General features: G+C 39.0%; 3 protein-coding genes and 3 pseudogenes across 14 annotated transcripts; 2 read left to right on the forward strand and 4 right to left on the reverse strand.

Moving 5' to 3' along the window:
- Positions 1-3180: 3180 nt before the first annotated feature.
- Positions 3181-16749, reverse strand: QNG1 (Q-nucleotide N-glycosylase 1). Of its 3 annotated transcripts, none has more exons than XM_030832808.3 (4): positions 16511-16749; positions 15167-15426; positions 9236-9431; positions 3181-4372 (listed from the first exon to the last, which is right to left on the reverse strand). In XM_030832808.3, the coding sequence occupies exons 2-4, from the start codon at positions 15338-15340 to the stop codon at positions 4140-4142; spliced, it is 603 nt and encodes a 200-aa protein (XP_030688668.1). In that variant the 5' UTR covers positions 15341-15426; positions 16511-16749; the 3' UTR covers positions 3181-4139. The 3 variants fall into 3 exon arrangements, with proteins under 3 accessions (XP_030688668.1, XP_030688669.1, XP_030688666.1); XM_030832809.3 differs by having other exon boundaries at positions 16489-16749; XM_030832806.3 differs by having other exon boundaries at positions 15948-16749.
- Positions 16750-23445: 6696 nt separating this feature from the next.
- Positions 23446-25107, reverse strand: LOC115840159 (phosphoserine aminotransferase-like; annotated as a pseudogene).
- Positions 25108-31101: 5994 nt separating this feature from the next.
- HNRNPK (heterogeneous nuclear ribonucleoprotein K) lies at positions 31102-43467 on the reverse strand. 8 transcript variants are annotated; one of them, XM_060301088.2, is made up of 17 exons: positions 43328-43467; positions 41276-41354; positions 41084-41168; positions 40531-40628; positions 39805-39861; positions 38318-38361; positions 37368-37440; positions 36769-36840; positions 36152-36265; positions 35679-35807; positions 34759-35066; positions 34586-34640; positions 34187-34270; positions 33891-33906; positions 33732-33799; positions 33166-33335; positions 31102-32454 (listed from the first exon to the last, which is right to left on the reverse strand). In XM_060301088.2, the coding sequence occupies exons 3-17, from the start codon at positions 41139-41141 to the stop codon at positions 32421-32423; spliced, it is 1380 nt and encodes a 459-aa protein (XP_060157071.1). In that variant the 5' UTR covers positions 41142-41168; positions 41276-41354; positions 43328-43467; the 3' UTR covers positions 31102-32420. The 8 variants fall into 8 exon arrangements, with proteins under 8 accessions (XP_060157071.1, XP_030688682.1, XP_030688677.1 ...); XM_030832822.3 differs by having other exon boundaries at positions 31102-32394; positions 33732-33814; XM_030832817.3 differs by having other exon boundaries at positions 33732-33814.
- Positions 43468-43629: 162 nt separating this feature from the next.
- RMI1 (RecQ mediated genome instability 1) lies at positions 43630-60703 on the forward strand. Of its 3 annotated transcripts, none has more exons than XM_030832810.3 (4): positions 43630-43709; positions 48744-48804; positions 57322-57419; positions 58177-60703. In XM_030832810.3, exon 4 carries the CDS (start codon positions 58213-58215, stop codon positions 60091-60093), a length of 1881 nt encoding a protein of 626 aa, XP_030688670.1. In that variant the 5' UTR covers positions 43630-43709; positions 48744-48804; positions 57322-57419; positions 58177-58212; the 3' UTR covers positions 60094-60703. The 3 variants fall into 3 exon arrangements, with proteins under 3 accessions (XP_030688670.1, XP_030688671.1, XP_030688675.1); XM_030832811.3 differs by lacking the exon at positions 43630-43709 and adding an exon at positions 43762-44242; XM_030832815.3 differs by lacking the exon at positions 43630-43709 and adding an exon at positions 44931-45175.
- Positions 43677-83676, forward strand: LOC115840221 (far upstream element-binding protein 3 pseudogene; annotated as a pseudogene).
- A 24820-nt stretch (positions 83677-108496) lies between these two features.
- On the reverse strand, positions 108497-108807 carry LOC115840223 (ATP synthase subunit g, mitochondrial pseudogene; annotated as a pseudogene).
- Between the last annotated feature and the right edge of the window lie 35372 nt (positions 108808-144179).

Raw genomic sequence — 144179 nt, forward strand, 5'->3', positions numbered from 1 at the left:
TACCCAAAAGAACGACCCTTCTCCATGTGACTTAGATAAGACTGTCTGTCGACTCTTTCTCATGTCTCCCTGCTTGACTTGTGACTGTGACAAGACCAAACACGAATCTTTCCCCTTTCACCCAAACCTGCTGAGGAGGCCAGCCACAGACTCCCCAATTCCTCATTCTTTGTCTCGTGAATGATTAGCTGAGATCAGAACTATCTGTCTGCCTCAAACTAGCTAGACACAAAGATAAAAATTTCTTCTTCAGGGAACTGAGATGCCTTCTGATTGCAAAACAAACCCACCTGTGAATTCCCCCACCTGTAACCTGTCTACTCCTCCCTATAAAAGACTAGGGCAACACCACCCTGCCAAGAAACCCTGATCTTCGCATCTGGGGTGCTCTTCATATTGCAATTAACTGAATAAGGTCAATTTCCTTACTTGTTCAGGTATTCTCTTTGGCAATAACATCCACCAAAGGGCTGAGAATAAAAAAACAAAGTAAAAAAAGAAGAAAAAAGGAAAAAACTGATCTAAGCACACTGAGGGAGAGATGAGTCATAGAGCTACAAGGAAAAGGAAGGTGTAGTTGCCTCAAGTCACGTACTGTGGCTCATTAAACCTGCACCTCCGCAACTGGATTATTAAACCATTATCCATTCAGCTTCAGGGAAGAGGAACAGTGAAGGAATTCATTAATTGATTTCTGGACTGAATTGAATGAAATCTATTAATTTCTTTAGTGCTAATCAGGGAGAAGTTAAAGGTTGAGAAAGGAACAAAAGCAGCCCCTGACAAAAGCTGCCCTGGCACTCACAGCTATGCCATGGTATTCTCCTGTTGAACATAATCTCAGACGAGGTTACTCAGAGACCTTGATAAAGTGAGACAAAATAAGTCCACTTGATAATTTTGCCTAGGCTACTGTGCCACACACACAGAACCAAACATCCTACTATCTTGGCTGAAATGAGTGACTGATGCTTCTTTACCAATTTCTGTTTTTCCTTGCTTCAGCCTGCCCTCCTTATGGATAAGATTTGAGATAGCCAAAGGTAGAATTGCCTTTGGCTGATGGCATCCAATTTAGAGAGAACCTTGCTTCCTTAGACCCTGTCCCAAGGCATCCTCTTACTGAGACATCCCATGCTGCAACAAGTAATTAACCCAACCTGTTTACTTTGGCTGGAGGACATCAACATGGTACCACGGCTAAACCATCAGAAAATCCTAAAGAAATCAATGAAATATGTTTTTAAAAAATGTTTTTTGAGCTTGTTACAAAGCAAAAGCTATTAAAGGAAACAGTCACCAAGGAATCAGAACTAATGTTTGATCTCTGCTAGGGAACTGGTTTAATGACAGTAAACAAAGGACTCCCCTGAATGGAGGGCTGTGATGGGGAGGGCGGGGGAGGGCTCCAGGAACTGTGCACATTTACATTAATTGTCTTTGAGATTAGCATGCAGAATAAATCAACATAACCAGAAACCTTTCTAGATCCTATTTCTACATTCTCATCTTCTGGAACTTCAGGAGCTGTGGCTCCAAGTTCATTATGCTCCTCAGTCTATCCTGAAATCCATCAAGAGAGAAGTTCTCTCTGTGCAAGGCTCACACAACCAAGAATATTAGAATTAGAATATTACTATTTTGCAATCCCTAATGAAACAATAGATCTGGAAAGTGAGCATCATTGGCTGTTAAAACCACTAGGTGAATTGTTATTTAAATTCTTAGTCTGTATCAGGTATGAAAACTATAAAATCCATGCATGGTGACGAAAACTTGCTGTTTCTTAATATTCATCCACACTCCTTAGTTTAGCTGGTACCCAATGCCTGGAATAGAGAATAGTTCCCTGGCCTCCCTGGCAGTAAGTTGTGGTCATGTGACTAAGTTCTAGTCAGTGAAATGAAAGCAAAACTGCACGTGGTAACTGCTAGAGGCTTCCTGTCAACCCTTGCACTCTTCAACTTCATAGCTTCTTCAACCCTGCTGCCTAGATTAGAACGAAGACACCTTGGATGGCGAGTCCAGGCTATGCTCAGTGTAAACAAGAGAAAAGACAGCTGTGTCTTGGACATCAAGGAGCACCATACAGCCCTAAACTGCCTTCCCTGTCTTTTACATGATGGAGAAGTAAATGGGGAAAGCAGGAAGCCCAGAGCTGGCTGAGCCTGGAGGGGGAAGGAGAGGGGAGGAGAGGGAGAGGTGGGGAGGAGGGAGAAGAGGGAAAAGACAGGAAGCAGGGGAAAGGGTACAGCGGTGGGCAGGACAGGGAGAGGAGCAAGAAGGGCGACAGGAGAAGGAGCTGGGCCAGCCCTGAGGTCTAAGCAACTGTTCTGCTTACGCTTCCTGGAGCCTTGTAAGAGCGGGTTAAATTGGAAACTATTAACTATGATACTTTCTACAGAAAACTAATTCAAAATTATGGCAATAATAAGGTGCTGAGCTCATTATCTCAGGAATGAAGGCCATAGCTAGGTTGGACTCAGGCAGGGCAGGTTCAGGAGGGCTCTGGCTCCACATAATCATTACTACAGCTTCAGGTATCACATTTTAGGCAGAACATTGCTCAGAGGAAGAAGAGGGATCTTCTCCCATGGCCCCTTCTTAAAAGTGAAGAAACCTTTTCCCATAAGCCTCCCTGCAGACTTGCCCTCCAGTGTCACTGGCCAGAACTAGATTATATATCTATTATTAGAACAATCACAGGCAGAGAATAGGATTATCATGAATAATACACCATTCATATTAACTCGGGTCTATCTCCAGAACTGCGGACAAGATCACTTTCCCCTTAGTCACATAGGGGAGAGACAGATACAGGACCACTACTTCTGGCGGGGCAAGTTGTGCAGTACAGGACTCCAGGGGGCCCCACTCACATTCCCACTCATTGTCATTTGTAAAGCTATTATGACAAGTTTCCAGCAGATGGCAGTGAAGTGCTTGGAGAAAGGCCGGCTTTTTCTGATTCACACCAAGTCACAGTGAGGTGATAAGGTAGGTAACAAAAATCAAGATCACGTTAGAAGGGAGGTGGGGATGAAGGTGGGAGACGAGTGCTTGCTTGGTAGGTAATGAGAGTCCTGCAACATAAAGTAAATAGTCAAATTCATTGTAAACCTTTTAAAAATATGTGTGGTAAATTCTATTTTAATGAAATAATTCATTCCAGATTTAAGAGACGTTTAAAAAATCTTTATTCAATAAATTCTAATATAGTTACTCCGAAGGAAAAAAAGAAAACTGGACAGATATCCTAATTGAAAATCATTATGTTTATCAATAAGAAGTTTTTAAAAATCTGTCAAGATTGATTTCTACAAGAGCAGCAGCATTCATACAGCAAAGACCCTACTTTCCCTCTCTCTTATATCAAATGATTAAGGTATATAGAAAATTATGACACCTTGAAAAAAGATACCAATAGAATGGATGAAATATTATTACCAAAGATCAATAACATTATAAGGCATGATTAATTTTAAGAAATCTGGGTAGGGAGGGTGGGAGGGAGGGAGACACAAGAGGGAAGAGATATGGGAACATATGTATATGTATAACTGATTCACTTTGTTATAAAGCAGAAACTAACACACCACTGTAAAGCAATTATACTCCAATAAAGATGTAAAAAAAAAAAAGAAATCTGAGATTTAAAGAAAGCATTAAATTTCCTTTACTATTTCTGTCATGTATCCACAGAAAAGGAAAATATAGGTAGAACTAAACAAGCAAACAAAGGGAAAAGTTGGCAATACAGAGTGATATGTCAGGAAAAATATTTTAAGAGAGCCTGGGTAATCAATTTTCTTGTTGCTGTAACCTCTACCACCTTCTCTAATAACAAAGCAAAATTATACAAATAATTATGCGATATAAAAATGCAAGTTTTTAGGGCTTCCCTGGCGGCACAGTAGTTGAGAGTCCGCCTGCCGATGCAGGGGACACGGGTTCGTGCCCCGGTCTGGGAAGATCTCACATGCCGCGGAGCGGCTGGGCCCGTGAGCCATGGCCGCTGAGCCTGCGCGTCCGGAGCCTGTGCCCCGCAACGGGAGAGGTCACAGCAGTGAGAGGCCCACATACCACAAAGAAAAAAAAAAAAAATGCAAGTTTTTTTTAGGATCAGTTTACACTGTGGGTCAATAATATATGCAACGTGTGCGATGAAATGGAATTCCTTTCATATCTTCCCTGTGATCACGGGCATAGTCCCATAAGAAATAATCCAGAAGAATGGAATTGATCTCTCCACTAGTTTTTTCATCCTTTTTTTCAGTAAGCTCCAGAAGACAATCCCGGATCAGCTCAACACACCAAAGTGAACACCCTCTGATTTCCACCTCTTGCCTATTCCCATACGAAAGCACTTCTCCTGAAAGGGAAAAAAGACAGAGCAAGAAGCACTAATAGTCAATGAAATGAAATCTACTCAAAACTTTACTATAGGACAAAACACAGTATTTAAATAGTACTGATTTTAAAATTGTAAATCTCAGATTTATTTTTGGTAATTTAAACCATTTCTAAACTCAGGCATTAATTCAAAATTGCAAGTTAAGTTCCACAAGGACAAGGATCATGTCTGGCTTAGTTGTCTCAATATTCCTAGGACCTAACCTAGCACCTTGCATATACTAGCTCCCCAATAAATAAAAAGTATGGGGTAACCATACTTTTTTTTTTTTTTTGGCTATGCTGGGTCTTTGTTGCTGTGTGCAGGCTTTCTCCAGCGGCGAGCAGGGGCTACTTTTTGTTGCGGTGCGTGGGCTTCTCGTTGCGGTGGCTTCTCTTTGTTGCGGAGCACAGGCTCTAGACACGCGGGCTGCAGTAGTTGTGGCACGCAGGCTCAGTAGTTGTAGCTCGTGGGCTCTAGAGTACAGGCTCAGTAGTTGTGGCACACAGGCTTAGTTGCTCCGCAGCATGTGGGATCTTCCCGGACCAGGGCTTGAACTCATGTCCCCTGCATTGGCAGGTGGATTCTTAACCACTGCACCACCAGGGAAGTCCCTAACCATACATTTTAAAATATGACAGCAAGATTATTAAATTACTTTTAGAGAAGATTTAAATTTTGGGTTTAATGTCAGGAAAAATAAAAACATTATTGCAAAATCTGGAGGACTCCTAGGGGGCCAAATAAACAGTACCTCCCTTCCCCACTTAACACTATCTTGGGGACATGCCAGGTACATCAAGGAAAACTTAGGAAATCAAAGTTCTTAGCTTGAGCAAGGAAAACCATCATCATTCTTCGGATTTAGGATCCTTGAGAGCTTGTTTGGAGGTTCTAGCAGGGGAGCGCAGCTACTCGTATACCCTTGACCAAAGAACGGTCCTCCTCTATCAGGGAAGGTCGTCCTCTTCCACCAAGCGCGCAGCTTCAGGAGGGACGCACATGGAGCGGTGAGGGAGGAAGGGGACACCTGCCTAGCCAGCCAGATCAGCCGAATCAACCCTGGCTATCAATGGGGTGACAGATGTCGTAGCCAGACTGCCCTCACATCCTGGATTCAGGATCCTTTAGTCAGCTCTGCCTGAATATGGAGCCGCGAGCTCCTATAGGACCTGCAGTATATTCAGCGCCCATCTCCAGGGTATATCTGATCCTGCAGGGTGGGCGCTGGCAGTGCTTTGCCAGGGAGACTAGAGTTGGGCTCATCAACTCAACTGCCTATAAAGATAAACCAGATAGAGTAAGTGGATGCAGCTGCCAGATGCAAACTGTGGTAAGCTAGAGAGCATGTGCTGCCCCGTGTAAAGGTAAACCCAATGTACCTATATTTCTCTACTCTTACAAGAGAAGCCAGAAAGTTGATTTTCATGTGAAATCTCCTATTTGTCAAGTGCTGATAACTAATTAAAAATCACTTAAAACACTGTTCAAGCCAAACAAAACACATCTGCAAGCTAAATTTGGCCTCTGGCCACCAATCTGTACCCTTGCACAGAGCTTCACAGTACCTGAGAGGCCCTGTGATCCACTGAGACCTAGGGAAAATACCCTAGCCCCATTGAGTTCCACTCTGTCACCTAGGATCTTAAATAGTGTCCCCTCCATCCATCTCTCCCTGATCCCTGGGGCAGGTGGAAGAACAGACACTGGCTGTGTCCCTCCATTTCCTTACTTTGCCCCAGGTGCCAGCATACAAATCCATTCTTCAGTTCTCTTGCTAATCAACTCCTTCAAACTTGACTATCAACTTGCCAGATTTGCCAAATCAACCATGACAGTGAATTTGGAGGTAGATACCACACCCAAGTGGAGCCATTAGATAAGACCACTGCCCCAGCTAACAGCTTGACTGCAACCTTGAGCCAGATGCACTCAGTTAAGCAGCACCCAAATTCCTGATCCATAGAAACTGTGAGATAATGTTTGTTACTTTAAGTCATTAAATATGAGCAAAATTTGTTACACAGTAACAAATAACTGTAGAGTTGAACTGTGTTTCCCCCCAACCCTCCCCGCCCCCAAAATACATTCGAGTCCTAACTCCTGGTACCTGTGGATGTGGCCTTACTCGTAAAGAGCCTCTACAGATGTAATCAAGTTAAGATGAGGTCATAACTGTGTTAGGATGGGCCTTCAATGCCATGACTGCTGTCCTCATAAAAAAAAGGAGAGGATACGAAGAGACAGAGGAGACACACAGTGAAGAAAGCCATGGTTGGAGTGATGCAGCTACAAAGCTAAGGAATGCCAAGGACTGCTGGCAGCCACCAGAAGCTAGGAAGAGGCAAAGAAAGATTCTTCCCAACACCCTTCAGAGGGATCAAGCATGGCCCTGCAAACACCTTGATTTCAGACTTCTAGCCTCCAGAGACATGAGAGAATATATTTCTGTTGTTTTAAGCCATCAAGTTTGTCATAATTTGTTATGTCAGCCATAAGGAAACAAAGTAACTAATACAGCAACTTATAGTATGGAACAGGACATGGACTTTGAAACAGAAAAAGAATGAAACCATTTGAGAGGACTGACATAGATTAGAGTCAGGGAAGGTAATTTGGCCAACATATTAGGCCTAAAAGTCAGCCTTAGAATCACAATGAAGAATCTAATTTAAGCCAAACTGCATTGTCAGTCTTTATAGCTAGCTAAAAAATATGCCTTTGGCAAAGAGATGGGCTAAAGATAAAATGAACAGAAATCTAGGTAGGTAAATGAACAGAAATCTAAGTAGGTCTTCCAAGGGCTGCCCTACCCAGAAGAGAAGAGAAGAATTATACGTGTAGCATATCCTCAAGTTTGGAAAAAGTATCACTGGATATCAGTTAAGGAAGTTTCTACCTCATCTAATCAAGCCACCTGGTTCTAGATTTCACTTAAGATAATCTTTAGGGGCTTCCCTGGTGGTCCAGTGGTTAAGACTCCATGCTCCCAATTCAGGGGGCCCGGGTTCAATCCCTGGTCAGGGAACTAGATTCCGCACGCTGCAACTAAGAGCTCGCATGCTGCAACTAAAAGAGCCCACATGCCGCAACTAAGACCCGGCGCAGCCAAATAAATAAATATTAAAAAAAAATTTTTTTTATCAGTGTCCTAGATTTACGTGTGCTCCTTTATATTTATAGGTTCTATCAATGTTTCTCCTCTAGTTTGCTAGTAAAGTACTTTTTTGGGAAAAAAAATTCCAACTTTGCTTAAATAAACTAAGAGGCAAGGGAATTTGCTCCCCCTATGACAAACTAGCGAAGGATAGTTTGAAGCTGGATGTAATAAGAGGCAGTAACAGCTGCAGCTGGACATCTGGAAAAGAGCCTCTGGAGGTGAAATGGATGGTAGAAGAAAATTCAGACAACTCTGTACAACTATGCTGGGTGATCCCTTCTCACCAGAGTTTTTCTCACAGTAGCAGAGACAACTGGGTGCTCTAAAAACTCAGGAGAAGGAGACGGACAAAGCATGGAGAGTTAGGAAAAGCTATGTGGAAGAGGTAACATTTGAACTAAGCCTTTGTGGATGTGTAGGATTTGAATTGAAAAAAAGAAAATCTGGGTGAGGGAAACCAAGCAAGAGTGTGTTTAGAGATAGGAATGAACATTCTATATGTTGGCCAAAAAAAAGATCAGCTGAATACGGCTGTATGTAGAAGACCTGACTGCTAAATGTTGTCCCTTTTAAAGGTATCCAACAATTAATGACCCCAGACATGAGCACTGTGACATAAAATAGCTTGTTATTTTTCAAATGAGGAAATGGGCAAAACAGATTGCCCAAGGCTGCATAAAAACCTGGTAGAAGCAATCATAGGAATAATGGTACTTTTATATCCTGTGCTATTCTTATTTTGGGTGATTGAAATCTATTTCACAAGAGAAAATTATTCAATCATAAAAACTACTTCTTTTAAAAATAAAGAAAAAAGTGGCTGAAAAAACTGTACCTAAAAGTGAAATTAACATGAAAATTGTACAGTATAATTATTTTCCTTATACAAAGAAATGTTTAAAAAACAAAAAGCTACTTTTCATACAAACACAATTATCTATACTCACATATTATAATAAGGCTCCCACTCTTGAGAATCAATAATCAAACCCAATAACGGCAAATAAATAAGCCTAGGAAAGTGAGCGACTTGTGCAACATAAGTCGGTGACAGACCTTGGAGCCTCCTAATGCAAAATCCAGTACATATTACCTATCTCTCTGCCCACCTTTTTTTTTTTTTTTTTTTTCCTGTACGCAGGCCTCTCACTGCTGTGGCCTCTCCCGTTGTGGAGCACAGGCTCTGGACACACAGGCTCAGCGGCCATGGCTCATGGGCCCAGCCGCTCCGCGGCATGTGGGATCTCCCCAGACCGGGGCACGAACTCGTGTCCCCTGCATCAGCAGGCGGACTCTCAACCACTGCGCCACCAGGGAAGCCCTCAGCCCACCTTTTATTTCACAGTGTAGTGTGCTCTTCAGCTTAGCACGCTTTAAATACAAACCTGAACTGTCTTAGTGTTGCACAGCTTCACGTGACATAAATTTAGGTTTCATTTTATTATAAGACTCTGAAATGATGATGTCCAAATAGTGTGATTTCCAACAATATCAATATTCCACACTGTAAACAACAAAAAGCAATTTCCTTTGTAATTTAATTGCCCCTGCATTCTTCTTTACATGTGCTTTTAACAGTAATAGTGTTTTGTTTTGTTTTTTAAGGAAAGAAGACCTTTTGTGAAAGAAACTAGACAAAGACCCAACATATAACAAAGAATGGCTTAATTAAGCTGGCAAACCTTTGAGAAGTTTCTCCAGTAGTTCGTCAGAGTATTTCAGGGCTCCCAGGTAAACAAGAACCTGAGGTAATCTATAGTCAGCAAACATGGTGATTCTGGAGATGTCCTTAAAGCAGCCATCTCCTTTTCCCTCTAATACACTCCACGTATCTGCCACAAGGATTTGGGCCCGTTTGTAAAAAGAAATTCTTTTCCCCTGATGAATGAGGAGAATATAAATGTTACCTGGGTATGTGAAAGCTTTATGTATGCTGTTAAAAAAAAGGCACACATAGAAAACATTTTTCAAGGGTGGAATAATCTTACTCTTTGGTAAGAATTTATAGGCCTTTTACAGAAGAAAAGAAGGGGTCTAATAAATACTAAGTTATCTCTATCACTCCAAATTTACTTCCTATATTTTTCAAAGCACATAAAGTACAATTTATGGAATCATGGCACTATTTAGTGTTCTTTTTCAATGGCATTACTTCATATACATATTTCCGTGTCACTATAATCCACCTGCTTGCTATTGTTAAGGGCTAGATAGCATTTCTTTAGAAAGTTTCTTAAGTTAAAAAATATATGTTTTTCTGATTGCAACATAAATCACATTAATTGTATAAAATATGGAAGAGTATAAAGAAGAAAATACTCATTCCTAAATTCACCTCTGAAGAGAATTACAACATCCATTTTTTAATGTTTCCTTTCAGATAAAATGATTAACTTATTTCAGAGATAAAGACAAAACTGATCAGCAGCTATAATTTATCAAGTCTACCCTTTTTGGAAATGGTCCAAGTTAATATGTAAGTCCATATAACAAAATTAGTTACCAATTATATTTATACATGGAAGAAACAAATTTAACCAGGCATTATAAGATAATGGGTCATAATTTAACTCAAAAATTCTCTATAGGGACTTCCCTGGTGGTCCAGTGGTTAACACTCCATGCTCCCAATGCAGGGGGCCTGGGTTCAATCCCTGGTCAGGGAACTAGATCCCACATGCCGCAACTAAAGGTCCCATGTGCCGCAACTAAGACCCCGGTGCAGCCAAATAAATAAATAAATTTTTTAAAACTCTCTATAAAACTACAAATGCTCATTAGCTTTCACTATGGAAAAACAGATAATTACAGTCTACTCCTAGTCCTAACACCAATGCTAATAACCTCAAATCATCTTTTATAACTGCTAGTCTGCTAAATGTGAATAATCAGTATCACTGGCTCCCAAAATATATTCTGACCACCTTGGAGAATGTTTAAATAAGTAAATGACATAAAGAAGTAAATAAAAAATGAAATTAAATTCTTCAAGGAAAGACTCCATATAAAAATTCTTTAAGATGATAATATAGATTCTTTTATTTACTAAAAAAACCTCCAATGCTACACTGTCCTCATGAGAAATAACCTAATATTCCTTAACCTTAAGGTATACCTCTTACAATCAATCCAGACTTACTTTTACTAAATAAACTAAATTTCATTTCTTTTTTTTTTTTAAACTAAATTTTCTAAGGCCACCACTAAAAAAGCAGGTATCTTGTTTTCTAGGGCAAACACATACACTCATTTTTTGACATCGTGTAAAGACTGTAAATTACACTGAGTGCTGGGGGAACAAATCACCACTAAGAAATATCCCTATAGCATTTGCTAATAATCTATATTCTCAAACCTATCAAAATATGACAACCTGGCAGCTGTTCCTCTAAATACACTGGACTTATATATGGTAACTAGGTTTCTAATTCAAGTCTACTTTATTAAACAGCAAGGCATAACACTTAATTGGCAAAATAAAACTGTTTCAAACAAAATTATTACATCATAATATTTACTATGATAGAAGCTATTGTCTCCTATTTTTAACAAGATTCATAGAGCAAACTGGAAAAATCTAGGAACCAGACTTATATAACAAAATCAGTGCTGGCATCTAACAAAATACAAATTGTCACATCATGAGCACTGTTTCCATGGTAGCCAACTAGTATCACAAGGATTAGATTATAATACCCTAAAATGAAAACAAAAACAAATTCAAGCAAGGAATCTAAAAATAAACTCAAATCACCTATAAAACATTTTCTTAACAAGCTGATATGGTTTTTAGTAATGAAATAATTTTAGTAATAAAATTCTACATCTGTAAAATATTAACTGATATCACTGAAAATACAGTAAATCCCCAAATAACAATTACCCTATATTTCCATAATATTGCTTTGTGAATAAAATATTTTCAAAATAGTACCTTTATAAAGTAATTACCAGTGTAAAACTCTATAACCATGAGTTGATTTTCTGCAACAAACTTATTATGAACAAATTAGAAAGGTCAAAAATTACAAATGCTTAAGAGTAACATAAAATGTTATCAATTAAAATATCAGAAAAGCTCATGCTTTTCATGTATATTTATCAGTACATCAGCGTAAAGGAAGCCAATCTATTAATTAGGACTTTTATATAGCTACTGAATAGTCTAAATCAGAGTCACTTGAAGAGCTTAAAAAAAATAATTCTTTTACCCATAGATCAGAATCTTTGAGGATGGTGCTTTGGAAATGTATCTGAATTCTGAAGCTTCCTAACTGATTCTGGGGCACAGCCAGGTTGGGAAATCACTGATCTAAAACTGTCTCATTTAGACAAATTTTCTAATTTCATTAATTTGTTCATAATATCTAAAAATGAATGCTAATCGCAGTAACTAAATAAACATTAAAAACAATTGTAACTATTTTTATGTAACTTGCTGAAGATTAAAAAATACAGCAACCAAAAAAAAAAAAAATACAGCAACCAATACCACTACCATATTACGAAGGAGCAGGGAAAAGGGCATTCCAATACGCTGTGGCTGATCATCTTTCTGGAGAAGAGTTACCATTTTTATGTATCACAAGCCTGAAAATCCTGGCCATGCTCTGACTCAGTAATCCCATTACTAGGAATCCATCCTAAGAAAATATTATGGGTGTGAACTGTTGTCAGTATTGCTTATTATTATATAAAACTGAAAACAATAAGATACAAAATTTAATTTAAAAACTAAAACTGTGTATCACAATTATTCTGGTAAAATAGTTCGGGCAAATAATTATGGTAAGGTACATCCATATGGTGGAATACTGTGAAGTCATTAAAAATAGTAGTATGGAAAAAAAAGTGTGCTGTGAAAGAATTTTTATTGACATAGATGCTCATAATATGTTAAATTTTAAGACAGTTTGTATAGCATAACTCTCCCCCACTCATATGTATACACATTCACACACACAGAGAAAAAGACCCAATTGTGAACAGTGGTTACCTCTTCGCAGAATAAAGACTGCTCCTCTGTACCTTCCAAATTCTGTATTAATTTGTTTTACTTTTGCAATTAGAAAATTTTTAAATATGGATTAAAAGACATTTGATTTTAGCACTTTCTGAATTCAGAAGCAGCGCCCAAGCTTAATTAGAATTCCTTTAGACTTGGAATTAATTGAGCAAAGTGCTTTAACTATTTATATATCTTTTAAATGAATATGCAAAAGTAACTGTAAATTAACTAATCAAAGGGTTAAGTGAACACCCACTACATGCTCAGTGTTATGTTAGGAATCATATGGCTTTCAGAAATACAGTGCTTTTGAGTAACAATAATGATAATCTTATGAAAAAATACATGAAAAAATATAATACTCCTTTAGGAAAGTGTTAAAAGGTTTAGGTTTGATTTTTGTTACGTTTTGGGGATATTTCTGTAAGAATGTATTTTAGAAATAAATACTGATGGGAAATGGTTCAGGTACTAATTTTCATTTAAAATGTATCAGCCTTAAAATTAATCTATATCCTGGTACAGTTTTTAACTGAACTTTTCAGCATACATAACAAATCAAAAGAAAGCACTATGCTGTAAATAAAAGAGAAATTCAACAAATGCTTACTAAATCAACACCATAATCTACCAAAAAAATCACTCCTTTCTTTCACAAAGACAAAAATTCAGGACAACTTGAAAGTAAATAAACTACATGGTGTCCTGAATTCATTCCATCCTGAAGTCATGTTAGATTTAATCTCAGCCCTTCTTGTACAACAACCATGTCAGTTCTGGAATACACAGAGTCTTAGCCACATTAATGGCAGTTTGATTTATTTTATACACTGTTTAGTATATTTATAAATGGTCGGAATGATGGACCAAGGAACTTGATCCAAATTTCCTGAAAAACAAGGTTGAAATGACATACTTTGAAGACAAAGATAAATCTCAAAGTACCCTCTGCATTAGTAAAATGGTTCCTCAGAAGAGAATAAAGTTCAACAGTGGCCTAGGGCCTCTTTTCTAAGAACTGCCTCTGTCCGGCCCATTCAGTCCTCGTCCAGGAGTTTTAGAACCCAGAGGAAGTTTCTCCCTCTCTCCCTGATGGCTGAAGTGATAAAATGCAAAATTCATGGACCTTTTCTACTTCATGGAGAAAGCTGGTCTGCAGTAAAGGAAAAATGGAGTCAAGAGAAACAAAGAAGAGAGACTGAATCCTGATGGCATTGAGTCCCTGATCCCGGATGTTTATCCCCAGTACCTAGCCCCAAATTCTTTTTGCTTAAGTTTTTTCTTGTTTTGTGTCTGTCAGTTGCAATTAAAAGAATCTTAACATACATAATCAGGCATCTCTCACTTTACAGCAGAATTGAAAAGCTAGCTATTTCTTGACTAAATGACCTAAGATACACTAGTTAACCTTTCTTTTTTTCAGACTTTGGTTCTTGGTCTGCAAACAGGACTGTAATGTTCCTTGTCCCTAGGCCCCACAGAGTTGTTCTGTGGATCAAATGAGAGTGTCTGTGCAAACACCCTGTAAATCATAAAGAACGATTTGAACAATATTACTGGTAATTTTAGTTGTAGAATTGTGATTACAAAAGGGTAGCTTCAAAATTTTAAGTTGACACAAGTATTCATTAACTTAGTCAATAGATTTACATTATATGATCCCCCTGAAGTTGCTTTCAATTCTACGTCACAGTTAAAATAAACAGTGATAACAAATTCTAAAAGAATTATACAAAAGCAAAATCCAGGTGTACACTGGGAGAGTACACAAAATGTTCACCCTTTTTTTTTTAATTTTTTTTCACCCTTTTAAAAGAGCACCTATTTAAACTTTTTTGTACCATAAAGCAAATAATACTGTTAAAGTACCCTGTGTATGAAAAAGAAAACACACAGTATATATACATGAGAACGCTGCAAGAAATATTTTTTATTAGAGAGAATTTAGTATGCATCCTGATTTTCATCCAATGAAGTAAATTTTTTGAAGTACTAAAAGGACCTCACTATCCCTAAGTGACAACATCATGTTGAAGGTCTAGTGTTAATTCAGGTTTGAAACATTTTTAAAGGACAGAATAAAGAGAATACACTGATTAGAAAAATTAAGAAAATATCTTTGAAACACTACTTAATAATTTTGTTATTGTTCCTTTGTTCCACATGGAAAAAAAATTCCAAAATTTAAATTTTTATTCTCAAAAGGAATTCTGGAAGTAAAAGAGTTAACTATGAGAAGATAATTAAAGAACTCTAAAATGGCCAACAGGGGCTTCCCTAGTGGCACAGCGATTAAGAATCCGCCTGCCAATGCAGGGGACACGGGTTTGAGCCCTGGTCCGGGAAGATCCCACATGCCGCGGAGCAACTAAGCCCGTGCGCCACAACTACTGAGCCTGCGCTACAGAGCCCGTGAGACACAGCTACTGAGCCCGTGTGCCACAACTACTGAAGCCCGCGCGCCTAGAGCCCGTGCTCCGCAACAAGAGAAGCCACTGCAATGAGAAGCCCGCGCACTGCAACGAAGACCCAATGCTGCCAAAAAATAAGTACATTTTAAAAAATAAAAATAAAAATAATTAAATGGCCAACAGAAGCAACTCACCTCAAACTGAGTCACATCTCTATAAGAAGGAAAGCTTTCAACTACCAGGTGCAATAACTTCTGAGCACTTTTATCACTTTTTCGGACACAATTAAGAAAAGAGCCTTCAAATTTCTCAAGCAGAATTTTCCCGGTTTCATTGAGAATCCGATGCCTCTCTTCTATCAAAGGCATGGGGACGTCTGTATCAGAACGGAGTATATGCCGAACCTCATCCAGGGTAACTGTGGCATAGTACGAAGCACTAGTTATTGGTATCCCTTGGGGAGAAAAGAAAAGGCATTGGAACAACGTCATACCTTTATATTCATTAGGCCCTTGCTATTGCAACACAATTAAAATGAAACTGCATAATTGTTACAGGAATGCAGTAAAAGTGGATGAGTAATTAAAAATCTGAAGCAGATCCCTCATTCTCTATTTGCTTGTCTGTATTTATTCATCCACTTCTAACAATTGTAATATTACATCAGATGTATTTTGACTGTGTAAAATGTGTTATAATTTCTGCCCTTTGTTCCTCAGATGCCATCAAAGTGGCATTCTTTAGAAAACTGACTTTGACTTATCTGTGACAATGATAAATATTAGAATCATTTCCCACTGAATAAAGATTTCATGCCAGCCTCTTCTCATACTTTTAAGCAGAGGTACCGGCAGTGAAGAACTTCAATTTCGCCTTATCAACACATTATTCCATCTCCCAACCCGCTCTGTGGGACCCTCCCACTAAACTGAAACCTCAAAGCTGCTGGGTCTGACCGGGAGAAGGGGCACCAACCTTCGTCCAGGGCTCTGTTGACCGCGGCGCACAGGGACCAGTACCCACTGTACGTTTTCCCCCCGTACCCCACCAGACATCTGTGCTCGTCACTCTCCGACCAGAAGGAGAAGTTGAGCGTGTCTGTCACGAACACCCAGTTAACGGCGGCCTCGTCCGCCGCCTTGGGGTTCAGCTCATGAAGGGCCTTCCAGGCCCCAACGCGCAGCTCGGGCCCCGCGGCCTTGGCCAGCAGAAGCTCGGCCACCCTCCGCACGCCTCCGCCGTCAATGAACACATCTCGACTGTTCTCCGCAATGAATTCTGCGGACTCCCTGGGAGTCAGAAGCCCGTCCATCCGCCCCTCCCCTGTGGAAAGGGAACCGACGCTTTCGCCCGCAGGCCGGCCAAACTCTCTTCCCTCTCTAGCTGGGGCAAGGGCCAGGGTCCCCTACGACTCTGCCTCCCTTTCCACCGCGGGATCGCTGCCCTAAAAGGCACCCGCCCTCTCAGAGAGGCTAGCAAAACCGACTGGGCCCGGCCCCGACAGCCGAAGCCGTACCAGACTGGGGAACTGTGCATACCGCTGCGCTGCGCAGCGCGCCAGCCCGAGGCCGCAGGCACTTCCGGGAGGGCGGCCCCGCCCACTCGCGCCAGGGCGCACTCCCGGGACCGGCTTCCGCTTCTGAAGGTCTGGAAACCGCCTCGAAGCGTCCGGCGCGCCCTTGCTGGGAGTTGCCCACTCCGAGACGTGGGGCTTGGCTGTTTTGCCCGTGCTCCCCCCTCCCTCGGGCAGGTGGGCCTGCGTCCGCCGCCGTGGCCCGAGTCGCGATGATTCCGACCGGTGTAGTGCGTTGCCCTCACTTGGCTCCCGCCCCTCCCCTCTCCACGGAGGGCGAAGTCTAGGCAAGATATCCGTGGCAACGCCCTGCATCCGGGTTCCTGGAACGCGAGGAGCTTTCTGGCCGCGGGTTTCGGTATGGGGGGCCGAGCCACCCCTAGACTACGACACGGGTTGGCGGTCCCGCCACCCCCACCCACATGTCCCAGGCAGGCCACTTCTTCATTTTGCTGAATCCTGGCCCATTTGGAGGTTTAGGATTAGTTGGAATGTTTGGAGAAATGGATGAGGAAACAAGTGTATTAAATCGTTAAATTAATATTATGTGCCTGGATTTGTGCTTAGATACCGAATCCCATTTAGTCTACGGCCGTGTCAAAAGCAGCAATCGTAATCCCTATTTGTGCAAGAGAAGCTGAGTGATTCAGTGCTTACTTCCTGGTCATGTCAGTGGTCTGGGCTGAGATTCCATCTCCAAGTCAAAGGCACTTTCCACGAACCAAGCTCACCAGTGCCAACCATCCTGGTCAAGTAAGGGACTATGTCAGTGGCTCTAGTCAACTGAAGAGACATTATTATAAAATATAAGTATCACCTTACAGCCCCAAACTTAAAAAAGCAAAACAAAAACGCACACAAACCTTCTAGTAGTATAAGGAGAGAGGTTTAGGAGTCAGTTTAGCGATGATCCAAGTTTGCCTCGTGATGAAATTTTGGTATAGAGGCATGTATTTTTTTCCCCTTCAGAGACTTAAATCTCCATGGATCATATAAAACGTTCACATCTTTGAAAATCACCCATTAAAAATAATCATCAGGGGGTTTCCTGGTGGCGCAGTGGTTGAGCGTCCGCCTGCCGATGCAGGGGATACGGGTTCGTGCCCCCGTCCAGGAAGATCCCACATGCCGCGGAGCGGCTGGGCCCATGAGCCATGGTCGCTGAGCCTGCGCGTCCGGAGCCTGCGCTCCGCAACGGGCGAGGCCACAACAGTGAGAGGCCCGCGTACCGCAAAAAAAAAAAATAAATAAAAAAAAATAATCATCAGTAGTCATCTCTAGTTATTGAATTGGGGGAGTATTTGGAACTTTAAGTCTGACAACTGTGCCTTTAGAGAAGCAGAACATTCTTCATCCCTGCAGTTTCTTCATTTGGATAAGAAAAAGGAACTTTAAGAGCTTCACTACGATTTGCTCTTCCAGAAAAAGTCACTAGTACAGTAATACGGTAGTTGAATAAATGTCAACCTGTTGACTACCCCAGCAGTTGTAAGTCTTGGGAGTCAAAGAAGTTGATTAGTAGGGAGTTCCCTGGCGGTCCAGTGGTTAGGACTTGCTTTCACTGCCACGGCCCCAGATTCAATCCCTGGTCCGGAACTAACATACTGCAAGCCATGTGGCCAAAGGAAAAAAAAGTTGATTGATTAACAAGAAAATTTAGCAATCTATGAAAGAATCCAAGAGGTTAAATAATTTAGGCCATTTTCTTATACTGAGGCTTGTTGACAAAAAAAAAAAAGTCAAAATTCTACTATGTTCAGGCTATTGAGTGAGACATAAGAGTAGTATAAACAAAAGTAAAACATGCTTCCTTCTCTCAAGGAACTTGTTAAGATAAAGCATAAACTTTTCGTGTATAAGAGGAGTTGTTTTTTTTTAAGTATGTTTGCAAGATGCTAGGAATAGAAAAAGTGAGTTCTTTACCTACTCAACATCCTTTCCCTCTTTCTTCCTTCCCAGCAGAATTTTTTTTTAACATCTTTATTGGAGTATAATTGCTTTACAATGGTGTGTTAGTTTCTACTTTATAATGAAGTGAATCAGCTATACATATACATATGTCCCCATATCTCCTCCCTCTTGCGTCTACCTCCCACCCTCCCTATCCTAACCCTCTAGGTGGTCACAAAGCACAGAGCTGATCTCCCTGTCCAGCAGAATTCTGACGTTGTTCAGGAATCTCTCTCTTACCCATAGTTGGTGTCGCACAGCATCCTCAGCTCCAGAGGTGGTCTGGACTGGTCTAAGGGTAATATTACCCTCTTGTCAGGGATTGGATTAGGATCATGCATGTTCCCCAGTTCACCTCAATGAGTTGCAAGGATAGGTTTGCAGGATGCTTCCAGAAAAGCTATTCCAGGAGAACTTCCAGAAGTGATTCATGCTGCTTCTGGACATGGTTGTTCTTGGATATGAGGCTTGAAATTGCTAGTCTTTTTTTTTTTTTTTTTCGGTACGCGGACCTCTCACTGCTGTGGCCTCTCCCGTTGTGGAGCACAGGCTCCGGACGCGCAGGCTCAGCGGCCATGGCTCACGGGCCCAGCCGCTCCACGGCATGTGGGATCTTCCCGGACCGGGGCACGAACCCGTGTCCCCTGCATCGGCAGGCGGACTCTCAACCACTGTGCCACCAGGGAAGCCCACGTCAACTCTTAAGTTTGTCTTACTTTTGGATTCCAGTTATCTGAGTTAATAAACTTCCTTATAGTTAAAGCAGTTTTGAGTTGGGTTTTCTATTATTTGCTATGAAAGCTTCCTATCTTAGGTAGCAAATACAGACATGCTATCTGACATCTTATGATCTAGTGGGGAAGGCAGACAATCAAATGTCTGGGTAGAATTGTGCTTCAAGCAACAGAAAACCAGATTCTAGTGACTAAACAAAAAGGGGATTGTTATTCTCATATAATAAGTCCAGAGGTAGGCACTCCAGGGCTGGTGCAACTCTTTGAGAATGCCAGCAAGGAGCCAGGCTCCTTGCTTCCTGTCTCACTATCACTAGTATGTGCCTTTATGGTTGTAAGATGGCTCTACCCTTACAAGGCATGTGTCCACAAAAAGAAGGAGGAAAGTAAAGGGGGCAAAGGGCCAAGGAAACATGCCAACTGAGTATGTTTCTTTTGAAAACCTTTGCCAGAAGCTCTACCACATAGGCATAGGCTTTTGAAGAGATCAAGGGAGGGAGGCATGGTCAATGATATTGTGTCCCTATCATTTTCCACCCCCCAAACAGTAATCAAGTTAGATTATTCCAGTTATCAAGAGAGCCATCATTCTGAATAGCTAAATTAAATGTCAAGCACTGGCAACAATCATTGCTACATCTGCTCTTTTCTGTCATGATCTGCTATGGCAGATACTTAAAAAAGTGGGTTAAAATGTATTCTTGGGCAAAAGTTGGCTAGAGCAATGGACGGACAATAGACATTGCTAGAGAGCAGTAGTTTCTGATATATGCAGAAGGAGGAAATTAAAGAAGTAAAATGGATTTTGTGAAGGTAGGATATCTGTTATTTTCATTTCTCCTGACTCTCCCGAAGTGACCAACATACTAAAGCCCCAAGAAGGCTTAACAGAAAAGAGATATGGTTCACTACTATGTAGTTTTTCTGTTCATTTTCTCCTTGATTTATCCATGTATAGCATTTAAAATTGATCACTTCCTTAAATTCACTCTTGGCTTCTAGGGCATTATATTATATTATCCTAGTTTTCTTAGTACCATTGAAGGCTCCTTCTCTTCCTCCTCTCTTCTTATTGTATGTAGAACGTCCCATCTACAGGCTTTGCTTAGGGACAGAATGGACTCTTTTTAGTGAAAACTCTGACTCTTAAATACTTCAACTTCTATTTAAAAATATGCAGCTATAATGGAATAAATATATCATTTCCATTATATATCCTTAACATTCTCACTACAGTTCAAAACCAATTAGAATTTTTTTGAACCATAGTTTGCTTTTAACTAGTGAAATATTAATATTAACATTTCCTACTTTGGAGGAAGAACTAAGTATTATTAAAAAAAACAGTACAGAGCTTCCAGATTGGTGAGATTCGGGGAGAGTAACATGCTGGGAGAGCATGGAAGCTCCATGCCCCTTCCCACATACCTTGCCCTATGTGTCTCTTTCATCTGGCTGTTCCTGAGTTTTATCCTCTTACAGTAAACTGATAATCTATTTATTTTCCTTGCTGTCTAAAAAACACAACAAAGTTCTGGAACAAGCCAGACAGTCCTTGAGAGGTTTGCTGAGTTCCAGGAATGTTCCTTTAGCAGATTACAAAAAAGACTTAAATGTCATTGAAGAAATGATTTCAATGATATTAGAGATCATCAGTTCCTGCCTGCCAAGTTCTCTTCACCACCATCCAAACTTGGTGTATGCACTGCTTTGAACATGAGATCTCTTTGAACAATTTTGAACTCACCCTTCATTTCAGGATGTAACACAAAGTATTGATCTGGTAATCACCTTCTTTAGCTCAAGGATGCTACAAGCTGGAGCTGAGCTGTCAGTGGAATGGGTTCTGGAAATCATCAAGCAAGGGGTTGTTGCACTGCCCAAAGACAAGCTAAAGAAATTTCCATAACTGATATTTAAATATGTGGAAGCAGGGCAGGGGAAGGGGGAATTGGATGAAGGCAGTCAAAAGATACAAACTTCCAGTTATAAGAGAAATAAGTACTAGGGATGTAATGTACCACATGATAAATATAATTAACACTGCTGGATGTTATATATGCAAGTTGTTAAGAGAGTAAATCCTAACAGTTCTCATCACAAGAGAAATAAATTTTTTTCCTATTTCTTTAATCTTGGACCTATATGAGATTATGGATGTTCACTGAACTTATTATGATAATCACTTCATAATAAAATTGATGTATGTAAATCAAATCATTATGCTGGGGACTTCCCTGGTGGCGCAGTGGTTAAGAATCCACCTGTCAATGCAGGGGACATGGGTTCCATCCCTGGTCCAGGAAGATCCCACATGCTGTGGAGCAACTAAGCCTGTGTGCCACAACTACTGAGCCTACGTGCCACAACTACTGAAGCCCGTGCACCTAGAGCCCATGCTCCACAACAAGAGAAGCCACCACAATGAGAAGTCCGTGCACTGCAAGGAAGAGCCCCCGCTTGCCACAACTAGAGAAAACCTGCGCACAGCAACGAAGACCAAAAAACAAACAAAAAAAAGTAGCCAAAAAAAAAAAATCATTATGCTGTACATCTTAAACTTATACAGTGCTGTATGTCAATTATATCTCAATAAAACTGGAAGAAAATAACACACGAACCAAAAAAAACGCAAATGTGGGAGAGGTTCTGGGGAACAGAAGTAGACAGATTGCCTGGTGTACCTTCTAGTAAAGAGGATCACATGATCATGTTTGCAATGCACACTTTGATTTGCAGAATTGGTGCCAGTTGGCAGCAGATCACTTAGTGAAAAAAAAAGGTGTGGGTGGAGTGGGGATTCACAGTAACATATGCAAAAAACCTACTTTTAAAAAGTGCAAAAATAAACAGATACAAAGGAATATTTATCATGACAGAACCTGAGGCAGGGATTAAGTGCTGATGTTTTATCTATGAGGTGCAATCTGAGGGCATTGACAGTGAGGGAGAGGAAAAGAGGAAGTTCGGTTGGCAAGTAACACAGGGGGACATAGTATGTGTGCTGGCTACTGCTTCACGGTGAGCCTGGAAGAGACACAGCTAATCACTGTGTAGAAGCATTGGCACAGCCTGCACTACCTGGACAAACTATGTGAAGAAACTGTGCCTCAGAGCAGTCTGTGGAGGGAGAAAAGAAAGGAAATCCTCCTCTCTCTCTCTGTCTCTCTCTTTTTCTAGCTGTTTTAGGATTTTAATGTTCTTCACCTATTCAACATAAAATACTGACAATATATAAACAATAAGGGAAAAGACTCTTCAGCAAAGACCTTCCAGAACTCAGTTTCCCTCTGGTCAAACACTATAAAAGAACATTCAAGTGAACAAAGGATAAGGGAATTTAACAGAGAATTTTAGTTCAACGGCATAACCAAAAAAGAGCCAATCAACCAACCTTCTCTTCTACTCTTTGAAAGGAAAGCAAAAGTGAACCTGAGAACTTCTAAATCTTTTTTGTAAAGCAGCTTTAAAAGGGAGGGAGGGTGGAAGTGGGGAGCGCAACTGTGGCTAATGTAATGCTATAATGCAGGAAGTGAAGGATTCTAACACATTCTAAAATTCTCTATGTGTATTACTGAGAACCACATTATTGGAAATATAAGCGCATAGTGATATAAACTATTTGGTACTAAAAACAGACCTTGCTATATAAACATGTAGTATGTCACTTTTATTGCTTTATGAGAATAACAGTATAAAGAAAGATCTCCAGTTTGCCCTTTAGTCTGGAACTTCTGAACACTCAGCACACGGTCAGTGCAGACCTGAATTAACAGCTGCGGAAGCCAGGAGACCCCACTGCTGTCACTTTGTTAAAGATCAAGAATCGAGTTTGTAGAGAACACCATCCACCCTCCTCACTGTGTGTTTGTGTGCCTCTAGAAACAACTTCAGTTTGCGTAATTAAGTCCACAATCAAGTGTGAATACTGAGATCTAGCTAGAAAAAGTAGCAGCAAAGGCAACATAAGCTAGTTTTTGTTAGAAAAGCAAGAGGAAGATTTTTTAAATGTTTCCTGTTCAAGTCAGAATTAAGATGTCTAAGTCCCACCAGCTGTGGATGTTTTGCTATTGTTCCCTGAAAAAAAGAAGAGTCTATAATAAATATGTCCATTCGAGAAAAATGCCGTGTTTGTTAAGTTTTTCGTAGCCATTCCCAAGTTACTTTAAATTTTGTCCGATGTTCAAGGACAGAGTACGTATTGGTTAGGATGTGTTCATAGACGTATCTCCACATAATTTTTCATGAAGGCTGCCAGCTTCTGAACATCTTCTCTCCTGTTGGCATTATACAGAGAAGCCATGATGCCTGCCACAGACCCATGCCCTTTCAAGGAGATTATATTGAATTCAAAAGCTTCATTGAGAAATCTTTTAGTCTAAAGCATCATCTCCTTTGGCATTGCCAATGCAGAATGGAATATTCATCTTGCTTCAGAATGGAATATTTGCCTTGCTTCTATTCTGGGCGTCACTGGATATACATAGGATCCTTGAGAATTATCAATAACATCATAAATCATTTGAGATTTGACAGAGCTAAGCTTCATGGTTGCTTCACCACTGTTAGTCTTTTTTTTTGCAGAACTTCCCCGACCAGGGATCAAACCCTCGCCCCCTGCAGTGGAAGCATGGAGTTTTAACCACTGGACCACCAGGGAAGTCCTTCACCACTGTTATTCTTAATATACTCCAAGACCAAGCCAATGCCATAGAAGCCGAAACAGGGAGCTGTGTTGAATAGAGTTGTTTCTGGCTTGCACTTTGTATTCCAGGATGGAGGGGCACTTTCTGAGGGTGAATCCTAGCAGGATATCTTGAAAGATCACCACTGTGACCCCTGAAGAGCCAGCATTCTGCTGGGCACCATCAAAAATCACACCAAACTTGTAAACACCAAACTGGTTTATATGGGAAATTTGAGGACATGTCAAAAACCAGCAGTGCTCCCCTGACATCAGAGATAAAGTAAAATTCTACTCTGGACCTGGTCTCATTTGTGCAGTAATACATAGAGGAAGTGACCTGATTGAAGTTCCAGGGGCTTGGATCCAGAATTTTCCTATAACTTCTAAGTTTAGAATAGATGACACTCACAGTTCCCAAACTTCTAGGCTTCTGGGGGTTTTCACGTCAATCAGGTTTAAGGGGACAGCACTGAACTGGCCCAACCAACCCTCCTCTTTGCACAAAAATCATTATCTGGAACGGTTAACAATTTCCACATGAGATTCTTTTTTTTTTTTTTTTTTTTTTCCACATGAGATTCTATGTGCCGTTAATAATCTCAGCTAAAGCTGATGGCCTGTGGCTCATTTCAAGAACACTAATGCCAACTCCTTTGTGGTCTAGTAGTTCTTTTTGTATGTCTAACAACACAGAGCTAGGCAGCTTGGTGGCCTGAGCTAAAACTGACTGCCTACCTCCAAGTGTTTGCAGTGCATCCCGAGCAGCATGGCTGGAGCTGGCTGGAGAGGATCCATCACAGGACAGTGTACATCTCTCTCCTGTCTCTTATTTCCCCATAGTCAGAGAGTCTTCCCCACTGGGAGTTAACTCCTCCGTCATCCCAGATTGCATCACCCAGCCCCTTTGGTGGCTGTTAGAGAAGTCAGATTCCTTGCCTGTGACGTGTGGCATTTTATCGCAGTCTGAAAGTGGAAGAAAAAGCCAGAAACTTGGGGCACATTGCTAGTTGCTCTGGATGTTCAGTGGCAGCCTTGAGATAGGGCCTGGCACTTTCCTATAAAATGACTGATTTATGCCCCAGATGGCATAGCTGTGAAGGCCCAACTGACACTGGTTGCAGCAGTGGCAGCCGAGGTGGAGCAGGAAGCTCTCACCCATACTTTGTGGCTCTCCTCCCTGAAATTAGCCATGCTGCCTGTACAAGAAAAACCTCTTCTTGCAACAACATGGATGGACTTGGAGGGTACTATGCTTAGTGAAATAAGCTGGACAGCGAAAGACAAATACTGTATGATATCACTCATGTGGAATCTAAAAAATACAACAAACTAGTGAATATAACAAAACAGAAGCAGACTTACCAGATATAGAGAACAAACTAGTGGTTACCAGTGGGAAGAGGGAAGCGGGGAGGGGCAAGACTGGGGTAGGGGATTAAGAGGTACAAAGTACTATGTGTAAGATAAATAAGCTACAAGGATATATAGTACACACAGGGAATGTAGCAAATATTTTATAATAACTATAAATGAAGTATAACCTTTAAAAATTGTGACTATGTTGTACACCTGCAACTTATATAATATTGTACATCAACTACACCTCAATATAAATAAATAAATAGAAAACCCTCTTCATTTGATGGGCTGCATGTAATAGCAACTAGCTAGCTAATTAAGGAAAACAAATTTTTAAAAAAGTTATGAAAAAGCTCTCAGGATGGAAGGGAAGGCTGGGGAATGAAATGTGTAAACAGAAATCAGGCAGTTCTAGAGTACTGAGAGCAGAAACTACCCAAAGTTCTCTTCTACTGGTGCTGCTGAAAAATCTATGATAATTGTAACTTGCTTCCGTTATTTTGTTCAAGGTTCAAAGTCCCAGGACAAAGTGTCTGGTTGGGCAAGGCTGGGTCAAATGCCCACTCTTTTGGGTGATAAGGAGTCTCTAATGACCAAGATTTCTATCTCATCAAGTCTACATACAACCAGGAGAGAAAAATTCTAAAAGGAAAACTGGGTTCTATTAGAAAGGAAAAACTAATGCTGTGTTGTTTAACAAAATTCACCCCTATGGCTGTTCGGCACCCAAACAATTTTATTCCCATATATATACTTTCAAAAATACTCCTGCCTAACAGAATGCAGCTATGCCTCATAAAGTAAAAGGATTCGCACTCCTTCCTCAGAAGGAGATAATTCAATGTATCATTATTTACTGCATCAAACTCTGTCAAGCGTGTCTAGGTGAAATCAATTTCTGCTCTAGCTCCAGCTCAGCTGTCTTAGATCAACTGCCTAGAAGCAGAGCCCAGCCCAGGGATTCTTGTGCAAATGATTTGCTGGGGAAATGCTCTCAGGTGAAAGGGAGTGAGGGAAGCAGGATAGGGCAGGGAATCAGTCAAGCCATGATTTGATCTCAGCTGGAGATTAGTGTCAGCCTGATCCCACAGAATTCTGGAGTCTGGACCGTACACAGAATTGGTGCCACTTTGAAACACAGGTATGAATAAATGATCTAGATAAAAAAGGCCACGTGATTTACCAAATGAAGGCCCCAACCCAACTGGGGCCACCTCCACCTGGAACATATAGTTTGGTAGTATTAGCCTTACCTCTCCTGATTTTATTTATTTTTTATTTTTGGCTGCGTTGGCTCTTCGTTGCTGAGCGCGGGTTTTTCCTCTAATTGTGGCGAGCGGGGGCTACTCTTCGTTGTGGTGGCTTCTCTTGTTGCGGAGCATGGGCTCTAGGCACACGGGCTTCAGTAGTTGTGGCTCGCAGGCTCAGTAGTTGTGGCTCAGGGGCTCTAGCGCACATGCTCAGTAGTTGTGGCATGCTGGCTTAGTTGCTTGGTGGCATGTGGAATCTTCTCTGACCAGGGCTTGAACCCATGTCTCCCAGGCGGATTCTTGACCACTGCACCATCAGGGAAGCCCCTCTCCTGCTTTTAAAATGGGGTCTTCTAGAGGTCTCAAATTCCCTTATACCCTCCTTCTCATTAAGTTTCCATTTTCCACTGAGGTTAGAACAAACACATAAACTTGCCAAGTAAAAGTAAGTTGATCTCTTCCAGTTTAAAATGATCTAATTCAAGTTAGATAACTTCAGTTAACTTAAAGGTCAGACCTATTATTAGGGCTATTTGTTTTCACTAAAAGCTCTTTCATTTCCACCTTTCCAAGACTTTCCAAGGTCTGGGTGCAAAGGGTTTAGGTGTTCTGATAATGGAAGGAAAGGGCCTTTATTAGTAAACTCTGACCTCTGAGGCGTAGTCTGTCTGGTGTCTGAATTTTGGCACCTACTCTCCCTATAGTTACCACTGAATGACCAATGCTAGTGTAACTGGTGGTCTGGTTTCTCAGCACTCAGGCCAGTGGTCTTCCTTGACTAACTTGATCTCACTTTGGCTTTCACTGGTATTGACAACCCTTTTAAATTCTGCTGTGTCTCCATCCAGTCCCTGGGTGGGCTGTCTACCTTATAGCTCCTGTCATGCAGTAACCACCCCCTTCATCACAGTGGCCCCATGGCAAGCCCCTTAGCACTTAACTAATATTCTTCTTATGCCATATAGGAATCAAAGGGAATTCTGAGGAGAACGAGAGCCTCAGGTTCTCTCTGTGCCCAAACATGATATGTCTCAATTCTGCTGTGCTTTACTAGCTTATGTGGTCATAGGGACACTTTGTAGTGTTCCAAATAGGTGTCTTGAGCCTTGCTTCTGTTTTTGGCTTCTTATTCAACCTCCCTGGAATTTCTGCTCACTTGCCCTGCCCCAGGCTGAACCCTAGGGCGATCTCTGAGGGACTTAGCTGGCACTTTCTACACTGTTTCTGCCAAATCTGTCTCATTACTATCAAAATCACTTCTCCCACTTTTGGTCTAATATGCAGATATCATATGCTTTCCCTTGCTACTCTATAGACTTCCTTCATACTAGGTGAACAAGGTGACCCTTCCTTTCCAGTGAAGCCTGTCCTTAATGGTAGAAAGACTTTAGGGAAAAAAGGGGCATAGGGAAAAAAGGGGCAAAGGGAGTAAGATGTCCAAAAGGGGAAAATGGGGAATTCCCTGGCAGTCCAATGGTTAGGACTCTGTGTAGGTTTGATCCCTGGTTGGTCCGGGAGCTAAGATCCCGCAAGCCGTGTGCTGTGGCCAAAAAAAAAAAAAAAAAAGGAGGGGGGAAGTGGGGAGAATGAGATTTTGAGAAGTGTGAGGTTTTGGTGACCAAATGTTTATTTCCTTCACAATTACAGGTTTGGGGGTTATAGGTCTGAGTTCGGGGGAGGAGGGAGAAATTGGGGGAGATCTGTAGAGAGGGAGGATAGGAAAGTCTTATGGGTTCTGGACAAAGAGTGAGGTGGATAAAGCTTTAAAGTCATAGGATACCTGGTATATCATTTTACCCCAACACTCGCTAGTGCCTGTTGCTCAGTTAGCAAACAGGGAAGCCCAACCCCACAAAACACTTGCATTTTCCATTTTTCCATGTGTATTTGCACATCCAACCACCTTGATTCAGCAGATGAGCTCCCCATTTTTCATATAGACAAATGGTAACTGCTTGGGCTTTAATTTTTCAGGTATTCCCCTTCTTTTTCCTCAGGTCAGATGTCTTCCCTGACTGGAAGTGTTGAGGCCTGGCCTGGGTAAATGTTGTTGATCTGTGTATATATGCCCCATGTCTTTATTTTTTCATCTGCTAAGAGGAGCAGAAGGCAGAATTTTAGTCAACACACTGGGATATTCCTAGTGCAGTTTTGTTTCAAGCAATATGCTTGTAATGACTATACATACACGTACACACATGTATGCTGGTTTCTGCTTTCTTAAACACATCTCACAGTACTGTTTCTTTTTCATTACCAGCTTGTTGTAATTATTGCTCTCTCCAAATACTTTTTGCTAACCACTGCCTCTTCAGGGCCTACCACTGTACACCTAGGAACAAAATATGTATTTGATGAATTAATGAAAAAATATGGAAACTTGTGGTTCTCTTAACTACATGTTGCTATATTACAGGTCTTCAAAACTATTTTAACTCGAGGAATTTGTTAAATATGCAGATTCCTGGCACCTCTTATAGAGATTGTGGTTCAGTACAGCTGAAGGATGGTCCAGAAATTCTCATTTTTAACCAGCACTGTTGATTTTGAAGGTGGTCCTAAGAACAGCCTGAGAAACACTGCAATATTGCTTCCCAAGGGTTCAATGCCACCATCAAGAAGTTGGGTTGGGACTTCCCTGGCTGTCCAGTGGTTAAGACTCCATGCTTCCAGTGCAGGGTACACAGGTTTGATTCCTTCTTGGGGAACTGTGATCCTGCAGGCCACAAGGCGCGGCAGAAAAAAAAAAAAGCTGGATCAGTTTCACTTCAAACTTGCCAACAATGGGCAAACCTTGGTAAGTGGGAGATGTAAAATGTAGCATTCAAGGTTACTTTTTCAATAAACATTTTGATGACACTGAACACCTATTGACAGAAAAGTTTCCACTGGTGTAAAAAGAATTTAAAATACAGGTCTCTTTATCTAGCAGCAGTCTTAAGCAAACCACAACCTATCATGTTTGTGGAACAGTAATTCCATTTTGAGCACCAACAACATAAGGCATTTCAAAACAAAACCACTAGTATGGTTAAGAGAAAAATTGCTGTCCGCTTTCCTTAAAGATTCAGTCTCTATGTGTTGCAATGGTATCAGTGATTAGATTTAGGAGTAACTGACAGATCATTCAATAAAATTCATGTACTTTATTATCAGTTTCATTATGCAAACTATTAACATTTGAATAGTAGGGAAAAGATTTAAATTCCTTTCCTTGATCCTGAAAAAACTTTGGTGCAATCTGGTTTCCAACATTGTTTGCCTATCACTTGATTTTCAAAAAGTTAGGCTAAAAACATTTTTGAAACTACATTTAAACGTTTAAAACTTCAATAAATCTGCCTAATATTTATTTCTTACAAAATAGGCTCAAAATTCCGTTTGTTCAGTGAATTTTAAGCTTACTTCAGAGAATTTTCTCAAATTGCCAGCCCATGTTCAGACACCATTTACCAGGTAACAGTGGAAATGAAACAGGCCCCTCCCTCCAAAGTTGTGTCCCCAATTTACCAACGTCACAGATTTTTTTTTAGTAGGTTGTGTTCAAGGTCTGATTTTTAAAAGGCAAAAATAAAAACTTTCAGCCAAGTCTATTTACATAATTTTTTAAAGATTTTTTTTTCATGTGGAACATTTTAAAGTCTTTATTAAACTTGTTACAATGCTTTTGCTTTCTGGTTCTTTGGCTGCAGGGCACGTGGGATCCCAGCTCCCCAACCCGCACCTCCTGCATTGGAAGGGGGAGTCTTAACCACTGGACCCCCAGGGAAGTCCCTACACAACTAATTTTTGAATGACAAACGAAAACTTTGAAAGCCAGTGCTCTCTCCAGGGATACTTTCCTCCAATATAAGTAACAATTTGACTAAAATGTCATTACCGAATAGTTTTTCTCTAGGGGAGGGGCACATTTCAGCATAAGTACACTATACTGACCCTATGCAACCCAAACTTACCCATACTTAAAACAAACACAAGAGGAAAACTAACACCCAAGTGGCAATTCAGACTAATTTCACCTTTGGGGAAACCTTATCACAGGTAGCATTTTAAGTGATGTTGTGATATCACTGTCACTTATCAAGAGAACACCCCATCTCCCTCCCTAAAAAGGGGTATCACTGAAATTTTAAACACCTTTGCATGTACTAGTCATACATAGTCCAGAAAATTCTGCTCACTTCACTTTCTTCTATCATACACAAGCCTCTTCTAGACTTAAACAGAATTGCATCCATGAGTTCTTTTCCATGTAATTGCTGAGTTCTCAGGCTTTCTGGGCAGTTGGAAGTTAACAGGTAGCATTTTAAGGATTTACGGAGCCAAGAACCAGAAAAAAAATTTTACATTCATCTGTAAACACTCTCAACAAACGAACTATTTTAAAGTTAAACCTAAGAAACTCAAAGCAGCTCACAGGTAATGTGAGAATAGGACTTGTAGAATTGGAATGACTCAGCTCTCATTATGCTGGACTCCCCTTTAAAACTAAGAGCCCAACTACTGTAATTTTTAACTTACCACCCCTATCATATCTGATTTATAAATGCTAGAAAAACACTTCACACGAAAAATATATAATTTAAGATTACTGTATTTCCTTACAAGAGGAATGTTTTAACAAATTTTACAGGTGTCAATCAACCTTTGTTCGAATTGGGCACACATCAAATCTAGCATTTTGGAAGAGTGAACTTTTAACTATCAATACAAATGCCAAGATACTACACAAAACATCCACAGGAACTTTTTTCATCTTTTTTTGAATTGTTCACAAACATTTCCTACATAATCCAACATACAACAGAGAAATGGTACATCTTTTTCTTTCAGTTTGCATACAATGGAAAAACAAGAATATATATATATATTTTACAAAATTTAACTAATAGACACTACCAAGCTGACAATTTAAGTCAATAGGTGAGAAATTATCTAATAAAAAATAATCAGAATTTATTTAGCATCAGTCACTTCCATAACCAAGTATTATTCTGATTAATAAAACTTGCTGCCATTAGGCTTCTGGTATATAGTTATACCAACTACTCCATATCTGTTGTATTGCTCCCCACCTTGGTTCTTCACAATTACAAACAGAAAATCGTTGCAAAGTAGGGGCAAGCATTTGCAAAAACAAACAAAAATCCCCAGCTTATTATAAGCATGAATGTGTGGTGGAATTCCCTCCCAAGCAATGGACTTTCAAATCACTTAAGAAATCACCAGAACTTAATGTGTCAAGATACTTTGCCTAAGTCCAAGAAGAGATGCATTTATTTATATCCAACAGAGGACTGAAAATTAAACTTAGTGTTTAGTTTGGGGGCAGGTTGGGGGGAATTCAGCCATTTGAAAAATGACCGTCTTAAAAAAAAATGACCACCAAAAATAGGTTCACTAAATTTATTTTAAAAATCATAAAACGTTTCTTACAAAAGAGCATTACATTCTGCACACTGCTCTGAATAGATGCCAGGGACATATGGACTATTGTTACTTTCCCTCCCTGTCCCACCCCCCCCAAATGTTACAGTGATCACAAAGTAAAGTGTTCACAATAATTACATGGGGGGATTTTTTTTAAACCACCAACAATGAACAAAAATTAAAATTCACTCACTCTGCTGCTGTTTCAAAATTTCAATGTTAGTTTTTGCACACCCTCCCCCACCCCCACCCCTGTTTGTAAGGAACTAAAACATTACATCTGGTGAACAGCAAAGATTTCACTACACCTCAAATGCAGAACACCTATGAAGCAGAGGAATGTTGGCTTTTTAAACAGAAGCAGATAAAAAAAAAAAGATGCAGGACTCCTTCAGTTCTTCACTAGTCTTAGAAAAACTTTCCAGAATACTGCTTCACACTATAAAAAAGAAAAAATATCTTGCATTAGAATCCTTCAACATCTGCATACTGCTTCACACTATAAAAGAAAAGAAAAAAAAGTACGAATTAGAATTTTTGTTCGTAACATCTTAATCAACATTAAGACAATTTCAATGCTAAATTAAAATGATAAACATGTCCATTACACAGAGATAAGAATTAAAACATTAGCAATTACAAATTAGAGCAATGTAAAACCCAAGAAAAAAGATTAACAGTAAATCAGACATTAGTAGAGCAGAATTAAAATCCAAAGTTGTTAATATTTGGTAGAAAAGACAAAGAAATGTCAGTTAAGGTGTGAAATGCTGCATTTTACAGCACCAATCATTTGTCCTGTAGAGGCATGGCCTGTGCCATATGGCAGACTGTGATTTGTTGTCGATTTAGTTATCTAAAAACAACAAAATCACTAGTCTTCCACACAGAACTAGACCAACATCCACTGAATCTTCTATATTTTCTACAGGATCTGTATAATTTATAACAAGTGGTTTTGGCAGCAGTTTTCACCAGAGAAATGAGAAGTTTGCTTGGTTAAGGCTTCTTCCAGCAAGATTAGTATTGAATGTCTTCTTTTATTTAGTAAGAAAGCAGAAGAAAATTAAAGCAAAGCTATTAGAATGTTTAGAAGTTAGGTCCCCAAAAGGTTGAGACACCATGGCTTCTAAAAAGAAAAATCAGTTGAGAAGAGAAGCTTTTTAAGGTTTTAGTATGTTTAGGCTAACATAAAGCTGAACAAACTGACCTGTTCTGCAGCAAGTACTGTGCATTTTGTATCTGGTCCTGTGTTCCTGTAATGGTAATGATCCGGTCTTCGGACCCTTCTAAAGGCTCATCAATTTTGATCGACGCTCCTGACTCATGACGGATTTGTTTAATCCGCTGACCACCTTTGCCAATAATAGATCCAGCCAGCTGAAAAGAGTTTTAAAAACAAGTGTTTATTATATACTTTCAAAGTATTATCCTGTATGTTCAGTGACCATCAAGAGTATTAACTTTGTACAACATATTGACTATGCTGTGCTAATTTAATGCCCCACACTAGTCAAGGTTTGAATTACAATGTAGTTACATCACCCATAGACATTTCCTTTAATAAACGAACCAGGGGCTCAGAACCCTCCTAACTGCTTTTTAATGGTACTGAACATCTTTCGACAAGGCTTAAACTGGAGAATGACACCAGCTGAAGTCCTTGAAACACAATTTTAATCCTAAAATGGAATATTTTTGTTAAAACCTTTTATTAAAAGCCAGGGAACTTAAAATGACTTACTAAATGTCCCTTATAATATTAAAGATACTTACATCTTTGGGAATAGTTACTTGTGTAGTAATAATAGGTCCACCAAGATCACCATATGAGCCACGACCCCCTGCATAGGAATAATCTGATTTAAATAATGAGTATTAAGTTCAATTACAAAGCATGAAATAATACTTGATTTCACAAAGAAGAAAACTTACCATATCCAGAGCCACCCTAAAAACAGAACAGAAAAAAACAGAAAATTACTTCACCTTCAAAACTTCAGGTGTTTTAACATTAAATCCCCTAGAGTTTATTAGGAAAGCAAAGTCCTCCTGTATCTTCCCTAGTAAGTAAATCTCAAAGACAATCCTCAGGGGAAGAAACCATTCAGGTACACAGTATCCCAAGAAACAAAAATGTTATATGGGGGGAAATAGAACACTTATCGATGACTAAACGAGAATGTTAAAATTATTAGTGACATGAATAATAAACACCCATGATACTCAACCTGTGGTTCATAAGCCATCTGCCACTCTGATGGGCTCCATGTATCTATTGCAGAGTCCCAGGTTTCATCAGCACTGAAACCAACCTGTGTTAGAGATAAAACTATTAATATGAACCTGCACTATATTTGTCTGAAATCACCATTTTTATGACCAATTATTATTTCACATCTCTATATACACTGGCAGTAATCATGTATTTTGGGGGAAACAAAGATGGAACAAGTCTTAATATCCCAGCAAACACCCAAAACAATGATTTAAGTGGCTATCTATCTACAAAAGCCCGTTTGTAAGACAAAATTCCTCAGTTAATAATCTTGAACAAAATGTTAGCTATCCGACTTTAAGACCCCTTTTAGCACTCATAAATAACACTGATGAAATATCAAAGTTCTTACCATGCCATCATAACGGTCTCCAGGTCTTCCTCTTCTGTCATAGGCCATTAGATCTCTGCAAGCATAGTACTTGTTGTAATCTCAGCTGGTCACACATATCAAATAAAAACCTACCCCCTCTACCCATAAAGTGCAGCTTCTTGTATGTTAATGTGTGGATGAAAGAAACTTACCCCCCTCTAGGTGGTGGTGGTGGAGGAAGAGGAAGATTCCGAGCTCTGCTACCACCCCGGCCACCTCGTCCAGGAGGAGGTGGAGGAGGTCCTCGACGAGGGCTCATATCATCATAATCTCTTCTGGATGGAGGCATGGGACGCCCACCCCGACCAGGAGGCATTCTGTCAAAACCACCTCTTCCCCGCATGGGAAATCCCACAGGACGTCCACGGCGGTCATCAAACATCATTGTAAAACCACCATAATCATAGGTTTCATCGTAAAAGTTGGGATCATAAGGCTGAGCACGTCCTTTAATGGGAGACTGAAACAAAAACATAGCAACTTTATAGACTGAGGAAAAAGCCTTAGTTCACACCAAACATTCTTTTAACAAACAGAACATTTCAAGCCCTTTGTATTTATCCTGGGAGGTACTCGAGATAGGGCTAGGAATATATGCAAAGATAGGAAGGATTTAAAAAAAGCATTTCTGGTGAGTTTCAAACAAAAAAATTTGAGTTTTACTGCTTGCGAGGTAAGGATTAACAGCTTTATTTTACCCTTAGAGCTTAAGTAACAGACTACAAACCCCTTTCACATTTCACAATGGGGATTATGAAGAAGTGACCACCCCAAGGGCTGAGGGGATCGATATCCTGGGTATGCAGTGTAGTACTATAAAGGAACCATAGAAACTTCTTTTGAAGGACCAAAGGCTATTAAAAACCTCACCAACAATGTAAAGACAACTCTCCAGATTCTCCCAAAGTATTTCTAAGTTAAAGTGATAGCTAAAAGCAGGGTGATAGAAAATTGTTAGGTGAAGGAAAAGTAAAAGTAAAAGCCATTTGTCTAAATGTTCTCAAAGTACTTTTGAACAAGACATCTGTTTTACAAAATTAAGCGCAAATAAAATAAAGGGTTCTGAAGGTACCTCTGATATAAGATCAAGGATGATCTTTATGCACTCTACAACCCTATCAGGTTTTCCTCCAATAAGAACGACTCTGTCAGTGGATTGAGGACAACATTCCTGGAAAAGCTTGATTGTTGTCTGAGTGTTCTGTAACAGATTTACAAAAAAAGCAGCATTAATCAATCATTGATCAATCAGAAAAAAGGAAATGCAGTACAAAACAACGTCCAGGTTTAGACAGATTTAATTTGTATTTCAGTAAAATTTCCCCCCATATAAAAAGCTTGTTAGTAACACTAGGACTTTGCACAATAAATTTTTGGCAAAATAAATAGCATGGTCAGGCCTTTCTGTTATATTTTAATTAGCAAACTAGATAAACTTAAGGGAGGAAACTCAAAAAGGGGAATGAGAGAAGCCCACGGAACCAAGTCCACATAAAAAGCTATTTTCTAGTAATATGGCAGGAAAAAAGAAAACTATCACTTTACCTCTCGAAGTTCTTTGATTTTAGCACCTTTGACCCCAATAATTCCTCCTGCCAGACTCTGATGAATCAACAGTCTCAACTCGCAGTCAAAGTCGCTTCCTTTATAGTGTTGGTACTGCGGAGGGAGAGTTATAAAATTTTAGTCCCAAATCAAGGATTCCCCAAGAATACACACTTATCTGCTATAAGCATACCAATATACTGTTGCAGTGAGCAACCTGAATTTATATTTCAATAACTTTACCAGTTATGTGCTTATTATCCTCAATAGCCAGGCCCAAAAAGGACATTCTGCACCACCTTAAAAAACTATTTTATTTTCAGGTCCTGCAACACCATACCCACACTGCAGCCATTTAGCATGTCGCTGTTACCACAAAATTATTATTAACATTCAAATAACACCATAATAAAAATGACTGCAAAGCACTTTGCAAATGTAGTTAATTCCCACTGCAGCATGGAGCAGGGTCAACAGTGAGTTGTAAGACCATTCATTTATCATGTTTTTAAGCCTTTTTTCTATAGAGATGGGAAAAGTACGCTATGTTGAAAATAAAATTGATCCTATGGGCCAGGCTCCATACTTCAGTGGGGTTCAATGGCACTATGACATACATTTAAGCATTCCACAGCATCAGATTCGAGCGGGAGCTGGCTGGTTGCAGTGGGTGATGGCAACTGCAGGCCCTGAAAGTAGAAAAATAAGAGTAATAGGTTAAGTGTCTAGTGTGATCAGGCTATTGTCGCATATATTGGTAAAGCTACTACAACATATTTCACATCTATATCATTAAATAACAAGAAACTGCTTATCTACGTTAAGGATCAACATACATTGCTTTTCTCTATACACCTAGTAAATAAATGATTACATAAAATTTAAAAATCCTTGAACTAAATCAAACACAGTCCTTTCTGACAGTCCCACAATCATTATTCTAACTCAAAATCTCTAAAACTAAAGCCCATAAAACATATGCTAAACCTCATGAAAGTGTATGGCCACAGGTAGTTCCTATCTACTCCAGTGGCTAGACTACATTTTCAAACAAGTAATGTGGGTATAATAACCCTGCACCTTAAGTGGCAGAGTGCAACACACTGCTGCTACAAAACTGTTATAGCCAATGTCTCTCCACCTCCCCCATTTTGCCTCATTAAAACATCTTTTAAGCACCCCCCAACTGCCAAATACATTTTAAAAATGAGCCTACCTCTTCCAAGGTAGGGATGATTTTCTTCAGAATTTCTCCAATTGTTTCAATATCAGCACTGATACTCAATATGCTGTCAAACATCACAAATACCAGATAGTACAAAAAAAAGGTGGAAAAGAAAAATGAGTTTTGTGGTCATCACCAGTAGTCAAACAACTTTTACAGAGAAGAACATACAATTATTTAATCCTCCCCATTTAAAGTAGCCTATTTATACATTTTTCACATGCATTTTGTTTTATGCCCAATACAAACATGGTAACATTATTAGGAGACTTGCAGAGAGACAGAGAATGGGCTCTTGGAAGGGCTCAGATTAAGTGGGCAATAAATTGACCAGAACTGAAGCAGAGTTGAATACTTATGTTCCCCGCCACCACTAAGTTAATTAAGGATACCCTCGCTGTTACATTGGTAAAACTGGCACACCTTCTCTTAGGCAAAGTGGGGGAATATGCAAGTGGTGAACATTATATTTGGAGTAAGGTTATGAATACCAGTTAGAAATTAGATCACTAATGGGCTCTGCAAGAAAACAAATACAAATGCAAGACAAAAACAAAGACAACACAAATGAGAAGTGAAGGAAAGTGAACCAGAGTTAGCATTTCATCAGAAAAAATTATGAACAGGCAATGTTGGGAAGCAAGGTGGGCCACAAAGACAGAGCGAGAGACTATTTCGGTAACAATTTGATTTACAATGCAGCAAATATGCAACACTTGAAGCTGTGCTCCTTCCATCGAAATAAAATTAGTGGATCGTTTGGGTGGGCAACTCACGGTAAAAGTTCAGTGACAAAAAGACTTAATGGGGAAAATAAGACAGAAACTTGAAAAACAATACACCGTCTAAAGGGGATACTATTTAATTATATAAAAGGCAGGTAATAAAATACATTTCTCTCTTTCTAATCAGGCAGTGAGGCATAAACTGTTGGGACATACCGCTCGGGGCCACTGCTGTCTGGGACTGAAACACTGGCATTGTACTGCATTGGTCATTGGCGTTCGTGGATGTTGGCATTGGGCATGGGCATTCAATCAGAAGTTGTCAAGTATGGTACCCGTTTGGCAACGAGCACATTTTTGGGCATAGCCAACCAGGGTTTTCACATGGGCGTTCAGGGGCGGATGGGCCAACGTCATGGTGGGCAACGCAGGGGTAAGTCGATCCAGTACATGGGCAACGGAGATATATGGCCAAAAAAACAAGGAGAGGGAAAAGGGGGAAAAGCAATAAATTTTAATTTAATACAAACTATACTCATACTCTCAATTAATGAAACAAGCTTAAGTTGTTCTGAAGACTAACACAATAATGGACTTCTCTATATCTGACTGTGGCTTAACATTTAAGGACCTTTAATGATGGTACTTTTTTTTTTAAACAAACAATGTTTCAGTAGCAGGCTGGCTCATGAGGGTAGACACAAAACCTGTCATGACTCGAATTCTTGAGGAAATGGGGAAATTATTAACCCAGATAATTATATAGAACATCTGGATTAAAAGGAAAGAGGTTTATAAAAGACAAAACAAAAATTCCCACACCACCAAAAACCCTAACTGTTAAAAGACTGTTTGGTTTCCTGGAGATTTAAAAACGCACTCCTAGATCCTACAGGCAAGTTTGTAAAATTTAAACAATTTTTCAAGTTCAGTTTACAGTAATCAAGAGGAACATACAAAGATCTGTGACCAAGAGAGAAATGAAAAAATACCAAATAAGTATTCAACACAGTTATTATTTGCCTCAACTTTAGCAAGAAAACATCAAGAGTGTGTACATGAGAAAAAAAATTTAGGAAATCTGGTGTACCCAAGTCCTATAAATATGCTCACTTCTGGTGATACCAACATTTAATGTGTCTAATCACAAGAGTCAACCCACTATAAAATATGAAGACTCAAAACAAATCATCGGCATTGACAAACGGCTTCCCAGTTGTAAGATTAAGTGCCTACTCTATTCTTTACCCATATCTCAATCATGCAACCTTAATTTCTTTGTGCTCCATGTGCAAGCTGTTAAAGAACAGATGGGCAAATCGGAAAAAAAAAGGGAATAAAAAATTTGGAGTTTAATCAGCCACCTGCAATGGTTTTCAGTAATATTGTACTTGATTCATACATGGGAAATGGTACAAATTAAGGAGTTTTATATTGTTATTTCTAATTAAGATGTTATCTTGCTTGAAGTGAATAATTTGGTGTAAAGTTATTAGAAAGGGAGATTTAATATAGACCACCCCCTGCTCAATCTGGGCTTTGTTAAATTAGGAATGTCAAACCTTGAAAATCATCTATGTAACCAATTATTATAAAAGGCTTGAATCTAGACTATTAAATGATTTCTATGATGCAATTCTTTAATCCTACAAACACATAAACTGAAGCTTCCTGTGTAGTAGTTTAAACTCTTAAATACTTACGTCTGTACGGAGAGCCTTAATATTCTTGCCTCCTTTTCCAATCACTGCCCCAGCATTCTGGAGAAAATAAGAAGAAACTTATTTTGTCTTTTCCTAGAATTAAGGTGTCTTCCTACGCTCTTAAGATTTTAGCCAAACAAACAAACACCAAACATGTCTAAACTCTTTTTTGGTTATAGAGATGAAAATCTATCTGGGGATGTCAAGACCATCAGGTTAGCAAAAACTGAAGAGTCTATGTGCTTTAGGGACTAAACACCAAGGCAGAGCTTTGAAATACTCAGAACATACTGAGTCTAAAACTTAAGCAATAGCACTAACTTTACAATGTCTTTCTGCAAGCCAATTAAATAATTTAAATGCCAGTAGGTACTTTCACATTGTGAGGTGTATTATCAGTCAGGTAAGCTGCCAACCAGGATGTTTTCTAATGAATTCACAATGTAATCAGACACAATCTTTAATCCATTAATGCTTTAAGGATCATCCACACCCATCTCCTAGTTCAGCCCTGTAGTAGGCTCACTATGTTAAGGGCTTTCTTTTTAATTGTTGGCAAAATAACACAATTACCATAACCTAGAAAGTCTGTTTAGGAAAAGCCAAACAAATCTTTTATATTCTGCAGGCTGTAAGCTTTTGCAAGCTTCCCAGAAGGTTCAATCAGAACTTTTCTTAATTCCTACTTAAGAACCACTTTCAAAGTTTCAAGAATAAAATTTATACCTTGCTCTGAAGCAGAATGCGTAATTCAACCATCTCATCAGTGTTTCTAGATCTTTTAAAAGCTTGTTCCTCTTCCATATCTTCAGCAGGGCGTTTACCTAAAAATTAACAGTTCAAATTTCAGAAAGCACCAGCATCTTCAAGGAAGGGTAGGTTTAATTACATTTCAATTTTAACCTACAGATTAGAGAAACTTTAAGTCCACTGTTTAAAGGGATTTGTTGCTAATCTTAGGTATGTTTTAAAAAGGCCAAAGGCACTGGTTCTTGGACTTTTAAGCATGAATTTAAGCACTCCATTCCAAATGGTTTTCCAAACACAAGATATTGTGACAACACTTCAAAGGATAAGAAACTTCAAAATGCAAGAAAAACATTAGTTTTACATTTACTGGCTTTCTTTTAATCAGTTTACCGTTACCTATGCAAATGAGTTAGTTCTGGTTCATAAATATATGCTCAGATGTAACTGACACGGATCTCAAATTAAACATACAAAGTAATAATGAAATTAACAGACCAACAAGAATAAAATTGTTAAAATGTCTTCTCACCAAATTCGCCATTGGTTTCGGTGTTGGGAAAGGTTTCCTCTGGCTGTTCAGTTTCCATTTTCTTGTATTAAAGGAACACACCAATCTGTTGAAAAATAAACAGGCTAGTACAACTGGTTTATTGAAAAGTAAGCTGTGCATCTTGCTAAATGTTAAAAACAAGGGAAAGTAATGACTGTTTCTAGAACGTACCAGTTATTAAATATATCCTTGCAGGGCAGAACTGAAGTGTTCTGGGCAGGACCAACTGACACCCTAGTGCTGCAGTAGCCTATAAAAACCAACACAAATCAGTTTTGCTTTTTTGGTTATTACCGGATACTAATCAACACCAATTTGAACACAACAAACAAAAAGTCTATTTCTAAAACTTGCTTCTTTGTTTTAGGGTCTTAAACTTCCAAACGATTGCCTTCAAACACAAAAACACAAGCCAAAAGACCGTATCTGATTCTTTTGTAAAAGGAAAAACACATTTTTAGCCTTTGGATCAAGTCCCACCACAGCAATTAGTTACTTTATATGATAAATACAAAGAAAACTAGACACATGTAGGGCATATCGATAAACCCATTAGTCTATTGTTCCCGAAGAATATAAATTTATAAAAAGATACACAAAATTATTTTTACATTGGGATTTTAAACCGCTTTTGGGTTTCTTTCCATTGGTGACTTGAAAAACTACCTTCTGAAATCTTTAAAGTTTACAAATACAAAAGCGAATTCAAGCCATACCCAACCGGCAGGTCAATCTACTGGAGCGATAAACCTGCAAAGCTGATACAGGAGCACACCCAAACTGCTAATACTACTCGACTATCCAACAGAACCCCTGAACACCAACACCATCACTAGCGAGATATTTTACATTACGTTAAAAGCGGTATAACCTCACAATTATACCTCCAACACCACACTGGCGATAGGACTGCAAACAGCCTTTTAGCTCGCCTCTCATGACTGGCAAAAAGCGGCGACCTGCGGCCCCCAGGAATAGCTGAACAGCTTAGAGCTAAAAATCAAGGCCATATTTACGCCTTCCACTCTTTCAATGACCAACTGAAACGCTAACCTGACCCATCACTCAGTTAAATACTGAGGTGTGGTGGAAGACTTGGGTAAAGTGGTTTAACGACCGCAAGCTCTATTTATGAAAATAAACAAGTATCCTTCAGGTCCTTCAGTCACCGTTTCTCAGACCGTGAAAATCGCTAAGTACATGCGTGGCCAGCCGAGCGCAAACATGCCGTTCTCTCTCCAACGCCCGGGACACCGGGATCGGCAACGGCCCAGCAACAGGAGTTGAAAAAGCTCCCGAGGCGAGAGCACAAGCGCCGCACCTCTCCTCACCCGGATCCGACAGGAAATGGCGGCCCGCGTAATGGCGACTACGTGCTACTAGGCGGAGCCGAGCGCGGACCCCCCCTCCCCCACCCACCACGCGGTCCCGAGACCTCGTCCCCCGCGCCCTCCCCCCACCGCGGGAGAGACAAAGCAACTGTGGCAGCCCCGACCCTTCCAGCTCGCCCGTTCCCGCGTCGGGCCCAGGCCGGGAGCGCCCAAGTGCGCCGGAACCCACACAAAGAGAGCGGCGTTCTCTACCGCCCTCGGGGCCCGCCCGCCGACCCCCTCTCCTTCCCACAAGACCTAGTTCCCAACACTACAAAACTGCAGCTCATTCCACCGTCACAAGCCTCGCGACTCCCCGAAGCCTCCAGTACCGCAGCGCAGACTGCAGATATACGCTCAGGGAAATGGCGGAGGTGGGGGGAGGGGAAACCCGGCAACGTTCCATCCCAGAACAGGCCAACCACCAAGCAGCCCCAACGGCCTCCCTCAAGTGGAGAAACTGGTCTCCGGCCCTCGCCCCCACGCGCCGTTCGCCCAGCCCCATTCCTCACCGGGCAAGGTTACCGTCCCTATGCCGCCGCGCCGCCTCAGCTGGTCACAGCTAGACAGAGAACGAGCGTAGGCCCCCACCGCCCTCCCCTACCCCGCCGCCGGGCCCGATAGGCTGCCCCAGCTACAGCGGTGGCGCGAGGGCGAAGCGATTGGCCCAAGGCCGCGTCAATCAAGGCGCTGGAGGAGGCGACAGCCCCGCCTCCCGCCGGCGCCTCCCTTCAGGCTGTAAGGCCGCTAAGGGCCCGAGAAAAACCAGACTTGGAAAAAGTCAGCGCAGCCTTTAGGGAGGCCAAACCCCTGCCCGAACCCATAATACCCAAGCCCCAATAACCCTAATTACCTATGGGCCGCAAATAACCGGGAAGTAGGGAAGACGTCGACGTTGGTGCAGCAGAGAAACAGAGGATAATGGCGCCTGCAGTGCTTTCGCCCGGAGAGCCCTCCTCCTTTCTCGTTCGCGCACTCACTAGCTGGGGGGAGGGGGGGAAAACCTCTCGCGAGAACTAAAGGCTGTCCAGTTCACGCGCACAGGGAGGGGGCGGGTGAAGGGGCGTCTTCGGGGCCCTGAGGCGTCTTCAGGGTTTGGAGGAGGGGCTTGAGTGCGCGGCAAAACGGGCGGGAAGTAGCAAAAAAGGATTAGGGCGCGCGCCGTGGTGGTTCCTGTTCTCACAGTCGCGAGGCCCAGGAAGCAGTGTTGCGCGAGGGGAAGGCGGGACGTCCAGGTCGGTGTTAGGCCCAGGCGAATGTCCCCGTTTCCACAGCCCGCATTCGCGTCTCCTTTCTTCCCCCGTGCTCCCCTCTCGCCCGGGCTGCGGGGCGAGTTGTGTGTAACGGGCCGCGGCGCCCCTCAGGCGTGGCCTGGGCCGGGGGCGCAGCCGGAGGGTCGCGGCCCGCTGTCCGCTGGCGGCTCGGGGTTCCGGGAATTGTTGGCCGTCCCGCTGGGCTGTGGCGGGCGAGCCTCGGAGTCCGGGAGAACTCAGTCCCTTTGCTTCCGGCGCTGAGCCTGTACTCCCGGGGTCTTTACAGGGCTCTCCGTTCTGACGAAACCTTTCGTTTTTCCTTTCTTTGTCTTTCTTTCTTTTTTGTTAATGGGACCTGCGATACGAGTATTTTGTAGTGTCGGTGCTGCCGCTACGTGTGAAAAATTTCTGGAAGTATTGCTTTCATGTCCTACAGTGAATGCAAATCGCAAAATGCGTTGTAGACATCCGCTTTGCGTTCGTTCACCTCTTTAAAGCGCCCACCGTGTGTCAAGGTATTCGGCAGTGATTAAAACAGACTAAAACCCTCGCTCTCAGATATGTTACCGTTCTAGCGTGTTCAGTTTATACTTGCTTTGTGTGCGGTTATTTCTAAGGCCCCTGTGTCAGGCTTTGATGGTTTCTTCTGTTAAGGCACTTAAGGTCACTCTGAATCGGTGACAAACCTGGGAAATTGCCAGTAACTAGTACCCAGTATCCACAACCTGACTCAGCTCTCACCCACAACCCCAAACTTGTGTTCAAGCATAAAAATGTTATAATTTACATGGGATGTAAACCCACCGTTAGAATACACTTTTTTTTTTGTAATTATGAATTTGTGCTGATTCATTCCGCTGTAACTTGATTTTCCTCTTGAATACTTTGCAAATTAGATGTAACCAGCATTTTAAAAAAATGTCTGATTTCCACCAGCTTTTATCTTTTACTTGCTTAATCAGGAAGAGAACTCTTTAGGAGGAACGGAGAACTTCATGAACCACCAACATTTACTGGCTGGGAGGATAGTTAACAAATACTGTTAGAGCATACTGTCTGGGATTGTGGAGTTTTTAAAAGGCTCTTTGAGTGGTAATATAATTTTTTAATGGCCCCACCATGAAGAATATCATAGCCTTGTTGGGAGGTAAAACTTAACTTGTGTTTGGTTTTACGATACATAGTTTGGATTTTTATTTAATGTTCAGCCAAGAAAATTGAGTGTATGAAGGGGCTGGCGATACTTGGATTGTAGAGATTTAATCTGCCAGTCAGGATTTGCAGCATTTAATTGAATCTGTCATTTAAAACCTGGGACACTTCACTAACACAGATAGGCACATATAGGGGTACTCTACTAATGATGTTTTCTTTCAAGCTAGTATTTCTGTTGCAACCATCATTTTCTGCCTTGATAAACAGTGATGATTGATGAGCAGGAATGTAAAGTAAGCAGCTTTATCTTAAGAACTTATTCCCAGTTTCACAGTCTTCTGACTGGACCCTAATTGCTGAAAGGTCTTATTTCTCTTTTCTAGATGCCATTGTCAGGTTTTTTTTGTTGTTGTTGTTTTTTTGCTTTTTTCTTTTTCTACTTGTTTTCTTCCTTACCTGTTTTAATTTGCTTTATAGGTTTACTGTTTAAATAACAAGAAAGTCTGTTTTTTCCACCATTTTCATTCAGGGACTTGCTCTCTTGAGGAAAGTCTGTCTTTTCACCATCCTTTCATTCTCTATTGTTTTCATCCAAACTGTTACATCTGTGCTCATTCAGGAACTTACCAACTTGGTTGATACATTGTGGCTCCTATGTTGAGTAAATAATTGTATGATTATTTGGATTCCTGATGAATTTAGAGCTAGTATTACTTAGCTTGTGGGATTTGCTTTAGATAAACTAATATAATTGAGATTGTACACCAGCGAGCTGGATGATTACTTAAAATTTTATAAGTACTATTTTCTGAGTTTGTGCCAGACCTTGTGCTGGCAGTTTAATGCTTATTACAGTTCAGCTAGTAAATTGTGGTTAAGAAAAAGTTAAGGAACATGTCTAAGGTCACATAGCAGAAATGGGATTCAGACTCCTAAACCTATTCTCTGTCTGTCTTTTCCTTACATTAGGTTATGGAGGATCCACAAACAGCTCCACTAATTACTTCTTTCTGATTTCAGTCATTAAATACAAATTTTTTTCCCATAATTTTCAGAGTGCCTTCTCAAAATTCTGGGGTTACCTTAAAGTCATCCCCAAGGAGTTAAAACACAGACTCACCTGTATTTTTTAGATGAAGACAGTGGAAACATGGACTGCTTATAACTTGAGTATTTGTTAGTGCTTTTAAGTCTTAGCTATTGATTGAATGCCGCATACAGTGTCCAAAAGGATGGTATCAATACTTCTGCCTCTTTTTCTATTTTTTAAAAAATTGAAATATGTGAGGCTGACTGAAAAGTAACATAAATCAAATTTGCCTAAGTCTTAGTGGCAAATGATAGAATTTTTTTACTCTATTCTCTTCTGCTTAGTTCCTGCAGTCAAGATCTAGAATGTAGATTAGTGTGGTCAGCCAAGTTTAGCAAGCACAAGATGTAAATCAATTTTTAAAAAACATTTTTTTCATGATTATAAAATTAATGGAGATTAAGATGTATGTAGTTTTACATCTGACCTTTTCTCCTAACAATAAAAATATGAACATATTTTCATGTCATTAAATAGTACTTAAAAATGTTTTTTCAGAAGACTATTTTATGGATCCAATGTAATATATTTAATTAAAAAAATTTTTTTTTACTGTTGTTGAACATTTAGATTGTTCTGGTTTTTTTCCAAAGTGTAAAAGCACAGTGATAAACACTCTGGCACATAAAATCTTTGTCCTCATTTCTGATTATTTTCTTAAGATTAAGTTTTGAAATCATACGGTGTGAACACTTCTTAATGTACAATTTCAACAACGTATACTTTTTCATATTTTTTTCTTGGACAGTGATGTTCTTGAGGATCAGGGGCTGTTCTTTATGTATGAGCAGATGAGAAGTTGTGCTGCTGTAGCTAACACCTCCCCTCTGAGTTGCTTCTACCTGCGGTGACTGTGGTTACTCAGTTTCTCAAGAAAGGGAGGAACAAAAACCTTAGGAATTCTCTTGAAGGAGTAGATGCAAGTAATACAATTTACTAAATTATTAAAGGGCTCGGTTATTGAAACCCAGTCTAAACTTTGTAATCCCACATGATAATACTTTTTCCATTTAATTAAAAAATTTAATAAGCTTTTCTTTTTTACCTGTAGGAAAAAAAAATCCTATTATATATAAAAACATCTTCTTATTGAAATTGTTTTTAACATGCAGTTTTGGGGAGTAAACCATGTTTCAGATCAATATGCCCTCCACTTTACTTACTTTGCTGTTAAATGAAGAATTCTATGTAGCAAATGTGCATTTAGTTATAAGATTATTATAAAATTGTAGTATATCATGTAGCTCTGGAAGTGGAAATTTAAATCCTAGAAGGTAGTATTTGGAGAAAATTATTAATTAGAACTGCCACGTGTTTATAGAACAATTTCACTGTGGTTCATTGAGCACTGTTTCTCAGAATTTGTCCCAACTATCATCTGAAAGGAGTTTTGTCACTTGCCGAATGCAACAACACAAACAAGGAAGTGCGTGTTTGAGATAACTACAAAATTAAAAAAATAAAATAAATGAATACATAAGCCTTAAAATACCAGTTTGTAATATTTAAAAATTTAAAAAAACTTTTATGTCATATTTTAGTAGAGTTATAGCAAAAGGAAAAGTACTTAATGATAACACTGTTTTGAAGCTGTTACAAAGATAGATGCAGTAGGTGTTTCTTTGATTTGACTTTGTAAAGGAAATAATTTAGAATATACTAGGTGAGCTTGTCGTTTAAATGAGATCTGAGAAAAGTCTGTTCATTGTAATAGTGTAGTGCTCTTATAGAATGGCCATTTATGAATGAGTTTTATAGTTTATATGCAAGTGGGTATATGTAAATGAGGGACTGGCTTTACTTTCTCTTTTAAGTCGAACAGGGTCTAGAAAATGATATAGAAATGGAGGTTAGCAGAATTTCATTCTGCGTCTGCTACCATGTATGATCTGTATGTCTTAATCTTCATGCCTGTTTCATTCTCACCCAAATAGATGACAATCCCTACCCTTTCTATCATAAATGACTATTTTGAGGTTTAGATAATATTACAGATGTAAAAGTATGTATTTTGAAAAAGTTTAAAATCTTACAAATAAGAGGTTTTAATTTTTATTAAACCTTTTTCTTCAGTTCTCTGTTTAAACAGCTGTACTGCTGGGATATAGAATTAAAACCACTGAAATTCCTTTCTTTCATTTTCTATCCAGCCTTGACCTTTTCAGTTCACAATCAATCAGTCTTTCTTTTTTATTGGTTCCTTCATCCTCCTAGAAGTACTAACAGTATTAACTCCTACTGTTTAACAGGTTCAGGTAGAAAATAGCATTTGTGTTAAATGGCTGCATATAATAATTTAGGGATATATACTGTATACACTGAATAATTTATAGTACAAAACATTCTGCAAACAACTTAATTAATTGTGGCATTTATACTTGATAATTCATTTAAATAATTATAACTCTACTGAAAGTACACTGTCTTGATTTCAGTTTACTTAATGACTGTCATCTCATTACTACAACACCTCTGCCAATTAGACTAGGCCCATTTGCCAGTGCTGTGGTGTTTAAATTTTAGTGGAGAAAGTAAGGTAACTTACTATTGAATGAGCACACCTAAGAGCCTTGGATCTAGCTTAATTTTTGAGGTTAAAAAAATGACAACAGATGCGATAAAGTAGCACTTGGGAATCTTAGGTTATAGAAGTACAGATCTCTGTCTTGAGGATAAGATGTCACTCAGCTGTGGCCTCATAATATCATGCTTGGGGATTTTAACATGCCTTATTTTAATTAATTTCATGCTTCGATGTTATTTTGTTTTAGGGTCATCTTTTAAGCATGCAGCTGAACTTGGTTTTTTCAATTTGAGAGTATCTTTTAACAGGTGAGTTAATCTATGTTCATTATGATTGCTGATATATTTAGACTTATTTCTACCACCTTGTTTATTCTTTCTATTTATAGTGCTTGCCAGTTCCTTTTGTGCCTTCTTTTGGATTGTTTTCTTTATTCTGTGTTTTCCTCAGCAAGTTTGAAAATTAGTTATTAAATATCTATCCTTTTGGTGTTTGTCTTCAGTATTTTTATTGAGGATATAATTTACATTCAGTAAAATTCATGTTCTTTTTTGTATATAGTTATATAAGTTTTGACAAACATTAGTCACATCATCGCTGCCACCTGTTTCTATAGTGTTGCCTTTTCCATAATGCCATCTTGGACTTATACAGTGTTTGTCTGGCTTCTTTTACTTAGCTCGCTGCATTTAACATTTGTCTTAGTCTATTTGGGCTATTGTGACAAAATAGCATAAACTGGGTGGTTGATAAACAACAGAGATTTATTTCTTTGGAGACTGGGAAGTCCAAGGTCAAGGTGATGGCAGATTTAGTGGGTGTCTGATGAGAACATGCTTCTTTGGTTCTTAGATGACAGTCTTTTTACAGTAACCTCCCATGGCAGAAGGGGTAAGTAGCTGTGTGGAGACGTCTCTACTGTTTATTTATTTTTTTGTTATTGGGTTGTAAGTTTTTTTTTTAATTAATATCTTTTCAAAATTCTGACTTTATTTTTATTTATTGATTTATTGATTTATTTTGGCCATGCTGCATGGCATGTGGGATCTTAGTTCCTCAACCAGGGATCGAACCCGTGCTCCCTGTAATGGAAGCAGAGTCTTAACCACTGGACTGCCAGGGAAGTCCCATGAGGGCTTCATTCTCATAATGTAAACACTTCACAAAGGCCCCACCTCCTAATGCCATCACATTGGGCATTAAGATTTCAACATATGAATTTTCTGAGTGATACCATCTGTAGCAGTATTCATCCATGTTATTGCATCTATTAGTTTATTCCTTTTTATTACTGAATAGTATTCCATTGTAATGATGTACAACAATTTGTTAATCCATTCACCACTTGAAGGACATGTGGGTTGTTTCTAGTTTTTTGGTGATTATGAAAAAAGCTGCTATAAATGTTCACATAGAGATTTTTAATGAGTATACGTTTTCATTTCTCTTGAGTAAATACCTAGTAATGCTGGGTTGTATGGTGAGTTTAACTTTGTAAGAAAATGCTAAACTGTTTTTCTTCCTAAGAAACTGCTAAACTGTTTTTTAAAGTGGCTGTGTCATTTTGCTTTCCCACCAGCAATGTATGAGAATTCCAGTAGTTGGTATTGTCAGTTATTTTTTATTTTAGCTATGCTAATAGATGCGTAATATCACACTGTGATTTCAATTTTGCATTTCCTTAATGTCTTACTCGTTATCTGCATATCTTTTGGTGAAATGTCTATTCAAATCTTTTGTTCCTTTTAAAATTAGTTTGTCTTCCTATTGAATTTTAGAATTCTTTATATAGTCTGGATATAAGTCTTTTGTCAATTATGTATTTCTCCCAGTCTGTGGCTTGTCTTTGTGTGTGTTTGGCTTGTCTTTATACTCTTAACAGTGTCTTTCACAGAGCAGAATTTTAAAATTTTGGTGAAGCTCAGTTTATTAATTTCTTTCTTTTATGGATTATGCTTCTGGTGTTGTATCTAAGAACACTGTTAAGAAACCAAGATCACAAAGATTTTTCTTCTAACTTTTCTTCCCCTTTAAAAAAAATTGAGGTATAATTGACATATAACCTTTTAGTTTCAGGTATACAACATAATAATTTGATATTTGTATATGTTGCAAAATGATCACCACAGTAAATCCAGTTAACATCCATCACCACTTAGTTACAAAAAAATTTTTTTTCTTGTGATGAGAACTTTTAAGATCTACTCTCTTAGCAACTTTTAGATATGCAATATAGTATTTTAACTACAGTGACCATGCTGTACATTACATTTCCATGACTTACTGATTTTATAACTGGAAGTTTGTACCTTGTGACCCCGTGCACCCATTTTGCCCACCCCCACCCCTTACCTCTTGCGGCTACCAATCTGTTCTCTCTTATCTATGAGCTTGGTTTTTTTTTCTCCTAACTTTTCTCATAGATGTTTTATAGTTTTAGTTTTCACATTTAGGTTTGTGGTCCATTTAACTTTTATATATGATTTGAGGTATTGGTTGAGGTTCATAGTTTTGCATATGGATGTTCAGTTGTTTTAGCATCATTTGTTCAAAAGACTATCCTGTTTCCTTTGAAATGCCTTTGCATTGACTATATATGAATGGGTCTGTTTTCTAGGCTGTCTTCTCTTCCCATTGACTGATATGTTAATCCTTTTGCCAATACTTCACTGTCTTGATTACTGTAGTTTATACTAAGTCTTGAACTCAGTGTGAGTCTCCAACTTTTTTTTTTCTGAAATTACCTTGGTTATTCTAGTTTCTTTGCCTTCTCATGTAAATCTTAGAATCAGCTTGTCATTCTTTAAAAAAAAAAAAAATGCTGAGATTTTGAATGGAATTGCATTGAATCTATATATCTGTTTGGGGAGAATTGAAACTTGATCATAGAGTCTTCAACACAGCATATCTCTTCATTTGTCTAGGTTGTCTTTGATTTCTTTCAACAGTAGTTTGTAGTTTTCAGCATATACATCCTGCACATATTTTGTTAGATTTAAGTTTTGAGGGCTACTGTAAATTGTACTCTTTGTTCATTGCTCGTACAGTCAAGTCTCATTATTCCTGGTAGTTATGTTCTATATAAAGTCCCTGTGAACACTGAATTAGGGAATACTGAACTATTGTTCCTAGGAGAAAGACAAGGTTAGGTTCCTGTGAGCCTCTGGTCATGACATTTTCACCAACTGATTAGTACATAACCTTGTTTTATTTGTGTTTCTGTTTAAAGACACTTTATTCACTGTATGTTGTTGATTCATTAACTGAACTTACGACCAGTGGCACTATAACTAATGCCTGAATGAAGCTTAATCTAACACACAGATTTTACATATGACACATCTCACACAGTTTTCTTATGCTTTGGAACACTAGACAGCACTTCCCAAGTATGCTACGGGGCTGTTTTAAATAGTGAAATCATCAACAAAAAGCACAAAAGTGTGAAAATGTGGCACTAAATAGAGCACAAAAAAGACACTTGCATCTTGCTAACTCATTTATCAGGTGATATAGCTTCTTTGTACATTCTTTGGCATTTTTTCATAAACATTCATGTCATCTGCAAATAGAGGTAATTTTATTTTTTCCTTTTTTTCCTCCTCTACTTCCCTCTTGATTTTTCTCTCTTTCTAAAAAATTATGGTAAAAAACATATAACATAAATTTACCCTCTTAACAGTTTTGAAGTGTACATTATGTATCTTCCTGATGTGGGATAGGGATGCCACAGTCTTAAATGTCTTAAAGAATCGTCTAATCAATCTTGTTTTTAGAGTACCCTTTACTTCCAGGCGTACTTAGTATTGCCTTTTGTGGGTTCTGGGTTTTTGTATCAGCCATTCTTAATGCCACCTTAGAATTCAACTTTCTAGTGTCTGCTAAATCATGTACTAATCTGTTTGCTTTCCAGTTTCCAAAATTTGTTGCCATTGTTTCTTCTCCCATTTTCTTTGTTCTTAGAATTTTATGACTTTTAAAAAATCTATTATCTGAGTTTTGCGGGGATTATAAGAATGTTTTTTCAATCTTTCATTTTTACCCTTAAACACATAATTTTTATATTTTTCTTATAAAATAGTAAACATAATCAGAATCTCTATTATCCTCCTTGACAAAACATAATACCTTAACTTCCTTCTGAATTCTTTTTGTATTTTCTACATTTTTGTTACCTCAAATTTTAGATCCAGCTTGTTGAATCTTAAGATTTAAAAAAAAAAAGATTTTTTTTCTTTGTCCTTGATGTTTTACAGTTTACCATGCTATGTTTACAGGTGGATTTTTACACTTGTTGCTTAGCAGTATTGAGCTTTTACACCCTAAGAATCATATCTTTCTTGAATTTTAGAAAAATTTCAACCATTATTCTTTATTTTTTTATTATGAAAAAATTTCACTTTTATTTATATATTTTTTTTCTAGTTTTATTGAGAAATAATTGGCATACATCACCATATAAGTTTAAGGTGTATAGCATTTACATATACTGTGAAAGATTACCACAACAGATTAAGCTAACATCCATCATCTCATATAGATAAAAAGGTAATTGGGCTTCCCCAGTGGTGCAGTGGTTAAGAATCCACCTGCCAATGCAGGGGACACGGGTTCGAGCCCTGGTCCGGGAAGATCCCACATGCCACGGAGCAACTGAGCCCGTGTGCCACAACTACTGAGCCTGCACTCTAGAGCCCACGAGCCATAACTACTGAGCCCACGTGCCACAACTACTGAAGCCCACGCACCCAGAGCCTGTGCTCCGAAACAAGAGAAGCCACTGCGATGAGAAGCCCGTGCACTGCAAGGAAGAGCAGCCACCGCTCACTGCAACTAGAGAAGGCCTGCGGGCAGCAACAAAGACCCAACACAGCCAAAAAAAAAAGAAAAAGGAAAAGAAAAAATAAATTCTCCTTGTGATGAGAACTCTTAGGATCTAATCTCTTAACAACTTTCGTATATATCGAACAGCAGTGTTAACTACAGTCATCATGTTGTGCATTACATCCCTATTACTTGTTTATCTTATAATTGGAAATTTGTTCCTTTTGATCACCTTTAACCATTATCTTAAAAAAAAACAAAACTGTTTCCTTCACCTCTTCTATTTTCTTCTGAAACTGATTACTTCAGTGTAGAAGCCTGTTTTCCCTACTTAGCCTTTTTTTCCCTTCTTTGCTTAATTTCTTAAATTTTCATACTCTGTTCTATGTAATTTCCAAAGTTTTTTCTTCATTTGTTTTTAGCCTTTTGTTTATCCCATCTACTGAGTTTTAAATTTCTGAGGCTGTTTCCCATTTCCAAGATGTCCAATTGATACTTTTCATAAATGCCTGTTACTGTTTAATTATCTTCTATTCTTCTTTAAGGATTAGTCCTACTTTTAAAGTGTATTTAGTATGCTCAAAGACATTTTAAAAATATTTAAGATTATTTTAAAAATATTTAAGATTCTTCATTTAAAAACAGATTTCTCTAGGTATAAATTCTCCTGTTAGTTGTGTCTGCTGATGTGGCTTATGGTGGTGATTTTCCTTAAATATGTTATAATTTTGATTTGAGAGCTCATGTTGGATAGAGGTTTTTCCCATGTGTGTTTTTCCCTTTTGTGTTTTTTTGGAGTTGCTTCAACCTGACCCTCTGGCTGGCATAGCTCTAGATCAGCTGTGTCATTAGAGACTTGGGTTTTTATGTGAATAGCCTAGTTCTGGACCATGCTATATGTACTATACAAGTTATGTAGGCCTCATTTCCATTCTTAGGTTATCTCTGTTTCCTCCATAGGCCATAGGTAGGTATTGAGTAGAAGATTTTTTTGGCCCAGTTCTAGCAAGTAGTCTGTTCTGGTCTTCTGACCTATAATTGGCACACTGGACCCTTAAACTTAAAGCCTTGGAGCTTTAGCCTGAAGTCTCCTTTTCCTGGTGGCTTTAAATCAGCACTAAAACTTTAGGTTTCTCCTCTGTTCCTAGCCCACAAGACTTTTTAAAAAATTAATTACTTATTTTTTATTTTTGGCTGCGTTGGTTCTTTGTTGTTGTGTGCGGGCTTTTCTCTAGTTGCGGCGAGCGGGGGCTGCTCTTTGCTGAGGTACACGGGCTTGTCATTGCGGTGGCTTCTCTTGTTGTGGAGCATGGGCTCTAGGCACGTGGGCTTCAGTAGTTGTGGCACACGGGCTCAGTAGTTGTGGCTCGCAGGCTCTAGAGCACAGGCTCAGCAGTCATGGCCCACGGGCTTAGTTGCTCCATGGCATGTGGGATCTTCCTGGACCAGCGCTCAAACCTGTGTCCCCTGCATTGGCAGGCAGAGTCTTAACCACTGTGCCACCAGGGAAGCCCTGGCCCACAAGATTTTGCTCTTTGTTATTGAGTGTAGCTATGTATTTAAAGTTTTATCTAGTTTCTTGTATATCCTTCTAGAGGTCCTTTATGTATAAAGTAAATAAGAATGTGCTTATTTTCCTTTCTTTTGTACACAAAAGTTAGCACACTGTGTTTTGCTTTTTTTAGCCAGAAGGTAGAAAATATTTCCATTTGATAAATCAGAGGACTCATGTAGAGATTGTTGGTTTCTTTGTTAAAGAGACATGCCGATTTGACTCTGCATGGTTTATTTCTATCACTATGGGCAGGGACCTATCCTACCTTTGAATTTTTACATTGTTTTTCACATGTAATTTAAAAATTATATATCTGTACGCTCAATTATTTTCTTCAGTGTAAAGATTTATCAGTTTGGTAGTTATGACCTTCTTAATTCCTCCTTTAAAATGTTATTCTTGTATTCCTCACAATAACTAACTCTTCCTTTAAATTTTAACCATTTGTTAAATTAATAATGTGACCACTTGTTTAGGGTCACAGAGTTTGTAAGTGAAAGATAATTTGGCATCACACTTGCACTCTGAACCGCTAGATTATATACTGGCTCTCATTTGTTTTTTTATTTCTTTTTTTTTTTTTACACGATAAGGGGGTTTTACTTTTATTTATTTTATTTTTTTATTTTTTATTTTTTTGCGGTATGTGGGCCTCTCACTGCTGTGGCCTCACCCGTTGTGGAGCACAGGCTCTGGACACGCAGGCACAGCGGCCATGGCCCACGGGCCCAGCCGCTCCGCGGCATGTGGGATCTTCCTGGACTGGGGCATGAACCTGTGTTCCCCTGCATCGGCAGATGGACTCTCAACCACTGCGCCACCAGGGGAGCCCCGGGTTTTACTTTTAAATGATTATCAGTACACCAAATAACAACATGTAACAAATTCTTGTCCTCTAGTAATTTTTATTAAAAGATATTAAAAGCAGCCCAAACAATTATACTAGTATTCATTGTTCTAACCTTTAGCCAGAAAAGACTGTTTTAAGGCTGGATGCTGCTTAGTACAGGTTACAAATAACTATTTACTATTTTTTGATAGATAAATCCCCTGACCTTCACAAAGCTTTAGGGGGAAAAAATTAATCCCTTTCTTCTTAAAAAATTAAAACCAAACAAACAAAACTACATCTACAAAAGAAGAAGTCAGTATTGATATATATGTTGCTTTAGCTAAAAGATATGGGAAACCAGACAATATATGCCTATTACATTTTCTAAGAAATGCAAGGTTAAAAAAATGAAATCTTTGGATAAGCTTTAAGTTTTTTTTTTTTTTTTTTTTAAACTCAGTGTGAATTTTTTTTTTTAAATTTTTATTTATTTATTTATGGCTGTGTTGGCTCTTCGTTTCTGTGCGAGGCTTTCTCCAGTTGCGGCAAGTGGGGGGCACTCCTCATAGCGGTGCGCGGGCCTCTCACTATCGCGGCCTCTCTTGTTGCGGAGCACAGGCTCCAGATGCGCAGGCTCAGTAATTATGGCTCACGGGGCCAGCCGCTCCACGGCATGTGGGATCCTCCCAGACCAGGGCTCGAACCCGTGTCCCCTGCACTGGCAGGCAGACTCTCAACCACTGCGCCACCAGGGAAGCCCCAAGCTTTAAGTTTTTACAAGGGAGCTAGATTTGCTATTTTCCAAAAAGTGAGAGGACCTACTATATAATATACAGAGATAATTTAATGCCTTTTCACAAGAATGTAACTTGAGCTTTGTTAGAATTTCATTTTCCATGAAGGCATGTAAAATGCCAGTCCGTGGAACAGAGCTTCTTCCCCTATGCATTTATGCAGTAGTTTTCATGGATCTCTGGCTAGATGTAGCAGACAAAGGCCAAGAGGTTATCTAACACTTTCATCCCTGTTTTGCCAGAGGTAGATCTGGAGAGGGGTCATCACCTGGGTCTCTTTTTCCACCCCAGTGCTGCCCCTGCCATGGAATCCCAGAGCTCCAGCTTCTCTGGCTTTGAACCTTTCTCCCTCTGCAGTTGGTACTGTTCAATTTCAGTTTCAGCTGCTTTGGTCTGCTTCAGCCTCAGGTTGCTTGCGGGCCTCGGACGCCTTTTGGGTGGCCTGCTTCTGGCCTGCAACCATTGCTGGGGCCTAAGTGAGCAGCCTAAATGATTGGATTGCCACCTCGGGTCAGCTGATTTGTGCCTATGCTGGTGCTCTGCCCGCCATCTTCTCCTATCCTTTAATTTTCACAGTAGCCCTATGAAGTAAGTATAAAGGGAAGGAAACAAGCTAAGGTAGAGTGTCTGAGTTTCTCGTGGTAACTTGCTTTTGTTTATTTCATTCCAAACCTCATGTTTTTATTCTGTACTACCTCTACTCTACCCTGATTGATAATAGGAACCTTCAAACCATACCATCAAACTTTGCACTTATGAAAATAGGCTAGTGATTCTTTCTGCAGCTTCCTCTTATAACCCTTACTGCTTCTTGTCTTAGCTCTCAGGGCCATTTCTGAGCAATAGAGGTTACAAGTACTCCACTGAACAACCAGTTCCAAATCCCGTCCTCAAAATCCTGTGCTTCTGTTCCAAATGGTAAGTTTTCTTACGGGCATGTTAAAACTTTTATAAATTTGAACTCTTAGATATCTGCATCTGTAGAAGGAAAAAATATACTTTTGTGAAAAAAGGTTAGTCTTTGGCTACTTTTTTATCATACTAAGAAAATCAGAAGTATATTTACCTGATAGGACTGTTGAGAATTATTTAGCCAAACAAATAAGGTGCTTTACATCAGCTCAGAATCTATTGTTACTTGTTATAATTTTATGGAATACAATGGTATAAGTTTTAATAGAGTATGAATTATAGATATAGAAAGGACCTTAGTAAATAGTTTCCTAGCTAAATTTTAAATGATTAGAATCTGATTATTATATTAACATAACTACTAATTACTACAGGTATTTCGTAGGTCTGACATTATGCTTTACAAATGTTAATCATGTAATCCTCACAACAACTGTGTTAGATAGGAGGTGGTACTGACATTTTACAGATGAAAAAATTAGGTTAGAGAAGTTAAGAAATTTATACTAGATCACAGAACTTATAGTTTGAAGAGCTAGCCTTCAAACCTAGGTATATCTTGTCTCAAACCTTTTGCTTTTCTTATTTTACCATCTGATTACTTGTGGCATTTGAAGTTTTGCCATGTAGAAAGTCAAAGAATTATAAAGGTGCTGAAGAGAGAAAAATCTAAAAGTTTGATTACTCCTGTTTGTGCATTGTAGAGAATTATAGAAACTATATTTAGATGTACTGAATTACCATAATTTTTTTTTTTTTTCAGGTAATAGATGCCTAATATTTCTTTTATATAAAAGAAATGAGTATAGCTAGTATTACATTAAGAGTTGAAACCTGGCTTTTAGCTACATGGCATGTTAAAGTGCCTTTAATGTGGCTGGAAGCTTGTATTAACTGGATCCAAGAAGAAAATGATAATGTTAATTTGAGTCAGGCACAAATGAATAAACAAGTGTTTGAGCAATGGCTCCTTACTGATCTGAGAGATTTGGAGCATCGTCTTTTACCTGATGGCATTTTAGAAGTTCCAAAAGGAGAACTGAATGGATATTTTGCTCTGCAGATTAATTCATTGGTTGATGTAAGTCAACCTGCGTATGCCCAGATACAAAAGTTGAGAGGAAAGAATACAACCAATGACCTAATTACAGCTGAAACACAAGTAACCCCAAAACCTTGGGAAGCAAAGCCTTCACGAATGTTGATGCTACAGCTTACTGATGGAATTGTACAAATACAGGGGATGGAATATCAGTCTATTCCAGCTCTTCATAGTGATCTTCCTCCAGGTACAAAAATTTTGATTTATGGAAACATTTCTTTCCGTCTTGGTGTTCTCTTATTGAAACCAGAAAATGTGAAGGTGTTGGGAGGAGAAGTAGATGCTCTTTTAGAGGAATATGCCCAAGAAAAAGTTCTTGCAAGATTAATTGGGGAACCTGATCCTATAGTTCCAGTCATACCAAATAATTCTAACCAAAGCATCCCCAGAATTACAGATGTTCTACATCCTGCGTTAGGACCTTCTGATGAAGAACTCTTGGCAAGTCTTGATGAAAACGATGAGCTTGCAGCAAATAATAACACCTCTTTGGAAAGAAGTTGTTTCAGCACAGGTAGTTCTTCAAATACTGTTCCCATCAGACAGTCAGATTTTGAACCAGGACTTGTTATTTCTCCAAGATCAAAGGAGAAACCACAAAACCAGTCTATGCTTTTTACTGATGAGGAATTAGATGACTTTTCATTGGAGGAGGCCTTGCTTTTAGAAGAAGCTGTCCAGAAAGAACAAACAGAGACCAAAGAATTACAGCCACTGACTTTGAACAGAACTGCAGATGAAAGTATAGAGAGATTTTCACATAGATCTAATACTCTGAATAATTTTTCTTTGATTTGCAAAAATGGAAATAATAATTGGAATGAAAAAAATTTATCTGAGCAAATAGCTAATGAAGACAAATCTTTTAGTTGTCCATCTGCTAGAGACCAAAACAGTAGTATTGTTTCAGTTAATCATAATGTACCCCTACCCCATAATTTTACAAATAAAGATAACAACTCAGAGACATATAATAAAATAAAACAAACCAGCAGTTCAGATGGACATTCCTTAAATAATAAAATATTAAACGGAGAGCTGGTCAATTATGTACCAAAAAGTTGTTCACACATTTCTAATAAAAATGAGCACCACTTACAGACTTGTTCTTCAAGATCATCAGAGAATAGCACTAACCTTTCTATCACCATGGATTTATATTCTCCACCTTTTATCTATTTGTCTGTTCTAATGGCCAGCAAACCAAAGGAAGTTACAACAGTGAAAGTCAAAGCGTTTATTGTAACCTTAACTGGAAATCTCTCAAGTTCTGGTGGCATTTGGAGTATAACAGCAAAAATTTCTGATGGTACTGCATATCTAGATGTAGACTTTGTAGATGAAATACTTACTAGTCTGATAGGGTTTTCAGTACTAGAAATGAAACAGTTAAAAAAGGATCCTTGTAAATACCAAAAGTTCCTGGAAGGTTTGCAGAAATGTCAGAGAGATCTAATAGATTTGTGCTGTCTAATGACTATTTCATTGAATCCCTCCTTGTCTAAGGGAACGGTACTGGTATTACAAGATGTTAATGTGGAACACCTTGAGAACCTAAAGAGGCGAGTAAAGAAATAATTTACTAGCAAACAATTTAAAAAAACAAGGAAATATTTAGAATTAAATTTGTCCTTTTACTTTTCACAACTTTCTTTTTGTAAAAGGGGAAAAGGAAGTTTCATAACTGATTTCAGTCTAATTTTAAAATGTTTAATTATGTTTGTGTATGTAAGTTTTTTAAATAAATTTTTTATAGTAACTGCTGAAGCAATTTGATGACCCACTGTTGTTGAGAAATTTTGTTTTCCACTTGTTATTTCACATAAGGTGACTGCTAAAGTACTGTATTGGTGTTTACTGATGAATCATACTGTTGAAAGTTAACAATTACAAGTAGGTAGTTGAGTACTTCTAATATGTAGAGTACCCCAAAAGATTTGTTTATATTATTAGGAAAAAATGTAAATTCAGTGGATTAGAATGTCAGACTCAGATACAAATTGTTTTGCTGGTTTTTGTTTTGCTGATTGGAAATATTTGGTATATTTAAAACAAATATTATCTTAACTAGATACCATTTCAGAGATTATATTGAATAGTTAAAAACCTTATTTTCAACGATAATCTATTATTATTAAGAAGATCCAGTAAGTATTTCATTTTTTTTTCTGGATTAAAATAAGGTATTTACACATGTCTTTAGTTATTTCCTTTCTTTTTTTTTTTTTTTAAATTTATTTTATTTTATTTATTTTTGGCTGCGTTGGGTCTTTGTTGCTGCACGCGGGCTTTCTCTAGTTGCGGTGAGCGGGGGCTACTCTTCGTCGTGGTGCACAGCTTCTCATTGCGGTGGCTTCTCGTTGCAGAGCATGGGCTCTAGGTGCGCGGGCTTCAGTAGTTGTGGCACATGGGCTCAGTAGTTGTGGCTCGTGGGCTCCAGAGCACAGGCTCAGTAGTTGTGGCACATGGGCTTAGTTGCTCCGCGGCATGTGGGATCTTCCTGGCCCAGGGCTCGAACCCGTGTGCCCTGCATTGGCAGGCGGATTCTTAACCACTGCACCACCAGGGAAGTCCCAGTTATCTCCTTTCTGAATTAGGTGTACATGTAAGTTCTTCCTTTAGTTTTGTTGGAAGTGCTGATTTCTTTTTTAGGGAGCTTGTTCCCCCCGGCCTCCCACCCCCACAAAAAAAAACCAGAAGGGAGACTGTTTCCCACTTTCCCACTTTGCTGTTAAAAAGTCACATTTGAAAGGTAAAATTATTTTTATTATTCTTTTGTTTTTAAAAAAATCTAAATTAAAGTATCTTGAATTTTAAAACATTAAACAAATACTTAAATAATAAAATGAAGACACTGTGTTTTTAGTTAAAATAATGTAATAGGAAAATATCTGGAAGTAAGATAAATACATATATAAAAATATGATATGGGTATAGTAGAAAAATATTCTAAAATCTTTTGTCATTATTGCTTGAAGGATGATAATCAGAGTTCAAGGCACAATCCAGATTTTGCTGCTATATCATCTGATAATAACCACTTCTATATACTTGCATAGCTCTTTTACTACAAGAGATCTAAACGGATGTTATCTTTCATTATCTTTCTTGTAAATGTTCTCCTGTACTCTATCTCTTTGAGTAGTGCTGGAAAGCTGGGATTAAACCTTATTTTCTCTTCATATTCTGTCACTAAAGACTGGGTATAGTACTTTACCATATCAGTCCATCCTTCTAATTGGTGCTTTAATTCTGGCTCTAGTTTTCTCTGGCCTTAAGTATTCCAGTAGTTTTACTAATTGGCCTGTGCCTTATTTTGCCCTTAAGCCTTTTCCCGTAATTCTTCCTGAATGATCTTTCTTGAATAATAAATTTCTTGTTTTCTGTTTGTTACCCTTAAATAACAACCTCCTCCTATCCGCTTACCTACAGGGTGAAGTCCAAACTCTTCATGTATAGTATGTAAGGCCTTTTGCAATCTGACTCTTGCCTTCCTTTTCCGCCTCATCTTGCCTCCTTATTCTTTTTTTTTTTTAAAAAAATTTTATTTATTTATTTTTGGCTGCGTTGGGTCTTTGTTGCTGCGCACAGGCTTTCTCTAGTTGCGGCGAGTGGGGACTACTCTTTGTTGTGGTGCGTGGGCTTCTCATTGCAGTGGCTTCTCCTGCTGTGGAGCACAGGCTCTAGGTGCATGGGCTTCAGTTGTGGCACATGGGCTTAGTTGCTCTGCGGCATGTGGGATCTTCCCTGACCAGGGCTTGAACCTATGTCCCATGCTTTGGCAGGTGGATTCTTTACCACTGCGCCACCAGGGAAGTCCCATTATCTCCTTATTATTCACCTACCTGGTCTGCCACTAAATTTTAGTCATAGTTGTTCTCCAGATGTGGGGAATATACCTCATGCATGGCTCATAGTAATACCGCTACCTCCCATATTCAGTTGTATTTCCACTCAGCTTAAGCTTTAGATGCCCACTGAAGTGTTTCATGAATTCCCCTGCCCACTTCCATGCCCTCTATACATTGTACAGACTAATATTATATATATTATTGTACTTATTTGCTTCCTTTATTTTACTGCTATATTTCGGGCAGAATAATTCTTTGTTGTAGAGAGCTGTCATGGGCTGGCCTCTACCCATGTGATGTCAGTAGAATCCTTCCATTTGTGACAACCAGAAAATATTCCCTGGGAGACAAAACTGCCCTTGGTTGAGAACCATTGCTTTAATGGAATATAAGCGGCTTGGGGGTATGGCTAAGTGATTTACCTTTGTAACTCCAGTAAGTATTTATTGTTATTACAAATGAATCAACATATCTGATCATCTGCGTTCCCTTGCTTAATATCTTTTAGTGATTTCTCATCATCTGTTCAATAACATGGTACTTAAAGCTCTGAAACCTCTGCATACATGGCACCTCAAATATCTTCTTCAGTGAAAGAGTAAATTAGAAAAATCTGCCCAATAGCAAAGGGAGACTATAAGAAAACTTGGTTGACTTCACCTAGATTCTAGTAGAGAGGTAAAAAGTTTTCCCTGAGAATTCGTAGCCATAGGTCTGCTCTTATGTGAGGCTAAGCAGACACTCAAGTTACCTGCATGATAATCTCCAACTGAGAATTCAAAAAAGAATGACGCTGTGGGAGGCTGGCAGAAGCAGATGGGAAGGTGAAAACATGGGCATAATCAGATCATCTTTGTGTGCCTCTTAGGAGTGAATCTGCTTTCAGAGAGTACATATTCTTTGCTCCTCCATTCTGTATATCTTACATGTATTGGCCCCTGCCCTAGTCCACCACTGCTTGTGATTGGGTGGGTACATCTGCTCAGTTCTGGAGTTAGCAGGCACTACAAGAAATGCTCAGACACTCATGGACAACTGTGTAATATGCACAAGAGGAAAACAGAAAAGTTTGAAAATATCAATAGGGAATTGGGAATTTTAAAAAACTAAACGACTATAATAGCTAAAAATAAAAAATCAGTGAATGAGTTTAACTCCTGATGAAACACAGCTGAGGATACAGTGAATTAACTTTGGTCAGAAGAAAAAAATTCAGATTAATGTATAGAGAGACAAAAGCATGGAAAAGAACCAGAAAACAGTATAACACCAAGAAGGGCTAACATTAATGTAGCTGTAGTCCTTGAAAGAGAGGAAATAGAGAACACTTAGCGTTAATGCTTAAGAAATTTATAAAGTTTATGGAAATCAAGCTACAGGTTTCAGAAGTCCCACAAACCCCAAGCAAAATATATTCAGAGAAAATCATACCTGTGCGAATATTATCAATACCATTGAAAGCTAAAAAAAGAAAAAGAGCAGTGAAAGAAGGCATATTTCAAAGGACCAAAAACATGGCAACTGACTAAATACAGTGGGAATCATGATGGTGTGCTCCTGAAACTTATATGCCAATTTTACCTCAATTAAAAAATTTGGGGATCAGAAGACAATGGGATGGCATCTTCAAAATGATAGAAAAAATAAGTACCAACCTAGAGTTCTGTACAAACCAAAAATGCCCTTAACAGTACGGGTGCAATTGGTAAAATTAAGAAAAATTCACACACAAAAATAATTTTTTCCCTAACAAACTACACAAGAAGGTTGTCTTTAAGCAGAAGGAAAATGGTAACCAGATGGAAGCTTGGAGACACAGGAAGGAATGATGAACAACAGAAAGGGTAAATATATGGGTTAAATGAATAGCAATTTTGAAATGAAAATAATGCCTTGAGGGTTAAAAAAAACCCAAAGGACTAAACTACATGAAAACAATGGCAGTTGAGTGAGGGATAAAGAAAAGTATTTTAAGGTCCTTATGTCAGAGAAAAGGTTAAATCTGCTGTTTTATATTGGACTTGAATATTCAAAGTTGCATGTTCTATTTAGAGTATAGACACTAAAAGATTTGAAAAGTAGTCTATCACTATATACTAATGAGAATAAAAGAATAACAAGAGCAAAAAAGTGTTCTCAACCCAAAAGAGCAAGAAAGGGAAAAGAACAAAGAAAAAATGGTATATAGGAAAAACAGTGGGTGAGGTGGTAAATTTAAATCCAAATGGATCACCCAGAGAGATAAACGCACACACATATGGTCACGTTATCTTTGATAAAAGAGGAAAGAATATACAGTGGGGAAAAGACAGCCTCTTCAATAAGTGGTGCTGGGAAAACTGGACAGCAACATGTAAAAGAATGAAATTGGAACACTCCCTAACACCATACACAAAATAAACTCAAAATGGATTAAAGACCTAAATATAAGGCCAGACACTATAAAACTCTTAGAGGAAAACATAGGAAGAACACTCTATGACATAAATCATAGCAAGATCCTTTTTGACCCACCTCCTAGAGAAATGGAAATAAAAGCAAAAATAAACAAATGAGACCTAATGAAACTTAAAAGCTTTTGCATGGCAAAGGAAGCCATAAAAAAAGACGAAAAGACAACCCTCAGAATGGGAGAAAATATTTGCAAATGAATCAATGGACAAAGGATTAATCTCCAAAATATATTAGCAGCTCATGCAGCTCAATATTAAAAAAACAAACAACCCAATCTGAAAATGGGCAGAAAACTTAAATAGACATTTCTCCAAAGAAGACATACAGATGGCCAAGAGGCACATGAAAAGCTGCCCAACATCACTAATCATTAGAGAAATGCAAATCAAAACTACAATGAGGGGCTTCCCTGGTGGCGCAGTGGTTGAGAGACCACCTGCTGATGCAGGGGACATGGGTTCATGCCCCGGTCCGGGAAGATCCCACATGCCCCGGAGCGGCTAGGCCCGTTAGTCATGGCTGCTGTGCCTGCGCGTCCGGAGCCTGTGCTCCAAAACGCGAGAGGCCACAGCAGTGAGAGGCCCGCATACCGCCAAAAAAAAAAAAAAAACTACAATGAGGTATCACCTCACACCAGTTAGAATGGGTATCATCAGAAAATCTACAAACAACAAATGCTGGAGAGGGTGTGGAGAAAAGAGAACCCTCTTGCACTGTTGGTGGGAATGTAAATTGATACAGCCACTATGGAGAACAGTATGGCGGTTCCTTTAAAAACTAAAATAGAACTACCATATGACCCAGCAATCCCACTATGGGGCATATACCCTGGGAAAACCATAATTCAAAAGGAGTCATGTACCACAATGTTCACTGCAGCCCTGTTTACAATAGCCAGGACATGGAAGCAACCTAAATGTTCACTGACAGATGAATGGTTAAAGAAGATGTGGCACATATATACAATGGAATATTACTCAGACATAAAAAATGAAATTGAGTTATTTGTAGTGAGGTGGATGGACCTAGAGTCTGTCATACAGAGTGAAGAAAGTCAGAAAAACAAATACCGTATGCTAACACATATATATGGAATATAAAAAAAAAAAGGTTCTGATGAACCCAGGGGCAGGACAGGAATAAAGACGCAGATGTAGAGAATAGACGACACAGGGAGAGGAAAGGGTAAGCTGGGACAAAGTGAGAGAGTAGCATTGACGATATACACTACCAAATGTAAAATAGATAGTGGGAAGCAGCTGCATAGCACAGGGGGATCGGCTCCATGCTTTGTGACCACCTAGAGGGGTGGGAAAAGGAGGGTGGGAGGGAGATGCAAGAGAGAGGGGATATGGGGATATATGTATACATGTAGCTGATTCACTTTGTTATACAGCAGAAACTAACAACATTGTAAAGCAATTATCCTCCAATAAAGATGTTAAAAAAATCCAAATGGATCAGAAATTCCATTAAATGTAAATAAGCTAATTCTTCCAATAAAAGGCAAACATTGTCAGTTAACACAATCCAATTGACAGGCATACCTTGTGCTTTGCTTTACTGTGCTTTGCTTTATTGTGATTTTTATAAATTGAAGGTTTGTAGTAACCCTGGTTAGCAAGTCTTTTGGCACCATTTTCCCAACAGTGTTTTTATTTCAGTGGCATTTAGTACTTTTATTTTTTATTACTTTTTAAATTTTTTATTTATTTTTTAACATCTTTATTGGAGTATAATTGCTTTACGATGGTGTGTTAGTTTCTGCTTTATAAACAGTGTTATTTTTATTTTTTATTTATTTTTTATTTTTTTGCGGTACGTGGGCCTCTCACTGTTGTGGCCTCTCCCGTTGCGGAGCACAGGCTCCTGACGCGCAGGCTCAGGGGCCATGGCTCATGGGCCTAGCTGCTCCGCGGCATGTGGAATCTTCCCGGACCGGGTCACGAACCTGTGTCCCCTGCATCAGCAGGCGGACTCTCAACCACTGCGCCACCAGGGAAGCCCAACAGTGTTATTTTTAAATTAAGGTATGTACATTTTTTAAGATATACTGCTAGTGCACACTTAATACAGTATAGTGTAAAGATAACTTTTATATGCACTGGGAAACCAAAAAAATTTATGTGATTCACTTTATTGTGATAATCGCTTTATTGTGGAGGTCTGGAACTGAACCCAGAATATCTCCGAGGTATGCTTGTATATACAAGAGAAACAAAATGTAATGATACAGAAAAGTTTATATAAAAAATATATAAACACTAACCAAAAGAAAGCTGCTGTGCTTATATTAATATCAAACAGAATTTTAGACAAAAGACTTACTAGTAGTAAAGAGAATTAATACTACTAAAGACTTACTAGTAGTTGATAATGATAAAAGACTAATTATTAGGAAGATTTTACAATTTGAAATTTATAGAATTCAATATATTGCTTCTAAGTTTATCAGAGGACTACAAGGAGAAATAGAGAAATCTACAATCGTAGAGGAAGATCACACACTCAGTAATCAAAAGTTAGTAGGGATATAGAAAGTACAATTGACCTAACAACCATGTGTAGGCTATTGTACTCAACAAATGGATAATAGTTTTTCATGGACATGAGGGACATTTACAAAAACTGTCCATTTTCCATACCAGGAAGCACATCTAAACAAGATTTAAAGAATTGTAACCAGAGTATATTCTCTGACCATAATTAAAATGAGATACAAAAAAAATAAAGGCAGGGGTTTAGAAAATCTCATATATTTAGAAACTACAAAACATACTCCAAAGTAACCTTGGGTTAAGGAAGAATCCACAATGAAAATTAGAAAATATTTCATTTAAAAAATAAAGTATCAATTCATGAGGTGTAGGTAAAGCTGTGCTTAGAGGGGACTTTATATCTTTAATTTAGTAGAAAAGATGGCTAAAAGTCAATGAGTGGAGCATTTATCCCAGTAAGTTATAAAAACTGCAAATTAAGCACAAAGGGGGAAGAAAAAGAGCCTAATTTATTGAAATAGGAATCAAACATACTAAAATTAAAGCTAAGAGTTGCTTCTTTGAGATTAAAATGAAGAAAAGTGTGAAGACAAAAATATCAAATGAAATAGAGACACCACTTATTGTTTCTATATATATTAAAAATCTTCTAAGAATATATTATGAATAAATGCTGAGGCATTAAACAATTTAGATGAAATGGTCAAATACCTGAAAAGCTACAGATAGAAGAAGAAAGAAAAATCTAAATTTCTCCATATTTTGTTAAAGTAGTTGAATTTATTTTTGTCAAGGGGAAATAATAGTCTTCAATTAATGGTGTTGGTACAACTGCATAGCCACATGCAAAAGAAAGAAGTTGAACCTATAGCTCACATCATATACAAAAATTAACTCAGAGTGGATTGAATACCCAAATGTAAGAGCTGTAACTATAAAACTCTTTGGAAGAAAACATAGTTGTAAGTTTTTGTGACCTTGGATGGGGCAATGGTTTCTTATACATGACAACCAAAGAAGAAACAGATAAATTGGACTTCATAAAAATTTAAAAAAAAAATTGTGCTTCCAAAGTCTATCAAGAAAATGAAAAAACAACCCTCAGACTGGGAGAGTATATTTGTAAGTTATATATCTGATAAGAGATTAGTATCTAAAATCCTACAACTCAACAATAAAAACAAATAATCCAATTTAAAAATGGGCAAAGTGTTTGGATACTTCTTCAAAGAAGATCTATGAATGGCCAATAAGTACATAAAATGCTCAAGATCATGAGTCACTAGGGAAATGCAAATGAACACCACAGTGAGGTACTATACACTCACTAGGATAGCTGTAATCAAAGAGACAATGATAGTTTTGGCAAGGATGTGGAGAAATTGGAACCTTCATATATTGATGGGGCTGTAAGATGGTACAGCCTCTTTGGAAAACAGTCTGGCATTTCCTAAATATAGAGTTACCATATGACTTAGCAACTCCATTCTTACCCAAGAAAATTGTATGCTCACACAAAAACTTATATATGAATATTCATAGCTGCATTACTCATGATAACCAAAAAGTGGAAACAACCCAAATGTTCATCAACTGATGAAACAAAATGCATACATATGTACAATGGAATACTATTCATCCATAAAAAGGAATGAATTATTGATAAATGGAACAACATGGTTGAATCTCGAAAAGCATTATTCTAAGTGTAAAAAGTAACACAAAAGACCACACAGTGTATGATCCCACTTATATGAAATATCCATAATAGTTAAATCCATAGAGACAGAAAGTGATTCTTGGTTGCCCAGAGCAGGAGGGAGGATAATCAGTGAATGACTGCTAATGGATATGGGCTTTTTGGGGGGATGATTTACACGCTCTGAAATTAGATGGTTGCGATGGTCGCACAACTTTATTAATATACTAAGAACCACAGTCAATTGTACACTTTAAAAGGGTGACCTACTACTTGAAAGCTCACAAATCCAGACCTAGATGGCATCCCCAGTGAGTTCTTCCAAATATTAAAAATTAACACCACTCTACATAAATTCTTCCAGAGATTAGACAGCAAGAGGATATTTCCCAATTCTTTTTACTAGGCTGACATAACTTTGAACGTGCATAGGAGATTGAAAAAAAGAATTACAGATTAATCCTCATGAATATAATTTCAAAATATAAATTCATCCTAAATATAATATTAGCAATTAAACCTAAAAATATAAGAAGAATACATCATGACAAAGTGGGGTTATTTCAGGAAAGCAAGGATAGTTTAACCAGTAAATGTAATTCACATTAAGAGATAAAAACTATAAGCCCATTCCAGTAGATGCAGAAGAAGCATTTGATAAAATTTATGTATTCATAATAAAAACAAACTAGTAAGAGGTAGTTTTCTTATTCTAATGAAGGGTATCTACATAAAACCTATAGTAGACATCATACTTAGGATTGGGATTAAGACTGGATATCTGCTATTAGTACTTCTGTTCAACTCTGTTCTGGAGGTCCTAGCCAGAGTAATAAGGCTAGAAAAAAGAAAACCAAACAAGTGTTGGAGAGAAATAAACTTCTTTATTTATTTGCCAATGACTTGTGTATGTAGGAAATCCAAAATCTGTAAACTATTAGTAGTACATTGTACTTGGCAATGTTACTGTATATAGGACAATAGAAAAAAACACTTGATTATGTTTTCATGTATCAGGAACAAATATAAAATGAAAAAGATGTGTAAGACTTCTACACTAAAACCCACAAAATATTAAAGATGTAAGTAAATTCAGTTCATAGATTAGAATACTCAATATTTTAAAGATGTCAGTGCTCCCCAAATTGATCTATGGATTCAATGCAATATCACATTTTCAGTAGAACATGTTAGTGTAAACCGAGCTGATTCTAAAATTTATATGAAAATGCAAACTTAAGCTGTGTCACCCCCAAATACTTCAGCAAGTATTTCCTATAAACGGTTACAATATATGTAATCAGAATAGGAAACACAAATTTATATGGAGTAAAGAGATGTTGAAAGTAATGTACAAATGGAGGCAAAACTGGTCTTTCCACAGAGAGGACAGGAATTTAGCTGATCCTCTATCAGATAAGACAACTTGCATGTCTATAGACAATCGTTTTGCATTGCTATCAGGTATCTACAACTTACAGAGTTGTAAAATAGCTCCCTTAGGATCAGAATTAGATAACTTGGAGGAGAGTTATCTACACAAGATGTAGTTTTCTATTGTAGCACACATTTCCCCCTACATCTTTAATTTGACTTTAATCCTTCTTGGGTTGGTGGTAAGCTCAACCACAGATAATAGTTGGGTTCCATTACTCAGATTCGTGTGAAGTTTCCAGAGGGCTTTAGAAAGAACTGAACATTAGATGAGGCCCCACTGGTCCCTAGTCCATGATGTTTACAGCTGATATTCATGGTATAAGCCCAAATGACTCCTTTTGTGCCGTATGGGGTACATTCTACTTTGCCAAGGAAAGAACCTCCAGAATAGCCTAAAGAATATAAATATACGTGCAGGGGGACTTCCCAGGTGGTGCAGTGGTTAAGAATCCACCTGCCAAAGCAGGGACACGGGTTTGATCCCTGGTCTGGGAAGATCCCACATACTGTGGAGCAACTAAGCCTGTGCACCATAACTACTGAAGCCTGCGTGCCTAGAGACCGTGCTCCACAACAAGAGAAGCCACGGCAATGAGAAGCCCACACAGCAACAAAGACCCAATGCAGTCAAAAAAATAAAATAATAATAATAATATATATATATATATATATATATATATGAAGATGAGGGATAATGAAAGGGTTTTTTGGTCTCATCAGAATTTGCAAATATTTACTTCTCTTCAGCTTCCCCATATATTGGCCATAAGGCTGTTTGACTCTTTCTTTAGGTTCTTGAGCCCTGGTGCTAAGCCCAACTTTCCTAAGTGCACCAATAGCCATTCCCCTTTCAGGGGTGGAGTGGGGTGGGGAATGGTTTTTTTTTTTTTTTTTTTTTTTTTGCAGTACGTGGGCCTCTCACTGTTGTGGCCTCTCCCGTTGTGGAGCACAGGCTCTGGATGCGCAGGCTCAGCAGCCATGGCTCACGGGCCTAGCCGCTCCGCGGCATGTGGGATCTTCCCAGACCGGGGCATGAACCCGTGTCCTCTGCATCGGCAGGCGGACTCTCAACCATTGCGCCACCAGGGAAGCCCAAGGGGAATGGGTTTTATTATTGGAATTCCCACACTCTGCCATCTGCTTTCCAGTTTTGGAGAATTCTCCCCCCTTTCCAAATTTCTCATTTTTCTCCTCTTTACCTCCCTCTAACCTAATTCCCTGGGTGATTCCAGGCACACTTTTTTTTTTTTTTAAATTGAAGTATAGTTGATTGTATATGTATATATATTATATATACATAACATGTTTTGTATATATAATATATATACGGTCCCCTGGCCATCTGTTTGTCTGTAGGAAAATGTCTATTCAGATCCTCTGCCCATTTTTAAAATGGATATTTTTGTTGTGGTTATTGAGCTATATGAGTTCTTTATATATTTGGATATGCTTATTGGATCTATGATTTGCAAATATCTTCTCCCATTCACTAGGTTGTCTTTTTGTTTTGTTGATGGTTTCCTTTGCAGTGCAAAAGCTTTTTAGTTAATGTTGGCCCATTTGTTTATTTTTGCTTTAGTTGCCATTGCCTTTGGAGTCAGATCCAAAAAAAATACTGCCAAGAGTGATGTCAAGGAACTTATTGTCAATATTTTTTTCCAGGAGTTTTATGGTTTCTGGTCTTAACAGTCAAGTTTTTAATCCATTTTGAGTTAATTTTTTTGTATGGTGTACAATAGTGGTCTAGTTTCATTCTTTTGCATGTGGCTTTCCAGTTTTCTCAACACCATATATTGAAGAGATTGTCCTTTCTACATTTTATATTCTTGGCTCCTTTGTTGTAAATTAATTGACTATATATATGGGTTTATTTCTGGGCTCTCTATTCTGTTTCATTGATCTGTTTTTATGCCAATACTGTTTTGATTATTACAGCTTTGTAGTATAGCTTGAAATCAGGGAGCATGATGCCTCCAGCTTTGTTCTTTCTTCAGATTGCTTTGGCTAAATGGGGGCTTCTGTGATTCCGTACAGATTTTAGGATTGTTCTATTTCTGTGAAAAATGCCATTGGAATTTTGATAGGGATTGCACTGAATCTATAGATTGCTTTCGGTAAAATGGACATTTTAACAATATTAATTCTTCCAAACCATGTGCATGGAATATCTTTCCATTAATTTGTGCCTTCTTCAATTTCTTTGATCAATGTCTTATAGTTTGCATTCTGCAGGTCTTTCATCTCCTTTGTTGTGAAAGTTAACCAAAATAAAACAAAATATGCAGTATTCATGGTTAAGAACATGCTTTCTACTGTCTACCACTTCCTGCATTATTATTTTTTGCCCCAAAGATAATCACCTGTCTGATGGCTATTTTGCTTCCTGGTTCTTGGCAGGAGAGTGGGTGCTTTCCATATACAGGCTTTAATTAATTACCCTGCTTTCAGACCCAGCTGCTGTTGTCCATCCTAGTCAGAATTTCCTGGCTCTAAGTATTTTGGGTTTCTTCAGGTAATATTGGTGCACTCCTCCATTACATTCTTTTCCACTCATATTCTAAGTAGTGGTTCCTCCTGCCCTGCTTTATTAGTCATTGGTCTTTCATCCTCTTTCTGTTTCCCAAAAATTTGTTAAAATAATGTGTTTTCTAATGGCTTACCTTCTCTCTTAAATGTTGTGGGTTTATAAACTGAAAATAACTTTCAGGTTTATTTAAATAAGGTTTTCAGAGGGATTAACAAAAAGCATTTGGCTCTTCATCGTCTTGAAGAAGAACAAATTATTTAATTCTCAGAACAACCCTATACAATTCTATTTTACAGATTTGGAAACATTGGCACAAGGAGGTTAAATAGATTTTTCTAACACAAATAAGCTATTTGATGATGTAGTGGGAATTAAATCCCAGAAGCTCTACTCCAGAGCTTCATATTCTTGTTTTCTCTCTAAATTCACTACTAAGAAATCCTAAGACATTTAGAAATATCCTAGGAGACAGCAGATGTATTATTATCTTGGACTATTTCATTTTCAAAAACCCAGAAGACACCTGGTTAAGTATATGATTCCTAATTATGTTTGGCAGATGATACATTCTAAAATGTATCAATTTATATTTCTTCTGGATTATTCCACTTTGCATCTCCTTAATCAGTCATTAGTTGCTTCATATTTGATTTATTTAGAACTGTTTTGTCTGTTGAAAAAAATTTTTTTTAATCAGAGAAGTGCAATGGAAAAGAATAGATATCATTTGGAGAAATGAACAATAACAGAAAAGGGGCAGTGGGGTGGCTTAAAGTGGCATACATAAAACATAAGTTTATTCCTATATCTTTTTCCCTGAAGGCTTATTCTTAAGGGACGTCTATAAAACAGAAATGTACCAGATGGCCATGTTGAGATCTGGTTAACACTTGCCAGCAAATACTGCTTTATAAACTCTAGAAGGGACCTGTATATTTAAACATAGTAATCTGTATATCGAATGCCAGAAACCTGGTTTTAAATATTCAGTTTATATCCTGGCACTGATCACTGAGTTGTCTCCTTGATTTTCTATTCAGTTTTGCCATTGAGAATGAGCAAGTCTTGTTTCTCAGAACCTCAGTTTCCTCATGTATACAAGTGAAGAGGCTGGACCAGATGATTTCAAAGATCTTATCCTCCCACAGAATTCTGATTCTATTATTCAGCTCTTCTTATTTTGTTTTTGGTGGTTCTTAATAAACCTTTTGATCAATACTTTATTTATTTATTATTATTTTTTTGCGGTACGCGGGCCTCTCACTGCTGTGGCCTCTCCCGTTGCAGAGCACAGGCTCCGGATGCACAGGCTCAGCGGCCATGGCTCATGGGCCTAGCCGCTCCGCGGCATGTGGGATCTTCCCGGACCAGGGCATGAACCCGTGTCCCCCTGCATCGGCAGGTGGACTCTCAACCACTGCGCCACCAGGGAAGCCCTGTTCTTTTTTTAAAAAAAATTATATTTATTTATTTATTTGGCTGTATTGGGTCTTAGTTGCGGCACACGGGATCTTTGTTGTGGCATGCAGGATGTATCGTTGCAGCATGTGGGCTCTTCCTTGTGGCACATAGGCCTCTCTAACTGTAGCGTGGGCTTCTCTCTAGTTGTGGCTCAGGCTCAGTAGTTGTGGTGCGTGGGCTTAGTTGCCCTGAGGCATGTGAGATCTTAGTTCCCTGACCAGGTATTGAACCTTCATCCCCTGCACTGATAGGGGGATTCTTAACCACTGGACCACCAGGAAAGTCCCAGTTTTGCCTGTTCTTGAACATGATATAAATGGATAACATTCATATACATGAATGTTATGGCAGTGTTATTCGTAATAGCCAATAGTGGTAGCCACCCAAATCTCCATTAACTGATGAATGGATAGACAACATACAGTATATCTATAAAATGGAATACTATTTGTCAACAAAAAGGAAAGAAATACTGATGCACTCTTTAGTGTGTGGCTTCTTTTACTCAGTGTAATGATTTTGAGATTTTGTTGTTGTGTGTATCAGTAATTCATTCCTTTTTATTGCTGAGCAGTGTTCCATTGCAAGTAGCATAAAATCTCAGATCCTTCACAGTTCTTTTTTTAAAAAATATTTTTATTTTAATACAGCAGTTTATTATTATCAGTTTTATACATATTAGTGTATATTTGTAAATCCCAATCTCCCAATTCATCCCACCCCCACCCCCACCCCTCACTTTCCCCCCTTGGTGTCCATACGTTTGTTCTCTAAATCTGTGTCTCTATTTCTGCCTTGCAAACCAGTTCATCTGTACCATTTTTCTAGATTCCACATATATGCGTTAATATATGATATTTGTTTTTCTCTTTCTGACTTACTTCATTCTGTATGACAGTCTCTAGGTCCATCCACGTCTCTACAAATGACCCAATTTCATTCCTTTTTGTGGCAGAGTAATATTCCATTGCATATATATACCACATCTTCTTTATCCATTTGTCTGTCGATGGGCATTTAGGTTGCTTCCATGACCTGCCTATTGTAAATAGTGCTGCAATGAACATTGGGGTGTATGTGTCTTTTTGAATTATGGTTTTCTCTGGGTATGTGCCCAGTAGTGGGCTTGCTGGGTCATATGGTAATTCTATTTTTAGTTTTTTAATGAACCTCCATACTGTTCTCCATAGTGGCTGTATCAATTTATATTCCCACCTACAGTGCAAGAGGATTCCCTTTTCTCCACACCCTCTCCAGAATTTATTGTTTGTAGATTTTTTGATGATGGCCATTCTGACTGGTGTGAGGTGATACCTCATTGTAGTTTTGATTTGCATTTCTTTAATAGAGGAGTTGAGCAGCTTTTCATGTGTCTCTTGGCCATCTGTATGTCTTCTTTGGAGAAATGTCTATTTAGGTCTTCTGCCCATTTTTGGATTGGGTTGTTTGTTTTTCTAATATTGAGCTGCATGAGCTGTTTATATATTTTGGAGATTAATCCTTTGTCCATTGATTCGCTTGCAAATATTTTCTCCCATTCTGAGAGTTGTCTTTTTGTCTTGTTTATAGTTTCCTTTGCTGTGCAAAAACTTTTAAGTTTCATTAGGTTCCATTTGTTTTTGTTTTTATTTCCGTTTCTCTAGGAGGTGGGTCAAAAAAGATCTTGCTGTGATTTATGTCAAAGAGTGTTCTTCCTATGTTTTCCTCTAAAAGTTTTATAGTGTCTGGTCTTATATTTAGGTCTTTAATCCATTTTTGTTTATTTTTGTGTATGGTGTTAGGGAGTGTTCTAATTTCATTCTTTTACATGTAACTGTCCAGTTTTCCCAGCACCACTTATTTAAGAGACTGTCTATTCTCCATTGTATATCCTTGCCTCCTTTGTCATAGATTAGTTGACTGTAGGTGTGTGGATTTATCTCTGGGCTTTCTATCCTGTACCATTGATCTATACTTCTGTTTTTGTGCCAGTACCATACTGTCTTGATTACTGTAGCTTTGTAGCATAGTCTGAAGTCAGGGAGTCTGATTCCTCCAGCTCTGTTTTTGTCCCTCAAGGTTGTTTTGGCTATTTGAGGTCTTTGTGTCTCCATACAAATTTTAAGATTTTTTGTTCTAGTTCTGTAAAAAATGCCATTGGTAATTTGATAGACATTGCATTGAATCTGTAGATGGCTTTGGGCAGTATAGTCATTTTCACAATACTGATTCTTCCAATCCAAGAATACAGTATATCTTTGCATCTGTTTGTGTTATCTTTGATTTCTTTCATCAGTGTCATAGTTTTCTGAGTACAGGTCTTTTACCTCCTTAGGTAGGTTTATTCCCAAGTATTTTATTCTTTTTGTTGCAATGGTGAATGGGATTGTTTCCTTAATTTCTCTTTCTGATCTTTCGTTGTTAATAGGAATGCAAGTGATTTCTGTGCATTAATTTTGTATCCTGCAACTTTACCAAATTCATTGATTAGCTCTAGTAGTTTTCTGGTGGCATCTTTAGGGTTATCTATGTATAGTGTCATGTCATCTGTAAACAGTGACAGTTTTACTTCTTCTTTTCCAATTTGTATTCCTTTTATTTCTTTTTTTCTCTGATTGCCATGGTTAGGACTTCAAAACTATGTTGAATAATAGTGGCAAGGGTGGACATCCTTGTCTGGTTCCTGATCTCAGAGGCAATGGTTTCAGTTTTTCACTGTTGAGAACGATGTTTGCTGTAGGTTTGTTGTATATGGTCTTTATTATGTTGAGGTAGCTTCCCTCTATGCCCACTTTCTGGAGAGTTTTTATCATAAATGGGTGTTGAATTTTGTCATAAGCTTTTTCTGCATCTATGCAGATGCTCATGATCATATGGTTTTTATTCTTCAATTTGTTAATATGGTGTATCACATTGATTGATTTGCGTATATCGAAGAATCCTTGCATCCCTGGGATAAATCCCACTTGATCATGGTGTATGATCCTTTTAATGTGTTGGTGGATTCTGTTTGCTAGTATTTTGTTGAGGATTTTTACATCTATATTCATCAGTGGTATTGGTCTGTAATTTTCTTTTTTTGTAGTATCTTTGTCTGGTTTTGGTATCAGGGTGATGTTGGCCTCGTAGAATGAGTTTGGGAGCGTTCCTGCCTCTGGAATTTTTTGGAAAAGTTTGAGCAGGATGGGTTTTAGGTCTTCTCTAAATGTTTGGTAGAATTCACCTGTGAAGCCATCTGGTTCTGGACTTTTGTCTGTTGGAAGATTTTTAATCACAGCTTCAATTTCATTACTTGTGATTGGTCCGTTCATATTTTCTATTTCTTCCTGGTTCAGTCTTGGAAGGGTATACCTTTCTAAGAATTTGTCCATTTCTTCCAGGTTGTCCATTTTATTGGCATAGAGTTGCTTGTGGTAGTCTCTTATGATGCTTTGTATTTCTGCGGTGTCCGTTGTAACTTCTCCTTTTTCATTTCTAATTTTATTGATTTGAGTCCTCTCCCTCTTTCTCTTGATGAGTCTGGGTAAAAGTTATCAATTTTGTTTATCTTTTCAAAGAACCAGCTTTTAGTTTTATTGATCTTTCCTATTGTTTTCTTCTTTTTCTATTTCATTTATTTCTGCTCTTATCTTTATTTCTTTCCTTCTACTAACTTTGGGTTTTGTTTGTTCTTCTTTCTCTAGTTCCTTTAGGTGTAAGGTTAGATTATTTGAGATTTTTCTTGTTTCTTGAGATAGGATTGTATTGCTTTAAACTTCCCTCTTAGAACTGCTTTTGCTGCATCCTATAGGTTTTGGATCATCATATTTTCGTTGTCATTTGTCTCTAGGTATTTTATGATTTCCTCTTTGATTTCTTCAATGATCTCTTGGTTATTTAGGAACGTATTGTTTATCCTCCATGTGTTTGCATTATTTACATTTTATTCCCTGTAGTTTATTTCTAATCTCATAGTGCTGTGGTCAGAAAAGATGCTTGAAATGATTTCAATTTTCTTAAATTTACCAAGGCTTGATTTGTGACCCAAGATGTGATGTATCCTGGAGAATGTTCCATGTGCACTTGAGAAGAAAGTGTAATTTGCTGTTTCAGATGGAATGTCCTATAAATATCAATTAAATCTATCTGGTCTTCTATGTCATTTAAAGCTTGTGTTTCCTTATTAATTTTCTGTCTGGATGATCTGTCTATTGGTGTAAGTGAGGTGCTAAAGTACCCCACTATTATTGTGTTACTGTCAATTTCCTCTTTTTTTTTTGCGGTACACGGGCCTCTCACTGTTGTGGCCTCTCCCATTGCGGAGCACAGGCTCTGGATGCACAGGCTCCGCGGCCATGGCTCACGGGCCCAGCCGCTTCATGGCATGTGGGATCTTCCTGGACCGAGGCACGAACCCGTGTCCCCTGCATCAGCAGGCGGACTCTCAACCACTGCACCACCAGAGAAACCCTTGATTTCCTCTTTAATATCTGTTAGCATTTGCTTTATGTATTGAGGTTCTCCTGTGTTGGGTGCATAAATATTTATAATTGATATATCTTCTTGGTTTGATCACTTGATCATTATGTAGTGTCCTTCCTTGTCTCTTGTAACATTCTTTATTTTAAAGCCTATTTTATCTGATATGAGTATTGCTACTCCAGCTTTCTTTTGATTTCCATTTGCATGGAATATCTTTTTCCATCCCCTCACTTTCAGTCTGTATGTGTCCCTAGGTCTGAAGTGGGTCTCTTGTAGACAGCATATATATGGGTCTTGTTTTTGTATCCATTTAGTGAGCCTGTGTCTTTTGGTTGGAGCATTTAATCCATTCACATTTAAGGTAAATGAATTGTTCCTATTACCATTTTCTTAATTGTTTTGGGCTTGTTTTTATAGGTCCTTTTCTTTATATATATATATATATATTTTAAATTAATTTATTTTTTTGGCTGCGTTGGGTCTTCGTTGTTGCATGCGGGTTTTTTTTTCTTTAGTTGCGGGGAATTGGGGCTACTCTTCATTGCGGTGCATGGGCTTCTCATCGCTGTGGAGCATGGGCTCTAGGTGCACGGGCTTCAGTAGTTGTGGCACGTGGGCTCAGTAGTTGTGGCTCACAGGCTCTAGAGCACAGGCTCAGTAGTTGTGGGACATGGGCTTAGTTGCTCTGCAGCATGTGGGATCTTCCCGGAGTAGAGCTTGAACCCATGTCCCCTGTATTGGCAGGCAGATTCTTAACCACTGCACCACCAGGGAAGCCCTGTAGGTCCTTTTCTTGTCTTGTGTTTCCCATTTAGAGAAGTTCCTTTAGACTTTGTTGTAGAGCTAGTTTTGTGGTGCTGAATTCTTAGCTGTTGCTTATCTGTAAAGGTTTTGATTTCTCCATGGAATCTGAATGAAATCCTTCCTGGGAAGCGTAATCTTGGTTGTCTTCATTTGTTTTCATTTTTTTTCTTTATTCTGTTCTTCCAGGTCACTTATCTGTTCTTCTGCCTCAGTTATTCTGCTATTGATTCCTTCTAGTGTATTTTTCATTTCAGTTATTGTATTGTTCCTCTCTGTTTGTTCTTTATTTCTTCTAGGTCTTTGTTAAACATTTCTTGCATCTTCTTGATCTTTGCCTCCATTCTTTTTCCGAGGTCCTGTATCATCTTCACTATCATTATTCTGAATTCTTTTTCTGGAAGGTTGCCTATCTCCACTTCATTTAGTTGTTTTTCTGGGGTTTTATCTTGTTCCTTCATCTGTTACATAGTCCTCTGCCTTTTTATTTTGTCTATCTTTCTGTGAATGTGGTTTTCGTTCCACAGGTTGCAGGACTGTAGTTCTTCTTGCTTCTGTTCCCTTCGCAGTTCTTGACAAAATGACATTCAATAAACATATACACTTGCTTACAAAATCTCTTAGCAACCTAGGAATATGAGGAATTTACTCAAGGTGATGAAAAGGATGTATCAAAGGAAGTTTTACATGTGTCATACTTAATAGTAATACTTGAAAAGCAGTCTCAATTATATTAGAAATGGGCCTTAGTTTGGAGTGTATTAATTGGTGTAAGAGACCAACTCCACTTTCCGGCTACAGGTCCCCAAGTGGAGCGGGAGGCCTGATGGGGGAGCCGAGCGGCAGCGGCGGCGGGGGTGGTAATGACAGAGCTGGTGCAGGGGCAGAGCGCTCCGGTGGGGATGAAGGCTGAGGGCTTCGTGGATGCTCTGCACCGGGTCCGGCAGATTGCTGCTAAAATTGATTCAATTCCTCACTTGAATAATTCCACACCTCTAGTGGACCCCTCAGTGTATGGCTATGGAGTACAAAAACAGCCCTTGGATGATGGAGTAGGTAACCATTTAGGGGCCTTCTTACATCAAAGGGCAGTAATAACAGAAGAATTCAAAGTGCCTGATAAAATGGTTGGATTTATTATCGGTTGGGGAGGTGAGCAGATTTCACGGATTCAAGCAGAATCTGGTTGCAAAATTCAGATTGCCTCAGAGAGTTCTGGGATTCCAGAGAGGCCCTGTGTACTTACCGGAACCCCAGAAAGTATTGAACAAGCCAAACGGCTCCTGGGACAGATTGTGGACCACTGTCGGAATGGACCTGGCTTTCATAATGACATAGATGGCAACAGCACGATCCAGGAGATTCTCATCCCTGCGTCTAAAGTGGGGCTGGTCATCGGCAAGGGAGGGGAGACAATAAAGCAGTTGCAGGAGCGGACAGGTGTGAAGATGGTCATGATCCAGGACGGCCCATTGCCCACGGGAGCAGACAAGCCTCTTCGCATCACCAGAGACCCATTTAAAGTACAGCAAGCAAGAGAAATGGTATTAGAGATCATCCGAGAAAAAGACCAAGGTAATTTTCGAGGTGTACGTGGTGATTTCAGCTCCCGAATGGGAGGAGGCAGTATAGAGGTGTCTGTCCCTAGGTTTGCAGTTGGGATTGTAATAGGAAGAAATGGGGAAATGATCAAAAAGATCCAGAATGATGCCGGTGTGAGAATTCAGTTCAAACCAGATGATGGTATTAGTCCAGAGAGAGCTGCACAGGTCATGGGACCCCCAGAGCGATGCCAGCATGCAGCACATGTCATCAACGAGCTTATTCTTACAGCTCAGGAAAGAGATGGCTTTGGAGGCCTGGCGGTAGCCGGAGGAAGAGGCCATGGTCGTGGTGACTGGAGCGTGGGAACCCCTGGTGGCATCCAGGAGATAACCTACACAGTGCCGGCAGATAAGTGCGGCCTCGTCATAGGCAAAGGGGGTGAGGACATCAAAAGCATAAACCAGCAGTCAGGAGCACACGTGGAGCTTCAGCGGAACCACCCTCCCAACACGGACCCCAACCTGCGAATATTCACCATCACGGGAGTTCCTCAACAGATTGAGCTGGCCAGACATCTCATAGATGAGAAAGTTGGCGGTGCCAGTCTCGGAGCGCCCGGAGATTATGCACAGGGCCCCTTCAGCCAGTCACCTGCCGCGCCGCATCAGAACACCTTTCCTCCAAGGAGCTCAGGGTGCTTCCCAAACATGGCCGCTAAAGTGAACGGAAGCCCTCACAGCACGCCTGTGAGTGGTCCTCCGGCCTTCCTGACCCAGGGCTGGGGCAGCACCTACCAGGCGTGGCAGCAGCCCACACAGCAGGTTCCAAGCCAGCAGAGCCAGCCGCAGAGCAGCCAGCCCGACTACAGCAAGGCCTGGGAAGACTATTACAAAAAACAGAGTCACGCTGCCAGCGCCGCTCCTCAGGCCAGCTGCCCGCCGGACTACACAATGGCCGGGGCGGAGTATTACAGACAGCAGGTCGCATTCTACGGACAAACATTAGGGCAAGCTCAGGCCCACAGCCAGGAGCAGTAGGACAGTGGCCTGCAGCTCCCTTTCCCCGCCCCCTCCCAAACCATTGTGAGCAAAACCTATTTGTAACAGAGGTTTTTAGATGTGCAAACCTTTTGATGAAGAGCCTTTGTTTTGTTCTGTGAAACACTAGATTAACAGAATTTTTCTAAATATCGGGAAAATCAGTTACTAAAAATTGCTGATAATTTTTGTTTTGTTATTTTTGTTTGTTACTTCAAATCTGTAAGCTCTGGGATTCTTTTTGGAGCAATACCTGCAAATTCGGGCACCAGAATGTGCCGCAGAGCAGTGACATTTCAACATGGTGTGTTTTTGTTTTGTTTTGTTTGCATGTCTTTTTATTTACAGTTTTTTCTGTTGCAACAGAAAGTGGCTTGGAAGTCTTAGGTGGCTTGTAACAAATTCTTTTAAAAAATTTTTAAACAGTATTTAAATATTCTTAAATGTGTAAATTCATTAAATGTTTTACTTCTAATTTCTTGTGTCTTGGCTGTCTGGTTTCATTGCATTTTTTAAAAAACTGAACTATTATGTATTATAATTAATTATGTGAATTCTGAATTGAGACAGATAATTGTATTGCTGTCCAACAGGGTTCGGGAGGGGGCATTTTATAGGGTTTGTATAATTTCTAGAGTTCTAAAGGGGTAATAATATAAAAATGTGTTTGTGTGTTTAGCAGACGTTTTATCATGTCTCCATTACCTACCGATTGCAATTGTGTATCTAAGACCTCCAAGCTTGTTTTAAAAACAAAACAAAAAAACCTTTCTCTATTCTCTCAGAAATATAAATAGTTATTTTTAATATTAAAAATAAATTCAATATAACTTTTAAGAAACACTATGGAACATTAAATCACATAAAAATGTAACTTTTTAAATTCCAAGGTGTGTTTTGCTTTTTTCTTTTAAATATTTTCTTAATATTTGTCAAATTAACTAGATGAATAAATAAATCTAGCATTAACCACAATATGAATTAAATAATTTTGATTTAATAAAAGGGATAATATGATCTCCAGTGTTTACTGTAGTGTATCTTGTACAGATAACATGTATTTTTAAAAGAAAAATGGAATTGAAGCTATTTTTTCTTGCATTTTTCAGTTGACCTGGGGGACATTCTGTTTGAGATACACTGAAGTTACTGAAGTGTCTGGGGTTTTTCTCCTTATTTTCCTTATAATGCTTGAAATATCTAACTATTAAAAAAGGCAATATTATCCATATAATAAACTGTATGCAGTACATTAAAAAAAAAAAAAAGGCAATTGGAAAAGGTTATGCATGTTGTTTTTTTAAAAAAACTGTTGTTTTTATTGGACTGAAAATTCATTTTACACTCTACATAATAAAATTTCCACAAGACATCTTGTGCGCAAAGTAAAAAAAAAAAAAAAGGAGACCAACTCCAAAGTTTCAGTGGCTTAACAAAATAGAAGTACATTTCTTGCCAGTATAGCAGTATAATATGCGTGTTCCTCATCAGCAGATGTCTATTCTAGAGCTCATTTAGAGACCCAGGCTACTTCCATATTGTGGCTCTGCTATCCTTTAAGAGTTCAGAGTTCTCTGCATCCAGCCAGCAGGCTAAGAAAAGGTGGTGAAGGCATGCCCGTTTCTTAATTGACTTTGCCTAGAAGTAACAGATATCATTTCTGGTCACAGCTGAAACTATAGCCCAGGGACTTTTGAATCTAAATTGTAAACTAAATTTAAATTTAAATCTGAGTGCATTTAATACTAGCTCAATCAATGGCTTCTTTCTGAAACTATGTCTTGTAGAATAGAAATCTGCATCAAGCACATTTTGAAGAAGAAAATAGAATACTTCAGTTTATGACTTGGAGGGCAAAGGCAAAGACTGAGCAACACAGTTTAATATTATAGTGATAAGATTTTCCATATTATGATAGAACTATTAAAATGGTGACTACATCTTTTAAAAAACCTGACAGTTTTTAGACAAGTCTAAAACCTTGAATGTAATTTAGTTTGAGTTGTTGTATTTAACCTCACTATATATTTCTTCTCTATTCTTAGTGATTATCTATATCCATAGTTCCCAAACTGTTTGCTGAGATGCTCCAGGCATTCCAGTGAACTTACATTTTCAAGAGACACAGTGTAATCTGTTGAACACCACACAAAGTATTGCTATTAGGTTTTGAACCTAACTAATAATAAATGGGAGGGCTTCCCTGGTGACGCAGTGGTTGAGAATCTGCCTGCCAATGCAGGGGACACGGGTTCAAGCCCTGGTCTGGGAAGATCCCACATGCTGTGGAGCGACTAGGCCCGTGAGCCACACTACTGAGCCTGCGCGTCTGGAGCCTGTGCTCTGCAACAAGAGAGGCCACGATAGTGAGAGGCCCGCACACCGTGATGAAGAGTGGGCCCCGCTTGCTGCAACTAGAGAAAGCCCTCGCACAGAAATGAAGACCCAACACAGCCAAAAATAAATAAATAAATAAATAAATAAAAATAATAAATGGGAACAGTTGGTTATTTCTTTTAACTTAAGGTGATTAGTGATGTTGAACATCTTTTCATGTGCATATTGGCTATTTGCATATCTTCTTTGGAGAAACGTCTGTTGAAGTCCTTTGCCCATTTTGAAATTGGGTTTTGTTGTTGTTGAGTTGTTGGAATTCTTTATATATTCTATTAGTCTATTATCAAATACATGATTTACAAATTCTTTCATTATGTGGGTTGCTTTTTCACTTTGTTTACTGTGTTCCTTGATGTACAGAAGTTTTATATTTTGATGTAGTCTAATTTATTTTTTCTTTTGTTGCATGTGCTTTTGGTATCATATCCAAGATATCATTCTTGACCTCCAAATCAATGTCATGAAGGTTTTCACCTGTGTTTTCTTCTAAGAGATTCATATTTAGTTCTTTGATCTATTTTGAGTTAATTTTTACATGTGCTGTGTGTGGTGTATAAAGGTTCAACTTCATTCTTTTGCATGTGAATATTCAATTTTCCCAGCACCATTTGTTTCAATGGTGTTGAATGGTGTTGGCACTCCTGTCAAAACTCATTTGGCCATAAATGCAAGGCTTTTTTTTTTTCTGGACTCTCTATTTTATTCCATTGTTCTTCGTGTGTATCTTTATGCACGTACCACACTATTTTGATTACTGACTTTGTAATAAGTTTTGAAATCAGGAAGTGTGAAATCTCTGACTTTGCTATTCTTTTTCAAGGTTGTTTTGGCTATTTGGGGTCCCTTGAGATTACATGTGAATTTTAGGGTGGATTTCTGTCTTTCTGTGAAAACAGAATTAGAATATTGATAGGATAGTTTCTGGAATATTATAAACGTTACCTGCAATTGTTGTTGTTATTACTATTAAGTTTAAAACCAATCTGGTGACCTGAAATTCCTGTATACAGAGTTTAGGAAAAAATTATATATATATTTTGAAGAATTAAGCTCCTGTAAACTTTTTAAAAACTTAACTTTATTGAAGTATTATGTATGTACAATAAGCTGCATTCTTGGGGGCTTCCCTGGTGGCACAGTGGTTGAGAGTCTGCCTGCCGATGCAGGGGACACGGGTTCGTGCCCCGGTCCGGGAAAATCCCACATGCCATGGAGCGGCTGGGCCCGTGAGCCATGGCCGCTGGGCCTGCGCGTCCGGAGCCTGTGCTCCGCAGTGGGAGAGGACACAACAGTGAGAGGCCCGCGTATCGCAAAAAAAAAAAAAAAGCTGCATTCTTTTAAAGGGTACAGTTTAATGGATTCTATATATACCTTTAAAACAACATAATCAAGATACAGAACATTTCCATCATCACCCTCCACTCCAGATTTTCTCATGTCTCTTTGTAGTCTATTCCTCCTGCTCCTGGCCTCAGGCAGTCACTGATCTTTTTTTTTGTCACTATAAATTAGTTTGCAGTCTTGTGTATTTTACGTAAATAACATGATACAATGTGTGCTCTTTTGTGTCTGGCTTCTTTTACTCAGTATAATGAATGGGAGGTTTATCTGTGTTGTGTCTACAGGCATATCAGTATTTCATTCATTTTGGTGCCGGGTAGTATTCCATTGTATGGATGTACTACATTTTGTTTATTCATTCACCTGTTGATGAATATTTGAATTGTCTTCAGTTTGGGGCTATTGTTAATAAAGCTATTTTGAACATTTGTCACAAGTCTTTGTGTAAATATACACTTTCATTTCTCTTAGGTACACACCTAGGAGTAGAATGCCAGGGTCATATTGCAGGTGTATGCTTAATTTTATAAGAAACTCTTGAACAGTTTTCCAAAGTGGTAGTATTGTTTTACATTCCCATGAGCAGTGTATTAAAGTTCTCTTGTGACATTTTAAACAAATGTCTACATAGGTAGTTCATTTTTGTTGTAGAATTATTTTAAAATATGTGAGTAAACAAAATAAATCACTCAAAATGCCACCACAAGACATAATGAGTTAACATACTGGAGTATATTCTTCTTGTTTCTTTCATACCTATGCTAATTTTTTATGGTTTAATAGACTTTTTAAAAAATTGAGATATAATTGATATATAACATATTAGTTTCAGATATATAACAATGATTTGATATTTTATACACTGCAAAGTGGTGACTACAATAAATCTAGTCACCATCCATACCTACACAATTTTTTTTTTTCTTTTTTTTTTGCGGCACGCGGGCCTCTCACCACTGTGGCCTCTCCTGTTGCGGAGCACAGACACTGGACGCGCAGGCTCAGCGCCCATGGCTCACCGGCCCAGCCGCTCCGTGGCATGTGGGATCTTCCCGGACCAGGGCATGAACCCGTGTCCCCTGCATCAGCAGGCGGACTCTTAACCACTGCGCCACCAGGGAAGCCCTCCTACACTATTTTTAATAAAGTTGTACTGTATACACTACTCTGTATTTTGCTTTTTCCACTAAACATGGACTAGATTTCTATTTCAATAAGTATAGAGTTATACCATCATTTAAAATAGCCATATAGTATTCCATTGCTTCAATGCACAATACACTGAAACTAGCCATTTGGCTATTGTTGGAGTTTTAGGTTGTTGCCACTTCTCCTTTTTATAAATAATTTTAAGGTGGACATTGTTGTATAAATATAATTATATATTTCTCTAATTATTTCTTTATGATAAACTCCAAGAACTGCTAGCTCTAAAAATATACAAATTTTAAAGTTGTTTAATATTCATTGCCAAATTGCGTTCTAGCTCTGTTGTTGTTGTTTTCCACTATCTTTGTGTTCTTGGATATGTTACTTAACCCTTTTTGAGCATCATTTTCCTCATCCATAAAACAGAGATAATGTGAAAATATATTGTTTTAAAGTAATTAGCACAGTGCCTAACACATGGTAAGTACTCAGTGATAGCTATTTTACCCTTTTTTTTTTTTTTTTAGTTTTTCCAGTTCATATTTCTACCTGGAGTGTTTAAGAGTTTGTGGTTTCTCAATATCACAAATACTTATAAGCTATTATCATTAAAAATTCATTGCCAATCTGATCTTGTATTTCTTCTTTTGTGAATTGTCTTCCTTAATTATGGTCTTAAATATTTCTTAAACATTGGAATGAACAATAGGGCACCAACGTTTTAGAACAGTCTCTAACAATTAGAAGTGAAAGACAGGTGATTATCCCATGAGTAAATTCAATAAATTTGGTGTCTTATTTGTGAATTCATGCTGTTGGTATTCATTGTGGCTTTGAGATTCAGGGCAGCAGACTCAGAGTGTGTTTAAAAGATTCAATATAAATCAACTTTAAATATGTATTTGACATTATTACTTTTCCATGTTTGCCTGGTTTTTTTTTTGTCAATTTTATGGGACCTCAATGCTAATGAAATGAAACAGAGCTGCATAAGCCCAAGTTTATTTAATCTGTTTTTTTCTCCATGTTCTTTTTATGGAAAAGAACGAGAGAGCTAAGATGTTTTTGTTAGGTTACATTTCTGGGAAATACAGATTGACAGATTGTCCCTGGTAATTTTACATTATGAACATCACTAAATGTTATCAAGCTATTTACTCAAGAGTTTAAAAATTTTTAACTTTTAACTCTGAGTGGAGGTAGGGGAAGAAGGAGTAGAAGGTGGAAGGAGAATGGAAGAGAAGTGTCTCAAGTGTTTCTGTTTTGGCTTTGTCCTTGGAACTCACAAATGTTCAGAAGGGAGAACAAGTTCCTGACTCCTGCCTTTCTGTGATGGAGTGGAAGTGTAGCTAAGGGGCAACAGGAAGGTACCGCCTGACCAGCTTCTCCCTCCCAAATCATCATATATATGTCCCAAACAAAACAAAATGAAATCTTTCCCTCCCCTCCAACATTCTAGAGATTTAAGAAATTAATTTATTAAAATGCCTTTACTTCTTAATGTGAATTATAGTGATCGGACATACAATTTTCAACTCCTTTTACGGTTGTTCACTGACTGATAACCCATAAATAATAATGGAGCTGTCGACTGAAAGAAAAAAGCATAACTTAAAGTTGAGAGTTACGCTTTATTCAGTGGACAGTCTTAGGACTTCAAGCCTGGGAGTCAGTGTCTCAAATAACTCTGAGAGACTGCTCCAAAGAGGCAAGGGTGGGGAGCCAGAGTATACAGGAGTTTTTGCAACAAAAGATCAGGTATTTGGAATATCAAAAGATTACTGTTAATAAAAGAAAACCAGATATCTCAAGGAATTTATTACTTTTCTATGTATGGGAAGATGCAAACATGTGGGCTCACTGAAATCATTCCTCAGCTATCATGCACCTCAGCTATCTGGAGCCAGTATCCTGTGTTTTCTCATCCTGAGTTTCCTCAGACTGCACAGTTGGGGGTGGCTGCAGCAGCTGACTGCTAGATGGGGTTGGCAGTGGGCAGCCTGTTTGTCTCCATCCTGAGTTCTCTCAGGGCTCACCGTCTGGGGGGCTGTAATGTGATGGCTTGATGGCTGCAACATCCTTTGTTTACTGATATGGCAGGCAGTATTTTAGTTCTCAGAGCAAATATTCACCTGGAAGAGGACAAGTCTGATCCAGTGTCCCAGGGAGGGCTTTGGGCTTCCAAGTGGTGGTGTTAGGGAATGTGTCCTTGGCAATTGTCTAATTTCTTTGAGCCCCAGTTTTCCCACTGGTAGAGTGAGAGTGATGATTTATAGCCTACAGTCTTGCGAGGCTCAAATGAGACAAAGTATGCAAACATCTTGCACAGTTAATAATCACTATTACCACTAGCACTGATAATCACTAGCACCAAATTTTGGTGTATTCTCCCATAGAAGTAATAAATCTAAATTAGGATTGCAGGCCACTTGCATGTCTCTTACAATTTTTCCGTATGTATGTTTGGCTAGCTCATCTTGCTAGTGAACATAAGTTCGTGTGCCTGACGCACAGCGAGGCCAAACTAACTGAAACGTTGGAGTTTGGAGCAGGGAAAGCTTTATTGCAGGGCCATGGAAGGAGATGGGTGGCTCATGCCCAAAAAACCCTGTACTCCCTGAAAGGGTTCAGCAAAGGTATTTTCTGTCTTTTTCATCTTAGCCATCCTGAGCTTGGGTTGAGTGTGTGTATGGTGGGTGGTGTGCAAGCATGCACTTCTGTCTATTTAGAGTTTACCATATATTTCTTTCTTTTTTTTTTTTTTTACTGTACGCGGGCCTCTCACTGCTGTGGCCTCTCCCATTGCGGAGCACAGGCTCTGGACGCACAGGCTCAGCGGCCATGGCTCACGGGCCCAGCCGCTCCTTGGCATGTGGGATCTTCCCAGACCGGGGCATGAACCCATGTCCCCTGCATTGGCAGGCGGACTCTCAACCACTGCGCCACCAGGGAAGCCCCCAGCAAAGTATTTTTGAAGGCCAGGTGAGGGAGTGGCGTTGCAGGGTATGTGATCAGCTACTGCCCAATTCTCTGATTGGTTGATGGTGAGGTAACAAGATGGTGTCACAGGGGTTAACATTATCGATCCTCAGGCTCCAGGAGGCCTGGGGGCTATGTGCTCATGGTCATCAAGTGGTTAACAACTTCCATGTGGTGGGGGGTTTTCACATCTGTAAAACAACTCAGAAAATGTGCACCAGTTACTGTTATCTAGGTACTTCAGAGAGGAGCTAAAGCAGAGGATATGGGGCAATGGCTTGCCCCTGGGAAGGCCCCATAGGGTCCTGCTTAGTTACAATCTTCTTAGAGGGTAGAATATGAATGTTAACAGATTGAAGTTTAAAGTTGCAACCCATAGAACCCTTACATTTAGGTCTTTAATGCATTTTGAGTTTATTTTTGTATATGGTGTTAGGGAGTGATCTAATCTCATACTTTTACATGTACCTGTCCAGTTTTCCCAGCACCACTTATTGAAGAGGCTCTTTTTTCTCCATTGTATATTCTTGCCTCCTTTATAAAAAATAAGGTGACCATATGTGCGTGGATTTATCTCTGGGCTTTCTATCCTGTTCCATTGATCTATATTTCTGTTTTTGTGCCAGTACCATACTGTCTTGATTACTGTAGCTTTGTAGTGTATTCTGAAGTCCGGGAGCCTGATTCTTCAAGCTGCATTTTTCTTTCTCACGATTGCTTTGGCTATTCGGGGTCTTCTGTGTTTCCATACAAATTGTGAAATTTATTGTTCCAGTTCTGTGAAAAATGCCATTGGCAGTTTGATAAGTATTGCATTGAATCTGTAGATTGCTTTGGGTAGTAGAGTCATTTTCACAATGTTGATTCTTCCAATCCAAGAAGATGGTATATCTCTCCATCTGTTTTTATCATCTTTAATTTCTTTCATTAGTGTCTTATAGTTTTCTGCATACAGGTCTTTTGTCTCCTTAGGTAAGTTTATTTGTACGTAGTTTATTCTTTATGTTGCAATGGTAAATGGGAGTGTTTCTTTAATTTCTCTTTCAGATTTTTCATCATTAGTGTATAAGAATGCAAGTGATTTCTGTGCGTTAATTTTGTATCCTGCTACTTTACCAAATTCATTGATTAGCTCTAGTAGTTTTCTGGTAGCATCTTTAGGATTCTTTATGTACAGTGTCATGTCATCTGCAAACAGTGAGAGTTTTACCTCTTCTTTTCCGATTTGGATTCCTTTTGTTTCTTTTTCTTCTCTGATTGCTGTGGCTAAAACTTCCAAAACTATGTTGAATAATAGTGGTGAGAGTGGCCAACCTTGTCTTGTCCCTGATCTTAGAGGAAATAGTTTCAGTTTTCCACCATTGAGAAAGATGTTGGCTGTGGGTTTGTCATATATGGCCTTTATTATGTTGAAGTAAGTTCACTCTATGCCTACTATCTGGAGGGTTTTTATCATAAATTGGTGTTGAATTCTGTCGAAAGCTTTTCCTGCATCTATTGAGATGATCATATGGTTTTTCTCCTTAAATTTGTTAATATGATGTATCACATTGATTGATTTGCGTATATTGAAGAATCCTTGCATTCCTGGGATAAACCCCGATTGATCATGGTGTATGATCCTTTTATTGTGCTGTTGGATTCTGTTTGCTAATATTTTGTTGAGGATTTTTGCATCCATGTGCATCAGTGATGTTGGCCTGTAGTTTTCTTTCTTTGTGACATCTTTGTCTGCTTTTGGTATCAGGGTGATGGTGGCCTCATAGAATGAGTTTGGGAGTGTTCCTCCCTCTGCTCTATTTTGGAAGAGTTTCAGAAGGATAGGTGTTATCTCTTCTCTAAATGTTTGATGGAATTCACCTGTGAAGCCATCTGGTCCTGGGCTTTTGTTTGTTGGAAGATTTTTAATCACAGTCTCAATTTCGGTGTTTGTGATTGGTCTGTTTATATTTTCTTTTTCTTCCTGGTTCAGTCTTGGAAGGTTGTGCTTCTCTAAGAATTTGTCCATTTCTTCCAGGTTGTCATTTTACTGGCATAGAGTTGCTTGTAGTAAATCTCTCATGATCCTTTGTATTTCTGCAGTGTCAGTTGTTACTTCTCCTTTGTCATTTCTAATTCTATTGATTTGAGTCTTCTCCCTTTTTTTCTTGATGAGGCTGGCTAATGGTTTAACAATTTTGTTTATCTCCTCAAAGAACCAGCTTTTAGTTTTATTGATCTTTGCTATTGTTTCCTTCATTTCTTTCTCATTTATTTCTGATCAGATCTTTATGATTTCTTTCCTTCTGCTCACTTTGGGGATTTTTGTTCTTCTTTCTCTAATTGCTTTAGGTGTAAGGTTAGGTTGTTTATTTGAGATGTTTCTTGTTTCTTGAGGTAGGATTGTATTGCTATAAACTTTCCTTTTAGAACTGCTTTTGCTGCATCCCATAGGTTTGGTCGTCGTGTTTTCACTGTCATTTTTTTCTAGGTATTTTTTGATTTCCTCTTTGATTTCTTCAGTGAGCTCTTCGTTATTTAGTAGTGTATTGTTTAGCCTCCATGTGTTTGTATTTTTTACAGCTCTTTTCCTGTAATTGATATCTAGTCTCATAGCATTGTGGTCGGAAAAGATACTTGATATGATTTCAATTTTCTTAAATTTACCAAGGCTTGATTTGTGACCCAAGATATGATCTATCCTGCCTGGAGAATTTTCCATGAGCACTTGAGAAGAAAGTGTATTCTGTTGTTTTTGGATGGAATGTCCTGTGAATATCAATTAGGTCCATCTTGTTTAATGTATCATTTATTTTCATTTTGGATGATGTGTCCATTGGTGAAAGTGGGGTTTTAAAATCCCCTACTATGATTGTGTTACTGTCGATTTCCCCTTTTATGGCTCTTAGCACTTGCCTTATGTATTGAGGTGCTCCTATGTGGCATGCATACATATTTACAATTGTTATATCTTCTTCTTGGATTGATCCCTTGATCATTATGTAGTATCCTTCTTAGTCTCTTGTAATAGTCTTTAAAGTCTGTTTTTTCTGATATGAGAATTGCTACTCCAGCCTTCTTCTGTTCTCTATTTACTTGGAATATCTTTATCCATCCCTTCACTTTCAGTCTGTATGTGTCTCTAGGTCTGAAGTGGGTCTCTTGTAGACAGCATATATATGGGTCTTGTTTCTGTATCCATTCATCCAGTCTATGTCTTTTGGTTAGAGTATTTAATCCATTTACATTTAAGGTAATTATTGATATGTATATTCTTATTACCATTTTCTTAATTATATTGGGTTTGTTTTTGTAGCTCTTTTCTTTGTCTTGTGCTTCCTGCCTAGAGAAGTTCCTTTAGCATTTGTTTTAAAGCTGGTTTGGTGGTGCTGAATTCTCTTAGCTTTTGCTTGTCTGTAAAGGTTTTAATTTCTCCATCAAATCTGAATAAGATCCTTGCTGGGTAGAGTAATCTTAGTTGTAGGTTTTTCCCTTTCATCACCTTCAGTATGTCTTGCCCCTCCCTTCTGGCTTGCAGAGTTTCTGCTGAAAGATCAGCTGTTAACCTTATGGGGATTCCCTTGTATGTAATTTGTTGTTTTTCCCTTGCTGCTTTTAATATTTTTTCTTTGTATTTAATTTTTGATAGTTTGATTAATATGTGTCTTGGTTTGTTTCTCCTTGGTTTTATCCTGTATGGGACTCTCTGTGCTTCGTGGACTTGATTGACTATTTCCTTTCCCATATTAGGGAAGTTTTCAACTATAATCTCTTCAAATGTTTTCTCAGTCCCTTTCTTTTTCTCTTCTTCTGGGACCTCTATAATTCTAATGTTGGTGTGTTTATTGTTGCCCCAGAGGTGTCTAAGACTGTCCTCAATTCTTTTCATTCTTTTTTCTTTATTCTGTTCTGCCGTAGTTATTTCCACTATTTTATCTTCCAGGTCACTTGTCTGTTCTTCTGCCTCAGTTATTCTGCTATTGATTCCTTCAGGAGAATTTTTTTGTTTGTTTGTTTGCGGTACGTGGGCCTCTCACTGCTGTGGCCTCTCCCGTTGCGGAGCACAGGCTCCGGACGCGCAGGCCCAGCGGCCATGGCTCACAGGCCCAGCCGCTCCACGGCATGTGGAATCCTCCCTGACTGGGGCATGAACCCGTGTCCCCTGCATCAGCAGGAGAACTGTCAACCACTGTGCTCCCAGGGAAGCCCCCTTCCAGAGAATTTTTAATTTCATTTATTGTGTTGTTCATCATTGTTTGCTTGCTCTTTAATTCTTCTAGGTCCTGGTTAAACATTTCTTGTATTTTCTCCATTCTATTTCCAAGAGTTTGGATCATGTTTACTATAATTACTCTGAATTCTTTTTCAGGTAGACTGCCTATTTCCTCTTCATTTGTTTGGTCTGGTGGGTTTTTTGGTTTTTTTTTTTTTTGCGGTACGCGGGCCTTTCACTGTTGTGGCCTCTCCCATTGTGGAGCACAGGCCTCAGACGTGCAGGCTCAGAAGCCATGGCTCACGGGCCCAGCCGCTCCACGGCATGTGGGATCTTCCCGGACCGGGGCACGAACCCGTGTCCCCTGCATCGGCAGGCAGACTCTCAACCACTGTGCCACCAGGGAAGCCCCAGTCTGGTGGGTTTTTACCTTGCTCCTTCATCTGCTGCGTATTTCTCTGTCTTCTCATTTTGTTTAACTTACTGTGTTTGGGGTCTCCTTTTCTCAGGCTGTAGGTTCATAATTCCCGTTATTTTTGGTGTCTGCCCCCAGTGGGTAAGGTTGGTTCAGTGATTTGTGTTAGCTTCCTGGTGGAGGGGACTGGTGCCTATGTTCCGGTGGACGAGGCTGGATCTTGTCTTTCTGGTGGGCAGGACCACGTCCGGTGGTGTGTTTTGGGGTGTCTGTGCCCATATTATGATTTTAGGCAGCCTCTCTGCTAATGGATGGGGCTGTGTTCCTGTCTTGCTAGTTGTTTGGCATAGGGTGTCCAGCACTGTAGCTTGCTGGTCGTTGAATGGAGCTGGGTCTTAGCATTGAGATGGAGATCTCTGGGAGAGCTTTTGCCATTTGATATTACATGGAGCCGGGAGGTCTCTTGTGGACCAGTGTCTTGAATTTGGCTCTCCTACCTCAGAGGCTCAGGCCTGACATCCTGCCAGAGCACCAAGACCCTGTCAGCCATGCAGCTCAGAAGAGAAGGGAGAAAAAATGAAATAAAAAAGTAAAATAAAGTTATTAAAATAAAAAATTTAAAAAATTGTTAAAAATTAAAAAAATTAAAAAGGAATTAAGAAAAAAAAGAAAGAAGAGAGCAACCAAACCAAAAAACAAATTCACCAATGATAACAAGCACTAAAAACTATAGTAAAAAAGAAAAACACAAAAAAACGGACAGACAGAACCCTAGGACAAATGGTATAAGCAAAGCTATACAGACAAAAATCACACAAAGAAGCATACACATACACACTCACAGAAAGAGAAAAAGGAAAAAATATATATATCTATGTATAAAAAAAAAGGAAGAGAGCGACCAAATCAATAAACAAATCTACCAATTATAATAAACTCTAAATACTAAACTAAGATAAACATAAAACCAGACACAAATTAGACACAGAAAGCAAACCCCAAGTCTACATTTGCTACCAAAATCCACCACCTCAATTTTGGGATGATTCATTATCTATTCAATTGTTCCACAGATGCAGGGTACATCAAATTGACTGTGGAGATTTAATCCGCTGCTCCTGAGGCTGCTGGGAGAGATTTCCCTTTCTCTTCTTTGTTCGCTTAGCTTCTGGGGTTCTGCTTTGGTTTGGCCCCACCTCTGCATGTACGTCACCTGAGGGTGTCTGTTCTTTGCTGAGACAGGACTGGGTTAAAGTAGCAGTTGATTAGGGGGCTCTGGCTCAGTCAGGCCAGGGGAAGGGAGGGGTATGGAATGCCAGGCAAGCCTGCGACAGCAGAGGCTGGCGTGATGTTGCAACAGCCTGAGGCGCACCGTGTGTTCTCCTGGGGAAGTTGTCCCTGGATCACGGGACCCTGGCAGTGGCAGGCTGCACATGCTCCTGGGAGGGGAGGTGTGGATAGTGACCTGTGCTTGCACACAGGCTTCTTGGTGGCTGCAGCGGCAGCCTTAGTGTTTCATGCCCATCTGTGGTGTGTCTATGCTGATAGCCATGGCTCGCGCCTGTCTCTGGAGCTCAGTTAGGCAGTGCTCTGAATCCCCTTTCCTCGCGCACCCCGAAACGATGGTCTCTTGCCTCTTAGGCCGGTCCATACTTTTTCCCGGACTCCCTCCCAGCTAGCTGTGGTGCACTAGCCCCCTTCAGGCTGTGTTCACGCAGCCAACCCCAGTCCTCTCCCTGGGATCTGACCTCCGAAGCCCGAGACTCAGCTCCCAGCCCTGACCCGCCCCTAGCGGGTGAGCAGACAAGCCTCTCAGGTTGTTGCGTGCTGGTCGGCACCGATCCTCTGTGCGGGAATCTCTCCGCTTTGCCCTCTACACCCCTATTGCTGTGCTTTCCTCCGTGACTCCGAAGCTTTCCCCCTCCGCCACTCCCCGTCTCCACCAGTGAAGGGGCTTCCTAGTGTGTGGAAACTTTCCTTCCTTCACAGCTCCCTCCCAGAGGTGCAGGCCCTGTCCCTATCCTTTTGTCTCTGTTTTTTCTTTTGCTCTACCCAGGTGTGTGGGGGGTTTCTTGCCTTTTGGGGAGTCTGAGGTCTTCTTCCCGCATTCAGTAGGTATTCTGTAGGAGTTGTTCCACATGTAGATGTGTTTCTGATGTATTTGAGGGGAGGAAAGTGATCTCCACATCTTACTCCTCCACCATCTTGAAGGTCTCCCCCTTTTAGGCATTGATTTTTAATAACAATGTTTTAAACAATTGACTTGCAACATTCCTGAAAATTAACAATGGGCTCTTGTGAGCTGGTAGGAGCTGGCAATAGCAAACCACTCACCCATTCCCAGAAGCCTCCATATTCTTGCTCTAATCTGGACTGGTCAATTTCTACAATTGCTACAGGGTTATCATATTAGGATTTTCCTTTTAATATTCCTCTTTTATTTCTCTTTGCTTTATTACTCCCTTATCTTGCTGGAGTACATCCTCAGGTAACTTGCAAAGAAGTTACTCTTATATATGGATTAAGTAAAATTTCTGTGTCCTTGAATGCTTGATGATGTCCTTATTTTCTCCTCATATTGACTGAAAGTTTGAGTATAGAATTTTAAAGTGAAAATCATTTTCCCTCGGAAATTTGAAGGGCTTGTGCCATTGATTTCTAGAAACTTGGGCTGCTGATAAGCAGGGTAGTGCATATCTTTCCCCCTTCCAGGAGATTTTGAGATCTTTTCTTCATCTTCGAGTTCTGAAATTTCATAAAGATATGTCTAGGTCTATGTCTTTGTCACTTGTTCTGTGGATTTTTCAAAATGGAGATAAATTCTTCTTTTTGGCATAAAGTTTTGTACAGGGTCTTTGATAATCCTTTTTTTCTCTTCTCTTTTGCTGGAGCCTTATCAGTCAAATGTGAGGCTTCTCAGATTGACTCTCTCTGTGTCTTACCTCTCTCTCATATTTTTTGTTTTTGTTTTTTTTTTTTTTGCAGTACATGGGCCTCTCATTGTTGTGGCCTCTCCCGTTGCGGAGCACAGGCTCTGGACGCGCAGGCCTAGCGACCATGGCTCACGGGCCCAGCCGCTCTGCGGCATGTGGGATCTTCCCAGACCGGGGCATGAACCTGTGTCTCCTGCATTGGCAGGTGGACTCTCAACCACTGCGCCACCAGGGAAGCCCGATTTTTTCTATTTTTGCCTTTTGTTTTTCATCCTGGGAGATGTCCTCAACTCTGTCTTCTAGCTCCTTATTAAATTTTAGTTCAGGAAATTATATTTTTTAATTTCCAAAAGCTAGTTCTTACTCACAAATTATTTTCTTCTCACAGCATCCTTATTTTATGGACCCATATTTTCTTAAATCTCTCTGAGAATTATGATTATAACTTTTAAAAGCTCTTTTTTTTCTCCCTTGATTATTTCTTCAGGGACTATTTTTCTTTTTTCTTTTGATTTTTTTTCACGTTTCCAAATTTGTGAACACTCAGTAGTATATCCATTTCCAGTAATAAAAAACTCTTAGGCAACCTTAAAATAACATTTTGTCTGTTTCATGTGCCTATATTTTGAAACAGCAATTTCACTTTGTGGAATTAATTTTTAAAATTAGACAAATGAAAAGATATATATTCAAGGATATTCACACAGCTTTATTTTCAGTAATAAAAATAGCCAGCCTATATTGAACACTTATTATGTGCCAGCCACATGTTTAAGGGCTCTACGTTTTTAAACTCCCTTAATTCTCACGACAACCATTTGAAGTCAATATTATTATCTCCATTTTATAGATGAGGAACAGACCAGAGAGGTTAATGAGCTTGCCCATGATTGCACGATTAGTAAGTGCAGGATTCTAACTCAGACTGAGGATCGACAGTGAGTGCTCTTAACCAATGCGTAATAACATTGATGCAGTAGCGAAAGATTAGAAATAGACCAAAATATTAATAGTGATTATATTTGGATTATGGAATTATGATAATATTTTTATAAATTTCCTTTTATTTAAATTACAAAATTATAATTGTTTATTTAAATTACAAAATTATAATTTTAAAAATTGCTATCTTTAAATTGAAATAGAAATCACATATCATAGGGCTTCCCTGGTGGTGCAGTGGTTGAGAGTCCGCCTGCTGACGCAGGGGACACGGGTTCCTGCCCCGGTCCGGGAAGATCCCACATGCCGTGGAGCGGCTGGGGCCGCTGAGCCTGTGCGTCTGGAGCCTGTGCTCCACGACGGGAGAGGCCACAACAGTGAGAGGCCCGCGTACCGCAAAAAAAAAAAAAAAAAATAGAAATCACATACCATAAAATTTTCTGACTTAAAGTGAACAATTCAGTGGTTTTTATATATTCACAAAGTTGCATAAATATCATCACTAATTCAAGAACATTTTCATCATTTCCAAAAGAAATTCTTTAACCATTAAGCAGTCACTCTTTTTTTTAAAAAACATCTTTATTGGAGTATAATTGCTTTACAATGGTATGTTAGTTTCTGCTTTATAACAATGTGAATCAGCTATACATATACATATATCCCCATATCTCCTCCCTCTTGCATCTTCCTCCCACCCTCCCTATCCCACCCCTCTAGGTGGTCACAAAACACCGAGCTGATCTCCCTGTGCTATGCTGCTGCTTCCCACTAGCTATCTATTTTACATTTGGTAGTGTATATATGTCCATGTCACTCCCTCACTTCATCCCAGCTTACCCTTCCCACTCCCCATGTCCTCAAGTCCATTGTCTACATCTGCATCTTTATTCCTGTCCTAAGCAGTCACTTCTAATTCCCTTTTCCCTACAGCCCCCAGGAACCAGTAATCTATTTTCTATCTCTATAAATTTACCTATTGTGGACATTTCATGTAAATGGAATCATATAACATGTGGCCTTTTGTGTATGGCTTCTTTTGCTTTAACATAACTGTTATCTACCACCTCATGCAGCTACACTGTTAAAAAGTTACCTCTGTTTTTTCTTTTTTTAAAATTATTTATTGAAGTATATTTGACTTACAATATTATATTGTTTTCAGGTTTACAATATAACAATTTCATAGTTTCATAAATTGCACACCATATGAAGTTTTTATAAAATATTGACTATATTTCTTTTGCTGTATGTTATGTCCCTGTGACTCATTTATTTTATAACTGCTAGCTTGTACCTCTTAATCCCCCTTACCTATTCTGCCCCTTCCCTTCCTTCTCTCCCCTGTGGTAACCAACAGTTTGTTCTCTGGATCTGTGAGTCTGTTTCTGTTTTATTTTTTTGCTTGTTTTGTTTTGTCTGTTTTTTTTTGACAAACACCCATAGGGAAAATGTTGTTAGCACTAGATGACCTCTGAGTTAGGTCATACAAAGACAGCCTTCTGAGTGGGATCTTCCAGGGAACCACCAGACAGGTCAAATAATTACAATTCTCTGTAAGTGGGGCTTTGAAGGAGCTCCAACCACTCTGCTCCTGCAAGCGGCTGCCAGGCTGCTGTTTTTCACTAGTGGGATGTTGGTTTTCTTTCTTTCTTTTTTAATATTTAAAAATTTTTATTATTTATTTATTTAGGTTGCTCTGGGTCTTAGTTGTGGCATGTGGGATCTTTGTTGCGGCATGTGGGCTCTTTAGTTGCAGCATGCGGACTTAGTTGTGGCATGCAGGCTTTTTAGTTGCGGCATGTGGACTCTTAGCTGTGGCACGCGGACTCTTAGTTGTGGCATGCATGAGGGATCTAGTTCCCTGACCAGTGATTGAACCCTGGCCATTGGTATCGTGGAGTCTTACCCACCAGACCACCAGGGAAGTCTTGGGATGTTGGTTTTCAAGGCTTCTTGCAGAGATGGGGAAAGGGGGATAGAGACAGGTAAATTAAAATGCCACAGAACTTGCTGTTCTTACTGAGATCAAGCCATTTTTCTTGAATAAACACTCCCTGGATTACTGCAAGCCTTTGGTTAATTTCCAGAGTTCTGAAGAAGTTGATTCGGATAATTTTTGTTGGTGTTTTCCTTGTGTTTACAGAGCAGAGAATTTTCAAGGCCTTACTTTGACATTTTTGTTCACATCACTGATTATGGATATTTTAAAATTTATTCTTTTTGTGCAGCTTTTATCTAATTTTTCTACACTGAGCTAGTATTGTTCTTGCATTGAGCAAGACATTATATTATTATTATTTTGGCATATTCTCTTGCAGTTCTGGAGGCTAGAAGTATGAAATCAAGGTGTTTGCTAGGCCATGCTCTTTACAAAATCTCTAGGGGAGGACCCTTCCTTGCCTCTTCCAGCTTCTGGTAGCCCCAGACATTCCTTGGTTTATGGAAGTATCACTCCAGCATCTGCCTCTGTGGTGTGTTCCCTTTGTCTCTGTGAGCAAGACACTTTTAATTGCCAAAAAAACTTACTTACTGAATTTATAATTCTCAGCTCTGGGTTATGCTTTCATTATATTTTATTTTGTTCTGATTTTCATTATAAAGAGTGAAGGGACTTCCCTGGTGGTCCAGTGGTTAAGAATCTGCCTTCCAATGCAGGGGACATGGGTTCAATCCCCGGTCAGGGAATTGAATCCCACGTGCTGTGGGGCAACTAAGACCATCCACTCTGGAGCCTGTGCAGCAGAACTAGAGAGCCTGCGTGCTGCAGCTACTGAGCCCACACACTCTGGAGCCCGTGTGCCACAACTAAGACCTGACTCAGCCAAAAAAAAAAAAAAAAAAAAAAAAGAGTTAGTGAAGACAGGAAAAGGAATACTTCAAAAAAAACAAAGGGACAGTGCTGACTATCAGAATCAGAAGCAAAAGTCAGAATCATTGACTTTTAATTCTGAGTACTAATATGGCATTTTTTTTCAAGTGGAGAAGTTAGAAAATTTAAGGAGAATTGATTAAAATATTATTATAGGATAGGAATCCTATATTTAAAAAAATAGGATTTGCTATGTTTATTTATTTTAAATTTAAAAAAAATTTTAAATTTTATATTGGAGTATAGTTGATTAACAATGTTTTGTTAGTTTCAGGTGTACAACAAAGTGATTCAGTTATACAGTTACATGTATCTATTCTTTTTCAAATTCTTTTCCCATTTAGGTTAATACAGAGTATTATAGAGCAGAGTTCCCTGTGCTATACAGTAGGTCCTTGTTTTAAAAATAGCAGTGTGTACATGTTAATCTCAAACTCCCAATCTATCCTTCCCCTCCTCCCCCCCATAACCATAAATTTGTTCTCTAAGTCTGTTTGTCTGTTTCCGTTTTGTAAATAAGTTCATTTGTATCTTTTTTTTAGATTGTGCATATAAGCAATATCATATGATATTTGTCTTCCTCTGTCTGACTTACTTCACTTAGTATGATAATCTCCAGGTCCATCCATGTTGCTGCAAATGGCATTATTTCATTATTTTTAATGGCTGAGTAATATGCCATTGTATATATGGAATCACATCTTCTTTATCCATTCATCTGTTGATGGACATTTATGTTGCTTCCATGTCTTGGCTATTGTAAACAGCGCTGCAATGAACATTGGGGGGCATGTATCCTTTCAAACTGTGCTTTTTTTCCAAATATATGCCCAGGAGTGGGATTACTGGATCATACGGTAGCTCTATTTTTAGATTTTTAAGGAACCTCCATACTGTTCTCCATAGTGGCTGTACCAATTTACATTCCCACCAACAGTACACGCTGCTATATTTAAAACAGATACAAGGACCTTCTGTACGGCACAGGAAGCTCTGCTCCATATTTTGTAATAACCTAAATGGGAAAAGAATTTGAAAAAGAATAGGTACATATATATGCTTAACTGAATCACTTTGCTATACACCTGAAACTAACACAACATTGTTAATCAACTATAATATAAAATAAAAATTTAAAAAATAAGGTATTAAGAAAGTTTCAAAAAAAAAATCAGGACTGCTCAAATGCAGAATAAGATGCTTGGAGAGTCTGTGAAGTTTTACAAGGTTACAGCCCCATCCCCTTCCCTCCCCTTTCTTTTCCTTTCCTCCCTCTTTGCTTCCTTTCTTCCCTACCTTCTTCTCCTTCTTCTTCCCTTAAACAAATCATGCCCATAAGGAAATAGATATCTTGAAATATGTATTTATAAGTCTTATAAGTACATATTTCTTAGAATTTTGACTCACTTTCCTTATGTGTTTATCTGAATTGACATGGTCCTGAACTGCAACAAAGCATAAGGTTCTCATCTGAGGGTGCACTTACAATCATGTGTAAAAAATACAGATACGTAGTTCTTCCCACCCTGTAACCCCACGAGATTCTGACTCACTAGGTCCCTGGAGTGAAGCTTGGCATCTACAGATGTAACAAGCTCCGAGGGAAATTTGGAATCTCCTTGGAACCACTGCCACAGGGATTATAATTATGTCTGTATAGTACCTGGATCACTGTCTTCATTTATTTTGCAGGGACTGGGTGTGGAGAATCCCAAATAAAGTAAAACCAAATGATATAAAAGAAGATGGCATCTTGTCTCTTATGGAACCTTAGCCTAGGTAATCAAAAAAAAAAAACAAAACATTAGAAGACAAAAAAAATTCTGATAAAGTGAAACCACTCTGGAGTTGGATTGGTTGGGGAAGACTTCAGAAGAACAGTCCCAAATAGAAGCTTGAAAGAAGTGTAGTATTTGGATGAGTGGAGGAGAGGATGTTTGCAGCAGGGGAAATAACATAAGGAAAGGCATGAACACAAACTGAGCCTGACTTTTCCAGGAAACATTCAGGATACTTGCCTGCCTTACTGGAGAGGAGGGTTCATTGGAAAATTGGATAGACAAGGGAAGTCCCATGATGAAGAGTGCTGGGTGCCAGTTGAGAGGTTTGCACTTGGAGTCAGAGAGACCTGGACTTGAATTCTACCTCCAGTACTTGATACTACTATGACTTTAGCTGTCTAAAGTTTATCTTCCCTGAGCTTGTTTTCTTCTGTAAAATGGGCTTAAAACTCGTTATGCCTGGGGAGTTTTGGGGGGCTAGATAGCAATGCCTGGCACAGAGTAGCACTCTGTACATGGGGTTATGGCCATTATTGATCCGACATGCTGAACGTAACTGCGGAGGGTCCTGGAGCAGGAGGCTGCAGGCTGGTGGTGATAAGTTGTGAAGGTGAACATAGTTGTGGAGGAAGGACAGACATTCCCTTCAGTGAGAAGATAATTCAAATCAGATAGTCAGCATCGGAAGGGTAGCATGACAATTCCAGCCTTCCCACTTCCACTGGGTGTTGTGCTGACACTGCCTGGGACCACGTAAAGCTGCTGAGTACTTGTTGTCTCAGCAAATCGATGCTCTTGCTACTCTTGTATTAGTTCTTTAAAATCCCCACAGGAGAAAGTGAGAGAGTGGCATGGACATATATACACTACCAAACGTAAAATAGAGAGCTAGTGGGAAGCAGCCACATAGCACAGGGAGATCAGCTCGGTGCTTTGTGACCACCTAGAGGGGTGGGATAGGGAGGGTGGGAGGGAGGGAGACGCAAGAGGGAAGAGATATGGGAACATATGTATAACTGATTCACTTTGTTGTAAAGCAGAAACTAACACACCATTGTAAAGCAATTATACTCCAATAAAGATGTAAAAAAAAAAAAATCCCCACAGGACAAACAAGCGGTGAGTTGGAGGTTCATGAAAATAGATCCCACTTGTTAAGTACTGTGCAAATTGCTTTACATGCATTCCACATGATTATGAAAGTGAAAGAAAACTAAGGGATTTTTCAGACTAATGAAAATATCTACGGTTCTATTTTTTCTATAATTTGTTTTTATTGAATAATGAAGAGATTAACTGCATTTGTAAGATACACGTAAGGTTTAAAGAATGATGATAAAACAAATTATCAGTGTCACAGCTTTAGAACTAGAACATTCCCAGTACTTTAGAATTCCCTAGAATGCCCCTTCCCAATTCCACTCCCCTCCTTCAGAAGGAACCATTATCCTGAATTTTTTGTTTAACATTTTCTTGCTTTTCTTTTTAATTTTACCACTCTGTATGTATTCTTAAATAATATATTGTTTAGTGTCACATGTTTTAGTTTAAAAGCATTAACTTATAGAAAGTTAATTATATAGTTTGAATCATGTGATATATACCTTTCTGTTTCTCATTTTTCTCCCCTCAGCATTATAATCCTGAAATTCATCCATGTTGATGCATGTAGCTATAGTTTACAAGTTTTGATGCATAATATTTCATTGTAGAAAAAGACTACATTTTATGCATCCATGTATCCATGGACATTCAGATTGTTTCAGTATTTTGCTTTTACAAATGTTGCTATGAAAATCCTCACACAGGTCTTGATGCATATGTGTAACCATTTTTTTGAGGGTGCATGCTTTTGTGTCAGTTAAGATTAAGTTGGGCTACATCTCCTCTCTATTACCACACCTCCCCCACCCCCGGCATCCATGACTTCTGACACACCCAGGGTTGAAGAGATAATGCATAGAAAAAGTCTTAATTGCCTGTTGTTCCCTGGGCTTTGAAGCTGTTTAAGGCTAATTCTTTTTTTTTTTAAATAAATTTATTTATTTTATTTATTTATTTTTGGCTGCATTGGGTGTTCGTTGCTGCGCGTGGGCTCTCTCTAGTTGTGGTGAGCGGGGTCTACTGTTGTGCGCGGGCTTCTCACTGTGGCGGCCTCTCTTGTTGCAGAGCACAGGCTCTAGGCGTGTGGGCTTCGGTAGTTGTGGCTCGCGGGCTCTAGAGCGCAGGCTCAGTAGTTGTGGCGCACGGGCCCAGTTGCTCCGCGGCATGTGGGATCCTCCCGGGCCAGGGCTCAAACCGTGTCCCCTGCATTGGCAGGCAGACTCTTAACCACTGCACCACCAGGGAAGCCCTAAGGCTAATTCTGTCTGAACTCAGTAGTGATCAGACTTTCTCAGGACACATTAGTGGTTTCTTTAGATACCATCATCCCCCTCGATTTCCCAGAGCTGGAGATCTCCACTTGGGGATGCCTTGATAGAGGTGAACAGACCTCCTCTGGCTGGTTATTTATGAGTGCCTCAACAACCGTTGGACATCTGTCCGTTCCTCTTTAGCATCTTCCTGCGGAGGTCTTCACACTATTCCAGGTGGTCCTCATTGGCAGGATCCAAGACTGCCCCATACCTGCTTGTCCTCCACTACATTTTGCCTACCACCCTTCACCCGCAAAATGAGAGAATGTCAGATGCTTGACAAAATGGAAGATGGGGCATTTTCAAAAGTTTTAAGACCATTTGAATTCAATCCAGTTATTATTATTTTAATTATCTCATACATTGCTGTTGGGGGCAATACCTATTAAAAATAAAAGTGCATAAGCCCCTTGACCTAACAATTTCATTTACAGTACTTTGTCCTATAGATATGTTCATAGAAGTTTGCAGACTAGTCATTGACATGTTGTTTATAAAGCAAAAACTGGAAAGAACAGGAAATGTATCCATACAAGGTTATATTATAGAATCCTTAAAAATAAATAAGGTATGTTTTGTGAGAAATAAACTCCAAAATATATTATTAAGTGAAAAAAAGTAATTTGGAGTATAATGTATGTAGCATGCTACCATTGAATTGTGCTGGAATTTTTAAGGAGTATCTATACATATATACTTGCAAACGCATAGACTATATCTGGGTGGATATATAGCAAGCTGTTAACACAGGTTGCTCCTGAGAAGGGGAATTGGAGGTATGGTGGTCAGGGATGAGAGGACAACCTACCTTTTACTGTATATAATATACTATTTTGTATTTTTGAATTATTCTTTTTACTAATCATATTACTTTAGAAAAATATTCATTAATTTTGAAAAATCATTCTTTAAACAAAAGAAAAAATCTTATTTGAATATTAGACCTCCTATGATTAATATTTGGCTTCTGTAGCATTAGACATATGCAACCTTAACTTGTGAATATTTTTTTCCACAGTGATTGAGAAGGATAGTATTTACAGTATAATTAATAGATATGTACAAAAAGAAAGTTCACTATATTTTGAGCATAATGAGTTTGGGTTGTCAGGAGGATAGGCAGATGCCAACAAGCAGTTAGAAATGTGGACTCCAGCATTAGTCAAGACCTAAGATTGGTAGAAAAGATTGAGTAAAATTTCCAAAGGAGGAACGTAAAGAGAAGAGAAATGAACCATGGGCATAACCAAAGGGAGTACTTACTTTTGGGGTCAGAAGGAGAAAGAGGAATCAGAGAATGAGAACAAGATCTTAAGAGTGAACACATTATGAAAAATCATGGGAGAAGATAATATGAAGAAGTAAGAGTTGTTGATGGTGGCTGGCTGCAGAGAGTCTGAGGAGGATGAAAACCAAGAAAAAGCTGTTGGATTTGATCCTTCAGTGGTTATCAAGAGAGAATTTTTTGCACATGATGAGGATGCACATGGTTAGATGGTGAGGAAATGGGGGCCCTGATAAAGGAACTTGGTAATGAAGGGAAGGAGAGAGGAGCAGGAATGTATTAGTTCAAGGGGGGGTAGCCTGGTGAGTGGAGGTGATGTGTGTGTGTGTGTGTGTGTGTGTGTGTGTGTGTGTATGTGTGTCTGTGTGTATTAAGATGGGGAGCACTTCAAAACATTTATACATTGGCAGGAAGAAGTCACAGAAGAAAGAATGAAGATGTAATGAAATGTGGTCAAGTTGAGGGGATTATTGGTGGAGTAAGCCCCCAGAGAATGGATGAGAATGAGGGACACGGAGGGAGCTTTCACTTTGAGATAGAGGAAGACCACTTTTTTTTTTTTTAATACCAATCACATCTATTTATTCCAGGACATAATATGCTATTTAGACCCATGGATGATACTAAGTTTTAATCCTTTTTATATATTTTATTTTGCAAAGATAGGTTCTAAAAATCATAAGACTGAATAGATTAATGATATAATATGTAGCAAACTTAGATTTAAAATGTAGATCATGATTCTCATTCACTCTGTCCTACTGATAAAGATGTAACAAATATACACATTTATAAGACCATCCTGCTATTCTCGCTTGAGGAGACCATATTCAAGTTGATAAGAAGTACCCTAACATTTATAGACATAGCTGTTATCAAAAGGATCTTTCTGTGATGTTTACAAGGAGAAACAGTCCAAATTTTATTCTTTATGACTACTGAGATGATTTAACTCTATCATATACTACAGCATTATATATTTCAAACCAGGAGTTCTCTGGTGGTCCAGTGGTTAAGACTCCATGCTCCCAGTGCAGGAGGCCTGGGTTCGATCCCTGGTCAGGGAACTAGATCCTGCCTGCAGCAATTAAGAGCCCACATGCTGCAACTAAAAGAGCCCACATGCTGCAACTAAAGAACCCACATGTCGCAACTAAAGATCCCACGTGCTGCAATGAAGACCCAGCACAGACAAATAAATATATAAATAAATATTTTAAAATATATGTATGTTTCAAACCATCAAATTAAAATGTTATCCCCACATACACATGTACCACAATGTTACGTTTGCACATATCCTTTCCAATTTCAGGCTAAGCAAAGACATACATTTAGAGCTGTATTAATGTATCAAAGCAAAAGACAACCCAACTTAGTACCAAGAAATATTGTGACCGTCCATGTAGCATTTGATAGAGAAAACACTGATTTTGACATCATTTTAAGCAGACAGCAGTCTGGTCACACATGGTCCAAGGACACTCAAATAATAAACAAAATATAATCACATGTTAAAGTTTGGTCTTTAAACACTATAGCCAACGATGCCACACTTGCCTATGATCTTGCCAACATAAAATCACATTCACACCTCAGTGGCCACCAAACCATTCAGCAGAGCTTCCTTAACTGTGAGCTGTTTGAAGCTACTAGTTTGAGCACTGATGACTATTTCTTAAAACCTCTGAATAGGAGTAGGGATCTCGGCAGGGTTGGAGGAACCAGCTCAACACTGACCTAGTGCCAAAATGTGGCCAGTCAAGGCTTCATATAAGTCACAGCAGCACTGACCAGGGCTTGAGCCTTCTCTGTGAGGTTATGAACAAATAGGGTCATGGTTCTATGACAGAAAAATCTCACCCAGAACTGGAGGGCCACCACTTTCTCTGTGACAGTAGTGAAGGAAGGGAGGATGGGGGAAAAGACAAAGAAGTGGTGTTAATGTGGAAGCATGTCCACATTTTGAATAAAGAAATAAACAAGATCACCTGCAGGAAATAAGGAGACCTGAATAAAAGGGGATTTTACATATATAGAATAGTCTTCTAAAAGTTATAATTAGGAAAGATGCACGGGACTTCCCTGGTGGCACAAGTGGTTAAGAATTTGCCTCTCAGTGCAGGGGACATGGGTTCGAGCCCTGGTCCGGGAAGATCCGTGGAGCAACTAAGCTCGTGCGCCACAACTATTGAGCCTGCACTCTAGAGCCCGCAAGCCACAATTACTGAGCCCGCGTGCCACAACTACTGAAGCCCGCGCACCTAGAGCCTGTGCTCTGCAACGAGAAGCCACAGCAATGAGAAGCCCACGACACAACTAAGAGTAGCCCCGGCTCGCTGCAACTAGAGAAAGCTCGCGTGCAGCAACGAAGACCCAATGCAGCCCAAAATAAACAATTATTAATTAAAAAAAAGAAGAGATGCAGGAGTTCTTTTCTTAATTTAGCAAAGCAGGTGGTTTGCAGCATCACGACACAATGGAAAGAACATTAGCTTTGGGGCCGCAAAGACCTGAGTTTGTGTCCTGGCTTTATTCCTTTTTAACAAGTTACCAAACTATTCTTTCTCAATTTCTTCACAGTAAAATGGGGACAACAGCACCTATTTTGTCGGGTAGTTATGCAGATTCAGTGATAGGACATGTCAGTTAATTTCAGTTCCAACAAACATTTATTACTCTCCTATTGTGCACCTAGTACTCCACTAGGTGTGTATCTTGGAGTTTGAAGTCTAGGGGGGAATTCATTTCTCCTTCATTCTCTTTTGAGACCAAAAAAAATCAACTTTTGCAGAATTGTGAGGACTTGCTAGTTGCTTCCCTGTGTGCTTTTAAATACTAGATTAGATGCCACCTGCAGGTGTTTTTCCAGTGTTCCTGGATTTAGCCACTAATGCCGGATGAGCCACTTCTCCAAGGCACTGTCACTGCTTTTCTGACCTCTTGCCCTCTGAACAGTGGGCTTGGCAAAGGGAACCCTTTGCAGCTGCCAATCATGAGGCATGAGTGGCCTTGGACTACTGACCCCTTCAATGGTGATTCAGCCTCTCTCATTCTTATCTCTGTAATAAGTGTGATGTGTATTTTTTTCCTGTCTCCTTTTTGTTATTGTCGTTAGCAGCTAAATCTATGGTTGTTTAGCTTCCAAATAGCGTCCCGGTGGGAAATGTTTCCAGACCGAGGACCTGAGAACAACTGACCACAATCGTGAACAGTAATGAAATCCATCCATTTGTAATCTCTGTTACTTTTAGGGAGAATAAGTAAAGACATGCATCCTTGATTAGGTAGATTGGAATTAATTGTAATGAGTGGACTTGAAGTGTGAGTCCAGAGAAATATTAAATTCTAACAGAAGTGCTTTGGCAAAAGGATTATAAATTAAAGGTTTAATATGCATACTCTAGTTGCTTAAGTGATTGTAACATCGTTTAAGCATTTAATGATAGTAAAATTGTTCCAGTGTCCTCTGTGATTTGTGATGAGGATCAGAACATCTAGATCAGAACTGAAGCTGATCATCAAGGAAAGGACAACACATTCTGACCAATACCTGGCTTGTGCAATAGACATCTTTCCCTTCTTTAGTTCTTTTCCAATACAGCAGAGCATTTATAACCTTATGTTGGATCAGTAAGGATTAGGTTGGCTCCATTTCTAGGACCATGTAAATACCAACCTTTCAAAGTTGGCAATAGGAAGTTCATAGATGTATCTTTTTCATATACGTGGCCTCTGAGATCTCTCAGGCAGGCCAATTTGTTTTCCACAGGACTGATCTATTTTCCTAGCTGTCAGCCTTGTATGAGAATTATTGCTGGGTCATGGGCATCAATAGAGTGTTCCAGCTGACCTTTATTAGGCCTTTGAGGAAAGATGGAAAACAACAACAACAAAAAACGATTGGCAAGTGCCAAGGTACTATCAGTGATTAACAACAATTTTCTCTGGACATTTTGTGATTCTGTTAAAATAGAAACAGACCAGAAATTACCGTGTTTTGAGTGAGATAATGCACCAAAGGCGCTCACTCAACACAGAGCCAGGACTCAATAAGTGCAAGCTCTTATTACCATTATTTGGAATGAATGTCACCTATTTCCCCCTCTTTTTCCCACTCTCACAAACATCTTTTACTCTGAACCTCAGTGGTATGAAGGTAAACAACATTCATTCTCTTTTCTGAGAACAGGCTGTCCTGTTGTTGAAGGTGATAGAACAGTCAGCAGCCCTGGAAGCCCTATTCCAGATTCCAGGTAATTTTGCTGGGTCAGGCCAGCCTTGCAAACTGGCAGCTATCTGGAAGATTGGGGTCATGTTCTGCATTGGCCTGCACTGGGAAATTGCCACACACAGCCAACAATCTTCTCTGGCATTAAGAAGTCAAGAGTTACACTTAACAACATTCCTTTAAACAATGAACTCATAAGCCAGAACCTAAATGCTGCACTAACAAGGGAGCCAGCTTTTGGATAGTCAAAGGCATTTTGTCAACAAAGCATCACTATTCCGGCCAAGCTAGGGTTGCTACATATATGGTTCTGTTCAGCTCAGCTCACCTTGTAGATAGGAGAGAATTTGGAACTTTTGGAGTTACTAAATCAACTCTTATTTCAATGCAGATAGCTCCTCGTTCTAAATAAGGTCTTTTATATTCTTGTGCTTCAGACTTGGCATTTCTAACTGCCTGATGGACATTTCCACTTGGAATTCCAGCTGTTGACACCTGTTCCCAACATTTATTTCTATCTATGCTCTCACCAATATTGAGAGACTAGATATGTAGTGGTTAAGAGTGAGGGTTTGGGAGGCTGACTGCCTGGGTTCAATTCCCTGCTGTGCTGCTTATTAGGTGTGTGGCCTTGGCCAAATTATTTGACTTTTTTGATGCCTTAATTACCTCATCTGTATAATTGGGCTAATAATAACACATTCCTCATCAAGTTGTTGGAAGCATTGGGTTAAAGTGCTTAGACCAGTGCCTGGCGCATAGTCAGTGTTTGTATCAGTTTGGGTGTGTTACGTTGCAAATAACAGAACAGCAGTTAATGGTATGGTAGGCAAATAAAACATATTTAATTATCTTTCATAACTAGAATTCTAGAGGTGGGTAGTTCCAGGTTTGGTGCAGCAGTTCAGTGGTCCACCAAAGACCCCACTTCTTCCTGCCTTCTCCTCTGCCATCTTTAGCATGCTGGCTTTTCATCTCCATGGTTATCACATTGTGGTCACCAGGTGTTGCAAGTCCAGGTGTCACATCTGCATTCAAGGAAAGAAGAAGGGAGAAAGGCAGGGTCAGCATCCACTGTCCCTTTCATCAGGAAAACAACAGCTTTCCCAGGAGCCTCACAAAGGACTTCTCCCTACATCTGATTGCCAAGAATAAGTCAGAGGTCCACCCTTGTCTGTGGAAGAGGCCAGGAAAGAGACCATCTAGTTTCTAGCCTCTAATGAGAGATGAGCGCAAAAGAAGAGGGTTGGGCGTGGTTGTTGAGGTAGCCTGGCCATAGTGACCACCGCAGTGATTATTACACGTTAGCTGTTATTATTATTCAAGTTCCTTAAGTTAGAAATATTGAAGTTATTTTTCATTCTTCTTCTCTAGCAAACACTCAGTCACCAAGTTTGATGATTCCTCCTGCTTAGTGCTTTTCATGTCCATCCCTTCCTTTCCCTTTATGCTATTCCTAGTGTTTCTGGTTTTCATTATCTCAAGAGTGGAGAAATGCAGCAGCTTTCATTCTGTATCTTTGATCTCCAGTTTCTCTGTGCTCTGCTCCATCTTGCACTCTGCTAGATGAATCTTCATCAGATACTTCTATCATGACATCTTCTTGCTTCAAACCCCTCCATCCCTCCCTATTGTCTACAATACTGATTCTTAACCTTCATTGTACATTAGAATTACCTGGGAAGCTTGTTAAAAATCAGATGTCTCTTGAAAAGCAGATGCTGAGTTTACAAATAATATATCCTCAAAGCACTCACAGAATAATGGGAAAGACAAGTAAGATAATGATAATCAAGGTATTGTCATTTAATTTCTATGCCACTCATTTGGCCTATTAAATGTACTGCTTTACGTAAGATCCAGTATTAGTTATCTTTTCATGTCTATACAAGTCTTAGCTCTTTCAGTAGACCAGAAATTCCTTGAAGGCAGAAATTATATAATACCACTTTGATGTTCTCATTAGTCCTAAATATTCAACAAAACTGGCATTCATACAAAATATTTAGTGGGTACTTAATAAATGTTGGCCAGATCCAACAAAAGCATTGGAAAACCTCAGAGACACAAGACACAGGGTAAAGAAATCCTGTCAGATTAGATATATAGTTTGAAGCAACAGAGCCACACCTGTCTGAGAAATGGCTACAATGTAATAATGGTGCAGCTAGATCTTGCATGATTCAAACGGAAAGCTGTAGTGTAGATTTGCCATAAATGCAAAACTTCAAGGGGGTGAAAGGGCATCAGTAATCAGTAATTCTATCACTAATAGGATTAGTTTGATTATTGTGAAAGATACCATCATTACATACTGTTTTTTTTCAAGATACTCATGATAAACACTGGAGGTCAGCTGCTTTCAGTAGCAAAATGTATTGTGAATTAAATATAGAAGAAAAAAGTGTTCAATTAATCGTTCATTTGTTCAATTAATCAACCAATAATTTAAAAATACCTGATCTGTCTGTCCCAGGACATTTATTTATTTATTTATTTTTAAAAGGAACAAACACTCTTTATTTATTTATTTAATAAATGTATTTATTTTATTTAATTTATTTTTGGCAGCATTGGGTGTTCATTGCTGCGTGCGGGCTTTCTCTAGTTGCAGAGAGCGGGGGTTTCTTCGTTGCGGTGCGCAGGCTTCTCACTGCGGTGGCTTCTCTTTGTTGCAGGGCATGGGCTCTAGGCACGTGGGCTTCAGTAATTGTGGTGTGCGGGCTCAGTAGTTGTGGCTCGCGGGCTCTAGAGGGCAGGCTCAGTAGTTGTGGCACACGGGTTTAGTTGCTCTGTGGCACATGGGATCTTCCCAGACTAGGGATATAACCTGTGTCCCTGCATTGGAAGGCAGATTCTTTTTTTTTTTAAAATTAATTAATTAATTAATGTTTGGCTGTGTTGGGTTTTCATTGCTGCGCACAGGTTTTCTCTAGTTGTGGCGAGCGGGGGATACTCTTTGTTGCTGTGTGTGGGCTTCTCATTGCAGTGGCTTCTCTTGTTGAGGAGCATGGGCTCTAGGCATGAGGGCTCTAGGGCACAGGCTCAGTAGTTGGGATGCACAGGCTTAGTTGCTCCACAACATGTGGGATCTTCCTGGACCAGGGCTCGGACCTATGTCCCCTGCATTGGCAGGCGATTCTTAACCACTGAACCACCAGGAAAGCCCGGCAGGCAGATTCTTAACCCCTGTGCCACCAGGGAAGTCTCTGTCCCAGGTTATTTAATGATGGATAGGACTCAGTCTCTCAAGGAACTTTGGTGTCCAGTAAGACAAAAAAACATGCAAACAAGTTCAATAGATAATTTAAGGTGTGACCATAGCGTACAGTGTGGGAAACAGGGCAGGAGGGCAGGGTCTATTCTGTGTGGAGATATGAGGACAGAATCGAGTTATCTTCCCCAAAGTTATCTTCTGTCTCACCTTCCACAGTACTGCTAGAGTTGTTACTTTTCTCATGTGTGGTCTCACTTTCTTACCAGCTACTAAATTGTAAAATTAACATCTAAGGAGTTGATAACATCTTTGCTTCTTTGCACTTATTAGACTGGAAACAGCCTCAGAAATCGTCGTCTGACCCAGCCTTTATAAACAAAGTGGTCATCCACAAAGTGGACATAAGTTTGTGTACAGCATAGTGATTTGACTTACATACATCATGAAATGATTTCACAAGTTTAGTGAACATCCATCATCTCATATAGATACAAAATTAAAGAAATAGAAAAAACTTTTTTCCTTGTGATAAGAACTCTTAGGATTTACATTTTTAACAACTTTCATATATTACATACAGCGGTGTTAATTATATTTATCATGTTGCACATTATATCCCTAATACTTATTTATCTTTTATCTGGAAGTTTGTAGCTTTTGACTGCCTTCACGCAATTCCCTCTCCCCTAACCCCATGCCACTGGTAACCACAAATCTGATCTTTTTTTCAATGAGTTTGTTTGTTTTTGAAGTATAATTGACCTACAACACTATGTTAGTTCCTGTTACAACACAGTGATTCAATATTTCTATACATTTCAAAATAATCACCACAATAAGTCTAGTTACATCAGTTACCATAAAAATATATTACATAGTTATGACTGTATTCCCCACACTGTACTGTTTCATATCCGTGACTCATTTATTTTGCAACTGGAAGTTTGGACCTCTTAATCTCCCTCACCTATTTCTTTCCTCTCCCCACTCCTCTCCCCTCTGGCAACCACCTATTTGTTCTCTGTATCTATATCTGTTTCTGTTTTGTTATGTTTGTTCATTTGTTTTTTTAGATTCCACATGTAAGTGAAATCATATAGTATTTGTCTTTCTAAACAGAGATTAGTTTTATTCAAAACTTTTCAAATGAGGAAACTGAACCATGAGAGGGAAGCACCTTGCCCAAGGTCACATAACTAGCAAAGCATAGCAAACCATCAGGACTGAGCCCCCAGTGGCCCAACCTCCTGGCCCGTCCTCTTAATTGCTGCTCTTTCTCTACTGCCTCCTGGCAGAGGGGCCTGTGGCCTGGGGAGATGGTAGTGAGACAGGAGGGGAGGGGGCAGGTCGCAACCTTTAAAAAAATGACTAGCCATAGGACATGACAAAAACTGGCTAGAACCAACTAGGTCCAAGGTGGTAGAAGATTTGACTTCCAGTGGGCCTTGAACCTCATTATATGCTCACTGTAATACATTAGCATGCTAAATGACACACCCACCAGCACCATGACAGTTCTGAGACCAACCATAAAAAGTCCAAAAGTGGACGGTGGCCCAATTCCTGGAAATCCCTGCCCCTTCCCTGAAATAGTTGGAATAATCCTCCCACTCGTTAGCCTATGAAATTACCCAGTGCATAAAAACTAACCACTCCATATTTCAGGGCCTCTCGCCTTCTGAGATGGCCCACATTCTGTCTGTGGAGTGTGTTTCTCTCTAAATAAATCCACTTCTTACTTATCACTTTGTCTCTCACTGAATTCTTTCCGTGACGAGACATCAAGAACCTGAGCTTCATTAAGTCCTGAGACCAGGTATGTGATCTCAATGAAAAGACCATGGGGTTCAAGTCCCAATCTGGGTTCTGGCTGGGCTTGAATCCCGGCCCGTGGGTTCAAGTCTCATCTGAGTTGCACGGTTTCAGCAGGACCTCAAACGGAAGTGGATGCATCTGCAAGACTAGATCCTGGATACTGAGGCCCTGAGAATCTAGTGTCCCAAGCCTAGCATGGAAGCTGCCTGTCTTTGAGAAGCTGGACCTGGAGATAGAAACAATGACCGTAGTGGACTGAAGATGAGGACTGTTCTTGTTGTGATTCTTGGGTGACTTAAAGAAAGGAAAAGAATCTAGGACCAGTTGAGATTGAATTTTCTAGGGTTCTTATTTAAATTGAATTAGAGAAAATAAGGAAATTGATGTTGTCTTTACACCTGAGTTTATCATTGTAATGTCATTCCAGCTACACAGAGAGAAAGAGCCTGGAGGATAAACAAAATAGGTTTTTTCTTTTCTTTCTCTTCTTTTTTCTTTGGAGGAGGTTGGAGGTTGGATTTTGGCTCACATGTTTTAACTTTATATACTTACTTATTTTTGTTTTAGTTTTAATGTGCTGTTATGGGCTGAATTGTGTCTTTCTCACCCCCCAAATTCATATTTTGAAGTCCTAACACTCAGTACCTCAAAATGTGACTGTATTTGGAGATAGGCCTTTAAAGAGGTAATTAAATTAATTAGGTCATAGAGATGGGCCCTAGTCCAGTATGACTGATGTCCTTTAAGAAGAGGAGATTAGGACACAGACACACAGAGGAAAGACCACGTGAAGACACAGGGAGAAGATGTCCTCAGAAGAGGCCTCAGAAGAAACCAACCCTGCTGACACTTTGATCTTGAACTTCTAGCCTCTGGAATTGTGAGAAAATAAATTTCTGTTGCTTAAACCACCCAGTCTGTGGTACTTTGTTATGGCAGCCTGAGCTGACTAATTCATGGATGTTGTCTTAAGTTGGGCTTCCTCAGATGCATATGGGTATTTATGTACCAATAGTTTATCTGGGAAGTGATCCCAGGAAGCTCCAAAAGAGAGAGGGGACATGAGAGGGAAAGGAAGGAAACCAATCCAGAGCTGATGGGGACAACCGGGGCCCAGTCCTGCTGTGGGCCTCTGAAGACCATGCAGAACACACCTCAGATTGTCCCACGTGGGGGCTTGAGCAGGCTGGGTTATTCACTCTCCATCTCCCATTTTTCTGGGGGGAGTGGTTGGCTTACATCCTCCAGCTTAGTCTCACCCCGTGCAGTGGTGAGCTCACTCCTGCAGCCAGGGAAAGCTGGAGGGCAGAGGGCTAGAGGAGCTCGCAGTAAGAAACTACAGGTGTGCGTGCAATAGTGAGTAAGTGGTTTATTTGCTTTTGCAATAAGAACAATGAAGCTTTTAAAAAGTGGGAAACTGATTGTATTACTGGGAGCAGTTTTATTTACCTTTAACACTATAGCAAAAATGAATGCCAGATTCAGACTGGAATTTGGCCTAGAAAGAACAGCTGCCTTCGCCAGGCAGGGTGTGAGATGTGATACGGTACATAAGCTTTCAGTGCCCCGTGGCTTCCTGCATCAGGCCCACAGTGCCAGCCTCACTGTCATTCTCAAGTTCCCAGGAATTGTGCTTTGTTGGTGCTAAAGGCCTTTGAGGCTCCTTTCAATCAATGACATATTGATTAAAATAAGAAGTGAGACTCCTTTCTCTCTTAAGCTGGATGAGTGTGAATAGCAAAATTTATTTTCCTTTTATCAAAACTAAAACAGAACTCTCAGTGTCCTGGGTCATCTAAAGACAAGTGCCTGCTTATCCTTTCCTATTGCTCAATGATATAGTAATTATTCAGTACCTCCTCCCCCTACCCTGCCCCCACTGTGCCATGAGGACCAAAATAGATAATTCAGATAAAGTTCTCAGCAAGGGGCCTGGCTGATAACTGCAAACATCAAAGCCAATTGATAATATTGGTAATTTGTATATTTATTTCATGTAACCAGAAATCTCTGGTTAAATAAACTTTGTCCCCAGGTGCGTTTCACATGTGAGTGGGCCAGGATTGCGACTGTGGATCTTTTGTCCTCTGGCTTAAGTATCTCCAGGTTGAATTGGTGGGAAGTTTTTAGTTAAAATAAAATGTCCTAAGAGAGGTGGGGGCTGGCCTTGGAGGAAGAGAGGAGAGGGGAGGGGAGGAGAGGAGAGGAGGGGAGGGGAGAGGAGAGGAGAGGAGAGGAGAGGAGAGTAGGGGAGGGGAGGGGAGAGGAGAGGAGAGGAGGGGAGAGGAGGGCAGGGGAGAGGGGTTGGAATCAAGGCCTGGGAGAAACAGGAGCCAGATTCCAAGCCAAGGGCTGCGGGTGTTCCTGGGAGCTCCCTCCTTGCACCAGTCTCCCCAAGTCCCCCTCCCACACTCTCTGCTGGTCGTTGCCAGTGACTTTGACAGACTGGTGGGACAAGTATAAATGACTAATGACCTAAGAAAAGTTGCTTGGCCTCATTATAAGCCAAAAAAGTGGAAATTAAAAGAACAGATCATTGACTGTGGGTCTTAAATAGGGGAGGGATATGGTTAGAAAACTTTCTAAATGAATGGTCCTTGACTAGAGTCCTTATTTTAATGTAGCATGTAATTCTCTGGATAAATCTCAGAATGAGATTTCAGTCTTAAAAAAACACCCAAATAACAACATTATACTGACAGAAAGACGTGTTTCGGTAACAAAAAAGAACATAGTATACAGTACTGAAAAGCCCAATGCCTGACATCAGATACACCTTCCACAGATATTAGCTATGATTATGATTATTGCCACCTAATAAGCATCTTTCCAATCCAGTGCCTCACTCTGCACTGCTCAGAATTCTGTTACATGGGAGGGTAATGCGTGATGGAGACTCTATAGGGATTTGGTGGGGAGAAGGGATTGAAGTCAAGCTCACAATGCACACTCACATCAAGTGACTCCTGTTGCCCCTTGGACACGTCTGCTCCCCCAAATCCCTTTTCTCTGTCTCTCTCTCTCTCTCCCCTTCCTTTATGCAAGCCTAGCTTTGCTGTCTCCTGCCTTAGGAGACATGTAATGTGTTATGTAATGTGAAGGCCACAAAAATTGGCCTGAAATCCTTATAGTCTAGTAGAGGAGATATAAATTGATCTAAGTTATAATTTATAATGAATAAATTTTGTTTGTTAATTAATTAATTAGAATATAAGATGTTGATTACTGTGATATACCAGCGGTACAAACAACAGGAGTTCAAAGGAGGGGAGGCATCCTAGGGGAGTAGCCTTAAAGGATGAATTAGATTTTGACTGAGAACAGTGGGAATGGGTACTCGTGCTGGAAGAACAGCTTGAATAGAAGCACAAACGTGGCAGAACCCAGCGTCTGATCTTCCCAGCTAAGGAAAGTAGTAGGTTAGTGAAAGGGGTGGGGATGCTGATTCAAATCCCAGAGGGCCTTGAATAACAAGCTAGACGATTTAGGCTTTATTCCCTAGGTCAATTTTTTTTTTTTTTAGGCCGCTCAGCTCGGGTTGTGGTGGCTTATGGGACCTTAGTTCCCTGACCAGGGATTGAACCCATGCCCTTGGCAGCAAAAGCATGGAGTCCTAACCACTGGACTGCCAGGGAATTCCCTCCCTAGGTCAAATTTTTGAGTAGTTTGTCCAAGCAATATTGGGGCTATTGGTCATCTAGTGGTTGTCACAAATGGATGGAACAGGGCAGACAGGACGCAGGAGGTCAGTGAAGAGGATCTTCCCATCAGTCTTCAGCTCTCAGATAGTCATATCTCAGTGTGATTCTTGTCTCCTCAGAAATGTTTAATTCTTCTCCACTGCCCACAGAATAAAGAACCAACCACTTAAAATGGTATTCAGGGCCCCTGTGGTAGTCAGTTCAGGCCCCATAACAAAATACCGTAGATTGGGGGGCTTAAACAACAGAAATTTATTTTCACATAGTCCTGTAGGCCAGAAGTTCAAGATCAAGGTTCTAGGTGGTTCAGTTTCTGGTGAGGACTCTTTTCCTGGCTTGCAGACAGCTGCCTATGTCCTCACGTGGTTTCCTTGGTGCCTGCATGTGGGGAGGTAGTGGAGAGAGAGCAAGCTCTTTGATGTCTCTTCTTAAAGGACTCTCTAGTCTTATTGGATCAGCACCCCACACCTATGATCTCATTTAACCTTAATTCCTTAAAGGGCCATCCCCAGTATAGCCACATTGAGGGCTGGAGTTTCAACATACGAATTTTTGGGGGTTCACAAACATTCAATCCATAACAGCCTCCTGTGAAACATAACTACTGTCCAGTCCTTGCTATATTTTAGGTTCTGTGCAGAGTACTCTACATATATTATTTCCTTTAATCCTCACAAGAACTGTACAAAGTAGGTATTTTGTTGACTATATTTTACAAATGAGGAAACTGAGTATCAGGGAGGATAAAAAATTTGTTCATGGCCACATGGCCTTTAGGAGTGGAGGCAGAATTTGAAGGAGAGCTGCCTGACTCCTATGCTTTTGCCTTTTGAATGGTCCCCCCCGAGCGCTTCCATCTCAGCTGCTGCTCTGTCCTTCCCACCCCATCCTCTAGTCTCATCGTATAACTCAGCATTCTCTCCACAGGATGTATTTCCTGCAGCCTTGCATTTGCCTATGCTGTTTTCTTAGACTGAAATGTCTTTTATTTTTCCTTTTTATTCATTGTTCAAGTTTCATCTCAAGGGGCAATGCTTCCATGAAACCTTCCTATGTATTTATTTATTTATTTTTTATTGACTCACATATGTGTGAAACCTTCCTATATATTCTATTGTTTTCTAATTAATTAATTAATTATTATTATTATTTTGGCTGCATTGGGTCTTCGTTGCTGCGCGTGGGCTTTTTCTTGTTGCGGTGAGCGGGGGCTACTCTTTGTTGCTGTGCGTGGGCTTCTCATTGCAGTGGCTTCTCTTGTTGCAGAGCATGGGCTCTAGGCACGCGGGCTTCAGTAGTTGTGGCACATGGGCTCAGTAGTTGTGGCTCGTGGGCTCTAGAGCGCAGGCTCAGTAGTTGTGGCACACGGGCTCAGTAGTTGTGGTGCACGGGCTTAGTTGCTCCACGGCATGTGGGATCTTCCCTGACCAGGGCTCGAACCCGTGTCCCCTGCATTGGCAGGCAGATTCTTAACCACTGCACCACCAGGGAAGTCCTCTATTGTTTTTCATTTGGCCTCACATTCTAGTTACCTGTCTAAATGTCTGTGTTTTCCCACCCCACCTCCAGATTTTAAGTATATTTTGAGGTATTACACATCTGTAATTTCCATCACACCCAGCACATGGTAAGTGCTTTAATAAACATTTATGGAGTGAAGGTCCAGGTGAGAAGTACTGAGGTGTGAACCAGAGGAGTGACAATGGAAGTGCAAAGGAGAGGATGAATTGATAAGATTTGGTGATTTTCTTTAATGTGGGGACTGAGGGAGGGGTAAGAGGCAAGGATCACTTGAAAGCTTTTCTTGGGAAGAATGTCATTGTTATTACAGAAGCCAGGAGATGCTGCTACTTGTGGGGCAGCACTAATAGGGGCAGTAGTAGCGATCATGGTAGCTACCACTAGCTGAGTATTTGAATCAGCCACCATGCCAAGCACTTATCATATATTGCTCATTTATTTCTTACAATAATCTTGTCAGGTGAGCATTATTAGTCTTAATTTATAAATGATGAAATGGAGGCTCAGAGAGGCTAAGCAAATTGCTCAAGGTAGTGCAACTAGCAAGCAGCAGAACTGAGATTCAAATTCAAGCCTGACTCCAAAGCTTGTGTCCTGAAGCACTATGCCCCTGAAAACTGCCTAGTGATGATGACTGAGCAAAGTTCATTGCCATGTTGGTTTTGTATGACACAGACAGTTCCCTGCACACAGATAGAAAGTTCCCTGTCCAGCCCCTGTAGCACTGCAAAGTTATGGGAATGAACATGAGATGTTCTGAGTGAGGCCGCAGGTGTCTCCTCTCCTTCCCTCTCTCCTCTCAGGTGTGTAGGCTGCTTAGTACAAGTTCTCAGAGCTTCTAGCCTTGTTGCATTCATAGACTTGACCAAAGAGAATCCCAGAAAAGCTAAGAGATGTCATCTCTTCTACTTATTTGGCATAGGCAGGGAAGAAAAGGTCCCAACATATCTTGTTAGTGTCACCTGTAAACAAATACCTTCGTTAATAGCAGCATCAACAACTTCTCCTGTGAGTGTGGGGTAGGTGCTTGCATGGAAGGAGATATCCAGGCCTCAGGGTCGCATATCCCTAATAACACAAGAGCTTGGATAATGGAAATAAAGGCTTCAAATTTGTCAATGGCAATACTTATGTTAGCTCTGCATAAGCTGATAGGAAGTGCAAAACTGGAGCATATTTTGCAGAATTCTGTAGGCAATGACCTCACTGGGCTCAACGTAATTGCATTTTAAAATTTTATACCTGAAAGGGCATTAATTAGGCCTTATGAGTAGAAGCAGCAATTTAAATGGTTTGACAGAAGTGTGAGGAGGAACTAGAGAAGATTTTAGTAGGTAATGATGGAAGAGTCAGGGGATCGGTCTCTTCTGAAAACAAAATGGATTGGACCTGTTTATTATGGCAATGTAAGGGAAGAGGGAGGATTGTGACGTTCTTCCTGTGGTATGAAAAGAGAAATGTGTAACAGGTTTTCATCATGTCTACCTAGGTCAGCATCTAAGGGGTTTACGTAAGTGCTTAGAAGGATGTTGTGGCAGATGAAGACAGTAGAACAATAGAATATGGGAGGAGTACTTCTTCTTGGCAGATTTTTAAAGAATAAAGTAAATGGAAAGCCTTGTTTCCTAGATCACATAGTTTTCTTGTAGCTCTGTGTTTTTATAAGAAGGTGTGGACGTTCTCAGTTTAACTTGTATTTGTCCTACGTTCAGAAGAAGACAGCTTTAACTGTATTCTCCTGCGTTGGAGAGTAATTTAGCATTTTTCCTCCTTCAAAGTGAAATATGAGCTTTCAAAAAAAAAAAAAATCCTACCCTTTAGTTGTTGCAGCATTTTGATGTGCTTTTTTATTTTAATAATTTTTAATGTAGTATATTAACTTTGAATATAAATATTCCCACACACATGCCCACTGGTGGTAATAGTCTATGTTTACCTTCTCATTTGTACATTTTTTTGGGGGGGTAATGCATTCTGATAACTCATTAGGATACATGGCTGGAAAATTCTCATTTTAAAGTAGAATAGTTGTTAAGCAACATTAAAATGTAATTAGAATTCTTCACTGCATTTCATTATGAGGTTATTCTGTAATTACTCAGCAAGTCCTGGTGTTTACTAACGCAGAAGTGACAGCACATAATACTGCTAAATTATGGCCACAGCACTGGAGAAGACAATTGGAAAATGGGGAACAGGTAAAGGCATTATTTAAAGAGCCTCAGGGGAAAACACAACCTCAGAACACAATCCTTATTTTCTTTTTAACTACCTTCCCCATGTCCATCTAGGGCAACATATAGCTGTAGATCTCCTCTATCATAGCTTAAGTACCCTACGTGTAATGTCTCCAGTTGGAATTTTCACATTTTGCGTGAGATCCTTTTCTTGCAAGAGTAGGTACGAAGTGGGACTTGGTAGATATAGTTCGAAATGGCTCAGATACATTATATGTGGGGAGAAAATAAACCTCCAAATAAACTGTCAAAAACTGAAGTTTCTAAGAAGCTTTATGCTTTTTAAACTATCATATTTTATTCTTCTTTAATTGTGATACAGATAATTACATTACGACCAGAGAACATAATGCTGTTAGAAATGTACCCTGATCCTCCACAACATGGCAGGGGTGTGTGGGTGGCAATTTTCATACATGAGCACATTAAAATTCTTTTTTCTTTAAAAAATTTCCCTTTTTGCAGATCTCATAATTTTGCTGTTAATTTGATTCCCTGCTTCCTCTTCTCATTATGCCCAAGACTGCCTCTGTACACTCAAAGCAAATTGAGGCAACTATTTTGATAATTTGGTTGAAAATTAGTTTTAACAAAGACATTCAGATAATAGGTATGATTTGTGTCTGTGTGTGTGTTTGTGTGTCGGTGCTGGAGTTGGTCTGGTATGGGGTATTGAGGTGAGGGGATGAGATAACATCTATGGAATAGATTATCTTGATAAATCACGGTCTCTCCTCTTCATTTGCTTGTTCACACTAGCGTAGGAGAGCGCACATTCTTGCCTTGTTCCTGATCTTGGGATGGGGGCTGGGGGACTACTCAGTCTTTCATCCTTAAATATGATGTTAGTTATAGGTACCTGTATTATTTTGTAGATATCTTGTGTTAGTTTGCTAGGGCTGCCACAACAGAGTACCACCCACTGGGTGGCTTAAACAACAGAAATTCATTTCTCACAGTTCTGGAAGCTGGAAGCCTAAGATCAAGGTGTCAGTAGATTTGGTTTCTTCTGTGACCTCTCTCCTTGGCTTGACTGCCTTCTTTTTGTGCCCTCACATGGTCTTTCCTCTGTGTGCACATCCCTGGTGTCTCTTTGTGTGTCCAAATCTCCTTTTATAAACACATCATCCAGATTGGATTAGGGCCTACCCTAATCTTCACTTTAACATAATCACCTCTTTAAAGGCCCTATCTCCACAACGCAGAGTACTAAACACTATAAGATCACGGCCTGTCACCTTTGAGGCGGCAGGCCTATCTCCAAATACAGTCACGTCCTGAGGTACTGGGGGTTAGGGCTTCCAATTATGAATTTTGCAAGGGACACAATTCAGCCTGTAACAGTACCTTTTATTAGGTTGATGAAGTTCCATTCTATTTCAGTTGCTGAGAGTTTTTGTCATGAATGAATACTGAATTTTTTCAAATGATTTTTTTTGACATAAATTGATAGGATCATGTGGTTCTTCTTCTTTAGACTATTATAATCATGGATTACAGTGAACTTCTGCATGTTGAACAAGTTAAGGTGCATAGTTTTTTATATATATGCTGCTGGATTCCATTTGCTAATATTTTGTTTTGTATTTTTGCAAAAATTTTCATAAAGTATATTGTTTTCTTTTTTTTCACTTTAACCTACCTATGTCATTATATTTGAGGTGAATTTCTTGTAGACAGAATATAATCTCATGTTTTTATTCTTTCTAAATCCATCGTCCATCTGGCAATCTGTCTTTTAATCAATGTATTTAGAACATTTAATGTAATTATTGATATATTTGGATTTGGATGTACCATGTTATTATTTGTGTTCTGTTTTTCCCCTCTGATTTTTATTCCTCTGTTTCCCTTTCCTTCCTTTTTTTGGGTTATTTGAACATAGTTTAATATTCTATTCAATGATGCCTTTCATGAGCAGTGTTAGGACTCTTGGGATACTAATAGATTGAAGGCAAAATTGGGATGTCAGTCAAATATGTCATGGAGATCCCAGCCTCTCCTTTCCACAGCCTTTGCCAACTTCAGTGGCCCTAGAACACTCACTTTTTCATGCAGAAGGATTCCTGCATCCTTTTATACCTGGGGTGGATAAATTGGGTCCAGTCATATGTATCAACTATTATTAGAGTGCAATGCTGAGAGGATTGTTATGTTCAGAGGGAAATTGTGCTGGGTTCTATTAGTGATGTCTGTCGTGGTCTGGGAAAAGGGCAGTGGCAGTAAATATTCTGTTGTATTATTTGCCAACCTTTCTCCTCTTCTCACATAAAAATATTATCTGGAAAAATGTCTGCTATTGTCAGGTTTGTTTTTTTTTTTTTTGGTATAAATTTAAGGTAATTTGCTTCCCTTACATCACATCTGCTCTACCATCACTCTACTCTATAATTGTGGACTAAAGACCTGATCATCTATTAAAGGAATTTCTGGGGTCAGTGAACAGTTATAGGAAAGTTGTGGAGAGAGGAAAGTAGTGGGTGCTGGTGGGTAGACTTTCCTTGAATCCTGCCATGATTCCTTTTACATCCAGTAAGCCTAATCATGTCCCTGTGTGTAATAACATGGGAGCCTTCCTTGACTGGAAGAGGAGATTGACAGACTCAAATGGCAGGCCAAGCAAATGATATGATGCCAGCCACTACACAGAATTTCTTAACAGGGTCGGTGGCTGCTATTACTGCATTGAAAAAGACACACAGCTTGCAAGAGCAGCCCAAGGAGTCTTGACCTCCATACAGAATGGGAAAAGCATCTGACTGGGAAGAGACTGAGCTAGACATACATGAACCATCTTAGAAGAGTAATTAGAAGTATGGGCTTTGGAATAACACACACTTGACTATGAATTCTGGATTTACGACTTATTAGTTGTGAGACTGAGGGTAAGTTGCTACTTCTCTGATACTTGGTTTCCTCGTCTGTTAAAATAGGATAATAACATTTACCCACTTCTCTCTCTGGGTGATGCTGGAGACCACCTGACATAATGTGAAATAAAAAATGCCTGGCACAGGCAGTAGATACTCAGTGAATGTTAGCTTTTTATTATTCTTAGGTTGTGTTATGGGTATCAATAGTCACTGCTTACCTTGCTTCTTCTGACAGGGTGCAAGCAAGGGCAAAATCATGGGTATGACCTTTCTTGGATGGGCAAAGGAGTCATCATGTTTTTCATGCTGAGACTATATCAATTCCTTAAGTCTAATGTTACCAGAACTAACAATGATTTACTTTTTTAAAAAGTGCCATGAAATTCAGAGCAACTCTTAATTGTGAGTCTCTTTCTTTAAAACAAAAATTTCACCTAAGCAAATGCTAATATTTCAAGAAAATTCTTTGAGGGATTTTAATTGACACATATAAATGCTGTAGTTCAATTTGCATTTAAATAGGCATCCTTAATATTTCCTTTTAAATGGGCTTTATTTTTCTCTTGTGAAACTAAAAATTGATTTCTTCTTTTTAGCAAAATGTGTGCCTACTAGGGTTCATGGTTAAGAGATGTGGTACAGCTGTTCTTTTATTTTTCCCACTCTCTGGAAATAGCCTTATCAGAGCAAGCACAAGTGAACAATAGAAATAATATTTTTTTAAAAAAATGTGTTTCTGCAAGAGATTGATTGGTGGTTTAACAAAGACTGACATCAGCATGACATTCTCTCCATGAATCCACAAGGCTGCACAAAAAAATCTCCCTTATTTACAAGTAGAGTCAACCTTCCATCTCTGATTTTTGCTTGATGCCACAGTGTCTCTCTTAAAATACATTGCAGGGACGGGCTTTCTTTGCCTTTCTATACTGGGATGGGAGAGTTCCCTGAGAAAGCCTCTGGTAGTGGAATTTCGGGAAGTAGAGTCCTCATCCGCAACTTATTACCACAGTAACTCTTGAACAGGTGTTTGGCACATGTTCCCAGTCTCCTGAGAATGGGAACCACAGTGCAGAGCTTGGAATTTATTGAGGTTCTTTACTCAAGTCTGACTTTAGGTCTGCTATTGATCTGTGACAGGAAATACTAGGGGCTCACCCAAATCCACGTTCTCCTCTTCATTCTGGGCACACAGCTAGACTGTGTTTCCCTGCCTCCCTTTTAGTTAGGTGTGGTCATGTGCCTGAGTTTTATCTGAAGCTGATATGTCCTCCTTCCAGGCTTGGTCCATCTAAATTTCCCACAAGTTCCTTTCTCTTTTCTCCTTCTGACTTGTTAGAATGAGTTGACTCCCAGGGCAAACTTAGAAGCCACCTGTTGAATACGGCAGCACCTCCATCAGCTTGGGCTCCCTGAATGACTATTTGGCCAACCTGCTCACTTGCTCAGTCCTGTTTCATGAGCAAGAAATAGACTTCTATTGAGTTTGAGCCATTATACATTTGGCGGCTTATTTGCTATAGCAGTTAACTTATCCTAACTATAACTTGCTCTTTTCCTACACTTTCAGTCACGATATATATTTTAACAGGGCTATGAGTGCTGCTGACACAGGGCCAGTACTCCTTTAAACAACTGGTATAACTCTTAATCCTCATGCATCCTTTTCTCTGGGAATCTGAGGTCTAGGTTATTGTCCAGTGATGCTAAAGCAGTTCTTTCTCAGAATGTATGACATTTCCATCCCACCAATCACTTTGAGGAAAGTTCTCTTCTTGAAAACAGTCAGAACAATTCAGTTGTTCAACCACTCATTCATTTCACCATTTGATGAGTAAATTATCCATTCACTTGATTATCTATTCAAAAAAATACTCAAGGCTTGGAAGGCAGTTTACAAGATTAATAAGATACAACAAAGCAGCCTATGAAAACCAAACTGGGAGTGAAAGAAGAAAGAAAAACAAGGGTAGAATCAACAAAATGGAGCCAGAAATATTAGCTAACATACATAAGGGCTTGTCTCGTTAGCCCCTGCCCTCTCTGACATCTTACTCCTGAAGCTGCTTCTGGCTGCTTCCTCTCACCTCCTTCTTCGTAAATCCTAATTTCTTGGGAGACCATTTCTTTAAACATATTCTGATGGCCCCAAGTTTCCATCTCTTCCTATGGGATCCTTGGTGGCATGATTTCAGTCAGGCCGCTGGACAGTATGGTTTGGGAAGCCTTAACTTGGGAAGTCATTTTTCTTATGACTCATGGGGCTGAGTATTTTTTCATAAACTACAGTTATTTTCCATTTATACTTTTTTTAAAGATTTTTTTGATGTGGATAATTTTTTAAGTCTTTATTGAATTTGTTACAATATTGCTTCTGTTTTATGTTTTGGTTTTTTTGGCCGTGGGGCATGTGGGGTCTTAGCTCCCCGACCAGGGATTGAACCCACACCCCCTGCATTGGAAGGCGAAGTCTTAACCACTGGACTGCCAGGGAAGTCCCTCCATTTCCACTTCTCATCTTGTGAGTTTTTATTCTAATATATTACTGATTTTTCTATTGAGCTTCTTTCTTTATTGATGTATAGGTGTTCTTTGCATATGAACAATATTAATCACATTTAACATGTTACAAATATTTTTCCCAGTCTGCCTTTTGTCTTTTGAAAAATATGTATGCAAGTTACATAATTATTTTGAATTGTTCATTTTTCTTTAAACCTTTATTTTTTGAGCAGTTTAGATTGACAGCAAAATTGAGGGGCATATACAGAGATTTTCTATAAACTCCCTGTTCCCACATACACATAGCCTTCCCCATTACCAAAGTGGTACATTTGTTACAACTGATAAACTTACACTGACACATCATTATCATCCAACATCCATAGTTTACATTAGGGTTCATTGGTGTTGTTCACTCTATGGGTTCGGACAATTGTATTTACCATTATAATACCACACAGAGTAGTTTCACTGCCCTAAAATCCTCTGTGCTCTGCCTATTCATCCCTCCCTTCCTCCAACCCTTGGCAACCACTGGTCTTTCCACTATCTCCATAGTTTTGCCTTTTTCAGAATGTCATATAGTTGGAATCATGCAGTATGTAGCCTTTTCATATTGGCTTCTTTCACTTAGTAATATGTATTTAATTTTCCTCCACTTCTTTTCATGGCTCAATAGCTTATTTCTTTTAGTGCTGAATGATATTCTATTGTCTGGATGTAACACAGTTTATCCAATCACCTACTGAAGGACATCTTGGTTGCTTCCAAGTTTCGCCAATTATGAATAAAGCTGCTACACATGTCTATGTGCAGGTTTTTGTGCAGGTAAATACCAAGGAGTGTGATTGTGGATCATATGGTAAAAGTATTTTTAGTTTTGTAAAAAAACCACCTAACTGTCTTCCGAAGTGGCTTACCATTTTGCATTCCCACCGGCAATTTGTGACAGTTCCTATTGCTCCACAAACTCACCAGCATTTAGTGTTCTCAGTGTTCCAGATTTTAGCCATTCTAACAGGTACATAGTATATCTCATTGTTGTTTACTTTGCATTCCCTAATTACATATGATGTGGAACAGCTTTTCCTATGTTTATTTTTCATCTGTATATGTTCCTTGATGAGGTGTCTGTTTAAGTTCTTTAGCCCATTTTTTTTTTTTTTTTGTTGTATGCGGGCCTCTCACTGTTGTGGCCTCTCCCGCTGCGGAGCACAGGCTCCGGACGCGCAGGCTCAGCGGCCATGGCTCACGGGCCCAGCCGCTCCGCGGCATGTGGGATCCTCCCGGACCGGGGCACGAACCCGCATCCCCTGCATCGGCAGGCGGACTCTCAACCACTAGCGCCACCAGGGAAGCCCCTCTTTAGCCCATTTTTTAGTTGAGCTGTTTTCTTATTGTGGAGTTTTAAGTGTTCTTTGTGTATTTTGGATAGTAATCCTTTACTGGATGTGTCTTTCTCAAATATTTTCTCTCAGCCTTTAGCTGGTCTCCTCATTCTATTGACATTGCCTTTTGCAGAAGTTTTTCATTTGAATGAAGTCCCTCATCAATGATTTCTTTTGTGGATCATGCTAATGGTGCTATATCCAAAAAGGCATCAACCATACCCACGGTCATTTAGGTTTTCTCCTATATTATCGTCTAAGAATTTTAGAGTTTTGCATTTAAAATTTAGGTCTATGATCCATTTTAAGTTAATTTTTTGAAGGGTGTAAAGTCTTGATTCAATTTTTTTTTTAAATGTGGTTCTAGTTCTGGGCTCCCTATTCTGTTCCATTGATCTAGTTATACATTCTTTTGCCAGTTCCACACTGTCCTGATTACTGTAGTTTTACAGTAAGTAAAGTTGAGTAGCATCAGTCCTCCAATTTTGCTCTTCTTCAATATTGTGTTGGCTATTCTATGTCTTTTGCCTCTTCATGTAAACTTTAGAATCAGTTTGTTGATATCCATAAAATGACTTGCTGGGATTTTTATTAGAATTGCATTGAGTCTGTAAATCAGGTTGTAAAGAACTGACATCTTGACAATATTGTCTTCCAATCCATGAATGTGGAATCTCTCTCTCTATTTAGTTCTTTGATTTTGTTCATGAGAATTTTGTATTTTTTATCATATAGATCTTATACATATTTTGTTAGATTTATACCTAAGAATATTATTTTGGGGGTGCTAATATTAATGGTATTGTGTTTTTAATTTGAAATTATACTTGCTTATTGCTGGTATATAGGAAAATGATTGGCTTTTATCTATTAATTTTGTATCCTGCAACCTTGCTCTAATTACTCATCAGTTCCAGGAGTTTTTGGTTGATTCCTTCAGATTTTCTGCACAGGTGATCATGTCATCTGTAAACAAAGACAGTTTTATATCTTTCTTTCCAATCTGTATACCTTTTACTCCCTTTTCTTGTCTTACTACATTAACAAGGACTTCCAGTACAATGTTGAAAAGGAGTGGTGAGAGGGGATATTTTTGTCTTGTACCTGATCTTAGTGGGAAAGCTTTGAGTTTCTCATCATTAAGCATGATATTTTTACCAGTGAAATGGCAATTCTTTGGTTCTTGTCCTCTCGAGGGAAAGAATTCAGTAGAGAGTTGTAGAGCAGTTTTAAGCAGCAAGAGTTTAATTGAGCAAAGCGAAAGTATGCTCTCGAGAAAGGATGAGAATGGGCTGTCTGGAAACCAGAAGCCCTGCAGTGAGGGTAGGGTTGGGTTTTTTAGAGTGGTGGCAGTCCCTCCCCACATCCTATGTCATCTGACTGACAAGTTGATTGACAGTTTTAGGTTTTATCAATATAACCTTTCCCTTAGTGGGCAGGTGCTTATGCATAAGCACCCAAGCAAAACCACGGGGGCAAGTGGTGGTGGTGGGGATACCGTAAATATGGCATTATTGGCCCGGGTTACCTTGAGTCACCTTTTAGGTCTTGGTGCACCTGTACCAATCTGTGCTGGTGGTTTTATCTTGCTTAGTCCTGATAAGGCTGGAAATTAAGTGGTGGTCCTTGACTAGAAAAAGGAAGATTTCTGGGCATGTTCTGATTACCAGTGTCCAGGTTGGGGAGGGAAAGATGAGAGCCCTTCCAGAATGCAGCAGGACCCACTCATGTCTGACTAGCTACCTAACAATATTAGGTGTAGTTTTTTTTTTAACAGATAATCTTTATCCACTTGAGGAAGTTTCCCTCTATTCCTAGCTTACTGAGAGTTTTTGTCATGAATGGGTTTAGATTTTATCAAATTATTTTCTACATCTATTGATTTAATCATGTGGTTTTTCTTTTCTTTTTTTTTTTTTTTAGTCTGTTGGTGTGATGGATTACATTAACTGATTTTCAAATGTTGGATCAGACTTGCATACCTGGGATAAGTCCTACTTGGTGGTTATGATATTATGATTTATAGGAAATATATATTTGGTCTTAGTCCCTATTCTGCCACAGAAATCCTAAAACCTTCAGAATTTCCTAGGTGATGAGAGTGATAAGGGTGACTTTTTTTATGTTAATGAGGTCACTTTTGGAAATCACCTAAGGATGGGTGGGAGTTTGTTGCTGAGGAAAGCAACCATGTGATCAGAGGGTTGGAATTTTCAGTCCCACCCTTCAGACCTCTGGGGAGGAGAGAGGGGCTGGAGATTGAGTTCAATCACCAATGACCAATGATTTAATCAACCATGTTTGTATAATGAAGCCTCCATAAAACCCAAAAAGAGGGGGTTTGGAGAGCTTCTGGATTGTAAACATGTGGAGAATTAGGAAGAGTGGTGTGCTCAGAGAGCATGGAAGTTCTTTGCCCCTTCCCCATACCTTGCCCTATGTATCTCTTGCATCTGGCTGTTCATGAGTTATATCCTTTGTAATAAACTGATAATCTAGTTAGTAAACTGGTTTCCTGAGGTCTGTGAGCTACTTTAGCAAATTAATCAAATCCAAGAAAGGGGTCATGGGAAACTTATTTATAGTCTGTCTGTTGGAAGCACAGGTCACAATCTGGACTCACAGTTGTCATCTGAAGTGGAGGCAGTATTGTGGGACTGAACTCTTAACTTGTGGAATCTGATGCTATCCCTGGGTAGATAGTGTCAGAATTGAGTTGTCTTAGAATTGAGTTGAACTGTAGGACTCCCAGCTGTCAGAGAATAGCTTGGTGTGGGGGTAAAACCTGCACATCAGAATTGGTATTGTGGTACAGAATTATTTTTATACTTTTTTGGATTTGATTTGCTAATATTTCGTTGGAGATTTTTGCATTTATTTTCATGAGGGATATTGGTTTGTGGTTTTCTTTTCTTGTAATGTCTTTGTCTGGTTTTGGTTTTAGGGTAATGTTGGCCTCATAGAATGAGTTAGGAAGCATTCCTTCTGCTTTTATCATCTGAAAGAAATTATAGAGAGTTAGTATAATTTCTTCCTTAAATGTTTGGTAGAATTCATCAGTGAATCCATCTGGTCCTGGTGTTTTCTTTTTTGGAAGGTTATTTATTATGGATTCAACTTCTTTAATAGATACAGGCCTGTCAGATCATCTATTTCTTCTTGTGTGAGCTTTAGCAAATTGTGTCTTTCAAGGAATTGATTCATTTCAGCTAAGTTATCAAAGTTGTGGGCATAGAGTTGTTCATATTATTCCTTTAATATCTTTTTCCATGGGGTCTGTAATAATGTCCCCTCTTTCATTTCAAATATTGGTAATTTGTATCCCCCGCCCCCCCTTTTCTTTTCTTAGTTAACCTGGCAAGAGGCTTATCAATTTTACTGATCTTTTCAATTTTACTACCTTTTGGTTTTGTTGATTTTCTCTGTTGATATCTTGTTTTCAATTTCATTGATTCTTTACTCCAATTTTTATTATTTCTTTTCTTGTGCTTACTGTGGATTTAATTTACTCTTCTTTTTGTAGTTTTCACAGTTGGAAACTTAGATTGCTGATTTTAGATGTTTCTTTTTTTCTAATATGTGTATTCAATGCTATAAATTTCCCCCTAAGCAGTGCTTTTGCTGCATCCTACAAATTTTGATTATTTTTGTTTTCTTTTTCATGTAGTTCAAAATATTTTAAAATTTCTCTTGAGATTTCTTCCTTGACCTATGTGCTATTTAGAAGAGTGTTGTTTAACCTCCATGTATTTTGGGATTTTCCAGGTATATTTCTGTTATTAATTTCTAGTTTAATTCCAGTGTGGTCTGAGAACAGACATTATATGATTTCTGTTCTTTTAAATTTGTTAAGATGTGTTTTATGGCCCAGAATGTGGTCTGTTTTGGTGAATGCTCTATGTGAGCTTGAGAAAAATGTGTGTGTCCTGCTGTTGTTGCAAGAAGTAGTCTATAGAGGTCAATTATATCCAGTTGATTAACAGTATGGTTGAGTTTAACTACGTCCTTACTGATTTTCTGCCTACTGGATCTGTCTATTTCTGAGGGGTGTTGAAGCCTCCAACTGTGATAGTGGATTCATCTATTTCTCCTCGCAGTTCTATCAGTTTTTGCCTCATAGAGTTTCAGCTCTGTTTTAGGTACATACATGTTAAGAATTGTTATATGTTGTTGGAGAATTGACTCCTATCTTGTTATGTAATGCCCTTCTTTATCCCTCGTGACTTTATTTTTATTTTATTTTTTGGCTGCATTGGGTCTTCGTCGCTGCGTGCGGGCTTCCTCTAGTGCAGCAAGTGGGGGCTACTCTTCGTTGCGGTGTATGGGCTTCTCTGTGGTGGCTTCTGTTGTTGTGGAGTATGGGCTCTAGGGCACACGGCTTCAGTAGTTGTGGCGTGCGGGCTCAGTAGTTGTGGCTCGCGGGCTCTAGAGAGCAGGCTCAGTAGTTGTGGCACATGGGTTTAGTTGCTCCATGGCATGTGGGATCTTCCCAGACCAAGGATTGAACCTGTGTCCCCTGCATTGGCAGGCGAATTCTTAACCACTGCACCACCAGGGAAGTTCCCTGATAACTCTCTACTTTGAAGTCTGCTCTGTCTGACATTAATATAACCACTCCTGCTTTATTTTGATTAGTGTTAGCCTGGTATATTTTTCTCCATTCAAGTACTTTTTTTTTTTTTTTTTTGCGGTACGCGGGCCTCTCCCGTTGCGGAGCACAGGCTCCAGACACGCAGGCTCAGCAGCCGTGGCTCATGGGCCCAGCCGCTCCACGGCATGTGGGATCTTCCCAGACTGGGGCACGAACCCGTGTCCCCTGCATCGGCAGGCGGACTCTCAACCACTGCGCCACCAGGGAAGCCCCATTCAAGTACTTTTAATCTGTATGTGTCTTTATATTTAGAGTGGATTTCTTGTAGACAACATATAGTTGGGTAGGTGATTGATCCACTCTGACAATTCCTATTTTTTAATTGGTGCATTTAGGCTATTGGTATTCGAAGTGATTATTGGTATATTTGGATTAATGACTACCATATTTGTTACTGTTTTTTATATGTTCCCATTTTTGTCTTCCACTCTTTTTTCTGCTTTTTGTGGTTTTAATTGAGCATTTTATATGATTACATTTCCTCTTCCTTCTTAGCATATCAGTTATACTTCTTTTTTTATTTTTCTTTAGTGGTTTCCCTAGAGTTTGCAATATACATTTACAACTAATTCATATCCACTTTCAGATAACACTATTCCCATTTATAGGTAGGTTGAGTACCTTATAATAACAAAATAATATTAATTCTTTCCTCCTATCCCTAGTATCATTGCTGTCATTCATATATACATCTATATATATATATACACACACATATATACATACATACATATATATGAATATATATAGGCATATACAAGCATATAAATATACATAACTGAATACACTTTTGCTATTATTATTCGGTTAGATCAATTAAGAATAATAAAAATGGGTGAAGGGGATCAAAAGGTACAAATTTCCAGTTATAAAATGAATAAGTCATGGGGATGTAATGTACAGAATGCTGACTATAGTTAATAATACTATATTGCATATTTGAAGGTAGCTGGGAGAGTGGATCTTGAAAGTTCTCATCATGATGGGGATGAATGTTAACTGGACTTACTGTGGTGATCATTTTGCAATATATACAAATAACAAATCATTACACTGTATACATGAAACTAATGTTCAATTATACCTCAATAATATAGTTTCTATTTTACTTTCACTTTTCCTTCTTCAGTGCTCTTCCTTACTTTATGTAGATCAGAGTTTCTGACATATTTTTTTCCTCTCTAAAAAGCTTTTAACATTTCTTGCAAGTCAGGTCTGCTAGCAACACATTTTCTCAATTTCTGCTTGTCTAAGAAAGTCTTTATTTCTCCTTCATGTCTGAAGGATAATTTTGCAGGGTACAGAATTTTAGGTTGGTGACTTTTCTCTCTCAACACTTTAAATATTTCACTCCACTCTCTTCTTGCTTGGCTGGTTTCTGAGAAATCGGGTTTAATTCTTATCATTTCCCCTCTGTAAGTAAGGTGTTTCTTTTTCCCCCCTCTGGCTTCTTTCAGGACTTTTTCCTTTAGCTTTGATTTTCTGTAGTTTGAGGTGGGCTGGAGTTGGGTATTTCTCTTCTCCCATGTGGAAGGCTAGAGCTAACTCAGAAAGGTGATAATACTCCAACAGGTTAGATTCTGATTAACTAAGTTTCCCCTGAGAGCAGGCCTTGTTAAGAAGAACAAACTGTTCTGGCATATTTCTTTTTCCTTTTTCTTTTTTAAAAAATATTTATTTATTTGGCTGCACTGGGTCTTAGTTGCAGCATGCGAGATCTTCGTTGCTATGTGCGGGATCTTTGTTGTGGCATGCGGGATCTTTTAGTTGCGGCATGTGTGCTCTTAGTTGCAGCATGTGGGATCTAGTTCCGTGACCAGGGATCGAACCCGGGCCCCCTGCATTGAGAGTGTGGAGTCTTAACCACTGGACCACCAGGGAAGTCCCTGGCATATTTCAATATGGTTCCTATTTCCTTCCCATTGCCAGAGCATGAGGGGATTTTCCTCTTAATTTACTGTGAGGACCTGGTAGAGCTTCTGGGGTAAATCTTACAAAAGTCCCCCTGTGGTTGGGTCCCCTGATGTTTTACTCTCAGACTTGTCCATACCTAGCCTATAGCAACTTGTCAATTACAGTTCAGATTTTCTTACCTGGCACCGTTCTTTTAGAGGTTTCCACTTATGAGTCTCCTCTGGTAAGCGGTGACACCCTGTATTCACCTGTCTGTGTCTCCAGTCTTGTGGGTAGCTATTTGCTCTGTGTCCTCATCTTTCTTAGAAATACTAGAAGAGTTATTTATGTTTCAGTCTGTTCTGCTTTTTACTTGTTAGAAGGGAGTGGCAACTTCCAAGTTCCTTACATGTGGAATAAGAAACCAGAGTCAAATTATTATTTTGCACTTCCTAAAATGTTCCATCACAATGTAAGATTGGATACTATAAAACTCCTGGAGGAAGACATAGACAGAACACTCTTTGACATAAATCGCAGCAATAAGTTTTTGGATCTGTCTCCTAGAGTAACAGAAATAAAAATAAACAAATGGGACCTAATCAAACTTAAAAGCTTTTGCACAGCAAAGGAAACTATAAATAAGATGAAAAGACAGCTCTCAGAATGGGAGAAAATATTTGCAAGCGAATCAACGGACAAAGAATTAATTTCCAAACTATATAAACAGCACATGCAGCTCAATATTAAAAAAAACAAACAACCCAATCAAAAAATGAGCAGAAGACCTAAATAGACATTTCTCCAAAGAAGACATACAGATGGCCAAGAGGCACATGAAAAGCTGCTCAACGTCACTAATTATTAGAGAAATGCAAATCAAAACTACAATGAGGTATCACCTCACACCAGTCAGAATGGGCATCATCAGAAAATCTACAAACAAGTGCTGGAGAGGGTGTGGAGAAAAGGGAACCCTCTTGCACTGTTGGTGGGAATGTAAGTTGATACAGCCACTATGGAGCCACTATGGAGCCAGTATGGAGGTTCCTTAAAAACTAAAAATAGAATTACCATATGACCCAGCAATCCCACTACTGGGCGTATACCCAGAGAAAACCATAATTCAAAAAGACACATGCACCCCAATGTTCATTGCAGCACTATTTACAATAGCCAGGTCATGGAAGCAACCTAAATGCCCACCAACAGACGAATGAATAAAGAAGATGTGGTACATATGTACGATGCAATATTACCCAGCCATAAAAAGGAATGAAATTGGGTCATTTGTAGAGACGTGGATGGACCTAGAGACGGTCATAGGGAGTAAAGTTAGTCAGAAAGAGAAAAACAAATATCGTATATTAACGCATATATGTGGAATCTAGAAAAATAGTACAGATGAACTGGTTTGCAGGGCAGGAATAGAGACACAGATGTAGAGAACAAGCATATGGACACCAAGGGGGGAAAGTGGGGGCAGGGGTGGTGGTGGTGGTGGGATGAACTGGGAGCTTGGGATTGACATATATACACTAATATATACAAAATAGATAACTAATAAGAACTTGCTGTATACAAAAAATAAAACAAAGTTCAAAACAAACAAATGAACAAATGGAACCAAATTAAACTTAAAAGTTTTGCATAGCAAAGGAAACCATAAACAAAATGAAAAGAGAACCTAAGAACGGGAGAAAATACTTGCAAATGATGCGATTTGCAAATGATGCAACCAACAAGGGATTAATTTCCAAATGTACAAATGGATCGTACAAGCTCAATATCAAAAAAACAAACAACCCAATCAAAAAATGGGCAGAAGACCTAAATAGATATTTCTCCAAAGAAGGCATATAGATGGCCAACAGGCACATGAAAAAATGCTCAACATCACTAATTATTAGAGAAATGCAAATCAAAACTGCAATGAGGTATCACCTCACTGGTCAGAATGGTCATCATCAAAAAGTCTACAAATAATAAATGCTGGAGAGGATATGGAGAAAAAGGAACACTCCTACACTATTGGTGGGAATATAAACTGGTATAGCCACTATGGATAACGGTGTGGAGGTTCCTTAAAAAACTAAAATTAGAATTACCATATGATCCTGCAATCCTACTCCTGGGCATATATCCAGAGAAATTTATGGTTATGGGGGAGGGATATATTAGGAAGATGGGATTAACATATACACACTATTATATATAAAATGGATAACCAACAAGGATCTATTGTAGAACACAGGAAACTATAGTCAATATTTTATAATAACCTATAAGGGAAAAGAAACTGAAAAAAATATATATATGGGTCTAACTGAATCACTGTGCTGTATACCTGAAACTAACACGACATTGTAAATCAACTATACTTCAATTTTAAAAGTTTTTTTAAAAAGTCGCATCACAAGAAAAAAATTTTAACCAAGTATGGTGATGGATATTAACTAGACTTATTTTGATTATTTTGCAATACATAAAAATACCAAATTATTATGTTATACATTGGAAGCTCATGTTATATGTCAATTATATCTCAATAAAAATACAAACAAGCATGTTCAGTTATATTGCTCTAGTTTTAGCAAATTTTTGTGTATAGTATTTTATAGTATAAAAGAAAATAAAATATTTTTTAAATTAACAAAAAAACAAGTAATACATTATATAGTTCTAATAAAATTCAAAGAAAACAGATTATATAAGGAAAATATCCCCTTTAATCTTCCCTCCTGTTGGGGGAAGGGAAAAAACACTTATCAGGAAAAAACACTTATCAGGTTGGTGTGTATACTTCAGGAATATTTAATATTTTATTTTCCACACATTTACAGTTAAATATTCATATAGGAATCATATACATATATATGCAAAATTAGGACCATGTTGTATATATTTTTCCGTGACTTATTTTTTCACTTACTGTATATTTGGAGAACTTTCCATGTTGTGTGTCTATATCTACATAAAAAATTATTGCATAATATTCCATTATATTGATGTAGTGAAGTTTATTTAACCATTCTTTTCTTTATGAACATTTATGTAATTTCCAATTTTTTATTATTGTAAATGATACAACAAAATTCTTCATTTTACTTTGAACATTTTGGGAAGCATTTCTCTAAGATAGATATTTAGAAGAGGAATTGCTGGATATTTTAAACATTTAGAGATTTTTTACAAATCTGATGGGTAAAAAAATATCCTTTCCTCGTTTTAAAGTAGAATTTCACTGATTTCTAGTGAGATTGAGCACTTTTTCACATATTTATTGGCCATTTTTAACTTTCGTATTCTGCAACATTAATCTTTTGCTTTATATGTTATAAATATTTTCTTCCTGTTTCTCATTTGTCCTTTAAACTTTGCTTATGGTGTCTTTTATGGTTAGGTTTTTCTGCTTTATGAAGTCAAGTCTGCCAATCTTTCATTTTTTCACTTTTGGCCTAAGAAAATCTTCCTTACCACAAGCCCACAAACATATGCTCCTAGTTTTCCTCCACATAAAAATGTATAGATGAAGTGGACACAGGCTAGCTGTTCGGTCAACTCTTGCTCTTTTCCTTCTGAGCACATAGCCAGACTTCATATTCCAACCTTCCTTTCAACTGGGTGTGGCTGTGCTATTGAGTTCTGGCTGACAGAATGTGGACAGAGGCTAACGGAATGTGTGCCATTTTCCGTGACTTGCCTGTGCCATCTTTTATACTATTTTTCCTTTTGGTTGTCTGTAAGGAATATAACCCCCAGGGAGAAATGGGGAGCTACATTTTGAAGATGGTGGAACCACAGTATGGAAAGTGCTAGGATTGGAATCACCTCTTGGAGAGGAGCTACACAATCAGAAACATGTGTTTTGACTTTTACGTGACTTTTAAGCTGCTGAGATTTGGGGATTTATCTGTTACAGCCACTAAATACTTTAATATATATTTCTGTATATACTTCTAATATCTACATTGTTAATACAATTGATAAAATAATTTATTTTTATGCTTGGTATGAGATAAGGATCTAACCAAATTACCCCTCTCCCAAAATGGACAGTCGATTTTGGGGGCTAATTTGTCTTTTATCTATGTAAAATGTTACCCTATGTAAAATGTTATTGTACCTTTGACTGTACCATACACAGTTGGCAATTTTCAGTCATTTGTGATCTCTAAAAACAGCAGTTTCAGTCCATTTAGTATTAAATTCTCTTGTACATATTAAAATGTTTATAGACTTTCTATCCTTGCCCATCGATGTTTCTTCACCAGTAGCATACTGTTTTAATTATTGTAGCTTTATAGTATATTTCATATCAGGTAGGGCAAGGTGAACTTTAACATCAGTTGGCCAAGTTCTACGAAAAATCCTGTTGAGGTTTTTTGTTCTTTGTTTTTTTGTAGTTTAACTAACTTATTTATTTATTTTTTTAACATCTTTATTGGAGTATAATTGCTTTACAATGGTATGTTAGTTTCAGCTTCTCAACAGAATGAATCAGTTATATATATACATATGTTCCCATATCTCTTCCCGCTTGCATCTCCCTCCCTCCCACCCTCCCTATCCCACCCCTCCAGGCGGTCACAAAGCACCGAGCTGATCTCCCTGTGCTATGCGGCTGCTTCCCACTAGCTATCTACCTTACGTTTGGTAGTGTATATATGTCCATGCCTCTCTCTCGCTTTGTCACCGTTTACCCTTCCCCATCCCCATAGCCTCAAGTCCATTCTCCAGTAAGTCTGTGTCTTTATTCTGTTGAGGTTTTGAGTGGAATTGCATTATATTTGTATAGATTAATTTTGAGAATCAACATTTCTATAATATGGAGTTTTCTCAATTGGGAGTGTGACCATAAACAGGCAAGATAAAATTTGTCCACAAATAATTAAAAAATGTATGAGTCACAGCTCTAGGGAAGCCAGAGGTTTAATGGCAACTGCTTGTCTCTTTCTAAACTATGGACATGAAGGGAAATTTACTCACCAGGGCCTTCTAAATTTTAACCTGTACCTGGTCTCCTCTGGTTTTTGTGAGAGAGAAAGGCTGCTGCTATGTATTTATTTATAAATTTTCTGCATCTCTCTACTAGGGTATAAGTACCATAAAATTAGGACTTTGCCTCCTTTATTTACTGTAGTATCTCCAGTGCTTGGAACAGAGCCTGACCCATGAATTCTTAAAAATTAAAAAAAAATTTTTTGTCAGAAGAGGAAATAATGAATATGAGGACTCTAGCCCTTAATGAGGTTGGTAATTTGCATCTAGCATCTGATACATAAGATGTAGGTCACAGCATAAAGGTGCTTGTTTCTTCTGGTTCTTATTATGTTCCCATGGCTGCATCTATTTAGCCATGCTTAATTGTTATGAAATGGTAATATATAAAATGGCTGTGATGATTAAAACATTCACAAGCATGACCTTAGAATAAAAATTGCAATGAATGAACAAGGTTACTCACTGAAGCACTGTTTGCAGTAGCAGAAGATTGGAAACAACCCAAATGTAAATCAACAAGGACATAGTTTACAAAAAAAACCCAACTATGGCATATTCATACAATGGAATAGCATACAGCCGTTAAAAACAAAAACCAAAGAAAAATTGATATGAAAAGATCTCCAGGATAAACTGCATTGTTAAGTTAAAAAAAAAAGTGTAGAGTGGACTATATAACATGCAACCTTTTGTGGACAAAAGAAAAGGAAATAAAAATACATGTTCATGTTTGCTTCTAGATCCAAAGAAACTCTAAAATGATTAGAAGAAATGAATAAAAGTGATTACCTGTTGGAGTGGTGATGGGAACTGGGGTGAGTGTGACACTTCTTACTGTATATATATATATATTTATTTATTTTTATTTTTATTTTTTGCGGTATGCGGGCCTCTCACTGTTGCGGCCTCTCCTGTTGCGGAGCACAGGCTCCGGACGCGCAGGTTCAGCGGCCATGGTTCACGGGCCCAGCCGCTCCGCAGCATGTGGGATCTTCCCGGACCGGGGCACGAACCCGTATCCCCTGCATTGGCAGGCGGACTCTCAACCACTGCGCCACCAGGGAAGCCCCTTACTGTATATTTTTATATATTATTTGATTCCTGTACATTGTGAATATATTGCCATTAAAATTAAATAAAATATAAAATATAAATGATGATAACAGTTATATTTCATGTAAGAAATGCACTCAGTCTGTTAGTTGGTACAATAAAGAAATGAAAATTGTTTTGGATTTGTACCCATTTGGGGGAATTGGTCTTTGGTATAGCTATTAAGTGTTTGCAGAAATAACATGTAAAGTTATGTAAGGTGACAGCAGCAGCAGCCAAATCAGAGTTCCTTGGTTGGTCCCATCTCATTCAGGAGGCTTTCTGGACCAGGCAGTTAGGGTTAATGTGCTTTTGTTCATCTTCTTTTCAGATTATAGGGCTCAGGGTACATCAAATCATTTTAGTGAAGCTTCTGTTTTGATGCAAAGTGTTTCAGCCTTGTCCTCTTAGTTCAAGTTAAATCAATTAAACATCTCTTAATAATTTCAAGGCAAATTGGTTTCAGAGAACTAGTAAGTGACTTGCCCACAGCTCACTTATTCACCAAATTAATTAAACTTGTTAACAAATGTAAAGTATAGAATTGCAAATATTGAGCAGTCTTGGGTGCCTTGGCCTTGTTCATTCATCTTCCTCATTAATATTAACTACTCTTTCCTGTGCGGTTAAATTTATGTTGTAAACAGAGTTGAAAAGGCTTTGCTTATGGTACATTTTAAAAATCAGATATATCTTTACCTAAAAAAAAGCATCATCATCAAAAGTATTATTGATTATGAACTGTATCAAGAGAATTTACATAAATTCGACCACTATCTTCTAGGGATTTACAGTGACAGATTTAATTTAAAATTGAAGCTAAATAATATAGATTCAATAGTTATTGTGAAAGTTCTCTGTGAAGTGCACCATACAAATGTATGGCATTTTGGGGCCATGCACTGTAATATAAAAATAATATTTTAAAAAGAAAATAACAGAGGATGAATGGGCAATTCAGGTTGGGGAAGATGGATGAAAGTAGTTCTAATAAACGGTCAGCTTTCAGCTAGATAAAAAGGCCCTATAAATGTTCAGGTTATTAACTGATACTCACCAATCACTTGGTAATCATGTACCTAATAA

The sequence above is a fragment of the Globicephala melas genome, chromosome 6 (assembly GCF_963455315.2).
Source record: "Globicephala melas chromosome 6, mGloMel1.2, whole genome shotgun sequence".
NCBI classification, from domain to species: domain Eukaryota; kingdom Metazoa; phylum Chordata; class Mammalia; order Artiodactyla; family Delphinidae; genus Globicephala; species Globicephala melas.

Coding starts and splice junctions, on each gene's coding strand:
- RMI1 (XM_030832810.3), top strand. CDS start 58,213: ATGAGTATAGCTAGTATTACATTAAGAGTTGAAACCTGGCTTTTAGCT.
- QNG1 (XM_030832806.3), bottom strand. CDS start 16,284: ATGGACGGGCTTCTGACTCCCAGGGAGTCCGCAGAATTCATTGCGGAG. Junction 15,427..15,947: donor CAACAGAGCCCTGGACGAAG/GTTGGTGCCCCT, acceptor TTTCTCCCCAAG/GGATACCAATAACTAGTGCT. Junction 4,373..9,235: donor ACTGGAGAAACTTCTCAAAG/GTTTGCCAGCTT, acceptor TTTCCCTTTCAG/GAGAAGTGCTTTCGTATGGG.
- HNRNPK (XM_030832820.3), bottom strand. CDS start 41,141: ATGGAAACTGAACAGCCAGAGGAAACCTTTCCCAACACCGAAACCAAT. Junction 38,362..39,804: donor TTAAGGCTCTCCGTACAGAC/GTAAGTATTTAA, acceptor TGACCAATGCAG/TACAATGCCAGTGTTTCAGT. Junction 35,067..35,678: donor TCCTTGATCTTATATCAGAG/GTACCTTCAGAA, acceptor TTTTTGTTTCAG/TCTCCCATTAAAGGACGTGC.